Genomic DNA, 106087 nt, shown 5'->3' on the forward strand with positions numbered 1-106087 from the left:
ATTATCAGGGTAATAAACAAGATAATATTATTGTGCAGAGGTGGTGTAAGAATGTGAAGAAGTGAGAAGAGTGAAGTAAGAATTAAATTATGAATATACTTTATATGACACTAGCTGACCCGACAGACGTTGGTTTGTAGATAATAAAAAATACCATTTTATAATTGATTTTATAGGAATTTGCCAATAATTTTTCATTACATCAAAAATGATTTCAAAACATGTGCTCCTTGTTGTTATAATGAAATTGTTTCACAGCAGAACTGTCAAACCGTGCGTCAATAAATTCTCTCGCAGAAAATATGTCCATCCAAAACAAATATTGGAAAATAATAATTAAGTGTCCCAAATCGAAATAAAAACAATCCTATCTCTCAAGTTGGACGAAACTGCACTCCATGAACTAATTCCCATTTAAATCCGTTCATAAGTTTAGGCGTCCATCGCGGACAAACAACGTGTCACGTAATTTATATATATTAAGACTATTCACATTCAGCAAGTAGGTGAGTGTTTAAATAAGACAAAGCTTCATAAACACAGTTTATTAATCACAATTAAACCTATATAATTATCAACTCTTACTATAATCATTGGCACAAAATCACATAACTAGTCAATGATTTATCAACATGATTCATTGATTGAGAAGGTAACGAAATTTATTTTATATAAAACAAAAAAAACCGTAAACATAGCTTAAAATTCACAATTTTAAAAATAATATATAAATAAATTGATAATTCAACAAAATATAGTATTCCCTATACGAATTTATCATAGATACTTTTGTATATTATCTGAAAATTCGGGAAATAACATTCGCAATAATATTGCTAATCAGATTATTGTAAGTATAGCCTAATTATACACTCGCATATAATTAGTAACGTGAAGTCATAAATCATATTATACAATATACTTATTTACACTAGGAATTAAAAGTAATTTAACGTGTTTTATATAATATTTGCTTTGGTAGTAGTACTTACAAATAACGAGAATGAACGATTAAATGTTTATTAAAAGGAGTTTTATCGGTACTTTTTTTGTGTAATGATTTATTATATAATATAATGATAAAAATATATTTAACCATTCTTTTAACCCTCTATTAAAGATCCTAAAACAGTTAGCTTATTGCCAACATTCAAACACCCACCCAATGTCCTAATAACCATTACATCATCCAAAGGAGTGTTGTAATTAAATTGAGTACAACATTACAACACTCGTTTGGATGATGTAATGGTTACTAGGACTGGCTTTTTTAATGTTAGCAGTAAGCTAACTATTTCAGAATCTTTTATAGAGTATTTATATTATGGGTATAGATAAAGTGTTCTATGCGACTATTGATAATTAGGTATTAAAACACTCATGTGATACTATTATCCACATGAACCCACATTCGTGTTGTAATACCCCTTATTACACAACAGTTGCATAAACTACTATAACCTTACGATAAGGGTTAACATTTGAGCTAGATCAGTTCAAATGCAAATCTGTCATCATAATTGCGTGGGATCATTTTTTATCCAATACCCAAGTTCGAGAATAAGGATTTTTCACATCTATAGTCGTATACATTTACTTTTCTATTTTTTTGGTATTACCTATTAAATTTCGTGTAGGTACAGACGACTTACTTTCATAATATAAAAATAACAGTATGCTTATAATATGAAGAATGCACAGGCATTGTTAAGAGATGAAAGGGCTACTCTAAGATAATTTATAAGGCTAGATAGAGCCTGGGGCTAGATTTATTACATTAGAGTGTAATTGACGAGCTACGTCTTAAACTCGCAATACGTCAGTCGCTTTCTTTGATTGTGCCGCTATTTTTTTTTAATTATTCACACGCACATTTCGGCCCGGTCTTCTTTCGGTATATTACAATATCAAAGGTTAAATGAGAAATGTGGACAGTATCCAAAATGTAAAGATTTTTTTTGTTCATAAGTATTGCCAGAATAGAATCGATCCTAGTTTTTTTTTAATTGAAAAAAAAATTTTTTGAACTACAATCGATCTAATTCATTTTACGCTCATTTATTCGGCTAGATAGACTGTGACAGCTGGGAAAACGTCGAAAAAAATTAAGGTTGAAAGTTAACATCTATTTTGAGCAATTCACGCACACTAACACAAAGTGACTTGTAAATCGCGAGATTAAGACGTAGCTTCTTACGCACACTAAAGTAATAAAACTGGCCTGTTTTTTCAGCGGTTGTCTAACAGCAAGAAGTTTTACGTGTCAAACACATCATCTACCTACATCAGTCATTGTGGGAATTCACAGAATCACTCACTAAAGTTCTTAAGGCACAGGAGTTATGTTTCTTTACAAGCATAAATTACAATTTCGCAATAACTTAGTTATAATAAACACCCATACTGATTTGAGGTCTACGTTTGTTATAGAGTTCCTTAGAACTATTGCTATCCTGTGAGCTGTCTGACAACCAAGGATTTTGTCCTGAAGAATTACGGACTTTCCTTTTACGCAGACTCTCCGTTGGTCCCACAGTAGGTCTCAACAATTGTTTGAATCTGAACGGACCGTAGTCATCATCTGTACTGAGTGTAGGTTTCGCAAGTATTTCTGGAGAGTTCCGTAAAATTTTTCTTAGATCAGATTCAGGGTCATACGTGGGACTGTAGACTGGCTTGACAGGCGTTTCGGTCTTCTGAGATTGTTTCACCAGTTGGAATATCTTATTACTGAAAATAATAACAGAAAACTTTAATTAATCGTGTGATATGTTACTAAATAAATTCGAATGCTAGCTTTGAGATGTGAGAGAGCTTTTACTTTATGAATGAATTCAAAACAATTTGTTATTTTTTTAAAGTGATAACCCTCACTTCTGGGATTAATTACACAAATTAAATTTATGAACGATGAGGGACTCGAAGCCTCGCATTTCGTGCGAGCGCTCTTCCAACTGAGCCAATAATTCGAGTGATGTATCGTTGATAAATCTTGTATATCTGGTTCAACTCTCTGTGTCATCTAAAGGATCTACTTTACAGTTAATAACCTGCTCAACCCCAATAATATCATATTAGGAAATTGACTTGTGATGTCGCTCTTTCAAATCTAAACAATTTGTTATTTTTTAAATATATAAAAAAAAATGTTTTTAAATGAATTCCATTAAAAGTCTTAAATATTTTGAGATCTTTCGTTGAACTTAATGACGTGTAGATGTGTATATTTGACTAAAAGATTATACCACTAGTGAAGTAAACTAAAGTCGATATTAATATGATGTACGAATATGCACCAGATATTAAAAGTTTTAAAACTCGAAGCTGAAAAACTGCAGTGATTTAAAGTGTTAAATGTGTGTGTACGTCAAGCAATGAATGTAGGGAACGTATTTTTAGTACCGACACAAATTTGTTAACAAGAAAATATTTAACAGTATTTATTACGGGTTGCCACTAAAAAAAGTTACATATTATACAAAATATAAATAATATGGAGATAAATTTAGATAAGTAAGTAGAGGCTCAGCTTATGATTTTTAAAATAATATTTATGTACAAAAACTCTGGTTTTTTGCCATGATATCGTAGCTTTAAGGCTATAATCCACACGTACACCACGGCGGTGCAACCAGTCGCCGCTACTAATAAAATTTATACAGCTCTATAGACTTACTGGTGTCCATTTGGTTGTATGTATAGAGTCTAGTTTTAGTAGCTTACGGACACCACGGTAGCGCGACTGGAGGTCTATTAACAAAATCAACAACCGAAGTTTCGGTCCGAAGCGAAAGAACGTCGAACTTCAAATTAAATCCTATTACGAAAGTACTTCGGATCCGAATCGTGCGGACGGATATCGTTTCGGAACCATTGACATTATTGAATTTGGGAATAAGGTAAACGAAAGACAAAATGTCTAATCGCTAACTTTGTTTCGATTTTCGGATCCGAAACACTTTGCTAACTGGAAAATGTACGATCCGTCAACCGAAACTTCGTGTTTCGATTTTCGTAATAGGGCTCCTGGTTGCGCCGCCGTGGTGTCCCGGTGAAATATAGCCCTTTACATTAACCTGCTGCCCAATGCTTCTATTTAAACAGCAATAATCATATTATCCTCGTTAAGTTCGGGAATTGAAATTTCTTTCCTCGCAATAAACAAACAGAAAGCTTTTAATGACAGACGAATTAAAACTATAAAACTATTTAGCTGAGAATTCTTTTAAAATTATTAAGACAATTAGGCTTATATTTGCACGAAAAAGATTGTATGACAATTGGTGTCTAATAAAATGATGACAGTTACATAGGTAATGTATGTTCAAGCGAATTTCGACCTACTTGTTTATGATGACTGTAGCAAAATGACATTAAGGTGGGTCACGATTCAATTTAGTAGATATTACGTGTTATAAATATAGGACACACTGTATATAAAATTTGAATTGAAGTAAACTCTTGTGTGCAGATGATGATACTTATTAAACCAGCTACCCATACCGTTGCAAGTTCTCCTCGCTGAGAGCATGCGATAAAATGGCACAAATTAGTAAATGTCACAGCCAAATAGTATTCGATATCGTCGTCGGAATCGTACCTGACTAATCCACCGCACTGTCGATTGCAGGGGAAGTTCTGCCGGTTCTGTAGCGGCTTATCTTCGTAGTTGTTTGACCTATAAAATTACAAAGTAGTAATATGAAAACTAATAATTGCATTTGCAATTAAAGCTTCTTTATACAGAAAATGTGTCTTCAACAATCAGAAACAGATATATATTTATTTATCAAAGTGAGTGACAATAACATAAAATACTGCGACAACACTTAGTAAACGTCAGTAAGCTACAACAGTTCGTAAAGGGGCTTTAAGAAGGAGAGAAGAACTGATAAGAAACTCCCAGCACATATTTTAAATCATACAACAACTTTTTTCAAATTCAAATTCAAATATTTTTATTCAAAATAGGATGTGAAATCACTTGTTGAAAGTCAAAAAACTACCACCCATTCCAAAATGAATGCCTCAGGCCTGAGAAGAATGGGCGCAACAAACTCCGCGGCCTTTTTTTATCAAAAATATGTTTTACAATTAACGTAACATTTACAAAGTAACGAAGTAACATTGTATAATAAACTTATTATTTAATAGCCTGAGGGCGGTCGCTCCATTCCCAATCTGTGGTATCATTAAGAAAGTCATTTATGTAATAGTAACCTTTACCACACAAACGTTTTTTAAACAATTCTTTTGCATAACATAGTACTTTTGCTTTGAACATTTTCTGGGATCCTGTTGTAAAAGCATATACATCGTCCGACAAAAGACTTGCTAACTCAACTAAGTCGAGAAGTAGGCATTATAAGCTACGTCGTACGTCGTAGGCGTACGTCGGTCCGCTGACGCGCTGACCGAAGGACCGACTATACACGCGGGTGTAACATCATAGGCAAAAATCCTAAGCAAAAATTCGTGTTGTGGCATATACGAATATATTGCATAAATTTCTCCTTCAATTTTACGCTCTATAATAACTGGATAAACATGACAATATCTTCTCCGTCTTTTATTCCGTAATCGTTTGCGTAAGTAATACGCACATATAAAAAAAAGAATTCATTTTTCTTCGCAATTGTACACGCGGTATATTATATCAAGTTTATTTATAAGTTAATCTTAATCTTTAATCTTCAATTCAATTTCAATAATCCGTAACATTTCTCGAAACCTTTGTAGGCCTCCAACGAAACTCGCGTTTATTATTATAAGAATTATGTGGGTCATGCATTCATTAACCTGAATCGAATTGCGAACTTATAAATTCAGGACTCCTGAATAGGTAATGAACAAGCGAACGCATACATTTTTTATTTCTTTTTTAACAAGGATAAACAAGAAATTGGGCACCTAGTGATACGTGATCATTGCAACACTTTTCTAGCCTTTAAAGCGGTAATACAAAGATATAAAATAAAATAATAATATATAGAATATAATATATTATATAATCCAAGATGGCTGCCGGGCAAAGGCCGCCATCTTGGATTTTTGGAGACCATTGGAAATGATATTCATATCGTTGTAACAATTATGTTGTGCGGTGGCCTTCTTAGATTACAAAAATGATTCTTTGTTCTCTGCACCTCTGAGAACCTCGATCGATATTATTACAATGATAATAATTATAATATTAAAAAGGATTTTACGTGGCAGCCATATTGGATTTCAAATATAAACTTCGTTTTGCGCCATTGCGTTAAACTTTGATTCACTTTCCATAGTTTTCTTTCCCGTTACACGTTCTATGTCAAATCGACCTAAAATTACTTCGAACTCTCAAAATTTTTGTGCAAAATACCATGATATACGGTTGAGTAGTTAACACACATACTAACGCTTTTTAATATTGAGTTAAGAAGCTTTTATCTTCAATATAAACTTATCGAACACAAATATTCCGTCAGGGTTGGTAGATAGTAGTCAATAGTATAATAGGAGGGGGTCATGATCAAGGGCGTTATTTTTAAAATATCACCTATTCCATTTTCAAGTGGAGTAACAATATAGTGACATACATGAAAGTCATTTGTTTTTTAAAATTATAAAATCTACTTAGAGAAAATGTCTGAACATGTAGCAATGATTATAGCTTTTTTAGTAAAAATACCTATATATTTTGTTCATTTATGATTACCTAAGGCTTATGTTTGTAATATTTGCATGTAAACAGACTTATAGTTGCATGTACATGGAATAAAATCTATTATTCACTTTTGTAGATGATTGTACTTTTGAGGATAATATCATGATAACGACCAAAGGAAGCAAAGTCCATGTCGTTGTTCATTTGTTATTCTAGCTTAATGATGTTTACATTATATTGGTTAAGTTTCTCGAATCAGCTGTTTTTTTTATTTAAGAGTAGGCAAACGGGCAAGAGGCTCACGGGATGGGAGCGGAGAGGTAACTGCCGATGGACATCCGTAACCACAGGTGTTAAGAGATGCGTTGCCGGCGTTTAAGGTGGAAGTATGCTATTTTCTTGAAGGTCCCTAAGTCGTATCGGTTTGGGAAAACAGCAGCCGGTAATTGATTTATAGTATAGTTAGTAAGAGTGTGAGTTCATCCTTATACTTTTAATAAACTATTATTACTTATCATTCTGCCTCAACGACCAACTCAACTCTCGACAAGGAAACTCAACGTCAAATACTGTGGAAGTACGTGAATAGCACTGCAATTAATATATGTAGTTTCGCATAGGTCGGCATATCGACTTTACCCATTAGCTTTATAAACATTACTTATATATTTTTGTTCAGTTACTTTCACCCGTCCTCTATACGTAAAACCAAAAATATTTTGTCAGCTTTTTATGTACTGCACTCGCGAAGTTTTATATATGAGGTTGACAGTTACGACCCTTATATGTGGGAGGATTGAAGGTTATAGGTACACCCTGTTTAAAAAATAGACGATTTGCTGCCAAATATTTTTTAGTTTTATCTTCTATCTAGGACAGTTTACGAGCTTTTTTGTTTATGATCGGATCTGTCTCAATAGATTTCACATATAATATATTAGATTATTATATTTTGTGTAAATGTTTGAGTTGGTCATTGAATAGTTTGGATTTGCAACAATAGTCTAGTCAACAAGTTAAAAAACGTGTTAACTCTTGATAAAGCTCTTAAAAATATCAGCAATGGCTCAATCAATTCGGAATGACATCTAGAAAAAATGAATCGAAAGTATGTATTATATTATATATGAGTATATAAAAATTGCAATTATTATTAACAAATTAAGATAAACAAAAATATAGCATTTAGTTTTTTTGTAGTTCTCGTGTCCAAGGTACTTGAGTTGGTGCTGGGGATGCATACCTCGTAAATATGTCGATCTCTGTGAGTTTCAAATTCAAATATTTTTATTCAAAATAGGATTCAAAATCACTTATTGAACGTCAAAAACTACCACCCATTCAAAAGAGACTGCCTCAGACCTGAGAAGAATGGGCGCAGGAAACTCAGCGGGCTTTTATTTTTTTTTTTATTTAAAATATGGATTACAATGTGATATCGTACAATAAACATTTATAATTCTTTAATTATAAATGTTTATTGTACAGCCTGAGGGTGTTCGCTTCATTCCCAGTCCGTGGTGTCATTAAGAAAATCGTTTATGCTATAGTAATCTTTCCCACACAAAGTTTTTTAACAATTCTTTTAAATTTCGTAATCATATTGGAGAAGCATATACATCGCCCAACAAAAGACTTACTAACTCGACCCAGCCGAGTAGTAGGCATAACAAGTTTATGTTTGTTCCTCGTGTTAACATTATGAATGTCACAGTTTCTAGTAAATTCCTCAATGTGCTTATGAACATACAGAACATTATCAAAAACGTACTGAGAAGCAACAAAGTCAAAATGTTTATTTCTTTAAATTTTTCTCTTAATGATTCTGTAGGACCTAGGTTATAAATCGCGCGAATAATTCTGCAGCAAAAAGAGCCCTTTGCCCTGTGCTTCCCCGGGGCGTAAAAAGAATAGGGTAGTCCCAGGCCCAAGGGTGTCGTAAGAGGCGACTACGGGCTTATTGAAAGTGGGAGATTCACGCTACCGTCTTTTGACGTCAGCACAATCGGGCCAGACTCGTCCGGGTTACTTACCACACTCGCACAGAATACCGGCGTGAAGTAGCGGCCTAGTGCCGCTATGTTTCGCATAGGTTAGTGTCGAGGACCGGAGCCCCCCCCCCCTTCCCCCCAAAAAAATATGAGAGCGGTATCAAAAGAGAAATTACCCCAGAAGGGTACCGGCTCATATAGAGCCGGAGAATCCCTCCCCGTGCATTCGCGCTCTGGCTGTTCCTCGTATTCTGGGTAGGGCACAGTACCGCGCATGACCAAGGACAAACGAGGCAGTTAACACCACGGCACCCCGCTCCACGCTTAATGTGGACTTTTGTAACATAAGGGGAATTCACTCCACCTTAAACGCCGTCCACCACCACAAACAAAATTGAGCACAATTTTATGCCCCATGCCGGGGTATGTGTGTACGTTAGGGAGGATATCTGCTGTCGCGCGGGTCGTAGGAGGACAAACGAGCGTACGGGTCAGATGGTGTTAAGTGATCACCGCCACCCACATTCGATTGCAACACCAGAGGAATCTAATCATTTCCCAAAGTAACTATGCACGCGCAATAAGCCGCGGGTAAAAGCTAGTTTGATCATAATTTCGATCTAGGGTCAAAACCAAAGAAAAAACAATCGAGAATGTTTGTATGGAAAAACGGCCACTATGTTTTCTTTTAAGGACTAGAAAAGACATCCTCATTGTGCTAATGAAAAGCTCGATTAATCCACATTAGTCTTACCATGTCTAAATAATCGTAAATTCTGTTTGCGTTTTCGGTGTTGAGTTTTATTTTCAGTTATATTCAACGTCTCGGCAGCGAACAATTATTTCTCAGAATCAGAATATCATAATACGCACTCATTTAAGATAATCACCATGATAGTAATCAAGTTATTTAGCCTAACCGAATGATATTTTAGTACGCTTTATAATGAGAAGATTGTAATTAGTTAATGACGAGGCATCGTAGTTACTTATTTGTTTTTTCTATGAAGATAAGTAAAAGCTACCATACGGTTCACTTGATTGTAATTAAAACGGGCGCCTATTTTTTATGGAAAAGGAGCGTACGGGAGGTACGGTCACCTAGTGTTAAGTGATCACCGCCGCCCACATTCTCTTGCAACAAGGAATACAGGAGCGTTTCCGGCCTTTAAGGTACGCGCATTTTTTCAAGGTACCCTTGTCGTATCGTCCCGGAAACACCGCACAAGGAAGCTCCTCGAAAATCGCACTGTGGAGGACAGCCACACGTCCAGATGGTGGGGATGATATCCTTATCTGTGGCGTGTCGTGCGGAGGTGGAATTCGGTGGCAACTCTCTATGGTAAGTAAATATACTTCTTTTCTATTCCACTGAGCGTTACACAAAATCATGGAAGATAAATTAGTATTTTTAAGCACCGTAATCTTTCATAACTTAGGAATATGAAAAGAATTCGGAACATCGCAAGTTAATATCATTATATACATAATCTGGTTGTAAGTATTGTTATAATTTCAAATCTTCTATTATTTTACTCAAATTAATAATGTTAAAAAGTTAGTTGGATGTTAGAAAACTTCGATTATATTCCCCCGTTTCAAATACATGCTAATATTATTACCTATAATACTTCTTAATATTATTTTGTTTAAATAAAATGTTGCTGTGTATATAAGGGTCTCTACCCTTATATACGTATGTTTATGTACGTACCACCATTTTGTACTAAAGTGACGTGCAATAAAAAAAATTGATTTAATTTAAATCACAATAATAAAAATTTTGTGGCCATCTGGTACAGGTTCTTCATTTAATAGAAGGTCACATCCATATGTTTGTACAATTTTTGTAACTGAAATAAATATTTTTCGTTTTCATTTATTCAAAATCGGGTGTTTAAGGCGAAGAGTAAGCAGAAAACACGCAAACATGGTGTTTTTAAACAAGTTTTGTGGTGAAATTATAGCATTTCGAGCTATGAATACTACTTAATCCTGTTACACATATCCTTAAGTCTTATTTGTAGGTTGCTAATGCTTGCTGTTGGTTATAGTTAACACTGCCGAGCCTTTTTGAACTACCACATTTCTTTGAAGTTAAACAAGTTTTTTGGCAAGGCGTGACGCATTTTTTTGGTACATCTCTCAGAAAAGTTATTCTTGTAGCTTGAACTTTTTTGTGTAGGTTCATTTATTCAGATTAGTAGTGAATAACGAGGATTGTAAGCATATAAACTGTTTTCCACGCAAGAATTTTGAAAATATTGGCTTTGTTACACAGATGGCGGGCCGGCAGCCGTGAACTCATATCGCTCAAGGTCGGTGGCATTTAGTGTCGCCTTAAGAATACAGAATTGCAGTGATTGCATTCTAAAATGGGATGGAGACATTGGTCAGTTTTAGGACACATCAAACTCTAGGTATGACTACCTACTACCTATACCTAAGTAAGTTCGCACATCGTAAATGGTATGTGGATAGATATATCAACACATCCTCTGTCGAATGCAATACAAAATTGGGGCTCCCGCGTGCTGTTTACACTAACAAAAACGTACGGCGGCGTGGGACACCGGATAGCAACGAATTTCGTTACTATAAAAATATTAATTTAATTGATTAACTAAAAAAAAGGGCAGTTTCCACTGAATTCCACTGTCTAAAATAAAAAAAGTGTGTGTATACTTATGTATGCACGCAAGAAGTTATACTTTATTGGCGTAACAAAACAAACCCTTAAAATTATTCATTCGTCGTGCTATTCTACGTTTGTAGAAATAACTAAATTGTAAAAATCGTGAAATAAATTATTGAATATTAAGAATACGGCTGTTTTGCCTTGAAACTGTACCTGTCCTAATAATGGACGAAGAAACCAAAAAAATTAATTAATGTCGCAAACGTCAGAATTTTTTTGCAAACTTTTATTTTTAAATGTTGTTGTCCACAAGCAACGTATAATAGTCAAAGAAGTTTATCTTCAATAACATCAAAAAGGTACTGTAAACGTAAAATTTAGTTTTGCTTTTATGTCAATGTAATTTTTCAGTTATAAACCTATATTAAAATATGATTTAAATATTCGTTTATTGTATTTTAGTTTGATTTGGCCTTTGGCCTTACAATAAATGTAATTTGTCAGAAATGTGTCAAATGGCAATAATTGTTAATTGTCAATTATCTTAATATATATAAATTACGTTACACGTTGTTTGTCCGCGATGGACTCCTAAATTAATGAAAGGATTTTAATGGGGTTTACTCCATGGAGTGCAGTTTGGTCCAACTTGAGAGATAGGATAGTTTTTATTTCGATTTGGTACCTATAATTATTATTATTTTCAATATTTGTTTTGTATGGACATATTTTCTATGAGAGAATTTAGTGACGCACGGTTTGACAGTTTCGCTGTGAAACAATTTCATTATAACAACAGGGAGCATTTTTTCGCGGTATCCATAATCTAGCCGGCATCCTGCGCAAAGGAGCGTCCCACTGGTGGCTTGCTTGTTTGCTTGCTTTCGAGAATGCTTCATGTGTATATGACAAGGTTATGGTGACAAGGAGGATACTTATATCATACTTATATGAAAGTAGTTGTGCTAATTCATTTATTTACCTTGAGAGCCTGTTGGCTTCAACCTCATGTCTTGAAGGCTGCCCTCGGACTATGGCTGGAACAAGAGCGAAGCCTGGCGGTGCTCGGTATTCCTGTGGTGGGTTGCTAACATCCGATAGCCGAATCCCGGGCTGGTGGCGACGTAGGTTTTTGTGGAACTCTTGATTATTGTTATGTAACTAATGAAAGAAATATATAATGTTATTGAAGTAAAAACATCATTAGCCGCGTTGGGCAGTTTTTGGTAGGATATATCTTATAGCAGTATATCTGTAGCTATACAGCTGACGTATTGTGCAACATTAATGCTGTGTATATCTTTTATGTGAAATTGAATGGATTAAGTTAAAAGTTCAATGTGTTTTTACTTTGCATTGTTGAAATAGTATTTTTGTTTGATTTATTAATTTAGTTGTTTCTAAACAGAAATTTTAATTGTAATAGTTCTAAGCTTTCACTTCTATCGGCAGTTTCTACAACTGCCATTTTTTTAATGGATAAGAAGATCAAACTAGCATAGCAAGCGATTAAAGATGACTAATAACCATCTTTTCAACACCATAGGAATCACAGTAGTGTCGTATTAATGGAATGTGTACGTTCTTTTTTGAAAGTAACTGAAAAGACTTCAGAGGAAAACTTTTAACAAATACACAACCTTTTCCCTAAGCCCTAAAACAATTATCCTAACAACTTAAGAATAAGCCGCGAGCCGCGACATCTATGGTCGCATGGCGTAGTTCACATTCTGTCAAGTTACCGCAAGCGAAGGTTGAGCACCGTAACTTTGTTCAAAGATCATTTGATAAATCCAGGAAATCCACGTATCCCTGTTGATTTGCGTGAGATCGTAGTAATTCCTAGGTTAATCGTCCCGCGAATATATAATGTGTTTTGCCAGCACACTCAGGAAAATATAGAAGAATCCAAAATCTTGGATAGGAGGTGAGTACCAGCTTTTTCGTTTGATTTCTATGATTCCTGCTCTGTTCACCTGAGTACTCTCTTTTAAATACAGTCCACTTAAAATTCCCTGGCGCAACCAAGAATGTTTCATGACAACATCTTGTAAATGACCAGCACTCATGATGGTGAGGGTATACTGACCCGATCCGCGAACACCTGCAGTTGAGCAGCGCGTTCCAGCACCGAATGCTTCTGGAGATCTTGAATGGGGGGTTGTGGGGCGGCATGATCCGGTGGAGGGGGCGCTTGCCCCTTCAGCTTGCGACGAGTGTTGTAGCCCCGGTAATCTGTTACATACATACAAACATGGAGTCATGCCCGTAATGGCGAGTCGAGATTGATATTTTAATTTTTAAACAATTTGTGATGTTTTTAATGTACTCCTCACTTCTAGGATTTATACACAAATAAAATTTGTTTGTTTTATGACGACACGTCACTCGGTTAGCTCAGTTAGCAGAGCACTGGCACGGAACGCCAGAGGTCGCGGGTTCGTGTCCCGCATCGTTCATAAATTTTTGTTTTCAAATTTTATTTACAGTATGTCTTAATTTTTTTTTGTAATTTAAAAATCGAATTGTTGAATCTGGTTATTGCGTCTCTTGTGAGATAAATAAAGATTCTGAATATAAAGACTCTTATGTATTTAAATGTTTTTTTTTTCCTTTCTCTAAATGCACAATTATCTAATTTCAACTTCATTTAGTTTTCTACGGTTAAATATTGTTTCAGAAATAATAAGATTATATGAAATAATTGTTATTTTTTTAAGTTTTTTCGCTTCTGGGATTCATTACACAAATTAAATTTGAAAACAAAATTATTGTACGATGCGGAACTCAAACCCGCAACCTCTCGCATTCCATGCGAGCGCTCTTCCACTAAGCCAACCGTTCGGGTGACGTATCGTTGATAAATCTTGTACGTCGTGTTTAACTCTCAGGTTGTGGCTTCATCTAAAGAATCTACCTTACAGTTGATAACCTGATCAACCCTAATATTTGCATATTAGGAAATTGACGTGATATGTCGCTCTTTCAAATCTAAACAATTTGTTATTTTTTAAAGTGATAGTTTATCCACACGAACCCACGTTTCGTGCAAGCGCTCTTCCACTGACCCAACCGTTCAAGTGAGGTATCGTTGATAAATCTTGTATGGCGTGTTTAACTCTCAGGTTGTGGCTTCATCTACAGGATCGACTGAATCCATCATGTTTTCAAATTTAATTTGTGTGAGATTTTATGAGATCCACTTATTCAAACTAAGTACCTACTGTATGTATATACGTACGACTTTGTATAATAATAGCAGCCTTATCGTTCTTGATGTTTTCTTTGTTGTTGCTGACGTCATTACTGTTATCTGACGTCATCTGCTTTAAGGCCTTCGCTTTCAACATCGCCTTATTCTTATTTGGTGCGCCTAAAATAAAGAAGAAAGTTGTATATATTATTCAATTAAAATATCAAATGTTCTTCTCTTAGATTAAGGATTGATCTCCGCTGCGCTCCAACTAGATACAGCGTAGTCGCAAAGTGCGGCAACTAATACTACGCCCAAGTGGGCGTACTCGAGCCAATATCGGAGAATGTGTAACGTTGGCGTGCCACATGTTAAATTTTGCTAATACTTGAAACTAAAATGCTGGGTTGCGTAGTAAAACTCTGTAAAAATAATACTACAAGAAATAAGAAAGACACTGGGATCACTTATCATCAGTAAGTATTTTGTATTTTATCCGTTTCAATGTAAAAAGCGTACATAAGTTACAATATTTGAAAGATGCCATTGAGTGTCAAGTTGCCGTTATAAAAAAGCTATTGTTCTTAGAGAGTGCGGTATCTAGTTGGAGCGCAGCGGAGACCAATCCTTAATCTAATCACCATTACCCGTGACCCGTATGCTCGTTTGTACTTCACACTAAAATATCACACTTTCACTAAAATATCACATCAATTCCACCTTGTATGCTTCTAAAGATAAAAGTCACTACCACTAGCGCCACCTATTGGGCACTAACATAACTATGTTCGTCGGTATGTACTGATCGGATTAAGTATATAGTTTCATTTCGAATGGGACAACGGTCCTCGAGTTTTAGGCGAACATATATAGACACCCATATTCTCTTTTTATTTTTTATAGAAGAGGAGCGTACGGATTTTAAGTCACCGCCGCCGAGATTCTTTCGCAACACCAGAGGAATTGTCGTTGCTGGCCTTTTAGAAAAGTACACGTGCTTTTTTTGAAAGTGGACAAATGGACATTGCTTAGTCATATAATCGAGCTTATTCTAACACTTCCACCGCTTCGGAAACAAATGGCGCTCTGAGAGAGACGAAGCGACTCATGAAACTCTCCCAGCATTTTTTTTTGCGCTCATTTTAATAAGATTGACAATATTGTATATTTGTCAATTTTATAACACTATAAATAAGGGATTGCTAGTAACTAATTCTAGTAGGCCGCATAAGATACATAATAGCTTTAAGGGTAGATGTATACACTTTTATAATAAAGTCCCAGCCACTGTTCAGGCTTTATCTATAAATAAATTAAAATGTTACATTAAAAAATGGCTCTATCGTAAATCCTATTACTCCACAGCTGAATATCTAAGTGATCGGACAGCCTGGGACCAGATTATGATTATTTTATAGCAATAGCAATGACAGTACAATATTGTATATATTATTAAAAAGAGCGCAAAAAAAAGAATGCTGATAGAGTTTCTTGTACCTCATCTTCTCTCCCAGAGCGCCATTTGTTTCCGTAGCAGCAGTAGTATCTAGTATATTAGAAATCACATCAAAAAGAATTCTAAAGGAATCAATTTTGAGAAAATAAATGCCATTTATGCCTTTTATGTACTCGTATATCCTATATTATTATGTCAACTTATTGTCTTATGTCATAAAGCTATAAATAAAAACTCCTACAACTTTAGTTAACTTCGAAGAGATCACTGAATAGCGATATGGCCGCCTAATCGTCCTACCATTACCATAAGTTTTATGTACAAATTTTATATTTTATATTTTTTATTCATTCATTTATTCATTCACCTTTCTGCTGCTTCCTCATGTTTTCCTGCACCAGTAGCTGTTCCCGCTGGAACTCGCGCGCTATCTGCCTCTGCCGTTCCTGTAGCCTCTTCCGGGTGAGCCAGCCGCGCACGTGGCGCTGTAGTGTGAGCGCCGATATTGCCATCTCTGCGCGCATCCGACTGTACCGCCTCCGGGCCATCCAACCTCGAACCCGCGCTTGGACTAACACTATTTTCTTGATCTAAAAATCGGACAGTATTAAATTTTGCTGAAAATTTCAAATTGGTAATTTGTCAAACATAGGAAAAAAAAAGCACTAGACATAATCTTTTTGCAGTATAACATTCCCACAGTGTTTTTACTAGACACAAATACCGCTCCGGAAACATGTGGCGTTCTGAGAGAGAAGAAGTGGCGCAAGAAACTCTCCCAGCATTCTTTTTTTATGAAAATAAGGACTCATATATTGGATGCAGCACCTTACAAATAATTTGTTATGTATATTACAACAGCCATTGTAAAATACTCTATTTGATTGAAAAGAGTGCCCGTTGAATTTCTTGTATTTTCTTCTCATGAGCTCAACTTTTTAAGAACATATTGTAGTAAATATTACGAACATATTGTTTTATATATATTTGTAGTGACGATTCAAAAGCCCATAAAAAAAAAGCCTTATTAGCGAACAACAAAAGAGTTGAAGTCTACTGCGTGACGCGACACGAACTTTTCGACCCCCAACCGGAACCTTATCTTCTCCACCAAGTACTGAACAATGTCGGAGGCCTTGGTGGTGTGGTGAAAGCGAGAGACGTAGATATACGTCGCTGGGATTACGGGACGCAGGAGCTGGTTCTGTCCTTTAGTCCCAGTTTAGGCCTAATTGAATGAAGCTTATGTGACTTTGACTTCGAGCTTGCCAATCGAGGGTTCTGTACATATTATTGTGACCGGTATAAGCTGATCATGGAGGAAAATATAATTCAATGTCCTGACAAACCTGTTCTTCGTAAATTCTCGCCAGGGTTTCAACGTGGTAGTATTTGAGGAAGACTTTTGACTTGCCCAATGCCCAACCATCCATTCTCAATCTGACCAGCAAAAGTCGACAAGAGTCCCGATTCGGCTTGATTTCCTCATTGTAGCTAAACGCCAAGAATCCATACCTAAAAAAAATATAACAAATTGTTAACCTAAAAAGGGTTTTTCGTACAGCTGTTCACAGCCACTCGATTAGGTAGTTACCAGTGGGAAGCTCCTTTGCACAGGAAGCCGGCTAGATTATCGGTACCACAACGGCGCCTACCTGCCGTGTAGCAGTAATGTGTAAACATTACCAACGCTCATCTGTTCGTCGAGCTATGTGCCCTTCACACTGCCACTTCAGTTTCGCAACTATCAGGAATATGTCGCAGGGAAACTCCGAACATAGCACCCTCCATTGCCCTCGGAGCGACAATAATCTATAAAGCCTATAGTTAGCGACCACGACTACGTTCCTTATGTCATCACTGGACACTGGCACACTGGTTTAATAACCTTCGTCTTCAGACACTATGGTATTTTCGACGAGAAGATTTTACGTAGCTCTTCTCTGCTATTATGATACACGTGAGATAAGTTGCTCACTATGCACGACGCTGTGGGTTGCAGTAATCGTAAATCAGTCGAGTGTCTAGTAAGCATTGCTGACGAGTTTGATACGTACTTCTTCAACACACTTGTGAGGAAAAGATAAACATGTATTGCATAAATCGTTTAATTAATAAATATGAAAGTTATGGGTAATGGCGCGCATGTTTTTTTTGCACCAAATGTAAGGTGATACATATAGCCATTCAGCCTACTTCAAAAGTATAATTTTATCACTAAAATGCATATATTTTATAATAAATTACTGTGAGTTATAAATAATTTGATAATAATAAATGATTTTTCGTCTTAGTTAGGGACACCTTTTTTTATTCCAAGAATATAGATGGATTTTCAGAAGCATAAAACCTCTTTGTTGCTACAAAAAATAAACTACCCGGTTAAATTGAAAATACTCTGTTTATCGCTCATATAATTTGAACTATTACTATGTCGGTTTATGGCCCTAAGAACGATGTCAGAAGGCTCACTTTACGAGCAAGTGTGTTGAAAAACATTTTTTGCAGAGTTGATATCTCAGTAGGCCTTCCCAGAAAATTATACATTTACTACTTCATTTATTGTTTGGTCACTCTTAAGAAAATACTAGCCGTTTTGGCTTCATTTGTTATTTTGAGAATTAATGAGCTGTATAATTTATAACAAACAACGCAAATAAAACGCATTTATTTTCTCAAAATTGACTTCTTTAGAATTCTTTTGCTGTCAGTTCTAATATACTAGATACAAATACCGCTCCTGAAACAAGTGGCGCTCTGAGAGAGAAGAAGCGGCGCAAGAAACTCCCAGCATTCTTTTTTTTAATGAAAATAAGGGACGAGACGAGCAGGACGTTCAGGTGATGGTAATTGATACGCCCTACACATTACAATGCAGTGCCGCTCAGAATTTTTGAAAAACCCAAAAATTCTGAGCGGCACTACAATTGCGCTCGTCGCCTAGAAAGATAATATGAAAGTTAAGTCTCATTTGCCCAGTAAAGCTCTCGAATCCCAACCACGTACCGGAAGACGTAGTGTTGGTAGGCCCCCATAAGATGGATTGACGATCTAGTCAAGATCGCCGGAATACGTTGGATGAGGGCAGTACAGGACCGATCGTCGTGGTGATCTTTGGGGGAAGCCTATGTCCAGCAGTGGACGTCTTCCAGCTGAAATAATGATACTACTATGATTCCCCTAGTTTATATAAAACAATACCTTTTGATGAAGTCTTCAAAAGTAAGCCGATGCGAGAATCCATTTTGTCTTATTGTTATTGTTTCCAAAACTCCAGTGTACCTCAGTTGTTTGAGTATCTTTGTTGAATCGAAGTGCTTTGGGGATCGAGTGTCGTTGGGTTTCAGACATCTGACAAACTGCGGAGTTCCACTGACCATCTTTTGTAGTAGCTCCATCAAAGAGTATCGGAAGTATGTAGCCACGGTTTGCTGAGCACGAGATTGGGAAGCGAGTCCACGGCTATTGAAACGGTCCTAGAATTATTTACGTATCATAAATAATCTATTTCATTTTTTTGCAATCACTGACCTCTTCTATATACCACTGAACTGGCGGCTGTCAAAGTACTTTTGTGCCTGTTTGATATTCGCCATTTTGGCGCTGTCTGCCATGTAGCGAGTGTCTGCGGTACTAAAACTATTGATGACAACCTTAGCAAATATCGAAAGATGTTGGCAAACTATTTACAAAAAAAATATTACGTTGATTCTTCGCGTATAATTAACACGGAAAACGAACGAAATTAATTCAAAATGAAAAAATACTTCAGGGAATTGTACGTTCCTTAGTATCCATTTTTGTATTATACGTCTTATTATTAAAATTAGTTCTCTGGACGCTCGCGAGTGACGCTTCAAATAGGCAAAAAAAATTTCCTGTCAAACATGTGGAACAGCCTGTCCAGTGGTATTTATACAGGTCAGTGTTTGCAATACTTAAATGTGTATGTGGCAGGTATACTGTCAAAGCCGTGATATTACAATTTCACTAGTGATATTAAAATTAAACAGTTGCTAGTCAATCGACTTCATTTGTTACAATTAAATTGCCTGGTTTTAGTGACAATATAGTTGATAGTGTACCCGTAACATTAAAATATCACTTAAACCAGGTAGTAAAATTAGGATTTAAAATCATATATTGAAATCTACCACCCCTTCAAAAGAGTATAACTCAGATCTTAGAGGAACGGGCACAAGAAACTCAGCGGTCTATAATTTTATCACAATAATATCGTACAATAAAATTTATTATTATAAAGCCTCACAGCGGTCGCCAAAAAATCCAACCATGTTGTGTTATCATTACACATCTTTAACACATAACTGCTTTACAATTCTTGTGAATTTCGTAATAAATTTGTTTTGTACATTATGTGACTCAAGTGGTTGAAGAATTTGCTCTACCCAAATAGATGTTAAGTTTAAAATTCAATAAAAGACAACATTTGGACATACATACATGAGTTCAGGATAGATGATATTTATACTTTATTAGCTAGAATTATGAAACATTTATTAAAATGTGACTACACTACAAAATTTACTGCATATTTTTTTGTCACAATAAAGGACGAGACGAGCATGACGTTCAGCTGATGGTAATTGCTACGACCTGCCTGCCAATTACAATGCAGTGCTGCTCAGGATTCTCGAAATACCCAAAAATTCTGAGCAGCACTACAACTGCGCTCGTCACCTTGAGACATAAGATGTTAAGTCTCGTTTGCCCAATAATTTCACTAGCTACGGTGCCCTTCAGACCGAAACACGGTAGAAATAGGCGCCGTTGTGGCACAAATAATCTAGTCGGCATCCTGTGCAAAGGATCCTCCCACTGGTTGGTGGTATATTGAAATGATATTGTTTGTACCTGAAAATCAACTGCCATGGAAATATCTAATGTTCTTGGATCGAGGTTTCCTTGCAGAGGTGAGTACAGATTTCCCGTTTTCGTGATTGGGCATTGGAACAGGAATCTGATAACGTCATACTGGCTCTGCCTCATCAATTGGACGACTTCCGGCGGGAGGAAGTTACGATTTTTCTCTAAGAAGCCATCGGCTTGGTAGACGACCCGGCCAGCGAAGTGATGCACGGCAAAACATACAGCATCCGATTTTGGCCGCACGTAATGTTTACTTTTGATGTTTCGATGAAATTTCTCTGAAAATTTAAGAAGGTAGCCACTATAGAAAAGGTTGAACAAGTATAGGATCGAAACTATGAATAATCAAAGTACTTATTACTTAAAATGAGTTTCAAAACCAAAATATTTAGTTTTATGTTTATGGATACTGCCACAGGGTAGGTAGGAATGGATACTTATATATTAAATATTACAATCAAAAATAGTAATATAAAATTAATCCTATTAATATTATAAATGTGAAAGTTTGTATGTCTGGATGTATGTTTGCACTTCTTTAACGCAAAAACTACTCAATGGATCTTGATGAAGCTTTACAATAATATAGCTTACACACCAGAATAACACATAGGGTATTATTTATAAAACTGTCGCGTGAATTATACTTTATATGGCAAAACAACGTTTGCCGGGTCAGCTAGTAATTAATAAAAATAAAATTTTGTATTACTTATATATCATAATGAAGATTGTAATAATATTAGTCTATTCCAGTTAAAAACCATAAAATTACAAATAAAATCTCATAAATCATCAAATTATACTATCAAAAATAGCCTAATTTAGAGCCAAATATCCTTAGATCATTTATACATCTTGATGGACTGTGACAGCTGCAAAGACCTCAAATAAAATAGTGACGAACTGTTTACATCTATTTTCAACAACGGACGCACATTAAAACAAATTCACATATATATAAATCTATCGCGAGAGCAAAACGTAGCTGTCATGCAACTAAAGTAAAAATAACCAGTTGCACTCCGGGAGTGCCGGCAGAAGTGGAAGATTTCACACAAAATTGCTTTATTTATCAATATAAAAGTAATAATAAAATAACTAATTACAATATTAATTTATTACGCTATGGTACACAAAATGACAACTTATATTACATAAAAAAATTAACACTTCAGAACTATTACAATTATATTACATTAAAAAGTTTATCTATCAGAAAATCAACTTTCATTCATAATTTCAACACGACTGTCTTACAAATTATCGATCAGTTCACGTGTAGTGACACGAGTTTAACAATTAATACCTTCTACCTCACTTCAATAAAAGTAGCCTGTTATCATGCGTTGCCTAACAGCAAGAGGCTCTACCTAGACGTATTAATTATCTAAGATTAAGGCTGCAAATCATTCTAATTAAATCATGGCGATGATAAAAAAATGTGTGTGTACTTATGTATGCACACAAGAAGTGATACTTCTTTCGCCTAACGTAGACAAAAATCATTAAAATAAATTATTCCTCGTGCTGTTCTACGTTTTTAGACAGATTTTTTTTGTAAAAATCTTGCAAAGATGGCTTCGACAGTTAATTATTAAGTAATGAATAAGGCTGTATGGGCTTGAACCCTTTGCCTGTCTTAATAATGGACGAAGAAACCAAAAAAAAGATAACGAATGACGCAAAAGTCAGAAAATTTTGTGTTACAGTGATGCGCGCGCAACTTAAAATTTCACTCTCATAATTTTTTCATAACGCGTCTAAAGAAGTTTAACTTCAACAAAATATCGTCTAATAATTCCTTCCTTACATACCTATAAGACTCCTGTCCGTCGACCTCGGAAACCGACTTTCTTCATCAAGAAGTGCCAACAAGCCCATTGGTCTGGACAGCAGCATATCCAAGACTGGTCTATTATCAGAAAACTCCACAAGATCGACAGGAACTCCCTCCGCCATATACTCTTGCTGTTCCCAGGTGAAGATATGCTGGTTGAAGTAGTATTGTATTTGTTCGTTTGCAATGTTTATGCATAATTGTTCAAATGAATTCCTTGTGAAGTTTTCAAACCCGAATATATCCAGTATTCCAACTGACAATTGCTCGTTGCTGTAAAACAAATTGTTTTAAATTTAAGGAGTAATTTTGTACGACACAGAAATACAATTATATAGAAGCTGGTTTTTTTATTCGGTTATACAGCGAAAACTCCTAAACCGATCGGAATAGTACTTATACCATAAGATGCAGTGTCTTCCGGAGAAGGTTTTAGTACCTATATGATATGTAAATGATGTTGATTACTTATCATACACATGTTTGTACCTACCAGGAGTCGAACACAGGACCTCTAACTTAGTGGGCACGGTCACTAACCACTTGTCTTTATGGGTCGACAATTAAATATAACCGGTCACAATATTTAAATTCATAACAATATTGAACACTTTTTTTTAATTGGTGATACTAATAGGTAGTACCTATCCAATTTCTTATCAGTTTTAAGATACACTCACGCCTTGTTCCCGTCGGGGTAGGCAGAGACAATAGAATGCCATTTGCTTCTATCCTTACAAACCTCACGCGCTTCCTCTACATTCAAAACTCTTTTCATACATGCTCGCCGGTTGCGGGTGCTTCGGACCTCTCCTTTTCTCAAAACGTCCCCAATTTGGTCGACCAATGTTCTACGAGGTCTCCCGCGACCGACTTGCCCACACACACTTGCCTTATATATTTGATGTGTCATTCATCAGTTTTAACTGGTATGAATATACTGTAAGCATTGCAAACGAGTTATATTTAAATAACAATGTAATTTTTTTTCAGAAGCTATATTTTACTATATTATTAAACCGCATTAAATTCGCAATCTGTAGGTAAAGTGCCAAAGAAGCTGGCAACGTCGCCTCTTTGAATTGCCAAACTTATTCTTTGGAAAAGCTACGTGCCAGATCTCGGGTCATCTGTCAAATTTATAATTCGCCTCGACATCTATTTAATAATGGTTTGCGCTGACGGACCCCACGATCCCAATTTTAATAGAAAAATCACACTTTAGTCACCAACAAGAATATTTTTACTTGAGAAATTGTTAATTATCTCACCTTTGTGGACGATTATGGCAAAGTAAGGCATTGATCCTCTCAACAATTCTGTCAAACGCTCTCGCGTACAGTCCTCTAGCAGTCGCGTCCCTGGCGACAGCCGCTTCCACTGGCGAGCAATATCTGGCGATGGTTTCCCCTTTCGTCACAACACTGCTACTGGTCAGGCATTCCCGAAGATCTGAAGTTTCGACACCCAAGAGACAGGACGCTGAAATTTAATACAAAACGATTCAATAAAGATTTACGGTAATCTTTAAAAAAAATATTTTTAAGTGGTATCCCACACTTCTGGGAAAAAATAAATTATATTTTTATCCAAATTTATGAACGATGCGGGACTCGAACTCGCGACCGCGGGGTTCCGTCCGAGTGCTCTTCAAACTGAGCCAATCGTTACATTACAGTTGATAACCTGCTCAACCCCAATATTTGCATATTAGGAAATTGACTTGAGATGTCGCTCTTTCAAATCTAAACAATTTGTTATTTTTAAAAAGTGATAAAATCTCTCTCACTCACATTTGGGATTAATCACACAAATTAAATTTGAAAACAAAATATATGAACAATGCGGGACGGGGAGTTATTTTTGTTTCCTTTAGACAAATTTAAATTAATTTTAAAACATACAGGCATAATTGAAAACATCTAGAGCGCGAGCCCCGTAATTCACTGCCACAGAACGATACGGAATAAAACATTCTATATAATGTAAAATTTTCTTTTTTTGTGACATTAAGGGACGACACGAACAGGACGTTCAGCTGATGGTAATTGACACGCCCTGCCCATTACAATGCAATGCCGCTCAGGATTCTTGAAAAACCCAAAAATTCTGAGTAGCACTACAATTGCGCTCGTCACCTTGAGATATAAGATGTTAAAACTAATTTACCCACTAGCTACGGTACCTTTCAGGCCGAAACCCAAATGCTTACAGATTACTGCTTTACGGTAGAAAAAGGCATCCTGTGCAAAGAGCACACGACACCCTTGGGCCTGGGACTTTCCTATTCTTTTAATGCCCCTGGGAACCACAGGACTATATATCACTCAATAATAATAATAATATTGACACACTTTTTACACAAATTATCTTGCCCCAAGTTAAGCATATATAGCCTGTGTTATGGGTTACAAGACAATGATATATTTAATGCAATATACTTACTTAAGCATACATATATTCATATAAACATACATAAATACATTTAAACATCCATGACTCGGAAACAAACATCCATATTCATCATATAAATGCTTGCACCTACCGAGATTCGAACCCGGGACCTCTAGCTTAGTAGGTAGGATCGCTAACCACTCGGCTATACAAGTCGTCAATATATACTGCTATTTCTACTATATACTACAACTAGCTATTAACAGAATATATGAATTACCCCTATGTAAGGGTGCTGCATCTATAATTGTTGCTCTATTGTCTGTGTTATGTTCTCCCGCAGTTTCCACGAACTCGATATCCCCCAAGTGCAATATGGCAGCCAGCATCTTATACAATACTTGAACTTCGTCTTCATGGAATCCTACAACCTGAAAATAACATAATAACATTTATATTAACACAATTTGTATTTTTGATGACCATACATATTTTTATGGAAATTATATATCTAATACTAGCTGCCCCGACAGACGTTGTTCTGTATATAATAAATAAAATAATGTTTTTATATGAATTTGTCAATAATATATCATAACATCAAAAATTACTTCGTAAAATATGCACCCTGCTGTCGTAATGAAATTGTTTCACAGCAGAACTGTCAAACCGTGCGTCAATAAATTCTCTCATAGAAAATACGTCCATACAAAACAAATATCAGACGACGGGGGACACATCAAAGGAAAAACAAAATTGTTGTTTTTATTTAATTCCGAACACTTTCATATTTATTCACCTTTTAAACCTTCCCTGGACTTCCACAAATAATTCAAGACCAAAATTAGCCAAATCGGTCCAGCCATTCCCGAGTTTTAGCGAGACTAACGAACAGCAATTCATTTTTATATATATAGATATAAAATTCTCATGTCGCGGTGTTTGTAGTTAAACTCCTTCGAAACGGCTTGATCGATTCTCATGAAATTTAGAGTGCATATTGGGTAGGTCTGAGAATCGGACAACATCTATTTTTCATCCCCCTAAATGTTAAGGGTGGTCCACGGCAATTTTCTTTTTTTTTTTTGAAATTTTTTTTATTTTTGTTTGATCATGACATTTTTACATTAAAAAATACATAAAACTTCAAATTTTCACCCATCTACGATCAACAGTTACTTTTGTATCGCGATTTTAATATCGGCAATACAACGTTTGCTGGGTCAGCTAGTTACTTATAATATTATTAGTAATTTGTATGCACCACATCCTCCCTTACAACAGACGAAGTAAGAAAGGCCATTTAGAAAGACATACATCTGAAGTGACTGAGATGGTTAATAAAGGTAGGCCTGTGATGGCAGTGTCAGGCCCCTCAAATCAGTGGGATGAATAAACTAGATCACATCATGTTTCTTTGTATGTTTTATTTATTTGGTCCACCAATTGGGACAAACAGAATACATACATAAAGAGAATACAATAGACAGTAAATACAGTGTCTTCCCTATAAACGGCGGGCACGACAATCGTCATATAAAAACTGTTACGATTCAAAAGTATCCTTTTGAAAAATAATATTTTGTGTCTTTTTCAATGTTTCTGTATTATATTAAGAGCTGTTTTTTATAATCAAAAACATTAGAATTTATATGTAAAATGTTAATTATTATCATAATTATCAACGTATAATATGTAATATGCTGAGATGGTTTGGACATGTCGAAAGAATGAATGAAGAACGATTGACGAAGAAAGTGTATAAGGCCAGTGTGAATGAAAGTGTTGGGAGGGGTAGACCTAGGCGGACGTTTCAAGATCAAATCAGGGACGTCTTGAAAAAAGGCCAGGTCAAGAGTACCCTAAACCGAAGAGCATGTATGAAAGGAATAATGGAAGTGGACGAAGCGAAACAAGTATGTAAGGATCGTAGCAAGTGAAAGAATTTGTCTCTGCCTACCCCTATGGGAAAAAGGCATGATTTTATGTATGTATGTATGTAATATGTAATATCAGTGCTCAATAAATCAAGTTAGCTGAATTGCTAACAATACAAAATAGACTCATGAAAATGTTATTTCATTTCGCTTATTTAACACCCACTTACGTACATAAAATATACAAACAAACTAACCTCATGAACATAAAACAACTTTCCGCATACCATACATGTATATACATACAAAAAATTCTACATAATTCCATCCATACATCAATCTTACTTACCCAAACTAAACATGTGTCTAAATGCATTATGAGACGGGCCAGCTACTTGATACTACCTAAGACAAGAACAAATTATGGCAAGCGTATGTTTATTTACGAGGGCGCACAACTTTTTAATAGTCTATCTTCATCTCGATACTCGTAGCATTCATCATTCATTTTTCTTTGTGGTTAGCGATCCTACCTACTAAGCTAGAGGTCCCGGATTCGAATCCCGGTAGGTACAAGCATTTATTTGATGAATATGGATGTTTGTTTCCGAGTCATGGATGTTTAAATGTATTTATGTATGTTTACATGAATTTATAATAATTTGTGTGAAAAGTGTGTCAATATTATTATTATTATTATTATCTCTCCAAAAGATTCGTCGTTGAAAAGAAAGAAAAAAGAAATACGGTACGGTAAACACCAAAATATTTTTGTCTGTCTGTTTATTCCGGCTAATCTCTGAAATGGCTGGACCGCTTTTGACGGGACTTTTATTGGCAGGTATCTGATGTAATAAGGAGTAACTTAGGCTACGTTTATTTTAGAAAATTATTTTTATTAAAAACAAAAAAAAGTAATGTTGCAATGTCCAAGAAACGGTCTTACTCTAAAAGTAGTTTATATGGCAAAACGTTTGCCAGGTCAGCTAGTAGTTAATAAAATATTGTATTTGTTGGATGCAATTACTAATTGTGACAGATATGACGACCATCATGTTCATGAAGCAACCTAACACAAACAAGTTCGATCTCTAAAGGTTGATTCATCCAATATACGATAATTTATATCAATAAAGTTAATTCTTTATTACTTTTTATGAAATAATTTATAATATTATTTAAACACGATTCATATATTGGATGCAGCACCTTATAAACTAATTTGTTATGTATATTACAGCCATTGTAAAATACTGTATTTGATTGAAAAGAGTGGCCGTTGAGTTTCTTGTATGTTGTTCTCACGAGCTCAACTTTTTACGAACATATGATAAATTCGGTAATTTAAAAGAAATATCTGTAGAGCGATTCAATAACGCATAGTTTAAGCCTAATTGTATAAAATTTTGACTTTGAATTTGACTTTAACTTTGACTTCTTCTAACAAAATTAGACCAAAACTGATCACAGAGTATATATAGGTGTAAAACAAAAGTGTAACAGTAATTTTTTTTGGTGTTTGTCCAGCAGTGGACGTCTTCCGGCTGAAATGATGATTTAACAAAATATGGATGCATGTATCTACGTGTCTATGTGTGTGGATATATTGTTTGTGTGTGTATAGGTTAATTATTGCAATAGATATATACCTCTTATTTCTTTGTTTTAGCTGTACTCTGAACAAATAATACATATCTAAATTGTAATCGATAAATGTTTTACATGATAAACTTTATTCTAATATTTCGATATCATGGTTCGATTCTAGGGCTATATATTAAACAGTTATGACAGAAGAACTGCAAATAATTAGTGCTTCTTTTTCTTCTTATTTAGATTTCTATGGTATAAAAAGTTACTTAAAGGTTTGTGTCAGTTTTAATAGTGACGTTGTAGTCAAACAATACAGGCAATGTTACCTTGAAAGCCTGATTAAGTTGTCTCCAGCGATGAACGTTATGTTCTCGATAAGTCTCCGAGAGTGGTTGCAGATATCTGTGCCTTGATTTCAAGTGTTCGTCTAAATAGAACTTCCTCCATCGTCCCTCGCTCTCCAAGCCATCGTAGAGGTAGTAAAATACGTGGAAGTTGCTTTCGCCTCTGAAAATAATATATTTTTTTTATGCAAACAAACGTATCACCCGATGTCAAGTGATCACCGCCGCCCACATTCTTCTGAAATACCAGAGGAATCACAGGATAGCTGCCGTACTTGTCCGGCCACATATGGGCTATTGCTGTCATCTCTGGTCTGGTGCAAAATACGTGTAACTTAAAAAAAATCACAACATAAATAGTAAGAAAGAAATAATAAATTGTTATTAAACTCACAAGGCCTGGTGAACTACTCGTGACTGCTCCAGCAGATAAACCGTTATCCTGGCTCCGGATATCTTCCCAACCCTCATCATTGACATGTCCAAGTATTTACCGAAACGTGAGCTATTAGCATTGATTCCCGTCCGAGCGTTACCAAACGCCTCCATTATTGGGTTCACTTGAAGGAGCTTCTCTTGCAAGTTACCACTCTGTGTCTGAAATAGGTTATGAGATTATTTACATGTGGCCAAGTGTAAGACGCAGGTGACGCAGCACAGTACAGTACAGATTTAGCAGGGCAAGGCAAGAAATGCAGACATAGGCCACGAACGAATTTTAATATACTAGGGGCAGTTTCTTCGCAAGTTGAGTTGATTGCAAGATGTCGCTTCCAGGTTTTGTTTTCAACATACATAATATGAAAAACGTTCTCGGTAATTACCCACTTTAACTCTTTTAATATCTTTTTGAATATTCTGGATGATGAGTATCATACAAACAAGGTTCACAACGCATTTATTCAATTAAATGATCTGCCATTGCGAGAAAATTAAGAATTAGCTGGAAAAAACATGTCATCATTGCTCAAACTGGCAAACATTTTATCAGTAAAAACCATGCACGCATCGCGAAGAAATCTATGCCGGCGCTATAATATAATATAGAAAAATTTAAAGAAATAAATATAATGACTGTTCGTTGTCAGTAAATTTATGAAAATTTAATATACGTTCACAAAAATCGTCACCTTTTTGCTCTTAATAGTGATTTTCATTATTATAACACTAGAAATAAGGGATTGCTTGTAACTAATTCTAGTAGGCTTCATAAGATACATAATAGCTTTAAGGGTAAATATATACACTTCTAAAATAAAGCCCCAGCCACTGTTCAGGCTCTATAATATCTAAATGATCGGACAGCCTGGAACTAGATTGTGAATATTTTATAGCGATAGAAATGACTGTACAATATTGTATATTTTTATTGAAAAGAGCGCAAAAAAGAATGCTGGGAGAGTTTCTTGCGCCGCTTCTTCTCTCTCAGAGCGCCATTTGTTTCCGAAGCGGTAGTAGTATCTAGTATCTCCATACCTATATCTCCATACGTGTTTGCGTCTCAACGTTCGTAGCTCTTAGTACGTACATATATTATTACAAAATCTGCTCTGGCCTGTGCTGTATACGCGTAGCCAAAATCACAACCAGATACAGTTTAGGATTGAGTATAATATTGTATCACAGTATGTGCACGGGCTTCTTGGTTGACAATCATTTAAATCCACTTCTAACCGATAACAATATCACACTTTTGATTTCTACACTACAACATGTTGCAACATATCAAAAATATATATAATTCTTACAAGAAAACAAAACCTTAAGTTTCATAATTAAGATAGAACCATGGATCTTGAATGAATGAATGAAAAAATGAATACCAGGTATTCACATAGTCGCATCATCCATCTACTCAACCTTCTTCTATAAAAATGAATTGTTTTAAAAACAAATATTGGCGGAATTAACACTAAAGAAAACTTAAATCATTTTTATAATTATGGATTTCCGCAAAGTAACGCCTAATTCAATAAATAACCTTATCTTACATTAAAATTTGTGATTTCTATAGACTAAACGAGAAAATAATTTCTAAAGAGTTTTCTGCAAGATTCTATTTTTATTATTTGCCCGTATAAAATTTTTGTTTGTGGTGCTACCAATTGTGTATTTAAATAAAATGTATGAATATTGTGTAAGTTTGCATTCAATGAAACTTAGTACATATAAAGTTATACATGAGCATAAATCAAGATTATGCAAAATGCTTACATTTACAATTTGCTTATTATTCGGACGTGCCTATAACGTGCCCCAGGTTTATAAGCAAGGCTGCTAGACATTAGATAAACTTCAAAATTATCATTGTATTAACAGTATTGTCATCGATATCTATATAGTCAAAATTTTGCATATTTTTGGTTTGTTCTCAGGCTTAGATTGGTCTCTAAGAACAATAGCTTTTTATTACGGCAACTATTAGATGCTTGAGTGCGTGGCATTTTGACACTCAATGCCATCTTTCAAAGTTTGTAACATACGGTTCGTGTTATGGTAAGATATGTTAGCAATTTTAGCTTCAATTATTAGCAAAGTCTAACAGAACATCTGGCACGTCAATGTCACACATTGTTCAAGACTGGCTCGAGTACGCCCACTTGGGCGTGGTATAATTGCCGCACCTTGGGACTACACCTGCGGTATCTAGTTGGAGCGCAGCGGAGACCAATCCATAATCTAAGTTCTCAGGTATAACTTTAAATCAAGTTTATTTGTAAGGTCGATAGTTTTTCACTAGTTATTATATACATTATGCATACCTTAGATAAGAATACCAAGTGTTTTAACAAAAGATTAGCCGATTCAGTCTTGCCAGCGCCGCTCTCGCCTGATATAACAATGGCTTGGTTCTGTCTTTGATGCATGAGGGCCTGATGAGCCGCGTCTGCTACCGCGTATATGTGTGGAGGGTTATCAGACCTGCAACGGCCTTGGTACATCTCTTGACTCTGAAAAATTTTTTTATGACAATAAGGGACGAGACGAACAGGACGTTCAGCTGATGGTATGTAATTAAAATGCAGTGCCGATCAGGATCCTTGAAAAATCCAAAAAATCGTTACCTTGAGACATAATATGTTAAGTCTCATTTGCCCAGTAATTTCACTAGCTACGGCGCCCTTCAGACCGAAGCACAATTAATGCTTATTTACTGCTTCGTGGCAGAAAAAGGCACCGTTGTGGTACCTATAATCTAGCGGCATCCTGTGCAAATTAGCATCCCACTGGTAAATAGTACAATATCTTATAACTTAACTCAATAAACTCCAGCTTGTTAGGCTGGGCTTGATTATGTTAGTGTAAGTGTTATTTTTATGAGCGTATAGCTTTTTTGCTTAAAATACAATCGTTTTTTAATTCTTTAGTTTCCACTTGGCTTAAATATTTCATTGGGAAAATTGGGAAGAAAATTACGTCATAGTATCATTTGCCCAGTAATTTCACTTGCTACGGCTGCCTTCAGACCGAAACACAGTAACGTTAACACATTACTGCTTCTCGGCAGAAATAGGCGCTGTACATAGTACATAAATATTTAGAAAATGTTATTTTACCTTGAATGTATAAATCCCTACATCTGTAAAAGGGTTAACAGCAACCAAAATATCGCCAATGTACGTATATATTTGGTTTTGGGCGTATCTCTTCTGTAGCTGCTCGACAATAGCATCCTCGGTCAGAACTTCAAGTGTTGCCAAGTCATCGGTGTACATTTTCTCTGGCTTAGCTTTCCGGTGGGACTTAAGTTTTCCTCTTTTCGTAGTAGCTTCTGCAGCACGGCAATTTCGTCCTTCAGCCCTTTGTGTTTTAATCTCAGCCTGAAGTTCTTTACGAATCTGAAATTTAATTACGACATTTTTTATTTGTCTCTTTAATTCTCGGACTATATGAGTGGAAAACTCTTTAGGCTGACCCCTATTTTGTTGTTATTGAAAAAGAATGAGCTGTCACGCTCGGCTATGTAATGCTCTATCGGATAAAGTCGGCTGGAGTTGATTAGTCGTTAGGGGAACATGACTAGACAGATTAACACACTTACACAATTTAAACACAACCCACAAAAACAGTTATATTTCCTTTCCAACTCTTTTCTTGTGCTCTTAACATACGCCGTTTTCATCGGATTTAAAAGTCAATACATAATGAAGTGAACAATTCACGTACACTGAAATATTTAGTTTTAATCCACTGTGCATACGGATGTTTATACCTATTAATGTATTATATTTAAGTAATAAATCATTGTATTGTACCGATTGTTAGTTTATATAATAATAATATACTATTGATATACTTTTACACAAATTATCTTGCCCCAAACTAGGTAAAGCCTGTACTATGAAGGTAGAAGACAATATAACTCATAGTTTGGGGCAACATTATTCGTGCAAAAGTGAGTTAATATTATTATCACCCTATCGTATTATCCCAATTAAAAAACGACTTAAAATGGACGTTATTCTAGAAAAACGTTCAAAACCACATTCATGTCGAAATTGAGTTAATAATACAAAACTGGTCACGTGACTAAAAAATGGTACGGTACTAAGTCATGATGTCATGACTTAGTAGCCCAACCCGCATGTATCGAATACAGTAATATTTATTAAACTATCTAAAACACGAATTCCTTAAGGCGAAGAGTAAGCAGAAAACACGCAAACATGGTGTTTTTAGACAAGTTTTATGGTGAAAGTAAAGCATTTCAAGCTATAAACAATACTTTATCCTGTTACACATATCCTTAAGTCTTTAGTTTTTTGGCATGAAGTGATGCATTTTTTTAGTACTTCTCTCAGAAAAGTTATTCTTATAGCTTGTACTTTTTTGTGTAGGTTCATTTATTCAGATTAGTAGTGAATAACGAGGATTGTAACTGTTTTCCACGCAAGATGACGGGCGGGCAGTAGTGAACTCATATCGCTCAAGGTCGCTCGCCTTTAGTGTCACCTTAAAATGTGATGTTTGTGGCTTGGAAAGTTTTTCAGGAACTACGTCCAATTATAGTCTTTATTATTTTTGTACATATTGCCGTCTATTTAATAATGCATTACCTTGTCCTCGAAACTACTAACAGCTAGTAGTAACGGGTGCTCTAGAAGCTCTCGCGCAAAAGGTCTTTGGTTCATATCCTTAACTAAACATTCAGAGATAAAGTCTGTTAGTTGTGTCGAGAAGTGTTCTGGGTGCGTCAACGATGGCGGTGGATTCCGAGGGATTTGGAACAGCGCTCGCATCGGATGAAGACCAGATAGAGGAGGTTCTCCTTCTGCTAATTCGATTGCGGTTATACCAACAGACCAGACGTCACACCTGCAGTCATACGATTGGTCTAGCTGTTGTTCACAAGCAATTACCTGCAAGAAATTAAATTGATCAGATGTAAACAATTTGTTATGTAAAAAAAATATTGAATTAGGCGTTACTTTGCGGAAATCCATAATTATAGAAATGATTTAAGTTTTCTTTGGTGTTAATTCGTTTGTTTGTCTTTTTTTTTTCATTTGTCTTTAAAACAATTCGACACGTGTTTCGCCTCTACACGAGGCATCCTCAGGACGTGTTGTGCACGAGCTCGTGCCAGATTTTGGCGAGACAACACGTCCTGAGGATGCCTCGTGTAAAGGCGAAACACGTGTCGAATTGTTTTAAATACATATTGGCGGAATGAACACTAAAGAAAACTTAAATCATTTGTATAATTTGTTATGTTTTTAAAGGGATAACCCTCACTTCTGGGATTAATACACAAATAAAATTTTATGAACGATGCGGGACTCGAACCCACGAGAGTTGAACAAAGTATACAAGATTTTATGACGATACATCACTCGAATTGTTAGCTCAGTTGGGACTTGGGAGAGCACTCGCACGGAACGCGAGAGGTCGTGCGTTCGAGACCCGCATCGTTCATAAAATTTTGTTTTCAAATTTTATTTGTGGTCAATTTTAGATAATCGTTAAATTATATATTTTACTAGGTGGTGATTGGTGTGCTTTACATCATGTAAACAAATGCACATACAAAATTAAAAATATTTAGTTTTTTATATAGTTTCTTAATTATAAAACGACGTTCAATCAAAAAAATAATAATTTAGTTGTTCTTGTTATTGTGATGAAATAACAGTCACAGCAATATATTAAGGATTGGTCTCCGCTGCGATCCAACTAGATACCGCAAGCGTAGACGTAAAGTGCGGCAACTAATATTACGCCCAAGCGAGCGTACTCGAGCCAGTCTCGAACAATGTGTGACGTTGACGTGCCACATGTTCTGTTAAACTTTGCTAATAATTTAAATTAACATGTCGGGTTGCGAACAATAAATAAGAAGAACACGGGAATCACATATATATAATAAGTAAGTATTTAGAATTTTATTAATTTTAAATTTTATTGAAATATAACACGAACCGTATGTTATGGTACGTTATAATTTGAAAGATGCTATTGATTGTCAAGATACCACGCACACGAGCATCTTATAGTTGCCGTAATAAATAATCTATTGTTCTAAAGTACTGCGGTATCTAGTTGGAGCGCAGCGGAGACCAATCCTTAATCTAAGGTCACAGCAGAACTGTCAGACTGCGCGTCAAAAATCTAACTCATAGAATTGTTCATACAAAAATACAATATGAAGTGAAAAAATATCGTTATATTTAGGTTATCACTCACACTAAGTCACGAATCAAAATAGATATTAACCTATCAGTCAACTTGCATCAAACTTGCAAAATTTCATTTAAATCGGTTCAGTAGTTTAGAAGTATATCGCGGACGAACAGCATGACACGAAATTTTTATATATAAAGATTGGGAATACGTAAATGTGAACAGCTGATACACAGACCAGTGGAATGTTTCTTTTCACATACTGCAAGCTAGGTGGCTACAGCAACGGAGCCTTTTTCTGCATTGACGTACAATAATCAACAAGCCCCACAATCACGATAAAAAGTTGTCTGAAGCAAAACTATGCCTACGCGTCTATTAGAAAGAGTTTTCATTCAGTTGCGTTTCGACCGCGCTTTGAATACAACGCCACGCAATGACAAAGTGTTCAGTGAAAAATAACAGCATATTATCCAAAGTAAAAATGGATGGAGCGTCGTAGTTGAGTGACGCGTGACGTAGTGTTACTACTTTAAATATTACTACTACTAGACTTTGATTATTACTGCCACAAAATAAGGTGTTAATTTGAATGAATATTTTAATGTTACTTGTGTACTTTGTAATGTAATGAAATGAAATGAAATATATCTTTATTGCACACCACAAAATAATCAAACATAACAAAAATCGAGACTGAAAGTACTGGGCTAATGAGAATTAACATCTTATATTTTTAAGTTATGAGCGCTATTGTGATGCCAATTAAAATTTTGGGTTCAATTAATAATCCTCAGTGTGACTACATTATTGTACACATACAGGGCGTTTCACTTGCCATCAGGTTAACTTGCATAATTCGTCACCTTTTTTTTTTCAAAATAAAAAGATATATAGTATGGGTCTATATTATTGAGAATCTATACTTTTTATTATTATCCCGACATAGCCCAAATGATTGCAAAACTGAAGTGGCAGTGGGCAGGGCACATAGTTCGACGGATAGATGGTCGTTGGGGCAATAAAGTCCTCGAATGGAATCCACGTACCGGAAGACGCAGTGTAGGTAGGTCCCCAAGATGGACCGACGACTTGGTCAAGATCGCCGGAATACGTTGAATGAGGGCAGCGCAGGACCGTCGTCGTGGAAATCTTTGGGGGAGGCTTTTGTCCAGCAGAGGACGTCTTCCAGCTGATGATGATGATGATACTTATTAATGGATAGCCTAATTTTTTTTCGGTTATCCTGCGAAAACTACTGAATCGATCGGAATAGCACTTATACCATAATCGTCCCGGAAATACCAAACAAGGAAGCTCTTTCCACAATTTCTCCTTGAAAACCGCACTGTGGAGGACCGCCAGAGACACGTCCAGATGGTGGGGATGATATCCTAATTTGTGGCGTGTCATGCGAAAGTGGCACTCGGCGGCTGGAATCAGGTGAAACAGCTCTTCGAAACACTCCACGTGATAAATGCGGATATGTTGATATAAAGCTCCTATAATACCTTTATTCATATACAGTATGCATTGGTTGATTCACCTTCTATACTCAATAACTCTTTTGGTTTTTAATTAAATCACATTTTATTTATTATATTACTCTTGTAAGTCAGACGTTTGAGTATCTTTTCTACAATTCTTCACATATTTTTGCAATACAATTTGCAAAATAATGAAGCTTCAAATATCGATTTAAAAGAGTGGCAAGGTGTTTCTTGCCACTGCTTCTCGACAAAGCTCAACCTTTACTGAAGTGCTGGTAAATAACAATATAGCTTTCGAAATTCATAAGTGTCTTTTGTTTACCGAATCGAATAAATCTGATTGAAACAGTGATTGAATGTCATATTGCCGCCCCCCAGCAATGTTGTAATTGGCGGAAGCCATCGGTTACTCTTTAATGAACCCCATTCTCCATCATTGTTGTCTGATTTACTCGTGGCTCGTAGCGGGTGGCTAGTATATTATAGAACAATGAACGTTTTTTTACAACAACTTACAAAGTTGGTACATAAAGAAATAACATATCAGTCTAATAAAATTGTAGTCAGATACGCTATCCACATCTTACTATGTGAAACTTTGAAGTATTCAATGTTAGGTAGGTACATAGAAAAAATGTTTATGAAATACTAATTGAAACTAAAGAGTAATAACCAATGTTTGAGAGAAATAAACTTTACCATCTATACTTATAATAAATCTGTAGACATCGGATCTCTGTAAAAAAAATAAAAACTGAGTCAGGGTGATTTAAGAAAAAAAATAGAACAAGTCCCAATTATTTTCAATTTTTTTTTTCTCTATTTATCTGTTTGTACGGGCTAATCTTTGAAACTATTTAACCGATTTAATTGAAAATTTGCATGATGGTACCTTACATTCCCAGTCAATATCTTAGATACTTTTCATTCATTCATTTCAGACAGAAAAAAACCTATAGTAACTTATAGAGCGTAGTTGATACTTCATGTTGCTGGTCAACATCTTAGATACTTTTCGTCCCGGAAATAAAGAGTTCCCATAGGATAGTTAAAAAAGAAAATAATTTATTTAGCTTAGTGGACAATAACTTATGGAGATAGCTAATTTTATATGTTGGTTGTTATGTAATATTGCGCAGGAATATGGAGTGCAGCGAAGACCAATCCTTAATCTAAGATAAAGAATTTCTAATACCGGCCCAATATAATACCAACAGATAGAGATAAATTACTACCTTCTACTATAAGTAATTACCTGTTACTAATCTAAAGCTGTCCAAATATACCATAGTCATTCTTATCGCCAGTTCACTGTTGCAATTTCCATACAAACTTCTATCCCTGGTAAGCTATACGTCGTCCCATTGACAGACAGCGTGTACGGATAAGATGAGTTACCGTCGATAAGTTTATTGGGACAGAAAAGTCAACGATAGTTACGATTTTTTATCTCAAGTAGGCCACAACCGGAGATAGACTGAATATTGGGTCTAAGTCTGTGAGTTGAAATGCACAGGAGGTCTACTCGCAAAATCGAAAACGATACATTCGGAACGATACGATAATACTCCGAATATATCGCAACTATCGTACTCTAACAAATGTTCGAATTCCTTATCGTTTATCGTTACCATAGACTAATATTTGGATTTTTTTACGATGTTAGTGTGAATGAAATATGTTCAAACCTAAACATTATCTGTGCTATGTCGCTGTTAAGTGTCAAAAGTCAAAACATAGTTTAGGCGCTAAGGACCATGCCAGACTCTGCACCAACAATTTGGTATCATTTACACATAATGTAAATGTTAAAAAAATATGTATTGATTATAATATGACCATTTGGAATTGAATAAATAATACAAAACTTGCGAATAATAAAATGTAAAAAAAAGTAACTCAACCCTTCTCGTCGACTTCCGATTTCTCAGGCGGCCATTTGCATTATTCCTACGGATTAACGATCAACAAAATGACTAAAATGACTTAGTAGTAAAAAAATCCTGTTGAATAGTTAATCACATATAATTATTTCAATGATATTTATTAAGTATGTATATTGTATGGCAAATATATCTATACAACTTGAAACGATAATAGCATCGACAGCCTAGAAGGTGTCGTTGAGATAATCGTAAAAGTGACGTTTGATTATTTGTGAAATTCGAATATTCGTCTCTGACATTTTCATCTTAGAGTAGGGTTAGAACCGATAATATCAAATAATGTTTCGTTCGTTCAATCATCGTTTCGACATTGATTACGATGTAACTAAGAGTAGGATTCGACACGACTAATGCCACGATTTATTGAATGTCGATTTTAGGAGTAGGTCCCCAAAGCTCTTTAGTGTTAAGTCGTAGGTATATTTACCTCAGGTGCCATCCAATATGGAGTTCCAACAGATGTATTCCTCCTGGCCGCAGTCGCAGCTAAATGTGACGATACTCCAAAATCGACCAGCTTAACTTCAGCATTTTCGGTCAGGAGTATATTATGGCCTTTCACATCTCGGTGCATACATCTGTGGGCGTGGAGGTGGGTTAAAGCTCTGACGGTTCCTCGGAGTACGTAGGCCAGCTGTGGTTCCGTCAGCTCACTGCCGCGTGCGTGTAACCCAGCACTTAGATCCGTCACTGAACCGCCGGTACAAAGCTGAAAAATTAATGACTATTGGAGGTTCATATTCCTAAAGGCCAATGGGGTACAATACGTAAATCACAATCAAGTGTATTTAAATTATGGTCACCACAACGGCGCCTATTTCTAGCGTGAAGCAGTATGTGTAAGCATTACTGTGTTTCGGTCTAAAGGACGCCGTTACTAGTGAAATTACTGGGCAAATGAGACTTGACAACTAATGTGTCAAGGTGACGAGCACAGTTGTAGTGCCGCTCAGAAATTTTTGGTTTTTTAATAATCCTGACTCTGTATCAATTGCCATCAGCCATTGCCGTCCTGCTAGTCTCGTCCATTGTTTTGATTTAAAAAAAATTGTCCCCTTCATTCATCGTCATTTTTTTCATTCATCATCATGCTACTAAAGCATTGTGCATTTTTTTTAAATGTGACGCCACTTATGTTTAGTTTACGTGGCAATCTGACCATCAAATTGGATTTTGCTTTCTTTTATTTAGTCTGAGTACGTAAGTCGATACCTATATCTATCTGAAATTTTACACTGGTACAAAAGACCGAATGCTATTATACAATACTTTTAGTCCCCCTGAAAACGAGATCTGGAAAAAAGGTCTTGAAACGTCAGTTTAACTAACTAACTAATAATAAATGTAACTTTTATGCAAAAATCTAATGTAAAACAGTTACAATTACACGCGTTATAATCCTATAAGTGTTTTATTTAAATGTGTAACACTCGCGTTAATCGAAAAAAATACTATTATATTTAATATTTTGGGCAAGAAATTGAGCCTTTAAAATTTAAGAGATTTTTATACTACAAAGTCTAAAAAAATACTTATTAAGGAATCAAATTCCTTTTTTACATAATAAGTAGTGCACTTTTAACCACCAAAGGCTTAATAACGCACTCAATAACGTACTTTCCAAATATTTTTTTAAAGAAACCACTTATATATTTTTATTTTGGCTCAATATAGTCTTTACGTACTTAATATTCAATAAAGGGCTTTTTAAATCAATACATACTTCCATAACAAACCATATTTGGTCATCTTCAGATGTGATTCCGCGTTTTAGAAACAGTCCAAAGAATTCCGGGATGTTTGGGTGACTAGAGAGATCCCGGAATACAAGAAACTCTTCTTCAATTTCCTCTATGTTTTCAGTTATGTTTTCCAATATCTGAAATTAATAAGGAAATAGTTAGATACATTACTAGACACCTTACGCAAAGTACATAGAGCGCACGGCCTCTAGTAAGTAGAACATCTTCCCAACTAGCAATGATTCACGCAGATTAAAATGCAAGGGGTAGAGGTAGATTAGGTACAATTATTGTTTATTAAATCGATCATATTTTTTGTGCGAAGCTTCTTTACATAAAATATAGATAGAAATAGAGATACGATACTTAATAAATAATAAAAACCAAAATTTATGTGACGCTTCTGACTGACTGACTGATCTGTTATGAAACGACTGACCTGTTTATGAAATCTACATCTACCTACCTAACTACACAAAACAATGACATTTAAAATACATTGGGAGGCTTTTTTGCACAGGATACCGGCTAGATTATGGGTACCACAAGGGCGCCTTTTTCTGCTGTGAAGCAGTAATGTGTAAACATTATTTTGTTTCGGTCTGAAGGGCACCGAAGCTAGTCAAAGTACTAGGCAAATGAGACATAAAGCGCAATTGTAGTGCCGCAGAATTTTTGGATGTTTCAATAATCCTGTTATGCTGCATTGTAACGGGCAGGGCGTATTAATTACCATCAGCTGAACGTCCTGCGCGTCTTGTCCCATATTGTCATAAAGATTGTCCACACAGAGGAAGTCGCGGCCAGAGTCTAGTTATTAAATAATAACAATAGTTTGTAAAAGTAGCCTTTAGTTAGTTAAGAGTAGCGAATTGTTCAGTGACCTTGACATCGTTGCCTCAATGTGAGATAAAATCTACAAAACATTACAAGCGACCTGCTAACAATGCCTTCCACTAACACATAGATCTGTTGTGCTGTGTTCGTAATTGCACACGAATTATTCATGAGTATTATTTGAATATTATGTAGGTGTAATTGAATCTAAATAATTCCTGAATTATGAAACTATTATGATATTTAAATATGTAAGTGGCGGTTATTTAAATTCAATAGGTGCCGTGTACGTAACTAATGTTTGTTTTTGTGTTATGCGCTGATTACTAATTCGAAACGGATAAAGGGTGTATGCCTACAGATCTGGGATATACCTACCTATTGTAAAGAGACAGAAACTTATATTATAAAAACTTTCGTGAGATATTATTGACACTATTTATTTAACACGGCCTTACTCACGGTTTGTCGGTGTGGGTACCTACTAGTTTCGGACCTTTCAGAGGTCCTTCATCAGGGTGAGCGTCAGTATGAGACGGGACGTTGTCGCGTACCCTCTCCACTCACCCTGATTAATGACTTTTTATTACTATACGGTTACTCACGATATTATATATTTTATTAATTTGATGCCGATATTTCGATCCAATTGCATGAAACGTGGTCGCGGCGGAACTGATGAAGTACCTTCGAATGGTCCGAAACTAGTTGGTACTCACACAGGATAAATCATAAATAATAAATTAATAAAGACAGAAACTTGCGTGAAGTCAGAGAAATATGAAGGGACTGTGTAAAATGTAAATAGTGATATGTTGATTTTCTTTCACGTACATATAAACTATGGAATGAGCTTCCTTGAGCAGTATTTCTCGGATGATACGACATGCGTAGCTTCAAAAAAAGCGCGTACACTTAACTGAAAGGCTGGCAACGACTCTGTGATTCCTTTGTACTTCCAGGAAAATGAGGGCGGCAGTGAACTAACATCAGGTCTTCCGTAGAAAAAGATAGTATATATCCCTACATCTTCCATCATCACCCAGTATTAACCATATCAATGCCGATGTGGCGTTCAGGTAGATGCTTTTGGGTGTCACGGGCTATCCTGCCTAAATTCGACAGACCTCAACAGTCGTCACGCCAGCATTAATGAAGACATCCACAGGACATTTGCTGCTCTTAATATACCAGCTGTTTTTAAGCCAAATGGTATTAACCGTCGCGATGGCAAGCGTCCTGATGGAATGAACCTGGTGGCTTGAACACAAGAAACCCACTGGTGTGGGACGCGAATAGCGTCGACTCTCTGGTTTCTTCTCATGTCCAAGCTGTGTTAGTTGGTGCTGGGCCTTCTGCTTTGACTGCCGAAGAATGATAAACATGAGTTGAGTCTCACATATTTGTGCCGTTTGGTGTAGAGACACTTGGCCCGTCGGGCCCAGAGGCGCGGAGAATGTAGTACCTACGCGCCTCAATAGGGCTATTTTGGTCAACGGATCAGCCTAGCTATCGACCGCGGAAATGCTGTCAATATTCTTGGTACACTTCCCCGTAATGATAGTTTTAATTTAATTTTAATGATAGTAATGTAAATATAGTTATATCATTATAAAGTGTTTATTACCTTGACTGCCACTCTTTTTCCAGATTTCTTATCCTTTGCGCAGTAGACTTCTCCGTAGGTCCCCTCCCCGATGAGGTCCTGCAGGGAGAACCTGTCGCCAGGGTCTGCAGCCCGATCCAGCTCCACGAGCTGCGAGAGCCCCCGGTACGCCGTGTCACTGCGCATCATTCACCGCTCACATTTGTCTGCAAAGTCAAAATAACATTAATTTTTTTGAAGTTATCTATACTATATATAATATTATAAAGCTGCAGTGTTTGTTTGTTTGAACGCGCTAATCTCTGGTACTACTGGTCCGATTTGAATGATTCTTTCAGTGTTGGGTACTCCATTTATCGAGGAAGGCTATAGGCTATGTTTTTTTTTTCAAAATTAGGGATCCGTAATAAAATTGCTATTTTGTAACACAAGGTGTAAAATCGAAAACCTATTTTTGCGTGCGCTGCAAAAACTATTGACAATAGAACAAAATGATGTACAGGCTATAATATAGGCAATATTTTATTACTTATAAAACTATCGCGTGAATTATACTTTATATGGCAAAACAACGTTTGCCGGGTCAGCTAGTAATAATAATAATCAGCATCACAACACAACAATATATTTTTAATATATGTATTCTAATAATAAACAATACTAAAATCTAGTCTGAGCAGGAAGCACAAAAGTGTTTAAACAAAAAAAAAACGTTTGTGCGTGGTAAAGGTTACTGTAACATAAATGGCTTTTTAGTGATTCCACGGATTGGGAATGGAGCGACCGCACTCATGCTATTAAAAATCAGTTGAATTGTATAATATTACTTTGTAAACATATTTTTTGATGAAAAAAAAGCCCGCTGAGTTTGTTGCGCCCATTCTTCTCAGGCATTCTCTTTGGACTGGGTGGTAGTTTTTGACTTTCAATAAGTGATCAATTAGTGTCATATCCTATTTTGAAAAAATATTTGAATTTGAATTTATTTATTTTCAATGTATTTAGTATGTAGATTTTGAATGTATTATTGGATTATATTGGGATATTATGCTTGTTTTGCACACCGTAACAAAGCGACGATGTGACGTCATCGACGTCAGGACTGGAGATAATGCAACGGGATGGATAAATTCAAGAAATTTATTTAGCAAATGACACTGTCTAAAAAAAATAAATAAATCGTATTTAAATTTAAGTATTAATATTGGGATATTATGCTTGTTTTGCACACCGTAACAAAGCGACGATGTGACGTCATCGACGTCAGGACTTTTTTATCGTTATCTCCAATAATGTAACGGGATGGATAAATTCAAGAAATTTATTTAGTTTTCTATTTTATATTTTTCTATGCATAAATAACTATGGTAATTATGGTAACCAAGAGGACACAGCACTATAAAATAATTTTTTATTCTGCGGCCATATTATTGCGATAAGGCCATATCTGCCGGTATCTGCCACTAGTAAGTCTTTTGAACCCTTTTAATTTGGCTGTATTAACTTACAATTTTAGTAGTAACAAACGTACAATAGTAATTGTATTGCTTAACTTAATAATAAATAAAGATAACGCTGTGTATACCTATAAGTTAGATAATATCCGGACGACCGAGCCATGCTCGGATTTTTAAGAATGTACAAAACTTGAACAAAAAAAAAACTAATAGGACATCTGGATTCGAACCGGGGTCTTCTGCTTTCCGGATCACCCAATGTCCCATCTGAGCTATAATAGTCTTGTGGCGAAAATTACCTTTGTATTCTAATGTTATTGTAGCTGTTTCTCATTCAAACATGGATAAAACCATTTTTTTTAAATTGAAACCTAGCTAGATCGATTTATCACCCCCGAAATCCCATGCATATTTAATTTTATGAAAATCGTTGGAGCCGTTTCCGATATTCAGATTATATATATATATATATATGCAAGAATTGCTCGTTTAAAGATATAAGATATAAGTAATAAATATAAAAAATATACATTATAAGTAGTCATAATATTAATTGTATATCTAGTTGATAAGCATTTTTAATAAATAAATAAATAATAGCGCGTATACCTTCCTTAACGGCCGGCAATGCTCTTATGATCACTTAACACCAGGTGACCCGTACGCTCGTTTGTCCTCCTATTCCATTAAAAAAGCCAAAGGTTTGTATAGTTGAGGCACGTATAGATTTTTACGCTATTTAAGTACACAATTTAATGTTTATAATTATCTAATTAACTACAACAAAATTCTATATTATCGTAATTATAAATAGTAACATTAACTCATAAAGAATGATACAATCAGAAACTACGAGAGTAAACAATACCAGATTGTTGTTGTCCAATCTTTCTGCGCCCTCGCAAAAAAGAAGGGTAAAACATATAATATTATCTCCTTTGAGCATTTATATTTATGTAACTTCCATGTAAAATAACATGAAGTATTACAAAATATTAAAGATGCCATTGATTGTCAAAATGCCACGCACACAAGCATCTAATAGTTGGCGGATACAAGCAATTGTTCTTAGGTAGTGAGGTATTTAGTTGTAGCGCAGCGGCGACCAATCCTTAATACATTATACCATACTTAATACAGTGTTAATTTAGGTTGTGTATGATCTTTAAGTCTTTTAATTACACGAGTTTCATCATTACTGTCTGTCATAATCCATTCTATCATAAACTTGTTATCAAAAGCACGTTTTAACTATTTCTCAAGCATGAATATCTTATCTGTTAAATTATCTGTAGACATGTCCTAAATTCACAATATTCTTAAATGGCCTTAAGCAAAGTGCACTTAAATTCGAACAGTTTCAGATATCCGATGACACATAGCACAAATATCTGCTAAGTTACGACCACAACAGCAAACCACATTCACAATATACCTCTATATTCATTATCTCAATATTAACAATACACGGCTAGAGAATATACAGGAAAACGACTCAAATTCGATCTCCCATATTAATCATAATATTAGCGCACTTACAGGCGCTTTTTTGTTTTTTTTTAAACATGCAGGATATTCAGCTGATGATAATTAATACGCCCGGCCTATTACAATGCAGTGCCGCTCAGGATTCTTGAAAAACCCAAAAATTCTGAGCGGCCCTACAATTACGCTCGTCACCTTGAGACATAAGATGTTAAGTTTTATTTGCCGAATAATTTCACTAGCTACGGCGCCCTTCAGACTGAACCACAATAATGCTTACACATTACTGCTTCACGGCAGAAATAGGCACCACCGTGGTACCCATAATCTAACCGGAATTCTGCGCAAAGGAGCCTCCCACTGCAGTTTAATTCGAGCCTTTAATTCAATATTTAGTAACTTATCAACGGAAACAAAGGCGCGGTTATAGTAAGTACAACCTTTTTCTTTCCAAAAGTAAATACAATTATCGCCAAAATTGATTATTTTCTAGAGCAAACAGTTCACTCAATAAATTTTGTACGTCTCATAGTGATTTCGACTTGTTCTCGAACAATCCAGTTAATGCTAGAGAACACGTTGCAAATTCTTTTGTAAATAATAGTCGTATGTAGTAATTATGTAAATGGCATGTACAACTAATATTAAATAATCTGTTTTTCTTTCTCTTTTATTATATTTGAACATTTTGTATGTTATTGTAATTGGTTAGTTAGGTAATAAGTTATACGATTTTTTTGTCATTTTGTTATTTAGTGCTGTAAGTTCATCTGTTAGAAATAGAATAGAAATATTGTTTAGTAATATTTAACTAGTAATATTTTACTCCAGAAATGATAAATCAAATTTCTATCAGCCGGTACACACCCGAAATACAGACGTAGAAATATATGCGAAAAAGGTGCCGTTGTGGTACCCATAATCTAATCAAATCAATTCAAAATATTTTATTGCAAGTCACATTTTACAGTAGGGTGGTAGGTACATTAATGGGTAGACAATATGTGACGCCCTGCAAGGGCACAGCAATGTTATACATAAAATAAATAAGTCTTATACATTTTATACATTCTTATACTATATTGTAACTAATTCTCACACTTAGTGTAATAAAAAATTCGGGTAAATCGTAGAAGCATTTTGAAACTAAAAAATTTTTAAGATGTATTTTAAATAGACATGGCTTCTCTTTATTTTTAATATCGTTTGGGATGTGATTATAAATTTTTGTTGCCATGTGGTGAGGGCTCGATGACACATACTTGTTTGGGGATTTTTTTATTTGTTTAAATTTCTATTATTTCGCTTGTTATTTGGTATGTTTTTTAACAAATTTAAATGCTTCTAGGATGTAAATTGAAGTCAGAGTTAAAATTTTGTGCTTAATAAAATATGGTCTACATGAATCCATCTGCTGAATATTTTCTAACTAGCCGCATACTGTGCAAAGAAGCCTCTCTGGTGCCCTCCCACTGATAAAATCGGCTGGTATCAAAACATTTGATCATATAATATTAAAGCATTGGCTTAATAATTTGTCAAAGATAATCCTTACATTTTTTTTCCGAGAAGATACTATGACTTGATTCGTTTCATATGATATCGGCCAAATCCGATTTTAGGATAAACTAGGTATTCCTAGGCCAAATCAGTTCACCTGTAGGCGGTAGTATAAACCGGTACAGACTAGGTTAAACTAGTTTCTCCCATCGGCCTTAGGGCAAACCCGTTTAGCCTAAGCTGATCTGGTGACTTACTTCAGGGTAAACTGGTTTGGTCTAGTCTGTACTAAATCTGCCTATAATTAAAAAGCATTTATTAATCAAATCAAAATCAATTTATTCTATCGCCTACAGGATGAACTGGTTTGGCCTAGTAAGAACTAGTTTGTCCTAAAATCGGGTTTGGCTGGTAACATATAATCTCGATAAGGAGAGAGTGATGTCACCGAACAAGGTGAGGAATGAAATATGGACTATAATTACAATACAGTACCGTTGCATGCCGAAACGGTCACTGCTTCTACGACGTCATTTAACTAGCCAATTTGCACGTAAGCATATAATTTAACTGTCATAATATAACAACGAGTACGGAAAACCACAGAGTAAACTGTGTGTTTTAGATGATTAAATATTATATAATGTAAGCTATTATTATTGCTAGTAGTCGCTCTGAGGTCGAAATTCTTTTAATTTTTAAGTTTTCAACTTTATAAGGATTTATTTGTCTAATACTGCAGTACAAATTATTAATAAGGCATTTTATATAAAAAATAGATTTCACTTCTTCTCCAAATAACATCCACATCCTTCTGCAATGCGTAGCCATTGCCAGAATCAGGCTGGGGTGTCTTAAAATACCTTCACTCAAAGCAGATGACGTGCCCTGCCTGGACCCTCTGAGGATCCTACGCCTTTTAAAAGTAATAGGTCTCGAGGATATAATTTAAATCTCGGAACAGTAACACGTTTCCTAGTTAGTAGAAGAGAATCGATTCTCTTCCTTAACTTTTGAGTTGAGGGTATGCGCGCTAGCGCAGACAGGGGGCACAGTAGATCCTAAGATTTAAGATAAAGCATTTTCCTCAAATCACCATAATAATAATAATTCTCCAAATAAACATTAACGGTGTTAAATTTTACAATTTAAAAAAAAATACCTGGTAATTCTGCAAAAAGTAGTACTTCAGTTTAATGCGAGATGGCTTGTAAGTGACTGACTTATTTTATTTAAACAGTGGACTAACGGAACTTTTTTATGGTGTTTGGTAGTGCTGTTATATAATAATTAATGTGTTAGTTAAACTACTAAAATGGCTTAATATGCTACGTTTTATTAACAGCTTCTTCCATAATATACCTGCAAGAAAAGTAACGAATTGTTATAGGCTAGATATATATAATTATTATATTATCACATAAAAGTTCCGAGTGCTATTCAGATTGGGTTTCACAATGACTTCACCGCTTTATTTACCAGATAATTTATAGGCAGGTTGGTTTGGAAACCTCATATTCTATAGTTACGTTTTACGAAATGAAAATACTAATTTAACTGTTTCGATCACGAGATAACGAAACGTTAGCTTAATAGTTTGTAACGCAAATTTTAATTTCATATTTTACAATAATTATTGGTAAATCTCTATAATTGTCTTGTACTTCTTTTGTGGGAGTGTCAAATAATCATTTGTTAAGAGACTGGTTATGAGCATTTCATAGCTTTCATAATATTTTCCAGAGGGAGGCTCCTTTGCACAGGATGCCGGCTAAATTGTGGGTACCACAACGGCGCTTATTTCTGCCGTGAAGCAGTAATGTGTTTCGGTCTAAAGGGCGCCTTAGCTAGTGAAATTACTGGGCAAATGAGACTTAACATCTGAGTGAGCAGCACTGACAAGCGCAGTTGTAGTGCTGCTCAGAATTTTTAAGTTTTTCATCCTGAATGAATCCTGAGCGGCACTGCATTGTAATGGGAAGGCCGTATCAATTACCATCAGCTGAACGTCCTGCTCGTCTCGTCCCTTATTATCATAAAAAAAATATATAAGTCATGGCATGTCCGGCATATAAACATGCTATTTCCTACTAAATCCATCCCAAAATTTATTAGGTGCTTCCTGTGCTTGTTTATCACTATGCAAACAATTTCGTTAATCGATAGATAAGTTGCAAGTATCCTATTCGTAACTTTACTTATACATTGTTATACATAGCCTAAATGTTATGCGAGATTTATTAAAATCATTACACATGATATTAGCATTAACATGATACGCAATGATGGTGAAACATCGATCCATTCCCCGCGACTGGGAACCCACTTGAGATATCAAGCGTCACCTATGGCGACACCAATAACTATAAGCAGAAACGGAAGTTATAATAACAAAATACTTAGAAGAATATACTCAATGAGAGTCGAACAAGACATACCAAGATTTACGAACCATGTGTCGTTCGAACGTTTGGCTCAGTTAAATAAAATTCTTTTAAAGGATTAAAACGCGTGTAATTGTAACTGTTTTTAGATTAGATTATTTTGGGGTAAAAGTAATATTTTTATTTTTGTTAATCCGACGTTTTAAGACCTTTCCAGATCTCGTTTTCAGGGGGACAACAGTCCCTGGAATGGTCACGAAACGTCGGGTTAACAAAAATAAAAAAGTAACTTTTACGCAAAAATCTAATCTAAGAACCTTAAAGGATTAATCCTTTAAAAGTGTTTTATTTAAATATGTAACACTCGCGTTAATCAAAGAAAATACTATGGTTGGCTCAGTTAGGACTCTTCCTAACCGCTCGGATGGAACTCTTTGATTAGCACTCACGGGTTCGAGTTCCGAATCGTTCATAAATTTTGGTTACAAATTAAATTTGTATAATTAATCGCAGAAGTGAGAGATGTGCTTAGAATGTACTCGTAAGATTTATCGATTAATTTTACGAGTGGGAGGCTCCTTTGCACAGGATGCCGGCTAGATTATGGGTAGGAACCAGAACGGCGCCTATTTCTGCCGTGAAGCAGTAATGTGCAAGCATTATAGTGTTTCGGTCAGAAGGGCGCCGTAGCCAGCGATATTACTGGGCAAATGAGACTTAACATCTTTTGTCCCATGGAGACGAGCGCAATTGTGGTGTCGCTCAGAATTTTTTGGTTTTCCAACAATCCTGAGCGGCACTGAATTGAAATGGGCAGGGCGTATTATTTATTTTACACCAATATCAAAAAAAAAAATTAAGAGACTTTACTTAGATCTGGCATTAAGTCATCAAAGTTTTCTTTTGAATTAAGCTTTAGGCATTTTATTCATAGCCATAATAGCTAAACTTGCTTATATAGATTCTATTCTGAATAAAGATAATAATTTTCATACAAAAATACTGAAACATACCACGTCAATTTTAAAATAATTGATCACGAATTCCTCTCTGTAATAGCCAAAACTGTACCGAATAATTTTAGGAATCGCTCAAGGTAAGTATATTTCATACAGCTGAGTATAAACCTAATATACTGGTTTTACATTAATTTAATAAGTCCTACAATTAGCGAGTAAATCTACTATACCAGAAAAAGTAGAATAGCAAGAAGAAGAAGTTCTTGCTACTGGAATATACAGTCACTAAAAATGACCTCTTCATTATGTTTCTATTTCTCATTTATAGTTAATGTCAGCGAAAGATTCATTCAATATTACTTTGGGACATAAAATATAATATGATCTTGTGCCATTTTTTGTATTAGGTATATTTTTGAATGAATTATTTTTAATGTCAACTTTCCCTTCGCAATGAAAATCTTCTTCAGTTTGTGAGTAATAAGAAATGTAAAGTAAGTGACCCAACATTGTTATTAGTAACTATATTTAATTGTTATTAGTAACAACCTATTGTCTGTTTATGTAGGATTGCAACAAAAAAGTTTTTGTGCATCATTGTTTGACACACCTGCCTATATAGGATGGGCTTGGTACAATAAACAATGAAATAATGGTATCTCACTTACATATGAGCGAAATACAATGCCGATGTCAATGGTCTGTGACGAAATAGTACATGAAGCATATGAATCAGCGTTTCATGTTTAGTGTTGATTGTTCTGGAATAACATGATATCGCAGCGTAGTTTCTATCTCCCCTATTATATATCCATAAAAATAGTACCTACTCTATTACGTTGTGTGAGACTTAATTTGTAGTATAAATACACTTTGGGACCAAATGATGGTACCTGGGGTACGCCGCTCTTCACATAATGGCCAAGAAATATCTATACAAAAATATTTATTTGCGCTAGCAATAAGTGTGTACATCAATAATGGAAAATGGACCCTCCGTTTAAGCATTATTGCGCCTGTGTTAGGAGACTCTGCTCTTTAATAGGGTATTTATAAGATAATTGGTAAATAGTTGTATTCAATTAAGTAGATACTTATAAGAATTTTTTTATTAATGTTAAAATTCTGTGGATCTTTATAATTTGTTTGTTAGATGATAAGTGTTGTGTGGCGGAAATTATGATAGTACAGTAGTTAGTGATAGGTAAGATGTGAGGGGGGGAGAATGAGGGTTGTGTTGTGTGAGATTCAATATGTATTTGTCATTAAATGAGAGTATCTTTTATATGTGGAAATGGAAATGCAGATAATTATGTTACTATTTTCTTCATCATCAGTTCAGCCGGAAGACGTCCAGTTTTGGACAAAGGCCTCCCCGAAACATTACAACGACGATCGGTCCTGTGTTGTGTCCTCATTCAAAGAAATCCGACTATCTTGACCAGCTCATCTATCGATTTTGTAGGGGGCCTACCGACACTGCGTCTTCCGGTATATACGTGGGTAATGGTAATGGTAATGGTATAGGGCTCCTGTTTCCGCAATTAAACCACTAGCATGGGTCCATTTTGCGTGCAGTAATGGCCGGTTACTCCAACCAGCCCAGCTCCTTCCAGAAGTTCAGAACATTCCTGGGGTGTTCACAGACTTCTTGGAGCGACCTTGTATTGGTTAAGGTTTTTGCCCGTTGGTTGGCCACCCCCGCACATTCCAGGATTACGTGAGCGACCGTTTCGTCTTCGGTCAGACAACCTCTGCACTTAGGGCTGTCCGTTACGCCGATTGTGAAAAGGTGTTTGTTTAGTGATGTGTGACCCGTTAGGGTGCCCACCATTATACGGATGTCATGTCTGTTGAGGCTCATAAGTCTACGTGTCAGTTTGGGCGATAGTGCAGGTATCGCCACCTTCGACTGTCTACAGCTTGAGACATTCATCCATCGGGTGTTGTGTAGGTCGTTGGTGAGAGAGCGTATCCATGAGCGCATTTGGCTGAAGGGCAGTGGCAGAAGTGGCAATGGACCAGACACTGTATTTGCCGATGCCCGCCTTGCAAGCTCATCCGCTGCATCATTACCCAACGAACCACTATGTCCCTTGATCCATTGCAGAGTTACCTGGTTATAAGAGGCAACTTGCTCCAGGGTTTGGTGACATTCGTGTATTAGTGCTGAGTTGTGTGTGGTAGTACCGCCATACTGTCAGAAAGAAATCTGATGTTGTGGCCATGTACCTTTCTTCTTAATATAGCGCTGGCGGCTTCCTTGATGGCTACGCACTCACATTGGAAGATGGAGCTGTGTGTGCCCAAGGGTATGGATATATACTCTGGTTTCCCTTCAAAACGTATATACGTGGGTAACACTGAAAATGTTTAGAACTGGCCAGTTAGAAACATTGCTAATGAAAACTTTTTTTTATTTAAATTTTAGAACTCTTTGGTAACCTAATTTAGTATATTGCATTCATTTGTCATTTGTTTTTGTGAATTGGCGGCAAATCTAAAACTCTTGTTACACGTGAAAATTTCCTCCTTCACTACGACAATACTTCTTTCTTTACTTTCCGCAAAACGGACTGTTGAATATTTGACTTTTTTACATTTTCAGTGTTACCTTGGTCCTGAGGATGCCTCGTGTAGAGGCGAAACACGCGTCGAATTGCTTTGAAAACAAATATTGGCGGAATTAACAGTAAAGAAAACTTAAATCATTTGTATACCTAAAATTATGCTGAGCTTCTTAAGCAAAGACAACCCAATGCAAAAGTCAAGTTCTCGTTTTATCACACTAAGCTAAGTTTTACGTAAGTAAAGTCTGAGCAAAGTTTAAGTACGCTCTGTAAAGCTCAGCATAAGTTTGTAGGACACACTGTGAAGGTTTTTTAGGTCTATACTAAGAATTAGGTGGACTATTCGTCAGAACCTCAATAAGAATAATATTATTATTATAATTGGAAGATGAAGAGGAAGATTTTTGTTTGTAAAACGGTCATTGTTTTGCAGTTCACATATTTTCGAGGTCAAGTTTATTTCTCAGAAAAATGATATTTAAGTAAATGTTTAAGTGATTAAGTTAATTTAATTCCGTATCATTTTATGTTGTTGATACAGTTTCTGGTTTTAATTTAATTTGGAGGCTATCGTGTTTTTAATCGCTTTTAATGCAGTTTTATTATTGATGATACAGTAATGTGATCAGGCGAAGTAGAGTTTATTATCAATAATTTCCATCACCGTACTGAATTATCAATCATTGAAATAAATAAAAAAATCTTCAATTACATTTGAAAATAATGAAATGTATTTCAAGAGAGAACCAAAGTCACCGACATAGCCCAAATGATTGATAGATGAAATGAAGTGGCATAAGCAGGGCACATAGTTCGACGGACAGATGGCCGGTGGGGCAGAAAATTCCACGAATGACGACCACGTACCAGAAGCTCGCAGTGTTGATAGGATCCCTACAAAATGGACCAACGATCTGGTCAAGATCGCCGGAATACGTTGGACGAGGGCAGCAGGACCGTTCGCGAGGCGATCTTTGGGGGAGGCCTTTGTCCAGCAGTGGGCGTCTTCCGGCTGATGATGAACGCTTCATCTTCATCTTCTTCTTCTTCATCTTACTATAATCACAGTTAGAGATATCTTTTCTCTCGCATGTTTTGTTTATTAGCATGCTGGTATATTATAAGTCTTTGTGTGGAACATATTCCGTCTTATTAATAAACGCAATGTAAAGTTACACCAGGTTTAAGATGACTTCTCCCTGTCATGTAATTCTGTAGGAACAAGGTTAGATAAAGACAAAAAGATATAAATTTGGAATAACTTTACTTCGCGTTTATTTATAACACAGATTACGTGTACGTCAGGTGTTTTTCACAGTGCGATATTCAAGAGACTTTCTTGCACATAGAACCAAACTGTAAGATGAAAATCCAGTTTTACGTCCAATATAATCGCTTACATCTACAACGTCAAACTTGACTCACAGCACTCCCGTGATTCTTATTTCTGGTGGAACAAGTGAGTAAATCAAATCAAATCAAAATCACTTCATTCACTTAGGCCATAAAAATAACACTTATGAATGTCGCAACCATTTTTACAAAGCTTTATAAAGCTGTGCAACGAGGTTCCTTGTGCTGTGTTTCCAGGACGATACGACAAAAAAAGCACGTACACCTTCCTTGAAGGCCGCTAACGCTCATATGATTCTGGTGTAGCAAGATAATGTGGGCGGCGGTGATCACTTAACACCAGGTACATAGCTGTGAAATGAACTTCCTTGTGCGGTATTTCCGGAACGATACGACATGGGTACCTTCAAAAAAAGCGCGTACATCTTCTTTAAAGGCCGGCAACGCTCCTGTGATTCCTCTGGTATTGCAAGAAAGAAAGAAAGAAGAAGAAAGAAAAAATGTTTATTGACGTCATTGTACATTCTGATAATAGTTCTTAAAGTTATACTAATCTAATTATGATCTACTGACGCCAATGGGCCCCCGACTCAGCATAGTTGTGGTTTCGTGGCAAGAGAATGTGGCGGTGATCACTTAACACCAGTTGACCCGTACACTCAATTATCCTCCTATTCCATAAAAAAAAAAGCGTCCGTTATACTTACAATCAAGTGAACCGTATGCTTTTACTTATCTTCATAAAAAAAACAAATAAGTAACTACGATGCCTCATCATTAACTAATTACAATCTTCTCATTATAAAAGCGTACTTAAATATCATTCGGCTAGGCTAAATAACTTGATTACTATCATTGTGATTATCTTAAATGAGCGCGTATTATTATATCAACGCGATTCTGAGAAATAATTGTTCGCTACCGAAACGTTAAATATAATTAACCGAAAATAAAACTCATCACCGAAAACGCAAACAGAATTTACGATTATTTAGACATGGCAAGACTTATGTGGATTACGTCGGCTTTTGGATAGCTCATTCAAAATGTCTATTCTAGGCCCTAAAAGAAAACATAGTGAACGTTTTTCCATACAAACGTTCTTGACTGTTTTTTTCCTTGGTTTTGACCATAGATCAAAATTTTAATTAAAAAAATCAATATCATCATTACTTGTGTCTCTGTGTTTTGCTTTTTTTTATATTTTTTGTTTTTGTAAGTGCAGTGTGCTTGTGTACTTCGAACACTCTATACAGAGATTTACAAAAAAGTGCGCATGTAATTTCTTGCCGTTGGTCAAATTGAGTGGATATTTAAAGACGTTATTCACTACAAAATTAGTACAAGTAAAATAAGAAGGACTCCACGCCGTGATATTAGCAAGTGAAGCACCGTTATACTAGTGTGTGTGCGGTTACGGGAGATACTAGTTACACAATTTTTTCTCCACTAAACAATCATAATATGGCCACAAATACTTATAAAGTATTGTTTTTACACTTTTTCACAATGCACGACGGCATTTTTAAAATATTTTATTGAGACGCAAACTGATCTATCACAGACGATGACAATTCTCATAATGGCCGCCTATCGGCCTGTAGTAGTGTAAGTGTGTGCGTGGGGCTATGTATTTACAAGATAATGGGCTTGTTTTCGTGCTACACTGTTATGTAAGGTGACACGGAGTCCATATTTTTTTAATAGTCCGTGTTAGTACATTGTTGTATTGCAGCGGCCAGCAAAAGATACATTGATGGACGAATGTTTAAATGTAACACATACGTAAATCCATGAATGCCTTGTTGAGGCCAAGGCTTGTTATAGTACTTTTCTCAAACGGAAATTAAAACGAAACGGCTCTTGCCGCCTCTTGAATTTAATACGGTCTTAAAATAAGTTCATCACACTCAAACTCGCTCACTCAACTCGTTTTGTCAAACACAATAACTTTTGAAAATCAATGACGAACAATAATAATAAGTTAATAAAAGTTATTTTTGAAGGAAGAAATTGTCGAGAACGAAATTTTCAGTGTTTTACTCACGACTTATAGCCGAAGCCGCAGTTGTCCTTATGCCACTAATGAATGTCTCGCCCGCGTTAGCGCGACGGTATGTTGTTTTAGAATTCTTAAATCTGAAAAAGGCCTATGCTTGTGTTTTCTCTCCGAGGATTTCACTTTCTAGCAGGTGAAGTACAATCTTTATCATTTTTGAGACTTAATGCTCTAAATCTCAATGTAGCCATGAGTTCTAATTTCAAACCAAAAAGGTAAGGAAGGTTGAAAATTATAAATCTATATCAGCTTATGAAAAAGTTTCTGTCCAAAGCATTCTATAACATAAAAGAGTATTTTGATAATTAGAAACTAGGTGGCTTACTTACCTACATGTTGAAGTTTATATAGAATATTTTATAATTCTAGTTCGTAAGTGTTTACTTACTAATAAGTTTTTATTATATGTCTGAAAAGGGGTAAACTGTTGATAATTGTTACATATTATCTTACCATCATTACCAGTTTTTAATAATAAAATAATTCTTATTTAAAACATTATCAGACAAAAATATTAAAATAATAATTTTTCAATATACGCAATTTCAAGAATAGGTTTGTAAATAAAAAGGATTTGTAGGTAAGCTCTCTAAGTTTAAATACTCTTGAACCCTGTAAACAATAGCTTCTAAATTCAAATCACAAATTTATTTTTAATAAATAATAATATTAGATCTAAGGGACAACGTTAGCGAAATCCGTAATACATAAGGCGCGTGAACGAAAGCAACACGACAAACCTTATTTAGACACATGGCGTATCCTGAACTGGACACTTGTAAGGCTTGATTGCCTGTATCGAGGTTGTTGAATCATAATCTGTATCGTGTTTCCGAACTTCCTTGTACTTGCGTTTCGTGTTTGCTTTGTAAGTAAAACGAGAACAATCCTATCACCTGTATGGCATTATGATGTAATAACATGTGACATTCATAATTCACTCGTTGCTTCGCTTTATTTACATGGCGTGTCGGATATTGGTGTCAGTCTTGTTTGATTGGGTTCAAATGGCGTAACATGTATTACTTCCATTGACATTACACTACTTTTGTGTACAATTGTTATACCAAACTTTGTATTGCTCAAACTAAATACTTCCGCTTTTGCATAGTTATTTCGGCTATTGAAATTTGTACAAGTAGGTAAATTAGCATGTGTCAATAAGTGTGTCATATAAATGGTTTGATATAAAATGAACAAGGCCCAGATAGCTTCGACTAGAACAAAACAACCCAAGCGGATAGACACGCTTGGCCAGACAACCTTTATAATTACTGTAAGTAAGTTGTTTATAATATTAAATTTAATTTTGTTTAGGGCTTGGCACCGACTTAAGACCTATCGATAGTTAGCACATATTTACACATTTAAATAGAATATATTTTTTCAAAGTAGTAAGGTAACAACTAACTGTATTTTTACATAAGATTTTTGCATAAAAGTAACATTCTTATTACTATTTTTATTAACCTGCTGTTTCGACATGTTTGATGATCTTATGGGAAATATGCAACTTCAAGCAAAAAATTTCGAAATCGTTCCATAATCGGCGGAGTTCTGAGAAAATAAATATTTAAAATCCACCCAACTTAATAACTTGCTCCTTTTTTGTAGTCGGTAAAAAATCTTATTTCCAGTTCCGCTTCTTATTAAATTATAATGATATGTACAGGATTGAAATTGCAGTGTATATATAGAAAATCTATGAAATACAATTATATACAGATATTAATATAACCTGGTCCGATAAAAGTTTTATAATATCTGAATTCATAATATCACAAAAAGGAAGTTCTACAATATAAACTCATTGGTGCACTTCTGTTAAGGCGCTCTCTTCACCTAAACGGCACTTGAGTATGAATATAAAAAATAATTCTCAATCAAAACAAATCATCAATATTTACAATACTATGACTAAATAAAATTAAAACTATCATTACGTGGAAGCGTACCAAGAATACTGGCAGCATTTCCACGTTTGATAGCTAGGCTGATCCGTTGACCGAAATAGCTGCCATCTCTTGGGTTTCCCATAGCCTTACCGAGGCGCGAAGATAGTACTTTGTACATTCTCCGCGCCTCTGGGCCCCACGGGCAAAGTGTCTCGACACCAAACAGCACAAAGATGTATGACTCACTGAGACTGACATATTTGCGATGCTTGCTGACTTCGGCAGTCGAAGCAGCAGCCCCAGCACCAACTGACGTAGCTTGGACATGAGAAGGAGCCAGAGTGTCGACGCAATTCCCCATGCCCAATTAGTATTCTCAATATTATTATAGATCTTTACAAATTTCTTTTATAGTTGATTGTATTTGGTCGACTTTGGTAATTTTTTTGTACTTATGACAGCGGTATTTATGGATGAGTAACGTATAGTTGGACTCGATAGATGGCGTTGTTGAGCAGATTTAGCTTTGAATACCAAAATAGTTTTAATTGTATTTAGTATTTCATATTTCATTAAATTTTGTCTTTATACTAACTGACACTTTTTGTATGTGAGAATAAAATTTCTCATCTTTTAACTCAAAATAAATGCTGAAGTGGCACATTTTATTTAACATAATATTTATTGTATTTAGTCTATAGGAATTGAAATAATTCATACACAATTAATATTGTTGATCACTTCCTTATGGCAGATGAATCATAGGAGAGCTGTCGGTATTTTCTCGAAGTGTACGCTTTTTTTCTAAGGTGCCTTAACGTACCAACCTGAAAAAAAAACTAAAATATATCTAGAAATATTCCTCAAGTGCTATCTCAACACTTACTGATATACATCATAAAAGATAGGCCTGGCCATAACAGTTACAATTTATCCAGACCGGAGCTATGAGGCTTTTCAAAATAATTTTAGTATTAATGCTTCTTAGTTTTATAGAGCTTGAGGCGTTATTTAAAAAACTACAGCTCTTATTGGTTTGTGGATTTATAAGTGGTTTGAATTTTCATGAATTGGTTAACAATTATAGTGGTAGGAATAAATTTGTACAAATACTTGGGATTAAGAAGAGTGTCCAGTTAATTTCGTGTATATTTTTCTTACAACATTTTTTTTCCGAACCTACAGTTAATTTACAAATATTGAATGAAATATATACATATATTATAATGAGGTAAACTTTGTAATTTTGTGAGGTTGTAGGCTATAACCTCTGGATCTACTGAACCAATTTCGAAAGATCTTTTCGAGTCGGATTAGCAATGTAAGTCTGAGAAGAAACTGTCGAACACTTAAATTATTTATATGGCAAAACAACGATTGCAGGGCAGCAAGACATAATGACACTAAAACATAATGTCGTATCAAATGAAAACATATATTTTAAATGAATAACAAAGCCAGTATTCCAGCATTAGTTGCGTTCAAAGAGACTACGACCTTTTTGTTTTGTTATATTTTATTATTTGTCATTATTAGGTATTATTAATAATAATTACTCTTTTTACGTTTGTTCTTGTTTTTAGGTTTAGTTTAGTAGTTAATTGTTTTTAAGTTTAGTTAGTATAATAATACTTTAATTCAGGCGAGGTGTCGCCCTTGAGGATCATGTGTCACGCGGCAGTCACAGAAGATCAGCGTTGCAACACATTTGTGTTGAAACACATGTTGAGTGGCTCCTTTCTTAAACACCACACATTTTTATATTTGTATATTTTTAAGTTGCTTCATTTTGTTATTTGTGTGTCTGTTGAAATAAATGTTTTTTCTTTATTTCTGTCAAACTTGCCCTAGTCTTGAGACTTTAACTTTTGCTGTAGCATGTGTGTATGTATTTTGTTCGCGAGAGCGCCTTAACTAGAAGGCATTGACCACGTCGTCACAGTACGGACGTCATCGTATTATAATTAAGTCGAGTGCACACAATGCGACGTAATGCAGGTATTAAAATATTTTCATGCTCAGATGTTTCGCTTGCGGCGACGATGTTGATGCTCGGATGGTCGAGAGCGACACTTTCACTGCCTCATTGTCACGAATATTATATTGTTAGACGAGAAGACAATACTGCTTTTCGAATTATGTCTTCTATTTGTTTATTCGTTAACTGTGTGGCTTATATATAGGTTATCCAGGGGCGTGCATTGATTTTCTAGCAAGGTAGGCATTGTAGATCTAACTATTCGTAGTCGAGCCTGGAGATTGCTTACCGCAGGTATTTAGGAGAATTTATGAGTGGGGTTAATAGAAGTTTGGTTATAATAGAACGGAACCAAATCATACTAAATCAACTTAAACGCTATTTATGTAGGCGAGGTAGGCACTGCCTACTTGCCTATATGACATGCACGCCCCTGAGGTAATCTATACATCTATACAAACATATAAATAAAATTGGAGTGTCTGGTTGTCATATTAAAAATAACCGTTTTTTGCTAAATGTATATGAATATATACATACAATTTTTGTCTGTCTGTCTGTTTGTTCAGGCTAATCTCTGAAATGGCTGGACCGATTTTGACAGGACTTTTATTGGAAGTTGCTGATGTAATAAAGAGTAACTTAGGCTACGTTTATTGAAGTAAAATGATTTCATTTTAGGAAATAAAGTAATGTTGCAATGTCCAAGAAACGGTTTAACTCTAAAAATAATTTATATGGCAACACAACGTTTGCCGGGTCAGCTAGTATTGGATAAATTTAAATAGTTTATATGATTTTATATATAGGTTACTAGCTTTTACTCGCAGCTTCGTCCGTGTGGAATGGTTACTTTGAGCAGCGTTTTTTAATTCTATGATACTTACTTTGCAAATAATACATATACAAACTGCTGTGGTTAATAAATTTTTATAAACTACGTTTTTTTGTTTTCATCATTTGCTAAAACATAAAGATTTTTACTATTTACAGTTAAAGTGGCCCGTGGGAAAAACAATCATCTCAGAAAATGACGAACATCCATAAAATTTTCCACCCCACATCCCTTATTCATTATAAAAGGTAGCCTATGTCCTATTTCAAGTTCCAGTTTATCTCTGTACAAAATTTTATCAAAATCGTTTCAGTGGTTTATATAGATATACATAACCCTATTAGTAGGGTTATGACCTAAAATGAATATATACCTAATATTCAATGTCTTTAACACAAAAGTTAAAAAAAAAATATGTATCAATTGTTTCAATACTACTAGTTGTTCGATTTTGTAATTTTTAAGCCATTTAGCTACTTACATGTACCAATATATGATGTCATTATTTGAAAATATCTCATTACGTGACAAATCCCCACTATTATTTTCCCAGCTGTCATTCTTCCACCATTGTTTACTTAAGAGCGATCCAACAATAAGAAAATCTATCCACAATTCACACTTTGTTTTGATCATACATCTGATAAGAAGTCGCTTATAATTAAGTTGAAGGAATATGTGATGTGTATTGTTTGAAAGACAATATACAAAATTCATATCATTTGTATTACCCATGAAAATACTCCCACGGTATTTTAATGAGGGAAATTTACATTTCAATTATCAATCAATTCAAAAATAGTTATATACACTATTTACAAGCTATATGTAATGAGTAAGGTAAAGTGGCTCTTGTATGTATTAGCTATTGGCTTGGGAATTCTAGATTCTCTACTTCTGGGTCTAGAATGATCTATGGGAAAAAATTTTATATTATGTCAATTCTAATAATACTAACTCCGTCCAAAAATTAAGGCCTGTTTAAATCAAAGTCAAAGTCAAATAATTTTTATTCAATTAGACTTTAACTAAGCGTTTTTGAATCGTCACTAATAATATTTCTTTTTAAATTACTGAAAATACCATATGTTCGGAAAAAGTAGAGATCGTGCGAAGGACATACAAGAAACTCAACGGCCACTATTTTCAATCAAGTAGAGTATCTTACAATGGCTGTAATATACATAACACATTAGTCTGTAAGATACTGCATCCCATATATGAATCAAGTGTAAATAATATAAAATATTTCATTAAAAAAATAATAAAGAATAGACTGTATAAATATAAATTGTCCTATATTGAATGCACCAACCTTTAGAGCTTGAATTAATTGTTTTCAAGTAACAAAGATAATATAGATTCAATGGGAAAACATTGGATTTGGTGTTGTTTTACATAAATCCATAATTATCCAAATGTAATATGTTTCTTGAATTTAGATTCCGCTCGGATTTGTCTTTTGCAATTCGACACGTGTATCGCCTCTACATGAGACATCTTCAGGAGTTGTTGGCTCGCTGACTCTCGCTCGTTTCAGAAATATTGTGAAAATAGTTTTAGAAGTGCTATTTAGAAATATACAAAACAGCAAATCGTTAAAGATTCAATGAAAATTTGCATGGAAGGCTATAAAGGCTATCGTTTCGTTTTGTCGTTTTCATTTTGTCAAACAGAACTATAGAATGCGAGGTTGCCAAACCGACCTACCTACGTATTCAAGTCACCTGGTAAATAAATAAAGTGATTGTAAAACGCAATTTGTACTACTCGTATATTTTATGTGGACATTAATTTATCTAGCCTATGACAATTCGCTACTTTATTTATACATTGTGTAACAGGCGTTGAATGTGTTTTTAAAAACGTATTGTGTTGATTATAAGTTAGTAGTATCAAGCTACATATTACAAAACAAAGTTCTAAGCTGCGTATGTCTATCTATTATAGCGATAAACTCAAAAACTACTAAACCGATTTTCATACTGGTATCACCAACGGATAGCGTGGTTCTCGACGAAGGTTTTAGTATATAATTTGTTATGTTTTTGAATACATATTTGTATACATTAGCGATATTTGTTGGAGGTGTCGGTAAAAAATAAGCCGTCTGGGAGATTTCAACGAAAACGCTGTCTAAACCCTTTGAGATATAACAAAATAATGTATGGTGAAAATGTGTATCTTATAAAGGTCTAAGGAAATGTCCTCAATGGCATATGTCTATCTCTTAAGGATAACAAACTATATACCTTTTAAAACATAAAGAAATTTACAATATAAAGCGGTAATGTAAAAGTTGTTTACACAAATTCGATATTGATCCTTTAATTTATTTATTTATTTATTTAATATATCAACAACATAAGAAATAGAAGTTGCAGTTTAAATAATAACATTGCATTAAAGAATAAAATTTAACTTTTCCTACAATTAAAGGTAATCACAGCGTTCTTTGTGTTACAAAAAGTATTAGTAAGTAGAAATCTAGAAAAGTATCGATCAAAATTAGTAAATTACGAGCTATTTATATTAATTACAAATTTGTGAATGCAATATTCCAACCAATTTATTATATAAGACTACCTAAGTATTACATTCTGAGGCTGTAGATAGGTCACACTTAATGAACTTTAATTTAAAGTTGTTAAGACTATCAAAATTCGTGTCGATATTTGGACTAGTCTTTGTATAGTCATTATATAATTAATCATTTTATTATTATGTTATATTATAAAATCACTTAAAAAACTAATTGGAATAGTCCATACTTGGAATACTTACATATTTTTTCTTGTATTGGTAGAACAGTGTCTGTTGGGTCAGCTAGTTTAAAAAAACATTTATGTCGTCATTAAATGCCGACTTTGAGCAAAGTCAACCAGTTTTTTAAAGAATTTCATTGCTGGTGAGTTTTTGTCACCACCATTTTAGACATTAATTCATTCATTTATCTGAATTAAACACTTTTAAAAGATTAAAACGCGTGTAATTGAAATGAAATGATTTATTTGTATGAATCGTGGTAACATAGTTGTTAACAATTAATTGGTGTACAGCACAATTCGCCAATATATCGGCATACAAATATTTGATTGTCAATATTGGAATTTTTATATTTATACGTCATTAATACACATTACATAGCTTTAATTCAATAATATAATATAAAATAAACATTAGTGTGTAGGTACCTTTCAAAAAATTACTTTTAAATACTATTATTTTTGGCTAAAGAATTATTTTAAACTATAAAAGCATTTATCTATTAACCATCATTTTTTAATGAACATACAAATTTCTAATATATATAGACCAGTAAGCGTTAACAGACGGTGCTTTTTGAATAATGGTCTACACGATTCTAGAGGACTGACATTGCATAAAGCTCTTATACATTTTTTTTGTGCCAGAAAAACATTTGAAATATTAGTGGAGTTTCCCCATAGTATTACTTATACTTATTAGTAGTAGTACCCGTACCGAAAAACTGACGCAATATAACCGATGTATGCAGTAAGTGCAGCATTAAAGGATACAGTTCTGAGCCTTCTTAAAGCGAAGACGAACTTATTTATTTTGCCTGCCACTGTATCACATTGAGCTTTCCAGTTACAATTGCAGTCTAATATAAGGCCTAAAAATTTTATTGTGTTTGTTTCTTTAATCGTTTGGTCACTGTGTTATATTTAGAGATTTATGTATTGTTTTATAATTAGAAAATTGTATATATTTAGTTTTTGTCATATTAGCGAATAAATTCTTCTCATTGAACCATGTCAATATAGTTTCTAAATTTTTATTAATAGTCATATTATAATTATTTATCGCTTTATGCTCGTCAGGAATAATTATGGTTATGTGATCTGCAAATAATACACAGTTATTGTCAACCATATCGGGTAATCATTCAAATAAATTAAAAACAGTAAGGGTCCCATAAGATTTCCTTGAGGAACTCCAAATTTACTAATTAAATAGGGTGACTTGTATGTAGTTGTAACTGTGTTTTACATTAGATTTTGCGTAAAAGTTACATTTCAGTCATTTATATGTTCTTATGTACAAGAGTTGTTACTTTTCTATTTCTTAGTTTTTATTATATTTTAAATTTTATTTACTGTAGATTTATATATCACACATTATAACATCAATGCTACCAGAGAATTTTTGCTCGTCAAGAAATATTATATTACAGCTATAACCATAGACTATGAATTACGTAAAAACGACCTAAGAGAACGATAATGTGTGACCAATAATTATTATATTTCCATGTGTTCGATAGCTAGTGGTTTAATGTTCAAAATAAGAAGCTAATACCAATCATGGCTGACTGTTTACGACTTGTCAATAAAAATCGGTTACAGTAAAAATAGATTCGCTAACCTTTTCAATTTTGCTGTATCTCCACTATTTTTTTTGGGAGAAGAGTATAATCCATTTACGTATTTAAGGCCCCGTTTGTCGGGCTCTTTCGGACGCTTACGCGGACACCCCCTGGTTGCTACGCAAAAGTTTGTTGTGGTAATTTTTGTTATGGCAAACTATAGTTCAGATATTCCTTTTAAAGAATAGAAAGATAGCTATAGGCAACAGACGCTATGGTATCTGATTGGCTAATCTTTACCAATGGGCTCTCGCCCCATAACCAAAATTGTCATCGAGCACCGAACAGACACACACGCAAATCGCAATACGCATAAAAAATTACTCGGTGTAACGCAATTCACATTTCATTTCTACAAACACCGAGAGGACAGAACTCCCAGTTTAGCACCAGATGTTCCTAGAGGATTTGCGGGGGCCCCCAGCTGCAAACCATCTCTTCCTCGAACCTCAGGTATGTCAGATATTTTTATATCGTATGTTTTTCCTACGCACGCGTAAGACCGCAACACCCTCTATGCTGTCAGCCCTGAAGGCTTTTACAGCGACATAGAACGTGGGCCGTGGAGGCCGCAAAGACTACGCAACAACAGTCGCGAGCGTCTCCTAAGGAGACTCGAACCTCGGACCAGATGTGTGCTTGTGGGAAGGAGTATCTTCACTAGAGTCTAGTCCACTAACCCCCTTATTCATAATGGTCCGCTAACTTTAAACAGCCGCTTAGTAATGCTTTTTCTCATTCTGACTTAGGTCAATAGAAGAAGACAGAGTGAGAATTAGCAATGCTTTAAGTTAGCAGATTATTATGAATAAGGGGGTAAGCCTATTATTATAACCTTCTCATTCTCATGGAGGCTTTATTATGAGTTAATCGAATCATTGTTTCTCACGCTGAAATTGGATCGAGAGTTCGTGTTACGGGATTTCTAGCATTACAGTTGTAATGTGTCATACTAATACCTAGTATTGTAAGTTAACCCTACTTAACCTGTTCAATGCACTTCTTTATTTTTCAACACATGAGTATTCAATTCAAATAAAGTATATTCAATTAGGCTTAAACTAAGCGCTTTTGAATATTTACTACAAATATTTTTCCTATTTAAATCTGAATTTAAAAGAGTGGCAATGAGTTTCTTGCTACTTCTTTTCATTAGCTCAACCCTTTACGAAGTAGCAGTATATTATTCAGTAAGAATATTTTTTTTGACAAAAAAAATGAATAAAGACGTGATTTTGATTTGATTTGATTTTTAAATTACAGAATTTACCATAATATATTCATAAAAAGTTTAGCTCGTGAGAAGAAACTGAACGGCCCCTCTTTTCAGTCAAATAGAGTATTTTACAATGACTGTAATATGTACATTAACATAACAAGTTTGTTAGGCGTATTTGAGTTCATTATATGAATCGTGTTTAAATAATATAATTATTTCATAAAAACTAATGAAGAATTAACTGTATAAACATAAATTATCGTATATTTGATGCATCAACCTTTAGAGCTTGAATTCATTGTTCGTGTAAGGATGCTTTGTGAACATGATGGTCGTGATTACTGTCACAATTTGTAATTGCATCCAACAAATACAATGTAGCAGATATTATAAGTACTTCCTACATATACTATTAAACTTAATAACCTTATTGTACAGCCTTAATTCCCTAAGAACTCGTATAGTTTATATATATATATCTATATATATATATAAATCTTAAACTAAACATAATTTAAATAGTAATTAATTTTACTTCAATTACTTATTTTTTGAGTCTATATAGCATATATCTTCGAATTGTATTTGTACTAACCTTAGAACATAACTTAGTTGCCCCGAGGTAGGCGTAAATAACTGCGATACAGTTTATACTAATGGAGCTACTTACGAACTAACTATTTTTGAATATGTATGCTATTATCTATTATATAAATAAAATTGGAGTGTCTGTTTGTAATATTGAAATAACCGTTTTTTACTACATTTATATGAATATATATACGGTAAATATACCAAAATTAATTTTTTTACAATTTTTGTCTGTCTATCTGTCTGTCTGTTTGTTCCGGCTAATCTGGACTGATTTTGACGGGACTTTTATTGGCAGGTAGCCGATGTAATAAGGAATAACCTAGGCTACGTTTATTTAAGAAAAAATTGTTTATTTTAGATAAATAAAGTAATGTTGCAATGTCCAAGAAACGGTCTAACTCTAAAATAATTTATATGGCAAAACAACGTTTGCCGGGTCAGCTAGTATTCAATAAAAATCTTTGAAGTTATAGCTAGTGTATGTAACACGGTTCACATAAACTAAACTGGTATGTGACTACATATGTTGAAATATCTACAAGGAAACTTTAAGTTCAATGCCGCCGGTATGACTCACAAATACCAAACGTAATTTAAACAACATTTCGTCCGTGCATTTATTGATTTTTATTTTGTCGACCGACTTCAAAAATATGTGGAGGTTATAACGTTACACATAATATAATTTTATTATTCATAAAAGGCACTCAAAATGTTACTTTTATAGGATTAAATAATGATTCTTATAATGTACATATACAAAATTCTAATGTACCTATTCAAGAATTCTAGCTAAGAATAAAGTATATTTTATAGTCAATAAAAAAAAATATTTATAAATAACCTTTCCTTGCAGTATAATATTAAAATAGGTAAATACAATTTTGAGTAATAACCTAGGCTTTTCTCAAGTTAAACAATTTCAATATTAAATAGTTCAACTTAGATTAGTTTAAGTTATCTTTTTTTTTTACTTACGTTTTGTTAGTGTTTTTTTTTGTAAAATGTATCATATAGGTAGGTAATTTATTTGTTCTGATACATGGTATCTGTTTACAAAATATAAAAGAAACTAAATTATATAATTTTTAAAACAACTCAGACAGAACGGATTCTAAATTATTAATTTGAATACTAATGATAGTAAAATTAAAATGGTGTTGCAACGTTTAGATATTTACATAACCAGCTTAATGCTTGTTTGACGACAAACAATTCGTTGGATGTTCTGGTGATAGATATTTTAATGTATATGGAAGTTGACATTTCTTATTTACACATATTAAATTTAAATATAGAAATAACAAATATAGTCTCGTATGATTTCTACACAGTAAACAGCATAGAAGAAAAATATAAAAAATTTTTAAACAACAATTTAATTATTGACGATTTTAATTTGACTATGAAACTTGCAAGTATATTGAAAACTTATTGTATGTATTGAAAGCAGAATGTTCTAGTAATATCTGAATCATCTTATGTCAAAGGCCTTCTAATATACGTCGAACATTAAAAAAAACAAACAGTCATGCTGCTAATTGAAGTACAAAACTTATAATTATATTATAACAATAGTTTATTTGATTTTTTAATATGTGTAGGACATGCCAAAAAATTTTGAATTCATATTTCGTTAAAAAAATTACAATAAATAAATTAAATATTTTCTTTATGGTTCATGCGACTAGGTTTTATTTTATGGGGCAGCATTAGTGTTGGAAACGTGGTTGTTTTACTAAAAATCGCTTAAGAGATTTTTTAGTTCAATAGTTTAACTCGCGGCAAATCATTAACCCCCTTATTCATAATAGCCTCCTAACTTAAAGCATTGCTAATTCTCACTCTGTCTTCTTCTATTGACCTAAGTCAGAATGAGAAAAAACACTCCTAAGCGGCTGTTTAAAGTTAGCGGACCATTATGAATAAGGGGGTATATGTATATCAAATAATGGGCGGGAGTGATTCCTCTCTTGTCTCCCTTATAGGCTAAGCACATGGTCAGATATGGCCAAACCATCGGACACGGTCCGGTAACGGACTATATTCGATGGTATGTCGCATTGTCTCACCTCATCTCATTTCAGCCGGAAGACGTCCACTGCTGGACAGGCCTCACCCAAGATCCCTGCCCTCACACAACGTATTCCGTCAATCTTGACCAGATCGTCGGTCCATCTTGTGGAGGGCCTACCAATACTAAGTCTTCCGGTACGTAGTCACCATTCGAGGACCTTACTGCCTCAACGCCCGCTGAGCGACAATGTGCTTCCTCATATGGACCATACTTAGCGACCATGTCTATGTTCCGTATGCATCACTAGCAACACACACTGGTTAAAAACCTTCGTCTTGAGACACTGTGATATTTTGGACGAGAAGATTTTACGGAGCTTTCCGAACGCTGCCCGAGTTGGATTCGACGAGCGACCTCCTTCCCGAAATTGGACCTGCCCAACTGGATTATCTGTCCAAGGTGGACGTACTCGTCAACAATTTCGAGAGTACAGTTCCTAACTGTTACGGGACTAGGTGTGACATGGGCATTAGATATGATCTTTGCCTTGTCCATGTTCATTTTGAGACCCACTCCTTGGGAAGCTGTATGGAGGCCATCGAATATACGGCTTAAGTCTTCCATGGTCTCTGCCATGATTATCATATCGTCTCGCATTGCCCATCGCACATAATTATTATTACCTTCCGTACCCTACTGAGTACGATGCCGGACCAATTGGTGCGAGACACCCACCGAACCGTCTGATCGTCCGGCCGTACCAAGTCCGACCATGTGTTTAAGCTATTAGTCGAGCCAACTTCACATTAACGTGCCTCACATAGCTCAGCATGACGGTGACGGCTTAATCTAAATCAGTACCCACACGAAAAACGCACAAGAAACTAAAGAAATCAAATTAGAATTTATAAAAACAAAAACGTGTAACACAATACACAAATTAAATTTGAAAAACAAAATTTTATGAACGATGCGGGATTCGAACCCACGAACTCTGGCGTTCCGTGCCGGTGCTCTAATCAACTGAGCTGAACGGTTAGCACAGTTGGTTAGAGCTTAGTTTTTCAAAATTTAAAATCACTTTAAAAAACATAACATATTGTGTAACACAATATCATATTTCTGTTCCCGTAACATGCTCATGCAGAATAAATAAAGTATTATAGAAATAAAAAACACTTCAAAGAGAATAGATAGACTTTATTCATTCCAAAAGAACTCTCGCAAAAGTTATATAAACTACGAATTCTACAAACACCGTGACAATTGCAACAATTATTAAAATCTTCAAAATAAACGTGAAGTTGAAGTAATCTGCGTCGTGAAAGTGTTGCTTTCTCGTCACAATTAAGGCAAATAATAGCTTTCAATTATCGACGTCTATGGTGGTGTTGCAGAACAATTCGTTTCTGTAACACTGCTTTCTATGAATTCCATTGTCAACCGTATACTATGGAGAATTAATTGAAATAATTGTTGACAAAATATTCAAATTTTACCAGTTGGAGGTTGCTTTGCACAGGATGCCGGCTAGATTATGGGTACCACAACGGCGCCTATTTCTGCCGTGAAGCAGTAATGTGTAAGGATTACTGTGTTTCGGTCTGAAGGGCGCCGTAGCTAGTGAAATTACTGGGCAAATGAAACTTAACATGTTATGTCTCAAGGTGACGAGCGCAGTTGTAGTGCCGCTTAGATATTTTGGGGTTTTTCAAGAATCCTCAGCGGCACTGCATTGTAATGGGCAGGGCGTATCGATTACCATCAGCTGAACGTCCTGCTCGTCTCGTCCCTTTTTTTTCATTAAAAAAAAATGATTATGTTTCTTTCAAATAAGCGGTCGTCCGCGTGGACGCATTTGTTTAAGACCACACGAAAATATCATCAAAAGTAGGCTTATAATAATGATCAACATTATTTCTTATCGTACGTTCATAAATGAATAACAGTAAAATAATTTTAATTGTGTATAAATTACTCTTGTGAAGTTTGACTGACCGCGCTGCTTCGATCGACTCGAGCCGAATTAAGCCGAACGTCACACATCTACATAGCTTTTTTGGCTAAGTCACTCATCGATTACTTAGAACGTACTTAGACTTATCTCAAACTTTACTTACGTCAGGGGCGTCCATTGGTTTTCTAGCAAGGTAGGCACTGTAGATCTAACTAGTCGTAGTCGAGCCTGGAGAGTGCTTTCAGTAGGTAAATAGGAGAATTTGTGAGTGGGGTTAATAGAAGTTTGGTTATAAAAGAACAGAAACAAATTATACTAAATCAACTTAAACGCTATTTATGTAGGCGAGGTAGGCACTACCTACTTGCCTATATGACATGCACGCCCCCGACTTGCATAAAACTCAGCTGAGTGTAATAAAAGGCAAACTGATTGCTGCCGCTGAATTCCACCTTCGCACGACACGTCACAAGTTAGGACATCATCATGTGTGCGGTTTTCAAGGAGCTTTCTTCCTCGTACTACAAAACTGTAGAATGTGCTTCCTTGTGAGATGTTTCCGGGACGATACGACATGGGTACCTACAAAAAAAAAGGCGTACACCTTCCTCAAAGGCCGGCAACGCTCTTGTGATTCCTCTGGTGGTGATTACTTAAGATCAGGTGACCCGTACGCTCGTTTGTCCTCCTATTCCATAAAAAAAAAAAATAAGAGATACCTAACTTAGTTCAATAAGGCGTTACTTTTATTACGCAAGTCAAATTTAGCCTGAATGTGTTTAGATCGTGGAACCAGTAGTAATTTATAATAATTCGCTTTTGCGTTAAATTTAAATTATTATTATTATTATGATATATAACCTGATGTTTCTTGAGCTTTTCAGAGCACGTTTTCATAGGGAAAGTTACAGAAGTTACAGTATAGGTTAACAGGAGTCCAGATAGTATTTGTCATAGATGTCATTATGAAGGTGGAATTTGCTCAGCACTGAAAACGAACTCTGAAACGGTCACGAAACGTCGGGTTGAATAAAATAATAATAAGAAAAGCTTTTACTTAAAAACTAATGTAAAAACACAGTTACAAACACGCGTTACTCACTTTTTCCTCGCATTAATCAAAGAAAAAATAATAATACATTATTGCATTGACTAACTTGCTGTAACCCACGGAGTAGTAAAAAAATAAGGACTCCGTGTCACCTTACATAACAGTGTTGCATCAAAACAAGCCGATTAACGTGTAAATACAAAGCCCCACGCGCACACTTACTCTACTACAGGCCGATAGGCGGCCATTATGAGAATTGTCATCGTCTGTGACAGATCAGTTTGCGTCTCAATAAAATATTTTAAAAATACCGTTAATTGTGTAGCTGGCATACCCCGTAACCGCACACACACTAGCATTAAAAGTGCTTCACTTGTTATTATCACGGCGCGGAGTTTTTCTTTTTTTACTAGTCCGTGCTGTAAGCATGCATAATTTTTGGCTAAGTCACTCGTCGATGACAAGAGTTAGACTACATATTTCACAATGAACGTGATGTTGAAATAAAATACAATAACTTAACAGCAGTTTCAGTCACGTTTTGCTTCTTGTTTTGATAATAATTTAACGTTGAAAAACCTAAATAATTATATGATGACACAAATAGAAGTAAAGAATTTGAAAAGTTAAAGCTTAATTCATCTGAATTATCTTAGGTACTTAAGTATTTTTGAAAAACCCAAAAATTCTGAGCGGCACTACAACTGCGCTCATCACCTTGAGATATAAGTTGTCAAGTCTCATTTACCCAGTAATTTAAACGGCATCGGCACCGCATTTTAATGGACACGGCGTATCCATCAACTGAAGGTCCTGTTCGTCTCGTCCCTTAAACTCGACGCGAAACAGGAACAAATCTAGTAAAACTGTTAGTTACGAGAAATCTAAGAAGAGAATACATTATATACATTGAAACAGTACGATCCTAATATGAATAACATTGTAATAGCTAATGAAATTTTTTCGATCATGTAAATGCAATATCGTCTTCATCCAACTGAAACTCTTGAAATAATTCATAAAATCAATTTATGTTATCAAACTCAGCAGTCCGTTGTGAATCGATTGTGACTAACGGTGAAGTGAATCGCGGTTATTGTGAAAATGCATGTTTCGCTGTACCTCGGGGACATTGACTTAAAATATTAATAAATCGATTTTTAGCATACCGGGGCTAAGTGGTAAGGTTAGCGTAAGAGGTTACGATTGAATAAGTTAAAAGAATATAACTTATATTTTTTTATGACAATAAGGGACGAGACGAACTGGACGTTCAGCTAATGGTAATTCATACTCCCTGCTCATTACAATGCAGTGCCGCTCAGGATACTTGAAAAATCCAAAAATTCTGAGCGGCACTACAATTGCGCTCGTCTCCCTGAAACATAAGATTTAAGTCTCGTTTGCCCAGTAATTTCACTAGCTACGGCGCCCTTCTGACCGAATCACAATAATGCTTACACATTACTGCTTCACGGCAGAAGTAAGCGCCGTTATGGTTCCCATAATCTAGCCGGCTTCCTTTGCAAAGGAGCCACCCACTAGTAAATTATACATCAACATAAGTTTATCTCCTGGTATACACTGTTTAAGATAAAGCTAATTTAGTATAATCAATTCTGTGTACGTTCTTTGATAACGAACGAATTACGCATAAAAGGTTTAGGTAATGTTTACTTTCTCTGCCTATTAACTCCAACTATAGAACCTGTTTTCTATAATATAAATTCAGGTTATTTACTTTCGTCAGGTTCTAATTTACTTTGACCCTTTGACTTTCTAAATATATATTTAAAAAAACAGTGTTTGCGTACTTATGTATGCACGCAAGAAATTATACTTCTTTAGACTAACAAAGCAAAAATCCTTAAAATTATTTGTTCTTCCTGCTATTCTATTTGTGAAGAAAGAACAATATTGTAAAAACCTTAATAATTAATTATTAAATAACGAATACGGCTGTATGTGCTTGAACCCTTTGCCTGTCCTAATAATGGACGAAGAAATCAAAATAAAATAACGACTGTCGCAAACGTCAGAAAATTTTTGGAACCAACTTCACCCTGTTACTTTTATGTGATGCGCGCGCATCTTTAAATTTCACTCTCATCATTTTTTCATAACGCGCCTAAAGAAGTATAACTTCAAAAATCATAGATATTAATTTTTTTTACGTGTTTCTTTTAGCTCTTTCATTTATCAGATTTTTTTTCAACTATTTTGGCGTGGCTTCAAACGGGTTGGCCGCTCTTAATTAATTAACTTACTGGTTACTGCTCATAGTATATCGTAATAAGTATAAATAAAACCTATAAAGCTATGACGTAATAGTTCAGATGTAAGGTTTCCGCAATATAAGTATGGTTTCGTCGGTACTAAGTTCACAGTGAATGTTTACACAATGCCACGATCAAGAATAATCTGACCATGACATACACGTAATAAAATCTATAATAAACACAACAAGATTACGCTGATAGCATCCTGTTGAATACTAACTAGATGACTGCTTACGATGTTTTGGCCATATAAATGAAGTACCCCGCGCCCGCTCACTGTATGAATTGTCATATGTAATGAAATATTATCATTAACTGTATTATTTGTAAGAGACCAGTGCTGAAGCCTTTGAAAATGATAAAAAGTGAAAAAAATAATAATAGTAAGATGAAACCTATTGGAAAAGGAAGAGAATATAACAAAAATGTTGGGAAAAAGAAATAACGGGTATTCTGAGGTCGGGAAGTGGAAGTGGGGGGTTTTAAGGGTAAAATTCGATTCATCCCCATTTCCGGCGAAACAATGGAAAAAGTTAAAAAGCAAAGTTGTGGGTAATAAAAAGATCTACAACTTTTGCCTTCACACTTAATTGTGAGGTCAAATGATCAAGTTTTAAAGTGAAACTTTTAGTACATCGTCTCAAATTTTTTCGTCTGTGTGTTGCATGTCGGGTGACGGTCTGGCGGCGCCTATAGTTCGCAACAGCTGACCGTGTAGTGTATAGACTATTACTCATTTGTGCCAGTGCTCCACGCTGTTTTTTTTTTTTTTTCGTTTTTAATGAAAAAAAGTTTCACTTTTACCGTGGTTTTATAAAACCACACGATCCATGTTTTGGTTTTATATTTTTATCTTTATCAAAAAATATTTTTTTCCACGAAATTTGGTGAGAAGTTACCTTTTTATATCCCAAGCACACTGTATTTTTTTGATTAGAAATGTTTATTTTTTCACCTCATTTTAACTTAAAAATGGAAAAGAACCAAGATTTTCAAAAATTCTCACGTCAAAATATCCGATTTTTCAAAGAAGTCGGTGGGCTTTTTGTTCATTGTCATCTCTACGTTTTGATGGTGTGAAGAAAAATATACATTACTGTGGTGAATGTTCGGAAAATTTTAGCCCATCAAAGGTATTTTATAGAGAATTCATACCTGCTATTTCCTAGCGGCAAAAATATGGATTACAATTAATTAAATCTATTTATAAATGTAAAAAGGAAGTCCTTTAAAAAATATATTTCATGAAACATTTGAAACGTTTAAAAAGCCCTTTTAAAAAAAAACACATACAAAATTTTAAATAATCACAACTTCGTAAATTTGAGCTTTAAAAAGAAGAAGTGAAAGTGTTTTAAAGTTTTCATTGCTACGTTTTGACTTTTGTTGTTCTGTGTCGCTATAATAGTTCTAACAGAAAGATAAAAGCTATTTTTACTTAACCCAGATTATTTCATCATTATAATAATAATAATCAGCATCATAACACAACACCTTTACATTAATCTATAATACTGACAAAATATTTTTTTTTTACTTATTAGTAAAAATAATATCCTAGTGATGCTTGTTTTGCACACCGCAAAAAAGCGACGTTGTGACGTCATCGACGTGAGGACCAGAGATAATGTAACCGGGTAGTAGTTACGTAACTAAAAATTGCACTAATCACTAACCATTTTCTCATAGACATAGTGTCTATAATAAATATTATTATTTTTATTTTATTTAAAACATCACAAAATCCACAGAACTTAAATTAGGTTATAATAATACTATTTTGTAGGACTTACATCTAATAACGGATTTCACAATATTTATAATAAGACACACATTCACAAACACACACATACACACCTGTGTGTGTGTGTGTGTGTGTTTGTGAATTGCTCTAAATTTAACCTTCCTTTAGATTTTTACTAACACTCCTTTTAAATCAGCCTTTACTGTTATTAAAAAGTTCAGTATTATTGAATTGCTTATTATAGTTGCATAGAGTGCGACACATTACCGAATTTTCATAATAATTAGTGTGACAATGACGAGTGCGAACTGACGGCACTCGTAATTGTATGAATAGTTCAGTTAAATTAAAATAAACATTTCTACTGTTTAAAGAAATCGGGCTTAACTCTATCCACTAATAGTTTTAATACGTAATAAGTTATCTCGTTAGGTTAATTGGTTATTTAAATTCAATTAACGTGATTAGTTTAATATATAAGCCGATTAGTATTTTATCGACCTGACAATCCAAGACTATTAGTTATGTGAGGTTCAACTATCGAATCGACGTCGAAAACTTTCCAAACTATACGAATCACTATTAACCAAGCTATTGTATATCTAATCTTATCTGTTCATTTATGTACAAAATGTTTGTGATTAAACTTTGTAAGCTCGGAAAAAACATTCACTGATCATGATTTAGTACTTAAGGCGCGGTCATACCTCAATATCCACAAAAATTGGTTTCTTAGAGAGTCTATTACAACATAATGCAATGATAATATTCCGACGCAAAAAATACAGTGCACAAAGAAGGACTTAAATAAATTTTTGAACTGAGTAAATTTAACAACATTATTTTTTTTAAAGGCCCGTCTAGGTTTGCAGTAAGTTAATTCCTAGATTGTAGACAACATCCAAATGATCACTTATATTACGGGAGGATTCATTTTATCGCCTCTTTATTCTCGTAATATTTTGAATAGTAGCAATAATGATTTATTATTAACCAGACCAGTCGTACCAACTCATATTATGAGAAATAGAGAAAAAAACAACGAGATTTATGAAGGTTTGATCAATCCACCTTTTTTCTGTACAGATGATTAATTGAATAACGATACAGAAGATACCATTTGAAACCAAATACAAAATTCCACTAAATTCATTGACATTTGAAAGGATACAATAGGAATGTTATAAATGGACAAATTAAATGAAGAAATATAAAAGAACAAAACTTAAACTTTCAATATATCAGCAGTATATAGTACCGGTACCAAGCAAAATTTTCGTGCAAAAACTCAACCTATATCTAATCATGTTTTAAGCTACAAATATTGTAAAACTAATGAAAACTGTCAAGACATTTAAGCGGAGAATTAGATACACAGCATAACGGACGTTTGTATAAAGGTTATTGGACACAACGCTAATAGATATTGTAATTTATTCACATATATAATATTCACTACAAAGCTCTTTTTATCTTTAGGACGAAAAGGTTTGTCTCCGTTACATAACAGTGGTAAAATAATAGTTAAAGCATTATGTAAAATCCACGGAATTAATATCCATGAACTTCAATAGAATATGATTAGTGTTGGCAATAAAAGTTATTGATAGCTCGATTTTGATACGTATCGGGACCTACATGTTACGTAAGTTTACAAAAGGTGTTAAACTATTTCGATGCAGTTGCATAGTGTTAAGTCTGTATGATCTTAAGTGTCTTGCGAGTGATCGACTCTAACTCAATTCTTTGGAATAAGTTCTGCATAGTGAAGGTAAGAAGTTTACTAGAAACGTGACTTCATAAAAGAACGGGAAAATCTCGAGTATAAATTTGTAATTAAACCTTTTTGACTGTCCTATCTGGCCCGTTCAGATGTCATTAAAAAGGTTATATTATTTCAAAATTAGTAAAATGTTGTTTCCAGCTATTTTTCATGTGTTTTTCTTTGTGTCGAAATGTGTGAATCTAATGAAGATATTAGACATATTTCAAAATTTTATTACAAGAAATTTCCAACTTATATTTCACAGTTTCTACGACATGGTGCTGATTAATTAATGTACTTTCAAAAAAGGTGTTCCATTCCGTCAAACAGCGACATCTTTTGGATAAATAGTAACTAAGCGTTGCTCGCGTTATAAGAGCTTACGACTTGCAACACCACTTAGGGCTGGTTTCACCATTGAAGAAGAACGCTATAATAATACTTTGGATAAAGTTTACGCCAGTAAACGAGTTTACAAAATAGACTTAACGAAGTTATAGTCTAAACGCGTTTAAATGCTGACTGCCGAATTTCGGAGGTTCAACATAATTGTCGCTGTCGTTATTGTAACAGAAACATTGATGTTTTTTACTTGTTTCATACCTATCGATGACAGTTTTGACAGCTATTTAATACAATATAAGACATTAAAAACTCAACAATTTGTTGTGTTTTTAAGTTGATAACCCTCATTTCTGGGATTAATACACAAATGTCGAGTAAGTTCGAGCGACTCGAACGGCTAGCTCAGTTGGAAATGCACTCGCACGGAACGCGAGAGGTCGTGGGTTAGAAGTCCAGCATCGTGCATAAAATTTTGTTTTAAAATTTTATTTGTGTCTTGAAAAATCAGTTTTCATGAACGCGCTTACAAATCTTGGTAATATCGCTCTGGCTTCGTCGACAATCAAAATCAAGACTAGCATTTAACCTTAAGTAAAACTGAGTTTTATAAACTCACTTTTAAGTGTCATTGGTGAAATCAGGGCTAACAGGCTGTGGCCGAAGAGAATAGGCCGTGCGCTCTCCCACGGCACACGACTAACACGGACTTCAATAGCAATATCGAATATCTCAAGCTAGCAACGCATTTCAAAGGCTTTCTCTGCGCTATTTGGGCTGAGACTCGACAAACTGAACGTTTTCTGTCCCAGCCTCAAGTCCTTGTTCCATGTGTTAAGACGAATTATGCCCGGGCTAAGGTTTGTCATTCGCAAAACCCAATGAAGGCGGATGTTTTGTTTAGCCGATAAATAATGATTCATGGTGTTAAATGTCATGTCATTTTTATATTATACCTTGCTTAAAGCGTGCCAATTTCTTATAATAATTTTAGATTTATTTATTATTCGAATAGGTCATGACGTTTGGGTATTTTGTTGCATCGTTTCATATAGACTTTAATTAAAATCATTTGTAAAACGATTATGCTGTAAACATTGATTTAATAGAGTGGTAATAAGTTTATTAGCAACTCCGCACTGACGTAATCCGATTTGATTTGATACTTAAGCATTTTGTAGGCCCACAGTAGCTCGTCATATTGTGGAGAATTATAATAATCCGAGAATGTCGAGGAGTTTTCGAAAGAAACCTTTTAGTGCTGTGTTTGAGTACATAATGGCTTATGTTTAAAATACAACAAAATCAAAAATAAAAAAAATATTAAATACCCTATTATTACATTATAAATCATCTTGAATTATAAAGAATGACAAGATGCTGTGCGTCACGTCACTCGAGTGGACGCAATAAACATAGTATCTATAGGGAGATGGAGAGAATCTACTCTGTGTCATAAAGCTTCAAAAATACTATCTAGCGTGACAATATCTATATATTTAATATGCCTATAAGTTGTCCCGACGTCTTATTAATATTACAAACATACAGGCAAACAGACAAACAGGAAAAGAAATCTTTAAAGTACTTTTGTGGCAGTGGGTATGCCAAGTAAAGTCCTCGAATGCTGACCACGTACCGGAAGATGCAGTGTTGGTAGGCCCCTCACACGATTGACCGACGATCTGGTCAAAATCACCAGAATAGGTTGGAAGACGGCAGCGCAGGACCGATCGTCATGGCGATCTTTGGCGTAGGTCTTTGTCCAGCAGTGAACGATGATGTTGGATTCGGAATTGTGTGTAACACACAGCAAGTACTCTTCAATAACATTAAATGCACAGTTTTTAAAGTGAAACGTTTATTACATCATCTCAAACATTTTCGTCTGTGTGTTGCATTTCGCGTGACGGTCGGGCGGCGCCTTTAGTTTGCAACAGCTGACCGTGTAGTGTATAGACTATTACTCATTTGTGCCAGTGCTCCACGCTTTTTTGTTTGTTTTGTCAGTGTTTAATGTAAATGTTGTTTTTTATTAAAGATAAACTTAGTCTACGTTTATTATTTCCCATTATCATTCCAATATTCCAAGTATAAAATTAAGATTGAGAAAGCTATTTTTATACCCTTAATGGAATATAAAAATTTTTAGTTAAATGTCTATAATGTGAAAAAAAGTTTCACTTTTACCGTGGTTTCCTAAAACCACACAATCCTTTTTTTCTTTGTAACGAGTTTATTATAATTATGTAAGTAATTACAGATTATATTTATAACGTTTTAAACCTATGATAGCCTTTAACTCGGTTATTTAGGTATAACAAATATATTATATACTTATACTAGCTGACCCAGCAAACGTTGTATTGCCGATATTAAAATCGCGATACAAAAGTAACTGTTGATCGTAGATGGGTGAAAATTTGAAGTTGTATGTATTTTTAATGCTAACTCATAATCTAATCTAATCAAACAAATTTAAAAAAAAAATAAAAAAAACAAAAAAAAAAACACCCTTAACATTTAGGGGGATGAAAAATAGATGTTGTCCGATTCTCAGACCTACCCAATATGCACTCTAAATTTCATGAGAATCGGTCAAGCCGTTTCGGAGGAGTTCAATGTTTAACACCATGACACGGGAATTTTATATATTAGAGATCTAGACGGTATCTTAATATCAAGTATCAACTTGTGGCTAACACAAATTATTTTAATATAAGTATATATTTTATCATATGTATATACTACACAAACAAGTATTTAAATATTTTATTTCATATGTTTTATAATGTTTTATATACCTATTAAAACATAACACAATCAGGCATTACACTAAAACACAGAAAATTCATACACTCATACAAAATAATAACATTATTTATTATTTTATGACAGAGTCGCGGTATACGCGTAGTATGCGTACCGCGACTAAATAATCTGAAATTTTGCGGGTAGGCAAAAATATTTTTGGTCTTAATATCTTAACTAAATACTCACACATCACATAACTGTAATTTCTTATAAATAATCTTGTTGATTAATATCAAAAGTATTGTATTTTCTATTGTGTGATTAATTTAGTATAAATTATCAGAAAACAAACACTGATAATTTATACTAAATTAATCACCAGTGTTTGTGTAAGTGTTTTATATATTATATTCTCCTTCTATGTATGGCGTATTTTAATTAGTGAAAAAGTGTTGGTGTTTTTTCTGACTAAGGTACTGTACCCTCATTATTTGAGTAACATTATATTCAGACACAGTGATGACTTTAGGTACACAGACGTGGTCGCTAACTATGGGCCTTATGAGAAAGCTCATGGTCGCTCAGAGGGCAATGGAGAGGGCTATGCTCAGAGTTTCCCTGCGAGATCGAATCAGAAATGAGGAGATCCGTAGGAGAACCAAAGTAACCGACATAGTCCAAACGATTGCGAAACTGCCGGCCGTTGGGGCAGTAAAGTCCTCGAATGGCGACCACGTACCGGAAGACGCTGTGTTGGCAGGCCCCTCACAAGATGGACCGACGATCTGGTCAAGATCGCCGGAATACGTTGGATGAGGGCATCGCAGGACCATTGCGATCGTCGTGGAAATTTTTGGGGGAGGCCTTTGTCCAGCAGTGGACGTTTTCCGGCTGATGATGATGATGGTGATATTCGCACCCCATACGCTAAAAACTCACCTCGTATTAGATTTTTGACCACTAGCTTAATAAATATATGCGCGTAATAAATATATATATTATAATTAATTACATGAACAGATTAATAACTAAATAATTATTATACAAGTTTCGCTTTGCATTTAGGTAACTACATGATTAATCTGGCTTAGTGACTGTATTTAAATTATTAATAATTTTGTTCCGTGTTGGCCTGTTGTTACGTTTTAGACGGCCACTTTCTGAAAACAATAAGAATGTGTAAGGCTCAAACACTAAACGCATTGAAAAGTTACTCCAAGTTTAAAATTACTTCTCCCTACGTAATTCTGTAGTGACAAAGGTAAGATAAAGACAAAAAGTTTTTTCAAGGTATACTTCTTTTAGCGCGTTGGTGAAAAAATATCAGAGTGATTTTTTACGATGCGCGCGCACTCTGTCACGCAAATTCGACACCCTGAAGCTAGGTGGTCACGGAACGCGAAAGGTTGTGGGTTCGAGTACCGCATCGTTCATAAAATTTTGTTTTCAAATTTTATTTCTGTAATGATTTAATTACACAGTATAGTAATATTTTCATAGGTTGTATTTAAAACCTTCTTTATTACAATATTGTTATTTAGTTGAGTTTCTTGCTACTTCTTTTCATTAGCTCAACCCTTTACGAAGTAGCGGTAGATTCAATAAGATTTTTTTTTTTACATTCATAAATGTCATTTCCGTGACCTACGAGAATAAACTGATTTTGATTTGATTTATACAAACGTATAAATAGCACGTAGAATATATTTTTAAGAATTTTTGTTTTATTACGCCAAAGAATAAGTTCTTACGTACACACACGTTTTTTTTAAATAATATTTGAATATTTTATGCAAATGATGATTTATGAAATATGTTCCGCGTTCTATGAAGGCACTGATCTACTGTAATGCGGAAAAATGTAAAATATTTTTAAGAGTGATTTGATAACAAGTGTTAAACGGATAAGGTGCGGATGAGATATGTATCAAGATAACAATAATTTAAGCAAAGTTAATTTAGGAAGCATAATATTCAGGATAGTTTATGAGCCTTAGTTGTAATATATATACTAGTGAACCCGACAGACGTTGTCCTGTACACACGTCTTAAATTTGAAAAATCGGTCCAGTCGTTAGGAGGATTTCACTAACATACACATGAGCAGGAGAATTATATTATATGCACGGAATTGAGAATCTAAACCAATCTCAAATTCACTGGAACACACAAAGAATCATCAAAATCGGGCCAGCCGTTTAGTTGAATAGTGAATCTAAACCATTCTCGAATCCACGTGAAGACGCACAGAAAGTTTCATTAAAATCGGTCCAGCCGTTTAGGAGAAGTTCAGTTACATCAGACGCACAAAGAAATATATGTATTAAGATTTATAGTATGACTGAGACCGTAAAAAGGAGATCTGAAGGTACTTTAGGTACTGCGTTTGTTTGACCACCTTACGTATATACGTAGCAATAAGTCGTAGAATACAACAGTAATTAATGAATGTTATGTTTTTTATCAACTAGCTATTCGCATATTGGTCTTTTTGATGATTTTTGGTGGGTTATTTTTCTGAAATAGGAGGACAAACGAGCGTACGGGTCACCTGGTGTTAAGTGATCACCGCCGCCCACAATCTCTAGCAACATCAGAGCAACATCAGAGCAACATCAGAGCAATCACAGGAGCATTGCCGGCCTTTAAGGAAGGAGTATGCGCCTTTTTTGAAGGTACTCATGTCGTATCGTCGCGGAAACACCGCATAAGGAAGCTCATTCCACAGCTTTGTAGTACGTGGAAGAAAGTTCCTTGAAAACCGCACTGTGGAGGACCGCCACACATCCAGATGATTGGGGATGATATCCTAACTTGTGTCGTGCGAAGGTGTAATTCTGCAGCAGGAATCAGGATAAACAGCTCTTCGGAACACTCCACGTGATACATGCGGTAGAAGACACACAATGAAGCGACGTCTCTACGCAACGCCAAGTGATCCAGCCGTTCACAGAGCACTGGGTCCCCGACAATTCGTTTGGGAATGATTTGGATGCGTATGATTTTACGACCATTTTACTCCATCTATTGTAGTTTATGGTGATATCTACAATAAAAGACATTTACTTAGCAAATGATACTGTTCATACAGGTACAAAGACAACTATTGTAACCAAACGTTAGAGTACTAAAGAGGTTTGTAGTCAGAATAGTTTTAACTTCTGCTACAGCCATATTGTATTAACGCTGAGAATTTTGAGCGGCACTACAATTGCGTTCGTCACCATGAGACATAGTCACATAGACGCCCTTCAGACCGAAACATAGTAATGTTTACACATTACTGCTTCACGGCAGAAATAGGCGCCGTTGCGTTGTGGTGCCCATAATCTAGCCGGCATCCTGTGCAAAGTAGTCCCACTGGTTATATAACTGAATAGTTTTGTGTTCCCAAGATTGCTTAGCCGCCATGTAAATTATATGTATGTGTTCGTACGTTGATCCGGACGCTCTAGTATGAAGTTAAACTACTTTTCTATTACTGTATCGTGTCACGGGTTACGTAGTGAGACAGCTTCTGGAGTACGAAAGGCTAAAAAACCGGCAACATGTTCATATTAAACCGTCAAAATGGTACTTATTATGTAAATGAGAACAGTTGGCGCGAGAGACACAGCCGCATCGATTTGCTCGATCCAGTTTCGAACAATGAGGCGATAGGTCATTTCCGTGAATTAGAAACCATGGCAAACATGAGCCTCTTTTCCGACCTCCATTAATTTCACTTTTAATTTGTTTCAAGTGATAATGATGGTATCGTTAGTTTTAAATTGACGAACAGTTTGTGCGTGTACATACTTATAATATGTTTTCATAAAATTTATTTAACGAAATAAATAATTTGTTTTTTTTTCATTGCTCTTTGATTGATTATTTATTAGGTATCTTGAATGGCTGATTTAGCAACGCAGCTCCTAAGTTGGGGCTGAGGCTCTAATATTTTTTAACCTTAAAATGATTATTGCAACGAATAATAAAAATCGAGTTGACAAATTTAAAAATGGCGGTCTTGCAAATTAAAACTATAATACAATAGTACTTTAAACGAATAAAGGCTATGTCTTGTACTGTATGATGGTACGGAACCCTTTGTGGGCCAGTCCGAATCGTATTTGACCTGTTTTTATACCAAAATACACCGGATCAATTACCTATCATATACTAAGTTAAACTATCTATACATATAATAATAAAATTGTAACAATAACTAATCCAAAACCGTTCTGTATATACAATTTTTAGTCTTAAGATTTAACTCTAATTTTGCAAGAATATTAACATGAATCCAACACAGGCGATAAACTGAATGGAATACACCTGCCTCTAGTTTTTAAGTACTTATTGTTATAAACAAGATATAAACAAATTTTATTTATTTATCTTAAATCTTTAAACTAGCAATTCTTGTATATATATAATCTGAATCTCGGAAACGACTCCAACGATTTTTATAAAATTTAGTATACAGGGGATTTCGGGGGCGATAAGTCGATCGAACTTTCAATTAAAAAAAATGTAGTTTTATCCGTGTTTTAATGAGAAGCTACAATAATATTAGAATACAAAGGTAAATTTCGCCACTGTATAACAGACTATAATAGCTCAAATGGGACATTGGGGCCGGAAAGCAGAAGACCCCGGTTCGAATCCAGATGTCCTATTAGTTTTTTTTTATATTCAAGTTTTGTACATTCTTGCAAGGCTCGGTTGTCCGGATATTTATTTATATTTAAGAGATTGGGTTAATGTACTACATATTATCATGAAATAGATGTAGACTTATAGTATTGTATAGCGCCCACGTGAACGATGTCGCGGGCATCGTTTAGTGTATAAATACGACATAATATCAACTGCGCTAGAATATTACGCGCTAGGTCCGTATTCTAGAACGTGTCTCAATACGGTTCTATGAAATAAAAGATCATGTCAACAAGAAGGTCGGTAGTCAGTACATCTTTTTGCAGTTGAATAGTCGCGTTTCGCCCGATTCGTTCTTAGCCATCAGCAACCGGTACATTCGCTCTGATTGACATCGCGTGAAACGGCCAATACGTCACGGAGCGACCGACGCTCGAGACAGTACAGAACTACATAGTGGGAACGATTTATCGAATCGTTTCTAATAGTCTATTTATAGTGCGTCAACTGCAAGTGTAAGTGACAATTTGTTTGCTTTATGTTAGTATATATATATTCTTCAGCCCCCGAGGAAACAAATGGCCTTTATATAAATCCTTTCCTCTACGTTTAGTTCGTGTTTGGTGTTTAGGTCACTTAATCACTGATGAGGTTAGTTAGGTGGCGTGTCCGCCATTAAAATTACGAGAATACGTGGATTGCGGAGCGCTGCGCAAGCGTGTGAGCACGTGATCTACCGACGAGAGAGATTGGTGTAGAGCTGGGAACGTGGTGTGGAAGGAGGGATGAGAAAGCGGGGAGTGGAAATGAGAACTTGACAACTGAAGTTGACGCTGACAGTTACAAGTTCGTTCCGAAATGAGCAAATGAGTTATGGTACCAACAATTATATATAGGGTAACTATTTAGTAGTTCAAAAAGTCCTGAAAAAACGCCTGACATTTCGATAGAAGTCCGTATGTAGTTTTATTACTATAATTCCATATAATAAAAAATAAGATCCGGACAAGTTAGAGAGCCGGACGTGAGTCTAAAAGTCCGGACATGTTCGTATTTATCCGGACCGATGTTAACCCTCATTCCATACGATTTACAAAAAACATTTAAACCCGTCATTAACATTTATTCACAAGCAAACTGGCATAAATGTCAGACAGAGCGCTCTTTGACCTTGTTTCCATACAAATATTAATAATAAATTTCAGAATAGTCATAGAGACTCTTAAAAGTGTTATGTTAAAATTATTTTAATTCAAATATAATTTTAAACAAATAATTAAAAATAAATAAAATACAACATTATGGCCATTTTCGCATATGCCCTCCCGCTTGGTGTTACAATAATTGTTAACATATAGGCAATCTGGTCTGCCTGCTATCACCCGAGGATACAGCCAACGCACACAGAGCACCACTGACGCGAACGGCACGAAGAAGAAGTGCAAACCCAACCTTAAAATACATTATTTGGTTACTGTCTGCGTCGAACCTAATTCCGTCTCGTGCCATCCTCGAAGTAAGCGATCACAGTTCATCTTACCATCATCTCAGCCGGTAGACGTCTAGTGCTGGGCAAAGGCCTCCCCCAAAGATCTCCACGACGACCGGTTTTGCGCTACGCTCAACAAACATATTCCGGCGATCCTGACTTATCATCGGTCCGTGCGTGTGGTGTCGCACCAGAATAGCAGTATCCCATCTCTTCCGGTCTCGTAAGAGGCGAATAAGGGATACAAAGAACGAAGGATGGGCAGTAGCATCCTTCCGAAAGAATATCAACATCTACTGCGATCGCTAGCCCGCCTGCGATTATGGCAAAACCCCCAAATTGACAAATGACAGACAAGATCTCTATTTTTTAGGAACTTTCATCCCCAGACAACTAAATTGTGGAACAAGATGCATTGGGCAATGTTTCGAAGTCGTTAGTTAAGTCAAGTATATGACTTACTGACTCACAGCAGCGTTGCTGGACTTTCATAAACGATTCTGCTGCTGTGATTCCTCACGTTGGAAAAAGTTATGTAGAGCAAAGATCATCAGTTCATTTATAAAATGTTTTAAGCTTTCCACAAAACTGCAATTTTAATGTCATAGCATAAGTATTTGTATTTTGATGGTTTAATTTGATTTACACTTGTACCTAGGACTTGGCTAAGTTAGAAATATTTAAAACATAATATCCGGACGTAGCTACAACCATTAGATACGGAAGGAACACATAAACATGTCACGCTTACAACTTACAAGATAGTGAAATTATATGATAGACCTTAAAGTGTTTAGAATTACACTTATGGATTTGTATTAAATTGACACTATGTTTTTACGAGCAATATGTAGTTCACTAAAGTATTTTATTTATAAAAGCAAGCTCATCAGGAAGTAGACACAGGTATCCGTAAACAAATTCGAACAGCAAGAACTATTTCTCAAACAAATAGACTTCATAACAAAGAGGCTTTTTGAGCTCATGAAGTGAATTTCCTACCTAGCGTGTTGTTTATATGTAAAATGGTGGAATTTGTGAAAATAATGCATTTATTTATATTTGTATACAATTTTTTTATTACAATTTACAATGGTAGGTACATCCATAATTCTTGAATAAGAATGAAACTAAACCGCCGTGGAGCTAAAGAAGAGGTATTTACAGTTTGTGAGTTTTGTCGTACAAAATTTAGTAAAGTTTAACCCTAAGAAGACAAAAGTTTGTGCAACCATCGCTAAAGTCTCCCTTGCTTCTCGATTCGAGATCACTCTTTTCAAGGCTACAGCTTAACGGCATACTCGGCGGTGATATATGGAGCAACATTAAGTTCCTTTTTAACTTGACAAATTGGGCTGTAATAAACTTCGTGTACTCAGTAAGGCGAGACAGTATTTCACTTTAAACCATCGCCTTATAAGGCGCAAATATGGCCTCACATGGAGTACTTTTTCTCACCTCGACGACTAAGAGTCTCGATACATCAATGATCAAGTGATTTGCGATTAGGTTGATTCTTTTGTGTTACGTGGAGATGTGTGCTCTCTATGCATCTTTTACCGCATATATCACGGAGAGGGCTCAGAGGATTGTTTTAGGCTATATCAACCAGCAGCTGTACTCCATGGCCAACATTGCGGCACAATGCTAAATTCCACCTACCGTCAGGCATTCCACAACCATGCGTTTTGCGAGAATCTTTGTGCCTCGCACAGCCACTTTGTGGAATCAACCGGCTGCAATTTTCCTAGCCGAAACGAATGGATTCTTCAACCTTAAAGCATACTCTTAAATGCTGACAATGCATTTCTTAACCCCTAGTGTTGCGGTTATCCATGGGAGGTTACTCCACCGCTTCCCATCATCTGAGCCTCTTGCCCGTTTGCCCCCTCTTATAAAAATGGCTTTGATAAGATCTGTGTTAGTAAGTATATTTTATTGTTCAAATATATTACAAATCTTACACAATTAAAATTAGTTATGTAAGTAGTATTCTAGTTTCTGCATTAGCTCTCCTTTACGTTGAAAATATATAAGTATAAGGTGTCAGTGTGTCATGTTAACAATTCTGAGAGTTTCTTAAGAAAATGGCTATGGGAATGGCGTCACAATAAGCACTCGAATAGTACCACTATAGCTTGGTTGACAGACTCGTGTAAGAAATCAACCAAGCAACGCATGCATTGTATACTTTACTACTTTACGATTATTATCACTCAACGTGGCATGTGGATTCATATTATTTTTTTATTTATTCAATAGAAACAATACATCACTTATATAAATTGTTTACATAAACTTAGGCGTTAAGTTGTCGGCCTTAGGTCTTAAGGTGGAAGTATTCTCTTTTCTTGAAATGCCTAAGTATCGGTTCGTATCGTATCGATTCGGAAAAACCGCAGCTGGTAGTTGATTCCACAAAGTGGCTGTGCGAGGCAAGAAATTTCTTGCAAAGCGCGCGGTTGCGGAATGCATATAATATCAGCAAAAAAATAATTAATTACCAATACATGCTAACACCACCACTGTCGATTGTCCTCTTGTTTGGCATCTTTTTTTACCAGTGAGAGGTTAATTTGCACTGGCTGCCGGCTAGATTATGGATACCACAACGGATACCAAACGGCGCCTATTTCTACCGTGAAGTCGTAATGAAGGTCTGAAGGGCGCCGTAGCTAGTGAATTTACTGAACAATTGAGACTTGACAACTTATGTCTCTAGGTGACGAGCACAGTTGTAGTGCCGCTTAGGCTTAGCTTAATTTTAGGGTTTTTCAATAATCCTGAGCGGCACTGCATTGTAATTGGCAGGGTGTATCAATTACCATCATCTGAACGTCCTGCTCATTTCATCCATTATTTTCATAAAAAAATCTTATCAATACATATTTTTACACCGGCTTTCAGCTTTCTTCTTTAACCATATATAGTTTAACTATATGCCATTCTTTCGTGCGCGTAATATTAATAAAAGTGCTAAATGGCAAAATAGATTGAAACCGTATAGGCGTAACTTAACCGAGCAAATGCGCAAATCGTCTATTGTAGGTTAGCGCCGTGTATCATCTTTGACAATATCTATATATAAAATCTGTGACAATATAAATCAATTAGTTCGAAGTCTTACCAGAAAATTATTGGCACCAACAAAATTATATTTAAACGTAAAGTCAATTATGTTTTATTTTTAAGTATAACTTCTTTAAGCGCGACTACGAGGTAACTGGGCGATAATGCAACGGAAGTCCGTTACGGCAAGATGGCGTCACGTTTCAGTACCATCCGGTTTTTGGTTTCTTCATCCATTTTTAGAACAGGCAGAGAGCTCGAGCCCATACAGCCATATTCTTTATTATTCAATAACAGCGTCATATAGATATGTGGTAATTAATAAACTAACCTTCAATTTCTTATTTTCAATTATATTATTTAATGAGTGAAAATTTTGCAACGTGCAAGTGGTATTAATGAATTATAAATATATATAGAATATAAAATAAAAATAATAATCAGTTAAATGAAATGGCGGAATCCCAGGAACATTTTACTCTTTCAGCAATAAATAAGAATAAAAGAGAAAATCAAGAACCTGATAATGACTTGACCTGTTAAAAGTGTGTTGATTTTCTAATGAATAATATCAATATAACTCTATAATATCGTTCTTTGTAAAATAAATAAAATAATATAGTTGTTAAGATTTTTTTATTCTAGGTAGAGAATGAAATGATAACTTTGCTCAAAAGATCAGGTTATATCGTCAGCGTTTCCGAGGAAAAAAATAGCTAAAAAATGTAACAATGCTCCTAGCCCTTCAGCAATACGTGAGTGCGTAGTTGATCCTCCCTGCGTCGTAATCCTCAGTACTGAGGGTCGTGACCACCCATCTGTATCACTTTCTCACGTATGATCGCTTTACATCTATTTCTGTCTCTGGCGGTGTGAAAAGCATTGTGAACCGTAGAGTCGAGGGCGGAGCGGATCTGATCGGACCATCGTGTTATACTGCGTCCACAAGGCCTCTTCCCATCTACTTTGCCGACCACAATGAGCCTCTCAAGGTTTCCTTGCGATGTGACCGAAGTATTCTAAAACTCTGCGCAGACATTCGGAAGACAATCGCGAGGAGATCCTGAGTTCACGCAGTCTGGAGAGATTAGATCGAAATGCTGTCCAGGGGATACGGAGCATCTTTCTCCAGCACCACATCTCAAAGGTGTCAATGCGTTTGCGGTCTGCAGCTTTCAGTGTCCAAGTCTTAGTTGATAATACGGCTTTAATTAATGTAAATATAAAATTATAATGTATTTATGTACGTGTTACTATTAAGATTTACTTCAATCGCGCGTAAAGATAACATGCACACACTTTGTTTTCTATCGAGAAATTTTTATTGTTATTGTTTTCTTGTAATATTGTAATTTTTTTTTATGGAATAGAAAGGCAAACTAGCGTATAGTGGTACTGTACATGTGACACAACAGAAGAATCACAGGAGCGTTTTCAGCCTTTAAGATGGGGGATACCTATGTCGTTTCGACCTGAAGAATATATTGCGCAAGCACTTCAGCAATAGTTTTATTGTCCATCGAAGAAATATATAAGAAAAGTGGTCTGTGGAAGAACGTCACAAGCCAAAACGGTGATCTTTAAGTTTTTTTTATATATTTTTGAAAATAAGGGACGCGACGAGCAGGACGTGCCGCTCAGGATTCTTGAAGATTACCAAAGATTGGCACTACAATTGCGCTCGTCTCCTTGAGACATAAGATGTTAAGTCTCATTTGCCCAGTAATTACGGCTATAACACTAGCTACGGCGCCGTTCACACCGAAATACTGTAATATTTACACATTACTGCTTCACGGCTGAAATAGTCGCCGTTGTGGTACCCATAATCTAGTCGGCATCCTGTGCAATGGAGCCTCCCACTGGTTTGTCTCATTTGATGCGTTAGTTCGATGTTATTAGCTCAAACATTTCTTCGAAACTCCCCGTGATAATTACGCCATAAGAAACAATAAATGTAAGTTTCTACGCAGTGATCGGGAGGTTCACAGATTACTGCATCTCCGAGTTATTCGAGCATCACTGCGTTGCATGCGGTCAAATGGTGCGAACTGATACTTGGGTGCAACAGACCAGAGAGAGAGTAATACTCCATATGTGGCTGGGTGCCCGTCGTTATGAGCTAGAATTATAATGGATTGATGAATTCAATAAGAGAAAAATTGACACAAATAAACATTTTGACTATTGCATCTCAATATAGTCTTGATCATTTTCTTATGTATGAATTATATATATATATGATATAATTATTATATCCGTAATAGACGTGGTTTAAACTCAGACTATAAAATCTTGGTTTATCTTTAGACCATAGATAGGTCTATAGTTTTTCGCTAAAACGTGTTTTGTTATAAGACTTTTACTTAGACCGTAGTTTAAATATGATTTAGACTAGGTTTTTTAGTTACTCCGTGTTTTGTGAGAAGACGGCCTATATATACTACCTACTCGGTTAAGTCGACTTAGAAAGGCTTTTGGTTGGCGGTGATAAGAACAATATGATCCCAGAAAATGTACAAAACAAATGTGTTACCAAATTCTAAAGAATTGTTAAAAACATTTGTGTGGTAAAGGTTACTATAACATAAATAATTTCCCTTATGATACCTAAGACTGAGAACTGAGCGAACGCCCTCAGGCTATTTAATTGTAAGTTACTGCATAATATATTGTAACTATATAAGGAAAAAAATAAGCCCGCTGAGATTTTTGCGCCCGTTCTTCTCAGGTGTGAGGCATACTATTTCGAATGGGTGGTAGTTTTTTTGACGTGCAATAAGTGATTTTATTTATTTGTATTTGAATGTGGATTGATTTGAAGCAATGTCCTAATTGATATTTCCGTCTCTTTGTAGCCAATGCCTTGCCCTCTTATTGGCGTAGTATTAGTTGCCGCTCTTTGCGACTACGCCTGCGACATCTAGTTGGAGCGCAGCGGAGACCAATCTAAATCTAAGCGTATTATATAATAATTTAAGTAGGTATAGAGCCTCTTGCTGCTAGACAACCGATAAAAACAGGTCAGATTTATTACTTTAGTGTGCGTGGCAAGCTACGTCTTACACTAGCGATTTTTTATGTAACTTTGTGTTAGCGTGCGTGTATTGCTCAAAATAGACGCTAACAGTAAATTTTTTTCGACGTTTTCACAGTAGTCACAGTCTATCTAGATCATAAACTTTGTTTACTAGAGTAAAGACAAACCCTGTGTGAGAGTGAGATAACCTTACACAAGAACCTAAGTGTGAGAAAGAGACGGACTAGATGGACCGTGAAACCGTTTTAAACAATTTAGTGTCCATTAGTCTCCCGTCAAATTGACCCGTTTTTATCGTAATTGTACTGTATTTTAACGGATATTAATTAAAAAATATAATGGTGTAGGGTTCTGTATTAGATTGTGTTGTTTGTATACAGCAACAATCCAAATAAATAAACATTTTAAACTACTTTCGTGGTGTTTATTATCGTAGAGCATATTCACTAAAATATTCGGAATCACATTTTAAATATTCAAATTCAAATAATTTTATTCAAAATAGGATTTAAAATCACTTATTGAACGTCAAAATCTACCACCCATTCAAAAGAGACTGCCTCAGACCTGAGAAGAATGGGCGCAAGAAACTCAGCGGGCTTTTTTTTTTAATATGAAATATGGATTACAATGTAATATCGTACAATAAACATTTATAAATAAAGAGCCTGAGGGTGTTCGCTTTATTCCCAGTCCGTGGTGTCATTAAGAAAATCGTTTATGCTATAATAACCTTTCCCACACAAACGTTTTTTAACAATTCTTTTAAATTTCGTAACACATTTGTTTTGTACATTTTCTGGGATCATATTGTAGAAGCATATACATCGCCCAACAAAAGACTTACTAACTCGACCCAACCGAGTAGTAGGCATAACAAGTTTATGTTTGTTCCTCGTATTAACATAATGAATGTCACAGTTTCTAGAAAATTCCTCAATGTGCTTATGAACATACAAAACATTATCGAAAATGTATTGAGAAGTAACAGTCAAAATGTTTATTTCTTTAAATTTTTCTCTTAATGATTCTTTAGGACCTAGGTTATAAATCGCGCGAATAGCCCTCTTCTGCAGCACAAAGATAGTATTAATATCGGCCGCACTGCCCCATAACAATATACCATTGGACATAATACTATGAAAATAACTAAAGTATACTAATCTCGCCGTATCTATGTCAGTTAACCGTCTAATTTTCTTAACCGCATATGCTGCAGAACTAAGCCTATTCGCCAATCCTTCAATATGCACCACTGCAATTTGGAATCAAGAGTAATGCCAAGAAATATAGCAGATTCCACTGGTTTTACCACCTCTCCATTTGATAAAATATTCGCATCTACATTTTTGACATTTCGCGCGGTGAATTTAATATATATGGTTTTATGATTATTTAACAATAAGTTATTGGCGCTAAACCAGTACACGATGTCAGATAGAGCATTGTTTACTTCGTCATACAAAACTTGGCTTCGTTTCACTTTGAATATAAGTAAAGTGTCATCCGCAAACAATACCACCTTGTGATTTTTTCTACAAGGTTAGGTAGATCATTTATATAAATTAGGAAGATGAAGGGTCCAAGAATAGACCCTTGTGGTACCCCCATACCGAGAGGAGTCCCAGGAGATCTCCTGCCATTCACCTCGACCCTTTGAATCCTATTATTTAAATATGAGATCAGAAGATCGAGTGCAGATCCTTTTATACCATAGTGGCATAGCTTCCTGGCCAGCGTTGAATGCTGAACACAATCAAAAGCCTTAAATAAATCACAGAAAATACCAAGTGCATTCTGTGATTCCTCCCAGGCCTCAAAAATATTCCTGATGAGTTCAACACCTGCATCCGTAGTCGAGCGTCCCCTAGTAAAGCCAAATTGCTTTATATGAAGTAACTTATAAGTGTTAAAGTGAGTAAGCATTTGGCTTAAAATAATATTTTCAAAAATTTTACTAAGATTCGGCAACACCGAAACAGGGGGATAGTTATTCGGGTCAGAAGTGAGTCCCGATTGAAATATTGGTGTAATTTTACTATACTTCAGAAGGTCAGGAAACACGCCATGTTCAATACAGCTATTAAAAACTAGTGCTAGATATGGTGCTATGACGTCAATAACAGAACTTATTATTTTTACAGATATGCCCCATATATCAGCAGTTTTTTTCATTTCTAAGGATCTGAAAGTTTTAATTATTTCTGCTGGGCTAACAACACTGAATTTGAAATTTTGTTTACATTCCTTAACATTTTCCAAAAGAAGTGACTCGGCAACACTGGTGGAGGAGACAAGGGTGCTTGAGATGGAAACTGGAATGTCAGAAAAAAAATCTCAAAAGCAGAAGCTACCTCCTGCTCAGAGTGGATTTTTGTATTGTTTATTATTAGATTATATTCAAACTTGCAGTTTTTCGCTCTTCCAGATTCCCAGGTAATAACTTTCCTTCACTAGTCATTTTTATTTTATTTTATTTGAAGCATTTTTAATTATTTCTCTAATATGCATTGACTTAGCAATAGTACATACTTTCTTAAATAATTTTGAATATTTTTTCACATATACAAGGAAAGATACATCATGATTGATATGACATGATGATCTCTCACTATATAGTTCATATAACCGTTGTCTGCTCCTATGAATACCAGCTGTTGCCCAGTTGTTAAATGACAAGAGACCACCCGAGTTGACTGTCTTTGAAGTAAATATAGAAGCAAACTCTGTTTTAATTATTTTAAATAACTTACCATACATATCATTTGGAGTACTGTTATAATTCAAATACAAGTTTTAGAGTTTTTCTGAAATATTGCCTCTATATTTCTCCATTCGCCTATTGTTTACCGGAACAAACATAAACTTTTTAGTTGAAGTACATTTGTTTCCCTCAATATTAAAAGAGGCTAATTGACCAAAGTGGTCTGAGCTCAGTAAATACGCAGTAAACACTCTATTTTGTAAGGATTATATTAATTTAAAAAAAAATGAGTTCGATAATAAAATATTGTATACGTGAATATGACGCCTTTTATCAATATTTGTCACAGGGATTGACCAAATACAAAATACTACTCACTTCACCAACTCACTAACACATCTATAAAGCTATACACATGAACGTTTTACATATTTTAGTCTCGCCGTAATGAGGAGAGTGTTTGTCTATTACGCTAGTATACTAAGTTTATAATCTAAATGCCAGTTAACAGGATGTTCCATATGTTTGACAGCAAATTTTTTGTGCCTATTTGAAGCGCCACCCGCGAGCGTCCAGAGAACTAATTTTGACGTATAATACAAATGGCTGCGAAGGAACGTACAATACACAGAAGAATTTGTACATTTTTGAATTAATTTCGTTCATGTTCCGTGTTATTTATACTTCAAAAATCAATGTTATAAAGTACACAATTTTTTTGTAATGTAACAAGTTTTCCACCACCTATGTTGTCATCACTAGTTTTAGTACCGCAGACTCCCGCTATGGCCAACAGCGCCAAAATGGCGAATATCAAACAGGCACAAAGCCCTTTGACAGCCGCCAGTCCAGTGGTAGATAGTACAGGTCAGTTTCTAGATATATAAATGATCTAAATTGTGCTATAGCCTCTATATTATAACAAGCGTATGTCATCACACAATAATACATTGTATGTAATTGTTATATTTCAACATAATTCACACAATGCGACCTGACACAGATGTTAATTATTACCTAATTAATTAACGCAAGCATTAAATATAAATAAAATAACGATAACTTCTCATCTAATACTTAAAATATTTTAATAACGTGTTAGATTACTGTATTATAACACGTTTATTATTATTGTTCGTGTGTTTCTTCTGATTTTTGTGTGTTTTGCCAGTGGAATAATTTTATTATACAGACTAGCTGACCCTGCAAACGTTGTATTGCCGATATTAAAATCGCGATACAAAAGTAACTGTTGATCGTAGATTGTGAAAATTTTAAGTTGTATGTATTTTTAATACCGACTCATAATCAAACAAATTTAAAAAAATAAATAAAAAAAAATTGGCGTGGACCACCCTTAACATTTAGGGGGATGAAAAAAAGATGTTGTCCGATTCTTAGACCTACCCAATATGCACTCAAAATTTCATGAGAATCGGTCAGGCCGTTTCGAAGGAGTTTAACTACAAACACCGCGACTTGAGAATTTTATATATTAGATTATAGTTTAGATATAAGAATTTTATTAACAAGTTTGTACATGTTTCTGTGTTAATATTTCGTCAAGTTATTTTTTTCTAAATGTACAATGATAACCAAAATATATTATTAAAAGGAGTCCCTTTAGGAAAGATTCCGAAGATACTGGCTGCGTACCCTTGGATAGCTAGACTAATTCTTTGACTAACCTTTTTGCTATTTCCTAAAAAAGCCTTATAGCGCTAGGACCCCACAGACCAAGGGTCTCGATATATAGTAGGTATATCATCCCCACCACCTGGATGTGTGGCGTTCCTCCACAGTGCGGTTTCAAGGAACTTTCTTTCACGTACAACAAAGCTGTGGATTGAGCTTCCTTGTGCGGTGTATCCAGGATGATACGACATGGGGTATGACCACTTAACATCGAGTGACCCGTCATCCAAATAGCACGTATACCTAAAAGGCCGGCAACGCTCCTGTAATTCCTCCGGTATTGCAAGAGACTATGGGCGGAGGTGATCTCTTAACATCAGGGGACCCGTACGCTCGTTTATGGAGGACAAGGGAATCTTCCAAATAGAAAATCACCACAGTGTTGCCCTTTTCTGCTCACAAGCAGTATTGTGCAAGAATTATTGTATTTCGATTTGAAAGGAACCGTGAGACCTATCAACTCATGTCTCCAAGTGACAAGCGCTATTGTGATGCCGCATACAATTTAGGGCAGGGCGTATCGCAATACCAACAGTAGAACGACTCGTCACCTTTTCTCATAAAAAATGACTTTGTCTAAGATATATTATATCAAATAATCAACTTTTATTTTTTGCTCAATATAATGTCGACTTCATTCTTACAGTGTATGTAGGTAATATTAATATAAAATACTACATACACCCTATAGTTAGGTATATAATTACATATTATTGTTACTAAAGATTTACCCCCTTATTCTTATGAATAAACATAATAGCCTGCTAACTTAAAGCATTGTTAATTCTCGTTCTGTCTATTTACCTAAGTCAGAACGAGAAAAATCACTCCTTAGCGGCTGTTAGCGGACCATTATGAATAAGGGGGATATATTATACTTTATACATCGCCACTTCATTCCAGAAACGCTTGTTTTTAAATCCGATTCATAATATCTAATTTTGATTACTAAAAGACCGCATCTGATGGCTCGGTCGGACCAAATCCGATTTTATCGTAAACTTTATTCATTTATAAAGGAGATTTTCAATATCATACATAAAACATCGATAAACTCATGCATATATTATGATTTGTTATAAGAAATAATTTATGATTAAAACTAATTGATAAATAACATTTTCTAATAAGCAATTACTTAGAGGGTTAATACAATTTTGTAGTTACAGCTTAAATGCAAACAATTTGATATATCAAAACAAACTCTCTCATTTCTGGGATTAAAAATACAAATTTAATTTGTACTAAAATAAATTAATATTTCGGTTGCTAAGAGCGCTGGGGCGTATCCCGAGATACGTGGGTTCGAACCCCGTATATAAAGTATAGTAGATTTGTATACTCAAAAAAATTTGGTCTCCATTTGAATACTATTGTCGCTTATTTCTTATCACAGACCGTTCATGGCAATGCCATTATTTCAAGTGTTGCATGACTGAAAGCCATTTATAAATCTTCAATCTAAATTCCACCTAACGAAGAACTTCTAAAAAGAGCTAGCTATAATTTAGTAAATTGTAATACAATGATATTGTTTTGGCGATACATCCTCATCAGTAAGCAAGGAATTCTTATCGCAAATACAAAACGCAACAACACTTTACTGTGTAAATATCAAATCAATCATTTATTAATTAATACGACAAAAAAATGAGGTAATATACACGACACAATATCAGCTTGCCTTGAAAATCGCATGACCAAAATCCATTAATAGCGCATTATAGATATTTTGAATCAATAACCAGGCTATAATGATTTAAAAAAGTCAAGTAGGTAGCTTAAATACATTTTTATGATAACGAATACTCACCCAAGGAAGGCGGATTATATGTAGGCACTGTTGGAACAATAATTGTTTATTTGTATCACTCACTGCACTTATTGTTTATCGTAATATTATTTTGCCGGCATTTTCCGTTGCGGACGCGAACGTGCGGTCCAAGTCGCGTCTAAAGACTTGTGAAATCAGCTGTGGTTAGCTTGCTAACGGAACATTCAACATACCCTTCCCCGCGCAACTTGCCGCATAGCAGATAGTGTGATAAGATAAGTACTACTGTTGATTCGCAGATAAGACGCAAATCTAGTATTAAAAGCGTGGGAAATTATTTATGAGCCATTGTTACGCATCTTTTTGTAATAATTTGTCAGTCTTATTTAGCCGACTGAATATATATTATTATGAAAAATATTTCTACATGGATATCTTATATTTAAAATTCTCGTGTCCCGGTGTTTGTTACCAAACTTCTCCTAAACGGCTTAACCAACTTGTTTAAAATTTGTGTGTATATCGGGTAGGTCTGAGAATAGGCCAACATCTATTTTTCACACCCGTAAATTATAAGGGTGACCTGAAATATATTTTTTGACGTTCTATTTTTATTTTTATTTTATTATGGTTCTTCTGCAATTTACAACTATTTTTAATCGCGATTTTTATATTATTCTGTTCCATCCACAAATCAGCTATAGCAAGATGGCAATCGAATACAATAATTGTAGTACGATAAATTTGGTAGGTCTGAGAATCGATTGTATCTATTTTTTATACTCCAATTTTCTTAATTACTTTATATAGCAATACAACGTTTGCTGGGTCAGTTAGTCATATTATAAATGTTTTCACCTACTGGGATTCGAACCCGGGACCTCGAGCTGTGTAGGCTGGGTCCCTAACCACTGGAATATTATGGTTACGACCTAAGGGCCACTAGTTACATGAATTACTTGACCTAATACCAACAACTCTCACAGAATCGACATCTTTAAAATTTAAAACACGTGAGTTACATGTGAGGTGAATTTTCATCTTATTGTTTACTTTCTCAAGATTTCACTTGTGATACGAAATTTTTCTTATTTCAAATGCTTGTACGTGCTGTGAATATTTAATTTATTTGTTTATAAATCAATTACCTACATCGTTTACAAAATAGATTTTATACGAATAGAACGCGTTTAATTATAAATAAATTTCACATTGGTTATTATGTTACATAAAAACATTTATTTAACACTTTGTCTCTCCAGACCACCTGCTGACATATGGGACGGGAAATATCTGTAAAAATAAAAAGTTGAGTAATTGACGTCATAGCACCATATCTAGTAATAGATTTTAATAATTGTATTGTACATGGCGTATTTCCTGACGTTCTGAAATTTAGTAAAATTAAACCAATATTTAAATCGGGACACACTTTTGACCCGAACAACTATCGTCCTATTTCGGTGTTGCCGACCGTTAGTAAAAGTTTTGAATAACACTTTAACGCTTATAAATTACTTCATGTAAAACGATTTGGCTTAAGTAGGCGACGATTGATTACGGGTGCAGGAGTTGAACTAATTAAGAATATATTTGAGGCCTGAAAGGCATAACAGAATGCACTTAGTATCTTCTGTGATCTATCCAAGGCTTTCGACTGTGTTCAACATTCAACGCTAGTCAGGATGCTGTATCAATATGGTGTTCAAGGAACTTTTTTTATGACAATAAGAGACGGGACGAGCTGGACGTTCAGCTGATTGTAATTGATACGCCCGGCCCATTGCAATGCAGTGCCGTTCAGGTTTCTTGAAAAATTCAAAAATTCTGAGCGGCAGTACAGTTGCGCTTATCTTCTTGAGACATAAGAAATTGAACTGCGTTTATCTTCTGATTTCATATCTAAACAATAGAATTCAGAGAATTGATGTGAATGAAGATCTTCTGGGACTCCGCTTGGTATGGAGGTACTACAAGGGTCTATTCTTGGACCATTTCTCTTCCTGATCTACATATATGATTTTCCTAACATTGTAGAAAAAAACACAAGCTAGTATCGTTTGCCGATGACACTTCAGGTATAGCCAAAGTGAAAAGAACCCGAGTTCTATATATCGTGTACCTACTGGTTGAGCACCAATAACCTATTGTTAAATGGCTAAAAAACTATATTCATAAAATTCACAGCGCCAAATGTCAAAAATGTAGATGCGAATGATTTGTTAAATGGAGAGGTGGTAGAACCGGTGGAATCTGCTGTATTTCTTGGCAGTACTCTTGATTTTAAATAGGAATTGGGCTTCCAAATTGAAGAAATGACTAAAAGACTTAGTTCTGCAGCATATGCGGTTCAAAACATTAGACAATTGACTGACGTAGATGCGGTATGACTTTACTTTAGTTGATTTCATAGTATTATGTCCAAACTCCTATGGTATATTGTTTTTTCTAAAATAAACGTAGCCTAAGTTACTCCTTATAACATCAGCTACCTGCCAATAAAAGACCCGTCAAAATCGGTCCAGCCATTTCAGAGATTAGCCGGAACAAACAGACAGATAGACAGACAAAAATTATAAAAAATGTTATTTTGGTCTATCTATTATTATTATTTCAATATAACAAACAGACACTCCAATTTTATTTAACGAAGAACAAACTTGTTATGCCTGCTACTCGGTTAAGTCGAGTGTGTAAGTCTTTTGTTGGGCGATTTTTATGCTTTTACAACATGATCACAGAAAATGAACAATACAAAATATGTGTTACGAGATTTAAAAGAATTGTTAAAAAAGTTTGTGTGGTAAGGGTTACTATAACATAAATGATTTTCTTCATGATACCACAGATTGATAATGCAGCGATACCGTCAAGCTTTTTAAATATTAAATATCATAAAATAAATTGTTATAAAATTTTATGAATAAAAATATTTAAATTTGAATTTTTCATTTTGCTGTGTCTCCGTTAGAGACGTTTGTTTCTCTCGCACGCTGTGTTTGTATTAACGCTAGTATATTGTAAGTCAATGGGTCTAACGATAGCCAATCTGTGGACACATTTTTACTCATAGCATAATCTAACTTCTAGACCAAAAAAAAATATTAACATAATCATCATAAACCTATTGTAATTACAAAAATTATCGTAAAATTGTTTTTTTTTAACTATCGACGTTTTTGTACATTTTTTTATATGCGCCAATTAAATGAGACTTGTTTCACATGACATATCTAATATATATAAATTACGTGACACGTTGTTTGTCCGCGATGGACTCCTAAACTAATGAACGGATTTAAATGGGGATTACTCCATGGAGTGCAGTTTGGTCCAACTTGAGAGATAGGATAGTTTTTATTTCGATTTGGGACCCATAATTATTCTTATTTTCAATATTTGTTTTGTATGGACATATTTTCTATGAGAGAATTTAGTGACGCACGGTTTGACAGATCCGCAGTGAAACAATTTCATTAAAACAACAGGGAGCATTTTTTACGAAATAATTCTTGATGTTTTGAAATATTATTGGCAAATTCCTATAAAATAGTATTTTTTTATTATCTTCAGTACAACGTCTGTCGGGTCAGCTAGTATAATATATACTATGATATATAAACTCAAGACATTTCTTACATATTTTATTTACAATTTTAATTTGCCATTCTGTTCAAGATTTTTGCCATTTTGTAGGTAGTGACAGTATTCTGATGATGTTGAAATTTTGGGACTTGTAAACAAAAAACGAGACTAGTTGATTTGGCAGTCCGAATTTACTTTACACGGCATCTATAGTGTGTACGTAGCTTGTATTGTCATTTTGCTAGAATTTTATCAGTCCTGTTAAAAAAAACACATTCATACTTAGAGACCATGGGCAAGACACGATATTCGAATCGTGGTAGGAGTCACACATTACTAAATAAGACATTTTCAGAATTGGTGTAACGGATAGCCCTATATTATACCCCAAAGTCACCGACATAGTCCAAATTGCGAAACTGAAGTGACAGTGGGCAGGACAGATGGTCGTTGGGATAGTAAAGTCCTCGAATGACGACCACTAGTGTTAGTAGACCGACAAGATGGACCGACGATCTGGTCAAGATCGCTGGAATACGTTGGATGAGGGCAGCGCAGGACTGATTGTCGTGGAGATCACTGGGGGAGGTCTTGAAGATGATGATGATAGCCCTATATGCAGAGGATGTCTGGCTGAAGGCGAAATGGTTACTCACGTAATCCTATAATGTGCAGGAGTGGTCTACCCACGTCCAAAAACCTTAGAAAATACATTAGAAGTGTTCTGAGTTTCAGGGCTGGTCGTAGTAATAAACATTTGAGCATGCAATTTTTTTTTTTTTATAATAATGACACACTTTTTACACAAATTATCTTGCCCCAAATAAGGCATAGCCTGTGTTATGGGTTGCAAGACAACGATATATTTAATACAATATACTTACTTAAACATACATAAATATACAAATAAACAGACTCGGCAACAAACATCCGTATTCATCATATAAATGCTTGCACCTACCGGGATTCGAACCCGGGACCTCTAAGCTTAGTAGGTAGGATCGCTAACCACTCGGCTATACAGGTCGTCAAAAAATGGACCGAAATATGTGGTTTGATTGCGGAAACACTATACGATAGCCACTAACTTGACAAATAAAGTAAAATAAAAAAAGCGGCCAAGAGCGAGTCGGACTCGCCCGTGAAGGGCTCCGTAGCAGGATGCAAGTAACATGTTATAAAAGTTCTTGTAGTTCGTTGTTACTTTGATCGATGTTTTAATAATAGTGTATTTTTTTTAAATTAAGGCGAAGAGTAAGCAGAAAACACGCAAACATGGTGTTTTTAGACAAGTTTTGTGGTGAAAGTATAGCATTTCGAACTATGAATACTACTTAATCCTGTTACACATATCCTTAAGTCTTATTTGTAGGTTGCTAATGCTTGCTGTTGATTATAGTTAACACTGCCGAGCCTTTTTGAACTACCACTTTTCTTTGAAGTTAAATAAGTTTTTTGGCATGGCGTGATGCATTTTTTGGTACTTTTCTCAGAAAAGTTATTCTTATAGCTTGTACTTTTTTAAAAATATTGGCTTTGTTACATAGATGGCGGGCCGGCAGCCGTGAACTCATATCGCTCAAGGTCGCTGGCATTTAGTGTCGCCTTAAGTGATTGATACTACGATTTATGACGTGTTAAAAAAACTACTTACTAGATCTAGTTCAAACCAATTTTCGGGGGAGGTTTGCGTGGTAATGTAAATAATAAATTTGGAACCCCAAAATTTTAATATTTTTTCTATTTTTGTGAGAAAATCTTAATGCGGTTCACAGAATACATCTACTTACCAAGTAAAAAACTGTGACATACGGACGGACGGACAGACAAACAGACATGACGAAAATATAAGGGTTCCATTTTGCCATTTGGCTACGGAACCCTAAAAAGTAGACGAAAGTTAAACATAATAAAATAGAAAGGCAACGAGACGTTGACAAATCTAAAGTAATTACTACTACTATAAATTTACATTTGAAATCAATTATTAAATCAATTTGAACACTGTTATCAAATAAATTCATCAACAGTTAATTATTATTCAACCAATTAACAATCCTCTCTATTTCTATGTATACGAATAGCTGATTTGTAAAAATATTTATAGCCTCAACACATGGTCGGATTTGGTATGTCCGGACCATCGGTCGGTCCGGTGGGCGCCTCGCACCAATTGGTCCGACGTCGTACTATGTACGGTCGGGACGGTAATAATAATAATTTTGTGCGATAGACAATGGGACACACTATCAAATGTGGACAGCTACCACAGACCAGACCGCGTCCGGTGGTTCGGCTGTACCAAATCCGATCATGTGTTTGGGCTATTAAGGTTGATGTAAGCGTCCATGAGTTGTCACGACTAATATTATTTTCACCTTGATCTTTATACACAATGG

General features: G+C 35.1%; 1 protein-coding gene across 2 annotated transcripts; it reads right to left on the reverse strand.

Moving 5' to 3' along the window:
• Positions 1-530: 530 nt before the first annotated feature.
• LOC126966306 (myosin-IIIb-like) lies at positions 531-100282 on the reverse strand. 2 transcript variants are annotated; one of them, XM_050810277.1, is made up of 22 exons: positions 100143-100282; positions 43126-43310; positions 40643-40798; positions 39347-39628; positions 33920-34222; positions 32420-32701; positions 31625-31813; positions 29257-29459; positions 28845-29025; positions 25329-25479; positions 23926-24136; positions 22632-22927; positions 20800-21092; positions 19126-19400; positions 17274-17439; positions 16292-16514; positions 14517-14648; positions 13365-13510; positions 12258-12436; positions 4601-4678; positions 4504-4521; positions 531-2730 (listed from the first exon to the last, which is right to left on the reverse strand). In XM_050810277.1, the coding sequence occupies exons 2-22, from the start codon at positions 43291-43293 to the stop codon at positions 2382-2384; spliced, it is 4281 nt and encodes a 1426-aa protein (XP_050666234.1). In that variant the 5' UTR covers positions 43294-43310; positions 100143-100282; the 3' UTR covers positions 531-2381. The 2 variants fall into 2 exon arrangements, with proteins under 2 accessions (XP_050666234.1, XP_050666235.1); XM_050810278.1 differs by lacking the exon at positions 4504-4521.
• Between the last annotated feature and the right edge of the window lie 5805 nt (positions 100283-106087).

This window comes from Leptidea sinapis, chromosome 10 (genome assembly GCF_905404315.1).
Source record: "Leptidea sinapis chromosome 10, ilLepSina1.1, whole genome shotgun sequence".
NCBI classification, from domain to species: Eukaryota; Metazoa; Arthropoda; class Insecta; order Lepidoptera; family Pieridae; genus Leptidea; species Leptidea sinapis.

Coding starts and splice junctions, on each gene's coding strand:
- LOC126966306 (XM_050810277.1), bottom strand. CDS start 43,293: ATGATGCGCAGTGACACGGCGTACCGGGGGCTCTCGCAGCTCGTGGAG. Junction 31,814..32,419: donor TAGGGATTTATACATTCAAG/GTAAAATAACAT, acceptor AAAATTTTTCAG/AGTCAAGAGATGTACCAAGG. Junction 12,437..13,364: donor TGCAGGTGTTCGCGGATCGG/GTCAGTATACCC, acceptor TTCTTTCATTAG/TTACATAACAATAATCAAGA.